At 45.4% G+C, this 117810-nt stretch overlaps 1 protein-coding gene across 2 annotated transcripts; it reads right to left on the bottom strand.

Annotated features, from left to right (window-relative positions):
• Positions 1 to 4291: 4291 nt before the first annotated feature.
• Mfhas1 (multifunctional ROCO family signaling regulator 1) lies at positions 4292 to 85717 on the bottom strand. 2 transcript variants are annotated; one of them, XR_012911858.1, is made up of 4 exons: positions 82717 to 85717; positions 19504 to 19630; positions 12194 to 12303; positions 4292 to 6917 (listed from the first exon to the last, which is right to left on the bottom strand). XR_012911858.1 is itself a non-coding variant. In XM_075986527.1 (3 exons), the coding sequence occupies exons 1-3, from the start codon at positions 85700 to 85702 to the stop codon at positions 6884 to 6886; spliced, it is 3147 nt and encodes a 1048-aa protein (XP_075842642.1). In that variant the 5' UTR covers positions 85703 to 85717; the 3' UTR covers positions 4292 to 6883. The 2 variants fall into 2 exon arrangements, 1 of the variants encoding a protein (XP_075842642.1); XM_075986527.1 differs by lacking the exon at positions 12194 to 12303.
• Positions 85718 to 117810: the final 32093 nt, after the last annotated feature.

The raw sequence follows: 117810 nt of genomic DNA, 5'->3' as shown, positions 1-117810 counted from the left end.
GTGGTGGTATCCTTGACTATATAAAAACAGATGTCAAGATGCTAAACACACCTTAAAACTTTAATTTAGGAAAGGAATTTTACAATGTACTTCTGGAATGTTCTTCTAGTGAATTTTTCTCTTGGAAATCTTTTTTCTGAGATAGGGTTTCTCTGTAGTTTTGGAGCCTGTCCTGGAACTAGCTCTTGTAGATCAGACTGGCCTCGAACTCACAGAGATCCGCCTGCCTCTGCCTCCCGAGTGCTGGGATTAAAGGTGTGCACCACCACAGCCCGGCTATGTTGGAAATTTTAAGCTACAAGAAATATCTCTAAAAGCTTTTGGAGTCTTTTAGACACAAGGAGACAAACTGCTTGGACTTTCTGTGAGCTGGGCTAACCCAAGACAAATTTCTTAGCCCAGTGGTTCCCCCACTCTGTTCTTATATTATCCACATGAGCACACAGCAGTTACACAGCTTTGGAAATCGGTCCAAGTATTTTCCCAATTCTTGTGTATTACCTGCACTCATTCACATAACCTTTACTTTCTGGTTTATACTAAAGTGTTTCCGGGTACAGTCCAGTGATAGAACACTTGCCTAGCATGTATGAGGACCTAAGTTCTACCCTTGGCACCAACATAGAGTATATCTTTGAATGCACTATTTTGAAACAAAACTCTTTTATCATTAGCACAAATAGCTAATTAGCCATTATAAAGGAGACAAATCTTGCCAAAAATTCTAGTTAGGTACTGTGAGGGGTGCTGCATAGGGGCCTATTTCCTATGCAGCGATAGCAAACTCTGTGTGCGAGGGAATAAGCGTGAACGTCCTTAACAAGCATTTACTGTAGTAAGTACTTTACATATAGCATCTCATTGCATAATCTCAGTAACTATGTGGCATAGACAGTTCCTTTTGCTTTTTATACAAGGAAACTGGGGCACATCGTAATAGATGGCAGAGGCAGGACTGAGCGGCATCTTGGAGGCCAACTTCCTAGCTGTCACATCTCTTTCACACACACATATGAGAGAGAGAAGTGACTTCATCCCAACCCATTCAGATTAAAGTCTGCCACACTTTAGACACACTAGTCTTGGGGATATGGGATGGTTCGTTTTGTCCACTTAATCAGATTCAGAATCAACAGAGACACACCTCTGGTTGGGTCTATGAGGCCATTTTGATGAGAAATTGAGAGAATGCACACCCCCTCCCACAGTGGTTACCTTCCTTTGGCAGCACTGATACCAAGAGGTTCCAACAAAGATCCGTGTCGCTGTGAAGGGACCGGTCCTGCAGCCCCAAAGCTGCAGGATTCTCCACAACATAGGGCAACAGCAGGATAACCAAGAGGAGGTCAAGTGAGGGCCTAGCATCGAGAGTGTAGCAGAAACCAGAGGCCTTGAACCAGAGCAATGATTCTTTGCATGAACTCTTGCATGTAAAGAGAGATGAATAAAAGGGTTTACTGTGTGACTCACGGTGACACACCACCGCTTTCATTACAAGCTGTTTTCCTTCTCTTTCTTTTCCCTTTTTTCTCTTAAGTTTTACTTGATCTTATTTTTGGGGGAAGGATGCAAGGGCAGAGGGTGGATCCAAAGGGATGGCGAAATAAATGGGATGGAGATGCATGATATGAAAGACACAAAGAACAAATAAATAAACAAAAGAACGCTGTGCCACTTACTTGCCTGCCATGGCTTCATCCTGGTGTGTTTATCCTTCACTGACACCATAATCTAGGTTCTTCCTCCTTCTGAATGTGAACCAGAGACCAGCAATTCTCCAGGAATCCAGCCTTCAGTGCCAGAGTGGGACTGTGAGCACATCAAACTCTGCAGGCTAGCCAGCAGGCTGGCTTTCTGTCACTCTAGTGTGCAGACAGACATTTGGACTACCTAGATCCTGCTGTGTAAATTAATCTAATAAACCCCCTTTCTAACTCACATTCATTCTAGTAATTTCATTCCCCTAGATATCGTTGGCTGGTACAGGTCATGTCCACACACCATTTTAGAAGGCTTCCTCCCACACCTAAAAGCACACTCTGGTCTATAAAGTATACTATTATGCTTTGTATTAGTATCTAGAAGGTTCTGAGAATCCCGCAACAAAGACTCATTTGCTTTAACACAACATGTTTTAAAGTGTCTGGATCTTGGAGCCCATGGTGAAGCATGTGTTAACAATGAGGAAATCAGATGTTCCAAGGACCAGTTTGGAAAAGAAGGGCTCTGAAGGGATGGAACAGCCTGAGCATGGCAAACACGGCTCTGATAGACATGGCCTTCACCCCCATTCCCTCTGCCTTGCCAAAAACCACTAGGTTATGTTCCTAAAGTTGTCAGCAAGGTATTTTCCCTTATTTGGCCACTTCCTCCTTCTGAGGCTGATGACCAAGGTCCAGCTATCAAAGTACTGAAGTCTACTCAAAATTAAACACCTCATCCTAACACGAGGCTTCCTTTTCCCCCTTTATAAACAGTTGGCTATGGACCACCTGTTTCCTCTCTTCTGAGGCAGTCCTTTGTCCCTGGGGGAAAATACCCCTTCCTCCCCCCTTGTTCCTTTTCCCTTCTTTCTCTTCCTCTGTCTCCAGTCTTTGTCCCTTATTCCTTGCCCTTTGTTCCTCTGGGTTAAATAAATGTTTGCGCCGAGAACTTGGTCTTGGGGTGTTCTCTGCCAACTCCAGGCTTTTCGGGCTCAGTGTTTAGAATGATCTTCATTTCACTAAAAACGAATGTTTGTATATACAAACAAATTCTATTTCCTTCCCGAAAGAGTTTACACGTGGTTAAATGAGGTTCTATTAGCAGGTGCAGTTTCTCATGCTAACCCAGATAATTTCATTTGCTTTCTAAAGGCCCCGTTTACCCCCATTTCCACTTCAGCCACACACACACAGCCCCTTCCCACACAGCACAATAGATTCCCTCATCCCTACCACACTGGGTGATATCAGCAGGAATGGGCACAGGGACCCTTGGCACTGGGATTCAGCAGACATTGTCTCCTTGCATGTTATAGGTAGTATGGATTTGGAGTTGTGTGAAGTTGGTGCCTACTCCAGAAAGCTCTGGCTGAGATGAGGAAACAGCCCCTGGAGGGACCGACAACTGCGAGGACTAACGCATTTCTCATTGTTATCACCGACACCTTCTTTGCTGTGTGACTTGCTGAGCAAGCTTAAAGAACTCAAAGTGTCTCGATAAAATCCAGGCGCAAGTGTTGACATATGTTCAAACTCTGCTCTCGCGGGCAGAAGCAGGCAGGCAGCGGTAGGGATGGCTGTCAGAACTTACCTGGGCTCAGCTGTGAGGGTGAGCCATTCTACCGGAAGCAGGCCTCTTGTTTCCACCTCAGGTGGTTTCAAACATTTCACTAGAGAGGTAATATTTAAACCAGGGCACCTAATAGCCCCACCTTCCTTTTCGGAGGTTTTTAGAAAATCTCAGAACTTTTTTTTCCAGCGTTCTGGTCTGAGCTGGTCCTGTGCCCTATGTCTGTGCACACAGCTTGGGACTTGTCTGGTTTTCATGCATTTTTCTTTCCATTATCTTTTATCTACTTTAAAACAAACAGGCAAACAGGGGGATGCTGCTTCTGGACAGGCCCTAAGGGGCCTGTAATTCCAACCTTTCAGGGTGATCCTAGACAGTATTTACAAGCTACGCTTCCTGTGATGAGCCTTAAAGAGGAAGATTGGGGGGTGGGAACTTTCGAACCAATCTCACGTCAATAAGTTTGGGAGCATAATGGTTGGCGACATAAAAGAATCTGACTTAACGGACAGATGGTGCTGGGTTTGGGATGTGGTTGAGGGGCAGAGCACTTGCCTGGTGGGTACAAGGTCCTGGAAGCAGGCGCCAGTCCCAAAAGACAGAACCAATGTTCCAGAGGCAGAGTTTTAAGGGACTCTTGGGCCAGAGGGAAGGCTCAGTGGGCAAAGGCACCCGGCACCAAGGCTGCCCACCTGAGTTTGATCTCCGTGACCTAGATGGTTGACGTAGTAAGCCGACCCTCCAGTTTCCTGTTGACTTCCACATGTGTGCTGTGGCAAACACATGCCCACACACACCCCCAAATCAATAAACGGAACGCAACAAATTTAAAATAGTGGCTCTTTCAGTGTTTTTGCCTCTGGCAATCCAAGCCCCAAATAGACAAAAACAGCCAGCCCCGCTCCCCATCGCCCAAATTGAAGCTCACAATAGAAAGTTGTTATTCTCTTTAACCAATAAAACTGAAACAAACACCAACCCAACCCAACCCAGAAATAAACTCTGGAGCTGCCATGGCTTTAACATTTCATTGTATTTTTATTGATTTTTTTTTTAATTTCTGCCCTGTCAGGACAATGAACAGGGAAAGCACAACCACAATCCACAGACTTCAGCATGAAAAGACACACTCCACCTCAAGCCCTTCCTCTTTATTCATTCAAAAGAGTCCAGTGCACATGTCAAATATGAGCACTGTTTGGGTTTTTTTTTGTTTTTGTTTTTTGTTTTTTTCCTTAGAAGGGGGAAAACATTTATTCTGGCAGCACTTTTACAATCCCGGGAATTGGTTTTGTTACCACTATAGTTGTAGGAATAGAAACCATAACAAACTTGGAGAGCATTTGACAGGCAAGGGGCTCCTCAGGTAGAACCATGCCTCTTGTGCTTAGTGAAAGGCCCCTCAGCTGCTGGCCGCTGAGTCTTCCCAGGTGTTGAAACGAGGAAACAGAATTTCCTGGAATTCCTCTTTGTGGAGTGGTTTCTGTTTCTCCAACCCTCCCCCCACACAATGAGGCTAGTTCTCGGGCTTTGCTGGAGCTTTTTCAGGCACATGACCCTCTGACCATGTCCACCCTGTCACACACGTGACAACCAAGGTTCCCTCATCTACACCGCTTCTCTAGGGTTCAGATGACAACACAAAACATCATTTGTCCAAAGAAGTAGCAGATATTCAGAACATGGGCATCTGTGTTTATGAAAACAACAACCAATTGCAGGGTGGGCTCCTCCAAGGAACCTTAGTTTTATTTAACATGGCCCTCTGGGGAGTAAACCCAAAGTCATACGTGACATTATAAGACTGGTCAAAGTTTCTTGATTTGACAGTGTCAGAACTGACTGGTGCCAATTAAAAAAACAAAAACAACCGAATCTATCGCCCAAATAATTCTGTGGTCCATAAAGCAACAGAATGATAACTCTTAGGCTTACACTCACACACACACACACACACACACACACACACACACACACACACACACACAACACACACAATGAGAACTGTGACAAAAAAAAATCAACCAAATTCTGATTCATCCTGCGACTGTGTTCTAAAAGGAAAAGGAAATCTTAAACTAGACTTGTCAAAGTCAAGTATTCAAAACACAAAAAGAGGATTCCCATTCAATTCTGATTTCCAAGAAATTGCCTTTGTGGAACGGGCTCCGGGGGCGGGGAAGTCAACGGGACAGATTCTACACAAACCAGCTGGTAATTTCTCACGGTGTAGCCGCCTGCTTGCACTTCCCTTAAAGATTCGTGGTGACTGCATGTGCTATGGCATTCCAAGAGGCGATACTTTATAAACAAGGGAGAGAATATGACCAGCTGACTTGCTTTTCTTGTGGGGAAGTTGGTTTTACATGCTTCCTGTCAACACACGGAGGCCGCAGATGTAAACAGAAACCTTTCCGTTATTCAGAGAATGTGGTATCACTACTGTAGCATATGCTGTTTGGCCCCAAGTAGGAGCACACAAGAGAGTGATTCCTGGGGTTTGTTTTTAAGTGTTTACCTCCCGGAGACTTCAAAACAAGGGCTTTACTAGATCTTGGCAGCGGATGTCCTCCGCGAGGCTCTGAATGAATAAACAGCCAATGAGAGAAGGAGTTCTCTGAAAGCATGCTCCTACTGGGAGATCCACGGGCAGAGGTGGACTCACACAAGGCTTGGCTAAATCATGCACACTGTTCCGGTGGGGGTGAGAGGGTGGGAAGGTGGGAGATTGAGAACTGACCTCAGATTATCTCAAATTGTTCCAAGAGTCAGGTTTTCATGGATCCTCTACCCCATTTGGCCCCTAGGAATGCCTCCCTCTGCCCCGGCAGTGGGGATGTGTAGGGATCTTTACCACCACGCCCACTGACGAACAGGTATTGGTGCATGATGAAAAGATGGGAGGGGACTCTGTCTCCGTGGGCTGGATGTGCCTGGGGATCACTAGAGAGCTCTAGGAAGCAACACTGAATCCATCCATGAACTAACCGGAAGAGGGTAGCTTTCCCGTTCTGGCTAACAGGTGATTGATGAGAGAACAAAAAGTCTAACACTAAAAGAAGACATCAGCCCCATCTTGGCACAGTTCTCATGCAGAATATTGCACCCAGTGTTAACTAATGCTAGAGGCGTCCAAACTGTATAAATTTAAATGCATTTGCATATTATAAAAATAAAGATTAACATATACATATTTTACATTAGTGACGGAACAGCAATGAACGTCAGTCGATCCCTCCTTCACATTGAACAGAACTGAAATCTGAGTGCTCGAAATACTGCCACCCGGACTGGAACTATGGCTTATGTGTGCACGGAAAACAAAATCCCTGAGAAGCCATTCAACATTTTGTTTTTCTTTTCTTCAAGTAGCGCTCTCCTTGGAGGGTCACAGTTCTGAGGTTCAGGTTGTGAAACATTTGCTCCATGTTCGCCCCCATCTTCCCAGCCCCCTCCAGCCCCTCCAAGGGTCCTCTGCAAGCACCCGGTGCATGGATTCACCCTGGGCCCCAAAGGCGCTTGGGAGCTCGGCGGGCTCGCCAGGGGCAAGAGATGTCCCAGTCAGCTCCCATGCTCTGCTTGCTCCATGGAAATTCCACAGCCACGAATGTCACTGGTTTCTGTGCTTTTCACCAACGTTCTTCCTAGATGGGATGAGAAGACAAAGCGACAAGAGAGAGAACAGCGGTCTCGATTATAAGGAAAGAGAGAGACGACTTAAACGAGTCTGTACAGGTTCCCAGCTCTGCTTCTAGAATTCTCTGTGATCACAAAGATGTCCTGATGACCCACCAAGCAAGCAATCCCTGTAGCAGTTAGATTAGTCGAATGTTGTCCGTGATGCTAAGTATGGGTTTTGTCAGCCATAAAGGGGATGGATGTTAACGGCTATGACCACTTACCTGAGTGGAACATCAGAGATGAACTAGCTTCCTAATGAACAAGCACAGCCTCTCAGTAAACACACACGGAAGCATAAACAATCCCTCCAGGCTCAGAAATGCATGCCCCAACCTGAGCATAGCTGTCTACCACCATTAAGCACGCTTTTATTTAGAGTGTTACAAGCAAGGGTGTCAGCCGAAATCTGGGGTGGTTGAGCCTCGGATGAAAACTCTGCTGCATTCTCAGCCAACTGAACAGTGGCATTTGATTGAAACAACGGGGGCGGGGGGGGGGGGAGGTTAGAGAGCTGCAGCTTTTATTCTCGCTTTCTACAGTGCTGTGCCATGGATTTTCTAAGTGTTTTAATGGCACTTAATGGCATACAAAGACAATGGAAGCAAAGGTGCTCTGGTCTGCTCCGGGCCTCCATCTCTCTCAATGCTGCTTTATTTCAGAGGCTAGTAACTTGCTATCTGTCTAATGTGCCCTTGCAGCCGTACAAGAATAAGCTTAATCAATCTTCATATCAAAAGCACCAAAACCAGAAGCCTCTGCTTATTACTCACCTACCAGGAATGTACTTTTCCTTGTAGTATAGCATGGCTCAGTTTCTCAATATTTTACCAATCCCACCAGGTCCTGGGTGAGATGCCCAAGGGTGATGGTATAGCTAAGCTTTGTTATAGGACAAGCAAGATTCGAATGTGTGCTTGATGGATACAAGAGAGGTTGGCTCTCTGGGGCCCTGAAGAATTTCACGTTTCTTTGGCTCTCAGTCATAAGAAAGTGTACAAAAACCTAGTAATATAATAAACTCCTGGCAAGGAAGGTTCCGAAACTGTCTCAAATTCCAGTAAGAATATGATACATCTAACTGGAAGAGGATGGCCAGGTAAAAACCCACGTCTCACTCAGGCAGTTAAGGGAGTGGTGTGGCCACCAGCTCTCGGTTCACCGGGCAGTAATTATTTTTCCTCGGTGAACACAATGAACTTCCAGAAATGCAGACAGTTGTGTCTGCCCTCTGCTCCCCAGAGCCATGTGGAAGTCTGAGAAACACAAGATCACCTAACCGAGGCTGCTCCAGGGAACATTCCACCGTTAGCATGAGCGGCATTTCCCACATTCTGATGGTTAACTGTGTTAATGTCAACTTGGCAGAATCTAGAATCACCAGAGAGAAGGGCCTGGAGGTGATTATCTTGCTTACAGTGACTTGGGGGGGTGGGGGGGAGAAGACCCGCCCACTGTGGGTGGGACCATTCCCTGGCTGGATTCTGGTCAAGGTAAGCAGAGAACTGAGTAGCTCTCGCTGCCTTTCTTTCTTTTCCTTCCTTCCTTCCTTCCTTCCTTCCTTCCTTCCTTCCTTCCTTCCTTCCTTCCTTCCTCCCTCCCTCCCTCCGTCCCTCCCTCTCTCCCTTCCCTTCTTTCTTTTCTTTTTCTTTTTTTTGAGACAGGGTTTATCTGTGTAGCTCTGGTTGTCCTGGAACTCACTCTAATAGACCTGGCTGGCCTCAAACTCAGATGCTCCTGCTTCTGCCTCCCAAGTGATGGGATGAGGGGATTAAAGGCATGAGCCACCCCTGCCTGGCCAAGCTTTCTGTTTCTTGACTGTGGATGCTGTTGACCGTCTGCTTTAAGATCCTGCTTCATTCACTTCCCCTTCATGATGAACTGTCTCTTGAACCGTGAGTCACAATAAACCATTTCTCCCTTAAGATGCTTTGGTCAGGGTATTGTATCGTGGCAACGGGAAAAGAACCCAGGACACAGCAATCACACTTTTCATCCATCAAATTCCCAACCTTCTCTACGTTACTGCTTTCTCATCTCAATGAGCCACCTCAGTCCTTCAAGGTCCACCCCAAATGCCACTTTCTGGACCTTTACTTGTTTTGTTTTGTTTTTTTTCTGCTATGGTTTCTGCTGTTTAGAACCTTCCATCAGATAGATTTCTCTTTCAATTTGGCACTGGCATGCCTTTGTCTGGCTACTTCTTTGATTCCGACTCTGTGATTCTGAGGGGCAGGTTATTTCTCCTACACTTGCCACAATGCCCACTAGGGTGCAAACACTCAACAGAGCTACACAAATAAAGAATAAGATGGGAGAACGGCTACGGGAAAAAAAAAGTAGTTAAGATACTGTGAGCTCCTTCCTATACTAGTATAGTATTAAATAGCATAAAAACATAAAGGAAGTGTGCAGGACAAAATACTTGATTAAGAGTTAGAAATGTTGAGAATGGCCTCCCTGGAAAGAAGATACACACCCTTGGCTCACGGGCAATGGACTCTCATTGGCAAGGTTGCCAGGTGACATCTAGCTGAGGGCTGAGAGCTAGCCAGGGTCCACCATAATCAACTGCCCCTCAAGTAAGGTGCTATCTCTTAAGTTAGCAAAGAGATTGACAGTGAAGAGCCTTGTGAGCCATGCCTGGCACTTTGAACTTGAGCCTAAAATCACCGGGAGTTACTTCAGACTTTTAAAAAGGGAGATATTTGGTAGGCACTGACATTAAAAGATAAACATTGGAGAGGGGCCTGAAAAGAGATGTCTCAGTGGATAAGAGCCCCAGCTGCTCTTCCAGACAGAACACCCTGGTTCAATTAACTGTCACCTACATGGCGCTCACAGCTGTCTGTAACTCCAGTTCTAGGGAATCCAAGACCTTCTGGCCCTCAAGGGAACCAGAGACACATGTGGTATATAGACATACATGTAGGCAAAACACACACATGCATAAAAGAAAAGAAATAAATCTTTTTAAAAAGTACCAGTTTGAAGGACATGAAGATTTGATAGGTTGAGTCTCATTGACAGGAATCTTGACGGATATGGAGTCAGAGGAAATCACAGAGCTAACAAAAAGGCTCACACATGTCAAGACACACTGATATGGTCACAGGTGACAGATTATATAGGTCCTAGCATGAACAGACAGGTACAAAACTCTACCATCACCAGGGACAGAAATGAAGAGATGGTGCATTCTGGGAGAAGAAGGGAGTGGATTCGGTTCCCCATGAAGCCCACAGGTCACTCAAGGGGCTGCCAGAGAGGATGTTGGTCCATGAAGTGAGAAGTTGAGAAGGCTCTACTGGGACTTAGAACTAGACTCCTAGACTGGAGCACCTGTTCCAACTCTGGATGCAAAAAGAAATGATGGTTCGAAATCTTTGGTTTTCTAGGTTGAAAGTGAAGCTATAGTATGAATTATTGTGTCTTTATTTTCTGTGTTTCGAGATATGTGTACAGGGCCTTGATCTTGGTGGAACTGGTTCCCCCTGGAGGAATCTATTTCCTAGAGACCATAATGAACTTGCCTGCCAGGGCTGTCTTCCACACCTAAACTAGCCAGGTCACAATTCAGAGCCCACCCACTTCTGTTATTGACTTTCCCCGTCTGGTTACTGTCCTGCCCTCATCACTCCAGGGCCTGACAACAGACAACTAGCAACAGCCTCTGTATCCACACCAGCCAAACCTTACATGCCCACCTTGCCTGCGAAATCAAGGACGTTGCCTATAGTTCCTCCTATGTCTGTCCCACGAGCAAGCCCATGCTTCCCTGCGTGGCTTGCCCCCTTCTCTGCTGGCCCATTGGCCTTATTATCCTTCAGAATGCGAACACACTGCATCTTAAAATAGACACAGAAATGAGAGCATCTGGCACTGTGAAAACAGCACTGAAGCCTTGGGTGGCCTGGAGGCGCATGGAATGCCCATGTACTCAGTAACTGGGGTTGGGGGGAAGCACTGTTGGGTGGGACACAGCATTCTCTGCTTTATATGCCTTACAGGATCATTAAATGGACCCGTGTTATAGGTGTTAGTGACTACAATATGAAAGACAGCACAACACACCAACACCTCCATTTTACGAGAACAGGGGTAGGCACCGGAGACACCCTATAAACAAATCTTCATTTGTTCTCCCTTGGCAATGGGGAAGGGAAGCCAATATTCTCACTTACCTCACCAGCATACACATTAACCTTTTACAGGCAGACCTTTTAATTAATAAGTGTCTAGATAAGCCAGCGGATAAATTTTTACCATAATACCCACATTATAGAATCATTTGGTTTATTGTTTTTACTGTCTAAGTCATCCAGTATATACTACATATACAACAGGAGGTGTATTTATTGAGCATATATTTGCTCTCTGTAATTATATCAAATGCTGTGTTTGAAATTGCCTGTCTCACGAGACACCCTCATGAAATAAGTACCTACGCAATCTACATTTTACAGATGTCTAACATCGCAGTACTTAACAAACAGCAAAGACTCAGTAGCCAGGCTGGGTGGTCCATGTGAGTAATCCAAGCACTCAGGAGGCATAGGCAGGAGAAGGCAAATTATAGACTAATCTGGACTATATATATAGCAAGATTGCCTAAAGTTAACAGAAAGGAAGGAAGGGAGGGAGGAAGGAAAAAAAGAAGGAAAGGGAGAGAGAGAGAAAGAGAGAGAGAGAGAGAGAGAGAGAGAGAGAGAGAGAGAGAGAGAGAGAGAAAGGAATGAGAGAAATGAGGGAGGGAGAGAAAGGGAGGGAAAGAGAAAGGGAGGAGGAGAGAGAGACAGAGGGAGGAAGGGAGATTCAAGATAGAAGATAGTGCAGTGGAACCCCAAAACTCAAACTTGAGAAAAATAAATATTGTTTTTACAAAGTTACATGAGGTGTTAACCAACTTGCTCTCTTCCTGGTGTTATTATAGACTGTACAATAAGGAAATTACACACACACACACACACACACACACACACACACACACACACACACACACACACTTTTTTCCCCAACATAGATCTAAGATTCCTGACTCATCATAATATTTTAAGTCAAGCGAAGAATGAAGCATTTTGCTACTTCTCTGTCCCAAGCTTGAGTGAGGCTATACACGAGTGTCTTGGACTCTCTGCCCTACGGATGCTCTTCATCCCCAGCCACCCCATTTCCTCCCTACGTGCTCCAGGTTCTTATGGCCGTACCCATTCCAGAGACTCTGTGATTCCCAGAGACTTACCCTTAAAACTTGGTGCTCCTAAAGCCACAGATTGGGTACAGTAAAAATGGTGGCAGAGGGAAAGAAGCACTATCCTTTCCACTTAATTGTCCAACAAAGTGTGGAGATACCTAAGCAGAGAGGGAGAATTCCAGGATCAATGTGGCTGACGGGAGACTACAGAATTCAAGAAATACAGTTCCTCCCAGCCAGGAAAGGCAGCCAGGCCATGGGCTTGTCCCTCCTTGCCAAGGACAAAATAAATAAATCAAATCATCAGAGAGCCTCCAGACAGGCAACCTCCACACGTAACTGTAAATACCAGAACCCCCCACCCCCACTTTCTGTTTAAAATTCTGTGGTCAATGAATATGGTCCATTGTGATAAAGCCAAATTCAGATCATTCCATTTCTCCTTAAAATGTTTGCAGATCCATATTAACTAAACGAGGGAGACTTTAAAATTCTTGCCTAATTATTTGGTGAGCTAAAGGCCACAGTCTTCGCCCAATTGTATATATAAAAGGGTATTTTGGTGGGTCTTAAATATCCTTATGTCATAACAATGTCACTGCAGAATTTCCTGTAATGAAGCAATCACTGCTTTTCAGAATACTTAGAATAGCAAGAAACTGGTATCTACTGGACTCTTGCTGAGATGTGAACTCTACTGTACATTGGCAATCAGCAAGGTTTGTCAGAACAACTGAAGTTTGCAATGAGTATCTCAGCTCTGCCCTCTATTGTTAATCCACTCTGGAAAGTGCAAATGCTTAGCTAAACACTTTTAAGCCACAAAGAACATTCTTGTTAATTCCATCAACACACCATCTGCCTAAGTCAGAACTTTCTTTTTTAAATAAAGATTTATTTATTATGCATACAGTTTTGCCGGCATGTATGCCTGCAGGCCAGAAGAGGGCACCAGATCTCATTATCGATGGTTGTGAGCCAACATGTGGTTGCTGGGAATTGAACTCAGGACCTCTACAAGAGCAGTCAGTGCTCTTTACCTCTGAGCCATCTCTCCAGTCCCTTAGAACTAACTTCTTTATTTTCTATGAACTTCCACCTCTTCCCAGGTGATGGAGCACACAGACATGATACCACCACAAGAGAAAGGTCAACTATTAAGAAATAAAAAAACAGACATTCATACATCCTGCATGTTCCAGGATCAGCCCACTAAAGGAACCACACAAAAGAACATGTGTGGTATGCCAGTATACTGGGAGGTAAATGGTTTGGGTTTTGTTGGTTTTTTTGGCTAGCCTGTTGAATTCTTTCTGGTTTTCACAGGAAAATTTGGGGTTTGTTTATAACAGAGTACTCACAGTTAGTTTGGTTAGTGGAGGAGGACACTGGTCAGAATATCCTCGGAAAGAAAAAAAGAACAATATTCAGGTGCAAAACACCTGAAAACGAAGAGTGGCTGGGTATTTACCGTTTGCCCAGAAGCTCACACACCCACAGACTAGAACATTAAGGGTTTCAACCAGAAAAGAGACTGCAAAGATTCACAAACAAAAGTGCAACAGATTCTGGAATGTTGACTAGCTTGTGCAGGTGACTGCAGAAGTTGGGAGATCACAGAGTATAGGAGTCTTTCTTGTCCAGAAGGTGACAAAAGAGGGCAGAGCTGAGATATGCATTTCAAAACTCTCTCTCTGGAACACCTTGTTTTGTTCTGGTTCCCCCCAATCTCTGTCTCTTACAATCATTGGGACCCCTTCCTACAACAGTCCCTAAGCATGGCGGGCAGGAATTTGACATAGAAGTCCCATTTGTATCAGAGCATGCAGCAGACATTTATTCTCTGCATCTTGACCAGATGTGAGTTTCAGCACTAGCTGCCATCTACCACATCGAGATACTTCTCCGATGAGGTCTGAGAGCCATACCAATCTACAGGTATAGAAGTAAGAATTTAGAGTGCAGCGTGCTACGGTCCCTTTACAAAACAGTAGCAGTAGGCTTACCCTTAGGTTCTTGGCTAGATTTATAGTAGCAGGCATGTGTTTCTTCCTGTGGAGTGGGCTTTAAATCTAATCAGAAAAGAGTTGGTTACCCACTAAACAGTCATGCCTCTAGGGCATCCATGAGCCTACTCTGCCGTGCTGGCCGCTCACTGTAGCTCACAGAGTTTATTGGTGGGTAAGATAGTTGATGAAAGCCAACCAGCAGGAAGAAGCTTCCTGAATAGTACCAACTTGATTTTTCCACATCCTGTGATCAAAGGACATGGTATTTTCAGCAGTAGGGTCATAATGTCAAGTTCAGGCGAGTAACCAAGGGACAATGGCAATAGCCTGCATTGTTCTGGGGTATCACCACGACACTTCAGCCAACAACCCCATGGAGGTATCCTTCATCTAGCTTTTTCTTTGGCATCCTATGGCTTCTAGGAAGAACATTATCCCCTGTGTAGGGTAATTCCCAATAAATTCTCAATCCTCCACCCGTTAAGGTGAGAAGGTACTGACAGCTGATGGCTTCTGGGGGAGAGTCGGTTTTCTGTGAGGCTGTAATCCTTGCAGATGGCCTCCCAACCTACGATTCCATGGGCAGCACAGAGTGGACTTAGTGGATTGTTTCAAACAAACAATCACAACAAACACGAGGACATGAGGTTGGGAGGAACTGGTGAATGGATCTGAGCATAAAGTAACTAGGGGAAGGAGTGGTGGATCATTAAAATATATGTCCATATGAAATCGTCCAAAGTAAATAGCTTTCAGAGTATGAAGCAATCAACCTTCTATTTTCGCTCTACTGTTCCCACCGCAAGTCCACTCAGCCTCCTCCTGCCACGCCATCTTGAGACTGCATCCTCAGATGAAACAAACGGCAGATTGGAAACACTGGTGCATGGAGCCATACACTTTCCATTGCCATCAGTCTCTGCATTGTCTGATGGAACAATTAGAGCACTTCTAGTGTGTCAACGTCATCTAGGAGCGATATAAAGTATACAGGAGGGTATGCAGAAAGTACATACAAGTTTTACGTCATTTTATTTCATGAATAAGGTATTTTTTTTTCAAAGACAGGGTCTTACCATATAGCTCAGGCTGGTCTAGAACTCAACATCCTCCCGAGTGTCAGGATTATAGGCAAGCACCACAGCCCAGTTTGTGCCATGTTATACGAGGACTTGAGTACCTTCTGATTCTGGTGTCTAAGAGAGGTGGGGCTTTGTTACAATCTCCAAGTGGTCACCAATTCCTCACACCCATGGGATAGCATGCTTGGGTGTTGAACTGTCAAGAGGCTACAACTAGGAAGTTCTGAAGGAAGCTCCTCACCTCCGTCCAAGCCACTCAACCTCTCCTTCATCACCCAGGAAACAAGGGGCTGGGAGAGATACATGGTGCTAGTCAATTACTGCATTCTGTTAGGACTGAGATGTGCCAGTCACAAAGGAATTATGAGAACTTATTTCAGATTTAAGAATTTGCTTAACACCAACACATCAGCCACCAACACCATTCTGGAAAATGATACTAAAGACACTGGCTGCACAAACGAGGTGCCACATTAGACCAGACACAAGTTATGGCAGTTAGCATGCCATTCTTAGGGTGACAGGGATGCTTTAAAATAAGACAGTGGTGATGAGGGGAGCAGTCACACCACTTAAAACACACCGAGAATCATCAAGCACTGTGTAAATTAGACATCAACAAGGCTTTCGAACTGTCTGACACACTTCATGTCGAGGACGGTTATTGTTTGTTTGTGTCTTTGAGCACTTCTGCTATCAGATTCCTGGTCATCCCATAATGTGACCACAATCATGACTCCATGATTGTAAACGGATCCTTCACCAGCATACTTCCGAAGCGTGGAAATAATTCACATTTGAGCAGACTAGCAAAGTGCACAAGACGTCTCCAGGTACCTATTTCTCCCCCAGAGCAAGAAGGGCACGGGGAGCAATAGCATCTCCTCCATTCCTGAAACCTCTTCTCAATGGAATGCTGGGAGAGGTCTCAATCACCCACTACCAAGACAAGTCACAGCGGCAAGCCTCGTGGAGAATGAGCCCTCAAGCGAAGACCTACTATGAGTCCTCAACCCCCAAACCTACTATTTACTCCTTACTTTCCACCTCTCTTTCATAGGAGAAAAATGCCTGGAAATTTTTGTTGTTTTTTTAATTGTGTGTGTGTGTGTGTGTGTGTGTGTGTGTGTGGGTACGTGGGTGCGGGTGCAGAGGCTAGAGGAGACCTGGGAGCTGGAGTTACGTGCTGGCATGAGCCATGCCATGTGGGTGCTGGGAATCAATCTTGGCTCCTCTCCAAGAGCAGTTAGCACTCTTAACGCAACGGCACTGCAGAGTCCTCTCTCTACACACACACCCGGCTTTTGTTGTTGTTTTTAAAAGTTTACACCTGGAAAGTTTCCTAAGTAAGAAACAGAAAAGATGGGATTCATAAGGCGGCACTAAATAGCCACCATCGATTCTTTTCTGCTTATAAACTCTACTCTATCACAATTTCACATACGGCTGAAGGCAGTCCATTAAATGCCAAGTCTCTGATACCCTAGGAGCAAGGAAATTGGGCAAATAAAGGCTTGGAGAGACTTCCTTCAAAGCATTAAAAGACCAAAGTCAAGGACAGAGAGCAGGGGTTTATTCTGGTATCAGGGACTGTTCTGGTTAGCACCTGTTGTCCCAACATATCAAGGAACATACTTTCCGGGACTCTTTATCCTTTATTGACAGGAAGAGAATATCACCCCAGCCAAGAGTGGCTGACAACACTGTTGTGTATACCAGGTTCTCCTTTGTGGTTGACTGTGCAAAGGTTCAATGGGGAAAGCGAAGGACTCTTGGCTGAGGGACCATCCTTAGAGGGGCAGAGAACCAAGGAGACAAAGTCCAACAAACATACTTTAGAACCGACCCAGTGACTCCAGTGTCTCTTCAGAGAGGCACACCTGACTGCTGTCTCTGGACATTCTGATGCATGTGCCTGCTGAGGACAGTCGGGTCTTGCCCATCTGCCTATATTTTATGGGCTGCTATAGAGGAAGGGATCACTTATTGTATGAGCTACTTAACTGCCTGGAGCTGCAAGGGCAGGGCTCAGTCCTGGGTTGATGGTCGTGCTGGGACACCAAGCCTCAGGCTTAGGTCAAAACCACACGACTCAGTGGCTGCCCCTCTGGGTGCTATCTGTGGTTTAGGACACACTGTCAGTTATCATGCTTCCGACATCCCGGTGGGCGTGGCCTTGCCTGCATATTCACTCTTGTTTTGTGCTCACAGCTGGGGTGTGTGGATGCTTCAAACTTCATCCCATAGGCACAGGCTCTTATCCAGAGTCATGAGAATAAGCATTTATCCTGGTCTCCGTACTAAAAAAAAATTAGTCTTGGCAAAGATGCAAAACTTTCATAGTTAGGGAATAGCCCTTCACCTGGAGCTGAGAATTATACCACCAAGCCAGCTAACATTTGCTACATCAACAGGTTTTCAGACCCCAGGAGTGTTTCTCTCCAGTAACTAGAGAGGTCTGAACCAATAGGCATTCCGGTGATGCCCAAATCTAAAGCTGGCTGTTCATTTAGATTCAATAAACTGTCAAGGAGAGGCTGACAGCATGGTTTTGTTCCCAGGTTGGTAACGGGGTCTTTCTGTGGTAGATTACAAAGTCGCCCATGGGACTGGCCTGATAACTCCGGCTCTGTGCCACCAGGGAGTCTGGCACAAGCCGATATTCAACTGCTGCATCTATCTTGTCTATTAAATAGCAAGGATCCATGTGAAAACAAGAGATTAGTGTCTCTGGTGGCTCAGGCACATTTACATCAATACGAAATATATTGTGTCCTGAACCCTGCTGCTTCTATCATACCCCTTTATCCCTGCCCTGGTGTATCTGAAAGGCAAGGAGCAGAAGACACAGACCCAAAGAAACTGCAAGGCTGGCAAATGCCTGGGTTGTGATATGTTCAGGGCAGGGGAGATGCAAGTTAATAGGGCTCCCTGTGTGATTCCACTGTGGTCCCTGAGAAGTACCTCAAAACCCCATCAGGGATGGATGATGCTGGGTGCATTCTAGTTAAAAGAGCACCCTGAAACTAGTATTAGAGAGGAATTTCCCTTAGGTGCTTGGGGTAGTTTCCAGCACAGCCCTATTGGATAGGCTTTGCCTAGTGGGCTGTCCAGTTTGGAGGAAATGGGGGCTTTGCCTTCTACTGCTGATGTATTACAACATCACAGAGACCTGGCTGTACAGGAAGCACATGACAGGAGGAAAGTTGCCCTTCCTGGGTGACACCCCTAACGACAGAGCTCTGGCATATGACCAGACAGCAGGTTCCTGGTGAAGAAAGCCTGGTTTTGTCCTTCTACCTACATTGACTGGATGATAGAGAGGTCACGGTTCTCAAGGGCAAACTTCCGAACGCCTTATAAAACCTTGTCCACTGTGTGCATGTGTAGGGAGGGCAGGCACACTCTATGACCAGCAAACCAGGATGCTGCCCGACTGTGGCCACCGGGCCAATCAGTGACTGGTGCTGCCATCAAGACAGCGAGCTTCAATCCAGGAAGGTCTGTGGTTGCTGATTTACTAAGTTCGAGTCATTTCACCTTGGTTTAAGAGCAGCCACTTTGGTTTCTAGTACGACAGAAACATACAAGTAAAAGCCTCGAGCCAACAGGATGTGTCTTCTGTAGACTGTGCAGCATATATCCTGTGTGAATATTTATCTGCACACGTGCATTCCCCATCAGTCCATTTGGGGAAAAGGTTGTCGCCAGTCCACAGTCTTTGCTTTTCTGGGACTGATTAAAGAATGAGAGACCCCTGCAAAAATCAGATCATTATAGATTTTCTGCAGGCTTTTCTGATTTAATGGCCCCTTGCCGTTCTTTGAAGTGAAAGCAATTTAATTCTGCAATGACAGTTAAGAGCGCTCACTTGGGACAAGAATGAGGCTCACGTGGACCCTAACAGCTTCTCAACAAAGCTCTGCATTAATGCTACTGGGGGGGGGCATATATTTTTTTGGTTGTACATACCAGAAAATAGACTACAAGCCAATGAACTATATGTACATTTTAAATGAGTAAACTCTGTGGTTTATGAATTATACATCTGAGAAGCTTATTTTAAAAAAATGTTGACCTCATCAGCAAAGTAAAATATCACACAAAGGCAGGAAAAATAAGTTTCTATTTTGCCACTTGAGATGTGCCTGCCCTCTGGATTTTTCAAGGTTTATGCACTGATGGTTGAATTTGGCTTTGGGCTATCGCAACTACAGAGCCAGAATCTGCAACAAGGAGCAGGGGCTGGTGGGACTCGGGGACTCACTTGGAACAGGGGCTGATCACAGTCGGTGTAGGTGGGTAAACCAAGGCCACATTCACTCGCTCACTGCCATTCTTGGGACAGATGATCTCTGCCACCCCTTCTGGCCTGGGCTGGCTCAGCAACTCCCCTGCAAAGAAGAGAGAGAGAGAGAAAAAAATCATCAGGAAACAGGTCCAAAAGAATGGAACTCGTTTACACAGAGAAACACAGCCCTTTCAAGGTGGGGAAGGGAGGCAGAAGGCCAGTAGTGAGGAAGTAAATGGTCTATAGACAGGGAGACAGAGAACCAGCTGGTAGCCAGCATGGCTGGACTGCAGGGTTCCAGTGCCAGCTGCCCAGATGCTCAGCACATCACCATGGAGAGCGCTCTTAAACGTGATGAAGGCAGTCACGAGAAGGTATGACCTCCAGACGAAGGAAGCACCTGCCACGATCACCTTTCTTTTCTGACTGACTCCTGAGATCTTCATGCCAGCCAGGCAGGGCTGCCAGTGAGGGGCTCGTAACTGAGATTTGGGCATATGGGGTTTCGGCAGCGCTAGCAGGCTCGCAGCAAAGTTCTGTGTAAATGATCTGGACAGGCGGCAGGCTCAAGGTGTTAACACGGGAAACAGCAGAACCACAGTCCCACCTCCCGGACAAGAGGATTTCCTGAGTGCCCAGTCAAAAGCACACGGTATTATCACATGACTAACAGGGCCTGCCTAGTAGAAACATGTGATTAACTTAATGGACTAACTCAATACCTACGAGAAATCAGACACTGGGCACACCTGTATGTCATCTTTCTGCCACGAAATCATTAGCTTTTCAGGAGGAGCAGCAACTTCCACTTCTGAGCTTCCCCCTAGCAGATCCCTCATCCGGGCACCTTGTCCTTCCTCTCCCAATCCTCAGGTCCAGTCCTCCAGGCTTCTCTGCTTAGAATACTCAGTCAACAGTGTCTAGCTCCTGATAGTCCTTATTTTTGCCTGATGGCCCTGCTTAAGCCTACAAGCAAGTAACTCAAACCAAGGACACAAGAGCATGCCAAATTGGGGAAAGATCCTACTGAGATTCATCAGTTTGGATGACCATTTGAAGTTCTAGAGACTCCAGGGTTTATGCTGATATACAAGGACAGAAAGCACTTTTGCTTCAAATCTGTAGTTAAATCGGCAAGGTGGCTCAGTGCGTTATCTACTTGCAGCAAAAGTCTGATGACCTGAATTCAATCCTCAAAACCCACATGGGAAGTAGAAGGAAAGAACTAACTCCACAAAGTTGTCCTCGTCTTCATATATCCACATGGCATGCGCAGCCACACACACACACACACACACACACACACACACACACACACACATTTCAGCTGAGCTCACAATGATGGAGCACATCCCATATGGAATCAGAACTCTGGAGTCTATGAACATCATGTAAGTCTTTACCACATCCCACTGAGGGCTCATCTGCATTTTACAAATGAAGAAGCTGCCACCTCACTTAGGGTTTCCTTTGTTGTGATAAAACCCATGACCATAAACAAGTCCGGAGAAAGGGGCTAAGTACAGCTTACAAGTTTCAGGTAACAGTCCTTCCCTACTGGGAAGTCAGGGTAGGAACTTAACCGGGGAAGAAACCTGGAGGCAGGAGATGAAGCAGAGACCATGGAGAAATGCTGCTTATTGGCTTGTTCAGCTCAGGGCCTCCAGGCCAGAGGTAGGCCTGCCCACAGTGAGCTGGGCCCTCCACATTTATCATCAATCAAGAAAAGGTACCACAGGTTTACCCAAAGGCCAATCTGGTTAGGGACATTTTCCCCAGTTGAGGTTCTTGTGAGACCAAAGCAGGAAAAATATACTTTGAAGGCTATATACCTTCAAGGTATATACCTTGAAGGGTTCTGTTTGCACTTGAGACAGTTAAGAATACATTTCTGTTTGTCCTCTGTTTGTTTGAACCATCTGTACTGGATGCGCTGGATCACATGTGGGTAGGAAGTAAGTGAGCAGGAAATAAATCAGGATGTATGTATGCTTGCCTCTGATTGGTCATAAGCAGGAGGTACATAGGCAGGAAATGTGTCAGGATGTATGCTTGCCCCTGATTGGACCGGATGGGAAATGCAATAAATTATAAGTTTTGAAGCTTCTGCAAAATGTGACTCATGGCTATTTTACGGGAACCCAGAGGTGGACCTAGCTAGAGCCCATCCACCTGGCCAGTATTTATTAAAGCCTTCTTGAATTTTGACTCAAAATTGTGGGACTGGAACTTGGAATTAACAGTTCTCTCTTCTGGAATGATTATGGCTTGTGTTAACTCCCCAAATGGACCATTTTTCTGTGGCTTTGCACACTAAGAATGGCCACTAGTCCATTCAACAAATCCCCGCACATATAAGAAGTAACGCAAATGTCAATCTAGTACCATCGGCTGGTCTTGGGGATACCGATGTGTCAAAACCGTGTGTCCTCCGACACCAGCCAGGGAATGATTAGAAACAAAGATGCCAGCTACAAATGGCAACAGTAAGTGGTGTCAAAGCAATACAAGGGATGGAGTAAGAGCAAGTCAGAGCTCGCTGACACCTGGAAGCCATCCAGTCTAGCATCCGTGGCTAAGCCAGATGTCTGAGTTCTAACAGAGTTGCTAAGAGCTGTGCATCTGGGCAATCCAGGCAGCCTACAGTGACTCACAGAACCACCAGGGCCTCCAGCACACAGCACTAGCAGCTAGTCCTGGCCATCCCTCTCCTGGCTCCTCGTTGGTATTTTTAATTAGAATCCTAAGATCACCCAGGAGCCCGAGTACAGCTCGGGATTCTCGGTTTTCCCCTTGGGAATCCTCCGCTGATTGATTGCCATGTCACACGGGCCCCAGCTCCATCTGCTCTGGACTGCCTGCATACCCAGATAGCGACTGTAGGTGCCAAGCCCTATCCCCTGCACGGATCCCTGGCACCAGCCACACACAGCTGTTTTATTGTTGAAGACGCTGTAGTCTTTGGTGAGCACGAGGCCAATTTTTTTTTTAAACAAGACAGAATGGATATAAACTGCAGATTTTTAAGCCTTGGTTACCAACTTCTAAAAAACCAGCAGCCTCTCTGCCCTCTTGACAGAGTCAGGTAGATGGTTTGGTTTAGGCCACGTCTGGTAGTGTTGTGGGTGTGGTTTATCCCTCAAGGGCTATGTGTTGAAGGTTTGCCCTACATGTTAAGATTCCGAGAGGAGATGGAGACGAGGGAAATCTTAGGTTAATAGCCACCATGTGCTTAGAAAATGGAAGGACTCCTTTCCCCATCCCTGGCTCCTAATGTTTGGTGCAATCTGTCTTTCCACACAGGCTTCTGCTGTGGTCCTCTGCTGTGAGACGAGGCGACCAAAGAGGGCCCTCGCCAGAGCCAGTGTCACGGGGTTTGAACTTTCTGCCTCCAAAACCATGAACTAAAGAAACGCATTTCTCTATACAGCTAGCTTGCCTCAGGTGTTCCGTCATAGTAAAGGATAGTGGATGGATACACGTGGAAGGCGGTACGTGTGAAAAATCGGCTTGATGAAAAAAGATAACATATGAACACGCAAATAGATCGTCATTTCAAGTACACCCATACCAGCAATAATCTATTACAGTGCCAGTATTCTGAGGAGTGATCTATTCTAAGAAAACTTGCCTTAGCAGAAATTCGAAGAATGGTCAGAAATACATACGTTATTGAGGAAAACAACGGATCTAAACATCCTTAGCTTGAACACAAGCTAGAGCTTAAGATGTGCACCATTTGGCTGGGCGGTGGTGGCGCACGCCTTTAATCCCAGCACTCGGGAGGCAGAGACAGGCGGATCTCTGTGAGTTCGAGGCCAGCCTGGTCTACAAGAGCTAGTTCCAGGACAGGCTCCAAAACCACAGAGAAACCCTGTCTCGAAAAACCACAAAAAAAAAAAAAAAAAAAAAAGATGTGCGCCATTTGGTGGAGCAGTCACCTGATGGGTGTAAGGACTGCAGAAGATAGGGGTCCCCGCCTCAAGGCAGGCTTGTAAGAGCAGGAGCCTGGCACCCAAAGGAAGATAGAGGCACAAATCTGTAGTGGCATTTCAACTGTATTTTATTTTTTTCCTTAGACTATTACAATTTTATTTTTTTAATTTATTTATTTATTAAGGATTTCTGCCTCCTCCCCGCAACCGCCTCCCATTTCCCTCCCCCTCCCCCGATCAAGTCACCCTCCCTCATCTGCTCGAAGAGCAATCAGGGTTCCCTGACTTGTGGGAAGCCCAAGGACCGCCCACCTCTATCCAGGTCTCCTAAGGTGAGCATCCAAACTGCCTAGGCTCCCCCAAAGCCAGTACGTGCAGTAGGATCAAAAACCCACTGCGATTGTTCTTGAGTTCTCAGTATTCCTCATTGTCCTCTATGTTCAGCTAGTCCGGATTTATCCCATGCTTTTTCAGACCCTAGGCCAGCTGGCCTTGGTGAATAAAGCTTGCCTGAAGATCTGAGAGTAAAACAGTCCCACTGGTCAGCCTTACGGACCAGACTATGGTAACACACACCTTTAATCCCAGTAGCCACAATGATACAAACCTTTACTCTCAGTAGCCACAATGACATGCATCTTTAATCCCAGTAGCCACACTAGTTGCCATAGAAATCAGGTGGTGCACGCTTTTAATGACCGGTGGTGCACGCCTTTAATCCCAGCCCTAGAGAGGAATATAAGACAGGAAAGACAGCTCTCAGATGCAGTCTCCTCCTGAGATTCCGGGAGGCAGGATCGCCATTTCAGACTGAGGTCCAGGTAAGAGCCAGTGGCTGGCTGTTTTAATTTCATAGTGAATCACGAAGCACTAAGTCCTGCTCCTGGGTGGCAAGAGAGTTCACAAGAGATACTAGCAGACTGTGGAGGAAAAGAAGTCAAAAGGCCCCAGGCTACAGGCTAGGGGCTCCTTGGAGATCGAAACGTGATCCCTGGGTGGCAGGTCTGCTGGTCAGCTGCTGCAGACTTCAAGCTGAGGTCTTGAGTTGGCCCTTGGGTCACTGGACGCATGCCAGTGGAACCGTGGACCCCGAATCTTCTCCTTTCTCCCTGCTTCCTGGCTAGAGATGTGAGTGCTTGCTCTGCCATGATGTGCTGTCCTTGTGCAAACTCACGAGCTGCCCGGCCTTGGGTTTCACTCCAAAATTATAAGCCTGAGCAAAGCTCTACTTCAGAAAGAGCCTACTGCTACCCGCTCAGGGCAGTGGTTCTCAACCATCCTAATGCTGCGACCCTTTAATACATGTTGCAGTGACTCCCAAACCATAAAATAATTTTCGTTGCTACTTCATAACTGTAATGTTGATGCTACAATGTTGTCATAAATATTGAACTGAAAACAAACCTGATCTAACCCAGGGAAGAAAAACAACAACAATGCCCACTGGATCAATGGACATTAAATGAGCGTGTGCTATGTGCTGGGTGTCGTGGGTATGTACCCACTTACCTCACAACCACGTAAGATAGGGAAAGTTATTCTCAATACATAGAAAGGGGAACTAGGCTGACAAGATGGCTCAGATAGCAAAGGCACTTGCCAAGCTAATGTCCTGAGTTCAAACACTAGAAACTAGAGACTCCAAGTCTTCCTCTGACCTCTACACGCTGAGAGATACACATACAAACAGAAACACATACAGACATATATACATAATACACATATACATACTAACACATACATCCATATACATGGGGGTGGGGACAGCTAGTCAGCCAGACACAAAATAAAAACATAATACAAGGGAAGGCTTACAGGGTATATAAGGTTCACCAATGATCACAAGAGGAATTAGTGGAATTTGAACCAAGAACTGCCGAATTCAACTCTTAAACACCCTATCAGAATGTCCCGTGACAGGGATAATGTGATAATTAAATTAGATAACACATGGAAACCACCAAACACTATATCTGGCATCTGATAAGTTTGAGACAGGATTCTATAGAAGCTTAGTCTTCCAAATCTATAAAGAATTCACATACGCACACGGTCAGCACCAGATGGCCAGCGGTGAGACAATCCGATAGACCTTCAGTTATCACATGCAAAACTTTGCCTCGCCAGAAACTAAAAAAACTCAAATGAAAACATTTGATTTTATTATACATCTGCCATCCACAGCGAAGTAAGTGAAAACAATAATTCCCAGAGAGGGCAGGCACTATGACAAAGGTAAGTTGACGGAGGACACTATAGCAACAAATTAAGGAGAAATCACATGACTCTGGTATAATTGCATTTCTGAAACTTTCTTATGGGGCTGGAAAGATTACCCAGCTGTTTGCTAAGAAATCTTCCTGCTCTGTCAGAGGACCAGAGTCTGGGTCCCAGCACCCACCCAGGCAGCTCTACAAGGCTGGAACTCCAGATCCAGAGGATCTGACGCATCCCTTTTGATATCTGTAGGTATCATCACACACACACACACACGCACATACACACGTGCACATACACACACACTCTGTAACTCCAGATCCAGGGGATCTGACACATCCCTTTTGATATCTGTAGGTATCTTCACACACACACACACACACACACACACACACACACACACACACACACAGGCACCCCACACGCATATACTACACACACTTGACAAACAAATAAATACAGCCTGCCTTTATTTCTGACAAAAACAACAGGATCGCTCTATTTATAATATGAAGAAGTGTGTTCACACCCTCAAATATCCTACACAAGGGAAATGCTACTGTAAGACACGACAACAAGGGACACTTTATAGAGCATAAAGGTTATGAGGATGGCGTTTCCATGTAAACATTGAAGCTTTGTCTAACATGAATTCAGAGTAAATAGGTCCTTGGGGACTAGATGGTCTTAATCGTTCACTTCTTTGACACTTGGCTTTAAGTGATGGTCTTTCCTTTTGGGGGAAGTGTGCACTTGTGGTCATCAGCGAGGATGTGGAAGAGAAGCCTCCTGAGCACATCCTGGTGTCTACTGAGGCCACTATGCAGCCTCCAGTGTGCCTCAAGGCTGTGGAGAACTGCCTCATTACTCAGGCTCAAGATTTGTGCCAGGAGAATGACAGGCGACTCTTATCTGTGTTTCCCTCAGTTAAAGAACAGAACACCACGTCCTTCTAGGACATTAAGAAAAAAATCAACAGCTGATCATTGAAATGAGCCCCACCCCCACCCCATCAGAGCGCTCCACAATTGGGCATATTATGTAAAAACACTAAAAAGTTATCATACCAACAATGTAAGCCATTGTGTTGCAAGTCAAAATGTTTGTTCAGGACAAATAACCGGATCTAGGCTAAAGAGGCTAGGTATAAATATCATGCAAAACAAAGAACTTCTAAAATTCACTCAGATGATATCCAGGGAGAAAACGAACACCCAGACCATAAAAGAAGAGATTGAGTGAAGGAATGAAAAAATAGGAGACAGACTCCACAGAGTCCAGCTCAGTAGAAACAAACATCATCTGCACACAGGTCTTAACAGCCAAGGCAAGGATCACAAGAGAACATTAAAGACTGAAGAGGAATATTCAGGGGGAAGAAACTTGGCAGTGAGGGTGGCCCTCGAGGAGGCTGAGATACTGACCTCACTGGACAGTATGAAATTCAGGTCCCTGGACTGTGAATGTTGGCCCCTGCATTAACTGGTCAGAACAGTCCACGTTCAGTTAACCAACTAGCAGGCTGGAATTGACCACTGGTGCCGATAAAACCACAGGTAAGTTGTCTTTGATAGACAGACAGACAGACAGACAGACAGACAGACAGATAGAGATAGATGCAAATGCCAATCAACACACAACAGCAGCAACAACAAAACAAAATCATCCTCTTCTAAAATGATGACTTGATTTCATCATGAATCCCTAAGCTCTAGTCGACTTTACAAGGGGGAAGAAGTTGTTACCTCTTTCTGTTTGTTCGCCGCTCGTGTCTGCTTTGATTCTGAATGGTCCTATCTTCTGTAAGTGTTTATGCTCTGAGTGGTTTTATCTCCAGTGAGTGTTTATGGTCTGATCATCAGGAAGCAACATACTTCCAACTGCTTCCAAACGTGCTCCAAAGTGCTGACAGGTGACAGTTACAGGAGGATCAGCGACCATAATCATGACTCTTGGGTGACTCACACAGCATCCCCACCCTGTCAGTCTTGTTGTGCAATGTCCTTGGGTACAAGTGACAATCTCCTTTCAGAGGCCCTCGGTGGCAGGTGTATTATCCAGGCAAACAAGCTCCGTGTTCCCTAACATGTGCCTGCTAATTACCCAAGGCTGTCTCCCTTTTGAGAGAAAGGAGAAAGGGACACTAAATATCTCAGGTACATCAATCAAAGAAGAATTCCATTTGGTCCATGGGAGTCCCTGGGGGGGGGTCATCACCCCGGACTCTTCTAGACTAACAAGGGGTGACTTCCACTGCAAAGGGGTCCCTTTACAGACTTTTATCTGGGGCGACAGTGTGAAGGAAGCCAAGGCAAACAGGAAAAGACTTGGCAGGAGGCAGAATGCAGATCTGTAGGCAGGGCTAGCCTGGGCTCAAGGAACGCTTCATTCAGGTGTGAGAGAATGTACTCTACCCTCACACACAGGGCACACATGTGACCCTAACTCCATGTTCCTGAGTGAAAACAGAACGGTAGTGCTAACCTTGTGGTCAGGTGAATTCGTGACTAGCTGTGCCACTGTCTATGTGACATTTTCTGGATCACCGTACTGTGACAGCGTATCAGGAGTCAAGGCCCCTCCCTAGCTCGGTGGCAGGGATATCAACTACTGACTGTTTGGTGCTAGGTGTTCTCCAAACCACCTGGGCTATAGAAATGACTCTATTAAAAAAAAGAAGAAAGAAAGAAAGAAAGAAAGAAAGAAAGAAAGAAAGAAAGGAAGGAAGGAAGGAAGGAAGGAAGGAAGGAAGAAAGAAAGAAGAAAGAAGGGAGAAAGAGGAGAAAGGGAGGGAGGAAGGGAGAGAGGGAGGAAGGAAGGAAAAAGAAAACCTTTCTTTCATAATTAAAGAAAAAAGAAAAAAATTCTTTTGAGGCATGGCCTTATACCATCACCCAGGCTGAAGGAAAAGCCCTAAGTAGCCAAACCCGGCCTAGATTCACAGTGGTCGTCTTAGCTCAGCCTTTCAAGTGCTAGTGTTGGCGTGAGCCATGATGCCTGGCTATAAATCTGTTTTCTATCTTTGACGATAATAAAACATAGCAGGTGAAGTTGAAGACCTAATCTAAGACCACTCCTAATTCTGCCAGCCTTAACTTATAACCCTTTAGAGAGGTATTAATAATACTATACATATAATTATGAGGATTTGGGGTAAATATTCTAATATTAATGTTCTGTGCAATATTCTGAAAGATCAAAATGGGGGAGCTCTGGCCTTGGATCACAGAGCCATTCCTAAAACACGCGGCAAGACGCTCACCCAGGAGAACTGAGGAGCAAAGGTACCAGCAGTGTCTTTCCGAACTCCACCCGAGGTTAGCCCCCTCTCACAGCACAAACTTAGCCCTTTTCATAAAGCCAGCCCCCTTTGCCATTTGTGATCTTTCCTTCCCAGTCCTCACGGCTTAGGCTTCCCTGCGCTGTCGACATGAACTTCCCTTTCCTCTGGCGCTCGCGTCTAGAGTGAAGGGCCACATCTGAGCATCCTCAGGCTTCCTAGAGATAAGACCCAGGTGGGGACTTCAGGAAGATTCCACTTGGACGTATGGGGCTCTGACACTTACAAAACAATATTGCTGGGGCCAGAATGAACATCTCAGGAGACATTTCGACATGGCTCATTCCAAGCTTATGAATGAGCCAGAGAAAGAAAGGACTCCAGGGAGGCTATGGGAAGCTGTGTCACTCAAGTGGAAGGGCTTTGCTTTGGGTTCAAAAGAGAAACCAGCAAGAAAGTAAAAGGTCATTTTCTGTCCAAATTCTTTTAACAACTATCCTCAGCATCTCCCCCAGTCCCAGACTAGCTCAGACACTATACAAATAATGAAGGTTGGTAAGGAACAAGACCTTTGCTTTAGATTCCACAAGAGAATTCTATAAAGTAGTGATTCTCTGTGGACCATGACCCTTTGGTGGGGGGGTGGAAATACCTTTTCACAGGGGTCACATATTAGATATCCTACATATCGGATATTTACAATGATTCATAACAGCAGCAAATTCACAGTTATGAAGCAGCAATGAGAATAATTTTATGGTTGAGAAATCATTATAACATGAGGAACTGTATTAAAGGGTCGCAGCATTAGGACGGTTGAGAACCACTGCTCCAGAGGGGCTAAAAGTAAGTCACCTTATGTCCTAGAGAAAGCAGAGCCAGGGGAACTATGAAGCTGAGTGGAAGGGATAAAAGAAGAAATCTTAAACAATCAATGGCAAACATAAGTGACAAACCCCCTCTACCTGAGAAAGAGAAGAGCTGTTCAAAAAAAATAAATAAATAAAAATAAAAAAAAACTCAGATGAGTAAATCAACAGGGGACTGACATCGGAGGCCACCTAAGGCTTCTCCAACATGCTTTCCACGGTGTAGAGGGGGCTGCTCATTCATGTATGTATTTAACTATCCACAGCAGGAAGCATGCACATACAGTAGCAATGTACCAAAGCTGACTGACCAAGTTGCTAGCTCCTCCTCTGCTGTCTGCAGAAGCCCTGCCCCTAGGCGTCCTTAGAACATGCAGAGGACACACCACGCTGTCCTCCTTCTTGGCCCCTGAAAGCACCAGACACAGTCTGACCCCGGTTCGCCCTGGGGCAGAGGAGCAGAGAGAGGGCCCTTGCCTTCCCCACCACCCCACTGGATCCCATGCACCTTCCCTCTGAGCATGTGCCTGCCACTTGGCTCGTTTTCAGGACTAAGGGTTTATATAAATACAAACCCACCCAAGAAAGGAAAACTATTTCTCCTTTTCCTGCTCTGGCTAAAGTTCCAGCGCACTTGGCCGAGGATTAGACAAACAGTGCAGATCAAAGTGTGCTGAGGGGCTGGGGAGGGGGAAGGGGGAGCAGATCCTACTCCCTCCCCCTCCCCAGCCCTCTCCACCTCGCACTCAACAAGATCATAAAAAGCCTGCTCAGCTGGGCTGAAGAGCTTTCGAAGGTGACTCTTCATTAGCATGGCCTGTCACCTACTTCTGGGCAAAGGTTCCAGGCTCTGAGACTTTGATGCAGCCAGCACAGAGGAGTCCACACTGAAAGGTTCCTTCTCCAGCGTCAGTTTCCAGAGGAAAGTAAAAGGAGGTTTTATGGCTTGCAATCTGAACCGCTGGTCTGTAGTCCTTATCAGCATCCTCTGGTTTTGCAACATGAAGGTGGGGGGAGGGCTGGGAGCTCTCCAGAAATGTGCATTCACATCTCTGTCTCCTAACAAGGAAGCAGAAGGATTTCTGCAGCTTCATTCCCCTCTCCCCACAGAGAGAAATTGAAAGAAGAGAAAAGAAAACTGGGGCTGGGAGAGAAAGGGTGGGGGTGTTTCTTAAGAGGTTGGAAGACAGAAAAACCACAGGCCTGGAGTGAGACACAGTGCTTAGAGGCCAGACGGAGCCTTGACCCAGCTCTGCTTCACAACGTTGTACAGGAATGCCACCCACACGTGTGAACAGGCTGAGAAGGGACATATCCCCACACTCCTTAGGCTCCTTAGCCTCGACAGCTGAGAGCTGCAACTCCAAACAAGAGTTCTCTTTCTAGGTGGTTCACCGTGGAGCCCAGGCTGGCCTCGAACTAGTGATCCTCCTGCTTTGGTCTCGTGAGTGCTGGCGTTGTAGGTGTGTATCCATAGCCCTTTATTTCTCAGGTGTGTCTCAAGCAGCAAACAGAGGCAGTGGGCATCCAAACTGAAGCCCAAACCCACAGGGATCAAACTAAAAGACTCCCAGGTCTGGAGAGAGGTATGGAAGCCATCAGAGAGATTAGGATGCCGTCTTGAGAGGCCACCTCTCGGCCAGGACCCCATCAGGTGAAAGCTCTCTATCCTCCCATGACTGAAGGGGCGGCGGTGGGGGTGGGGAGGGTGGAAGTGGGGAGGGTGGGGAGGGGTGGTGGTGGAAGGGTGGTGTAGCTTGCTCAAGCTTTTTAATAAGCAATCTCATTCCAACCATGAGGGTGGAGCCGTATGTGACTTAACCATTTCTGAATGACTCTGCTTTTCAATATCATAGCAGTGGTTCCTAGATCCAGACATAGAGACTTGGGAGGACACCCATATTCAGAATAAGGCAGCCATCCGTCTTCAAGACCAGCAAGCTGCTTGACAGCAGGAAGAACGCATTGTGTCCGTTCTTCTCGACACGTTCCACACTGTGGAGCTGGGGCATCTCCCTAAACTGCATTTGTGAGAAGGCAGCAATGCCGCTTCTGCTGGAATCTATTTATGGCTATGGCACCTTAGGAGCCACCGTGATGGTTATAAAAGGATGCCCGGCTGGACCAAGTCAGAACTGTACAGTCACCTAAGTGGATCTAATATTAACAACCTAGCGTCTAACAACTGAAGGACACCACCCTTTGCCAATGGCTGTTAAATACTGTACGCCCTAAGAGTTAAAGCTAGCTAACGGCTCTAAGTTCTAGAGGGGAAGCAGCAATATGGGCATAAGACTGCTGCTGAGGGCAAACAGGGAAGCGCTGGTGTTGAGGGTAAACAGCTCGAATCAGCTGGACACAGGAAGCCTGACTGCTCCCTCCTCTCCTTTCTCCTTGACACCCTGCCTTTTATCAGGTAGTAGAACTTAAACATGAACCACAACTGAAGCTGACCCAACACTATCCTACCAAACATCCAGGAGACCGGGCTGGTGGTGTGTGGGAGGACAGTAGCTCCGTTCAGATCAAAGCCCATGAGGCATCAGTGGCAGATGCGCAAAATTAGTTCAAACGGGCACTGTTTTCTCCCCATCGGCTCTAATTTTTAAGAAACTGAACTGAAAAAATGAATATTTGCCATAATACTTTCTATGGTCTATGGGGAGATTTTTCTTAGCTCGAAAGCAACAACAATAATAAAACAAAAGCACTTGGTTTCTTAAGCTGAAAAACTGTACCAAATTCCATCTAAGCTCTGTAAGGAGAGCTTGGCTGTATTCGTCTAATGCTACCAAATACTCTAACGAGGCTGCTTGGGATGGTAACGCACAGGCCTTCACCCATACACACTTGATCATCAAAATAGCAACTGGTTCTGTTCTCTCAGACCCACTCCCTTCTCTCAGGCCTCTAATAATGCCACTGAAGTAGGGCATCTACTGCCTGGTACCTTAAGTCCCAGCTTTGGCACCCACAAGCTCCTGTGCACAGACAGGAGAGTGCATCTGTCCTGTTTACCCTGGCTGCAGTTCTATCCTGCATGTCTCCACTCCCAGCCTTGCATTCTGCTGGGGACTGAGGGAATGAAGGAATTATGGCCACCAGCATCTTTCAGAATACTGTGGACTTTGTGGACTAGCCTGGAAGCCCAACCAGAGCCAAGGCTGTCTCAGGACTATATACTCTGCTTTACAGACAGTGGGAGAAGAATTTTGTAAGAATGTAGCCCCTTTATGGCTAAAAGTATTTCATATCATCTAACAGCAAGCCTCTTCTGCATACCACACAAACCTACTAAGAGGGACTTCTGAGATACCAAGCCACAGAGAGTCACGTGACAACTTTAGTGGAAATTGATCTTACACCTACTTCAGTGCTCAATGAATCCAGATTTTTTTCATAATGCAAAATGTACAGAAATTTCTCATTTGGTCTCTCTGTCTGTGTGTGTGTGTTTGTCTGTCTGTCTGTTGAAAAGCTGACTGAGTTCCCTGAACCCCATTTTTCTTAACAGTTAACTGTTTATAGAAATATCTAATATATATCTTATAGGAATGCTAAAGGAATTTTAAATGATGACAATTCGCACCGACCTAATCCTAGACCAGGCACAGAACAGTGGCTTGATAAATGTTTCCTTCCTTCCTTCCTTCCTTCCTTCCTTCCTTCCTTCCTTCCATTCTTGTTCAACTAAAATGTAAAAACCCAAGTTTCAGTAAAAAGTAACTTCTGGAAACACAGTCATCATTGCAAGGACTTCATTCAAGGTTCCCACTTAACTTCTCTAAAAATCTCTGTGTCTACCAATCGATCCCGTTCTACCTCAAAAGCAGCCCCATTCTCTGATGGTCTCCCTCTTTCCTATGTTCCGGAGGGAAGGATATGTGTACTTCCTCCATAGAAGGCCTTCGGCAATTCTACTTCAGAATATTGGCTTTGGGGGTCTACCCACAAAAGTTGTAGGTAAAGTCCAGAGGGTTCACTGATGGACTGAGTTCTGAGCCAACAACTGAGGACCGATAGCTGGATCAGGAGCAGAAGGCTGGTTAGATAAAACCACTTGTCATAGGCAACATCAGGCAGCCAACTGGGAAAGGACTGGAGAGTTTTCCCTGAAACTTCCAAATAGGATACAAGACACTGTTTATACTATGCCACCATTTGACACTCTATCCTCCCCCTCCCCCATGCAAATGAGCACACACGTGTGTAGGTGCGCACTTGTGTGTGTGTGTGTATGCACGTGTGTACCCATGTACTCATGCCCAGAGCCAGTCAGTTCCAGGAGGAGGAATGATGAGAGGCATGGAGAGATGCAATAATGGTGTTCATTTTCTCATCAGGCCTTTTGTACTTTTTATAGCTTTGTACTGCTAAAAATAAAACAAAATAATCTCGCTGGGCATCGTAGCACACGCCTTTAATCCCAAGAGGAGAGGTAGGCAGACCTCTGTGAGTTCAAGGCCAGCTTAGTCTACAGAATAAGTTCCAGGACAGCAGAACTACACAGTGAGACCCCTGTCTCAAAATCACCAAACAAACAAAAAAGAAATTTGTTTAAATCAACAACTGAATGAGTTTCATAGACTTCTGGGTCCTCCCTAGAATAGTGTTATGGTTGGATTCTGATATGTCCCCCTACCCCTCACATTTTCAATGTTTGTTCTCTAGCAAGAGGCTCCAAGGGAGGTTGAGGAACCTTTAGTAGGTAAGCCTGGCTGCAGAAGTAGGTCATTGAGGAGTGGACCTTTGAAACTTATACCTGGCCCAGTTCCTGCCTTATGCTTGGCTTCCTGGTTGACTGTGGCACAAATAGCTCTCCCTTGTGCTCTGGCATCATAAACCGGGCTGCTACATCATGCCTGTCCCAGGATAACAGGCTGAACTCTCTAAGACAGGAGCGAAAGTCCACCTTTCCTCCTTCTGCCGGCTTCCATCAGGTATGACGGTCATAAAAATGTCAAAGGAACTGATATAAATGATTTGTCTTACGTTTTATCTATTAATATTGTTATTTCATATTATGGTATGGGCATTCTGCCTACATGAATGTCTGTGCATCACACTCCTTTCCGGTGTTCACAGAGGCCAGAAACGCGCGCTGGATTCCCTGGAACTAGAGTTAATGGCAGTTGTGAGCCACTACGTGGGTGTTAGGAATTGAACCCAGGTCCACTGGGATAGCAGCCAGTTCTTAGCTGTTGAGCCATCTCTCCAGCCTCATTGCTTATCTTTTAAATGTTTTACCATGAAGGTTTGTTCATATGTTAGTTTAAATACGTAAGTTAATATAGGCAGGTTTTTTTTTCACGAACATTCTCCTACCTAAGGTTAAAAAGAAAAAGTTGAGTGCAATAATGTTTCGCCTTAGTTAGCAACAATGTTTCACCTTAGTTGGCAACAATGTTTCACCCTAGTTGGCAACAATGTTTCGCCTTAGTTAGCGACAGTGTTTCACCTTGGTTAGCAACAATGTTTTGCCTTAGCAACAATGTTTCACCTTAGTTGGCAACAATGTTTCGCCTTAGTTGGCAACAATGTTTCGCCTTAGCGACAATAATGTTTTGCCTTAATCCGTTTATCTTAGTTCTCTGTTCATTTGAACAAGATTTCCTCCCTCCTTTCTCACTGGGGTGTGCATTGAGATTAGGTGATGGAGGCTCTCAATCACAAGTATACTTCTCTGATGGCAGTGCGTGTCAAGGAAACGAACAACAGTTGCAGCTATACCCCTGGTAAGAGTGTATGAGGAAGAGAAGAAATCAACAAAATAGGCAGGTTTTTTTTTTTTAACTTTTCCTTTTCCTCTGCTTCCTAAGTTTGCCTGATGTATATGTCCTTCCTTACTCTTCTTCATTTTTTTCATCCACAGCGGCATTTCGTTGATTTCTTCTCTTCCTCATACACTCTTACCAGGGGTATAGCTGCAACTGTTGTTCGTTTCCTTGACACGCACTGCCATCAGAGAAGTATACTTGTGATTGAGAGCCTCCATCACCTAATCTCAATGCACACCCCAGTCATTCACACAAACAACTGGACATACATGAGTCTCCCCATTTCCTAAACACCAGCCTCCCATCTCCATGGAGCTGAATCCTCAGATCGTCAGGACAACCTTATGGTTCGCCACAGGCTCTCCTTGGGTTCTGCCCTTTCTCTTAGGATGGGACTACATCTGTGGTCCCTTGGTCATCCCCTAGCCTCTGGCTGGACTCGTAAATGATGGTTCTGGGCAAGCATGGATGTGATTCCAGGCAAAAGATGCAGAGCTGTTTGTAGCATGGAATTGAAGAGCCCAAATGACTCTGGATGACTTTGCCAACCCAAACCACACATTTGATTGAGACAAGATAGCACTAGTGTTAAAGAAAAACTCAGAAGCTTTCAGTTTCATTGTCCTTCCCTTCCCCCTCCTACCTCTTGAAGCTGGCAGTCAGTCAGGGCATCAGAGCAGGGACAGTAGCTGGCCACTGTAACAGGGACACACTCTCCACCTGCCAGGGGTCTGCAGGCCCAGCAGCCACTCCCTGCCCATCCCTTGGGTGTGCAGAAGCAGATGCCAGATGGATACAGAATGATCTCGGGGTGGGGGTGGAGGGGATTAGCGGCCTCTGTGGAAGCTTACAGATGCCTCTCAGGCCACCTGGCAGCAGATCCCAGAATCTTAATAAGGAAGGGTGGGGGAAACGGAAGGGTGCTTGCACTAAGCCTATTTCCACCCTGCATTTTTTGGTTCTTAGATTTCAGCGGGGCAGATTCGCAGAATACAAGTATATCTAGGCAAGAAGGCTGGCGTAGAAACGCTCACCTCCCAGACAGAATTTCGGGCTTCAGGACAGTTTTAAGTCTCTCTGGAGACTAGGGCTTTGGGGATACAAATGAGTCACCCACTGTTCAATTATGTCAGAGCCCCGCATTTATTTGTTTAATGAGAGGGGCGCAGCTTTTAAAAACCTCGCTAGACAGCAGCAATGGTTTAAAACTTCCTCAGATGTGTCTATGGGGTACTGAACTTCAGCACAGAAGCCCCTCCCCACACCCAAGCCCGAGAAGTCCATTAGTAAGCGGGAGGCAATTTCCCGACCCAAATTTCTTAGAAATCACCTAGATGCCAAAGACACTGGGTTCTCACAGTACTGTCACACTTGGCTTCAGGCCCTTCCCATTTCCCTTCCTTTTACTTGCAGTCCAAACTGTCAAATGGGAAATTCCACAAAGAAGCAGTTGCTAAGTTTTATACTGTGCACTGTTTGAATATCATTTAAAAAAAAAAAAAGCGACTGTCTGTCTGTTCTTCCTGGGATAGGAATTACCCCTCCATCAGAAAATCCCCGCTGTGTTCCTGACCATTAGTCGTTAGCAGCGAGTCCTGTTATCATATTGACTGTTGAAAGGCCACGGTACTTTTCAAGAGGCCTGCGCCGACTCTACAGGGAGCCCAAGGCACAAGAATGTGGATGCAAAGCAGGCACCCAAGCATAGGCAGCACAGATGAACTCTGGCTTCTCTGGCTTCTTGTAGTCACACTGCCAAGTGGCACCCTCAGAGAAGTTAGGGGCACCGGAGGTCTTGGAAGGACAGCTGAAATGGGACAAGTGGCCTACAGATAAGGGTAACTGCTGGAATAGGAGCTGACGAGCCTCAGATAACCCTTGCATCAACAGACAGGGCACTACTATCAGCAGAGAGCTGCTCCCAGATCTACTATGTTCTGTCAGTGAGTCCCTGGCAATGAGTTTCATGGCTCTACCCTGAGTTCTGCATCTCCACCGCAGAGCCCATGGGGCTGTTGCAAGGACAGGATAAGATTAACACAGGCAAGTGTCTAGCAGGGGTTCCCAGTAACCCTGGCTGTGGAACTCTAACAGACCACAGTGGCAGCCACAGGTAGGATGGGAGAAAAGCTGCAGCAGAGCAAGAAACTGGAGTGAGAGGCAGAATTAATCTGGGGGTGGGTGGGGTAACCGAAGTGAAGAGGCAGGAGGAGAAGGTGTTCCTATCCAGTATGGCTGCAGAGAGCTGTCTGGGGGAGAAGGCAGAAAGAGAACACGTCCTTGGGGAGCGACAGAGATGGTGCTGCAATTCGGCCATGCTCGCAGCAGGAGACTCAGAAGCATGGCACAGGGGCAGAGGACACAGCAAGTCTGGTGACTTAGATGGAGACCATGCACTCTTCTGTGGGTAGGGGACAAGAGACTGAAATGGAGAAGGGCCACTGCTCAGATGGAGTGTGTGTGTGTGTGTGTGTGTGTGTGTGTGTGTGTGTGTGTGTCAGGGCTGAGATAAGGATACACTGGGCTCAGCCAGAAACAGTGGACCAGAGTGGGAGTCATTGAACCAAGGCGGGGGCTGAGGACCAAGATGGGAACAGTGGCCAATTTTAAAATGGGACAAGTGGCCCAGATGAAGCCAGAGAAGTGAGCTGGGGACAGGATCTCCAACACAGTGAGAGGCCAGGGATGGGGGAAGGGAGACCGAGCCAGGCTGTGCCCACAACCTGAGGATACTGGAGACAGATGCTGGACCTGGGATGAAGTACACAGGGGAGAGGAGCTGGACAGAAGCATGGGACATGGGACAGCCCCCACGAAAAGCTGTGTGTTTTCCTGTCCCTAGACTCTGGAGATCGCCCTCCCCTCACCAGAACCCTGGTTACCTACCTCTGACGGAGAGTGTGCCTTTCTTGATAGCTGTTATTATTTGCAAATTATTAGTGGCTCTAATAAATTATTACAAAAAAACCCTCTTGAAACCTTGGCTTTAGGCTGAACTTTTTTTATTTTCTACCCAGGGAACCCTGGTGAGTAAGCCTGGTAGGCATTAGAGCCAAAGACAGAAAGGGCAGAAGTTGGGTTTCAGCACTGGGCTGCAACTAACTCCTCTCTGGCAAACCATGCACCCTGGGGCCTCAGTGTTAGCTCTAAAGGAAGAGACTGAACTGATTTATCTCGAGGGCCATTCAACTTTAGTAGTCAGTGATGGCTTAAAATACCATGCATATACATTTGCTACTTGATTTTCTACATGTCTCAAGTTCAAATCCTGGCATACTCACCTGAAGTAGAGCAGCCTCTGAAACTGAGCACACAAGCGTATCCTTGGCTCCTCTGAGTCACCCCCCAGCCATTCACGGTCTCCACCAGCACCCTTTGCCTTTCAGCTTCCCAAGAAGGGCGACCTGTGACATTTCAAGCAGACTCACAGTGGCTATGGCCAGGTGAAAAAGAAAAAGAAAAGGAACAGCTGGGAAGTCTACCGCCTTAGCATATGAGCTCAACCCCATGGTGCTTATCGTGTATGCTGAGTGCTCACACAGAAGGCAGGTCATTGCTCTCCATCACAGCCAAGGTCCCCAGAGGGACACAAACAACAGCAAGTCATACCTATTCCCTCCAGGAAAAGGTGACACTTAAGTTTTCACTTGAATGAAATTACTGTGTTTGTTTGTTTGCTCCCGCACTGCCTCGACCTCCTCAGTGTTGGGATCACGGGTATAAGCTCTTCTGTATAAGGACCTTCCTTCCATTCCCCACTGAGCAGAACAGGAGCTCACCGCTCCATACCTCTGAGCCAGACCTAAACATTTACAGAAGTACTGCTCTATTCTGACTCCTGACTAGCCAGGATGCCCCCATCCTTACTCCAGCCCCACTTCCTTGGGGGAAGTCAGGAAACAGCAGGCAAGCTGAAGAATGCTACCTCCTTGAAGAAGCTAGCTGCTCAAATTCCACACTTTGTCCCTTTAGTTTTCCTTGCTGGGCATGCAATCCTGTCCAGCATCTTTAGTTATCCTCACCGGGCACGTGATCCTGGCTGACTACCCTCCGTACACAGGATGCCCCAGCAAGGCCCGTGCCCCTTATGAGTCTCCTTTATTTTAGAATACTGCAGGCTATGGCAGGGTCTTCTGGCCCTAACTGGGTACCAGCTCAAACCAGAGTGCTGGAATGAGGGTTTGAAGAGCTTTAATACTTTGCAACACACACATTGACGCATGCACGCCACACTCACACGCGCACACACACCATACACATGCATGCACACACAAACACCTTTCTGCTTCATCAGCATACCCATGTACTCACAGCTACTTTGGGGGCTAAAGCAGGAGAACCGCAAGTTTGAGACGAACGTGGGACACATAGCGAGTCCGAGACTATACTGTGTAACTCTGTCATATACCCAGAAACAGAAAAGACCTGGGAATATAGCTTGGCGGTAGAGTACTTGGTAGCATGTGGAAAACCTTTGGGTTTGAGGGAAGGAGAAAAGGTAGGGGAAAGCACAAGGTGCCTCCTGACAGTATGTGTTCTATGATGACTCTGGGGGACAGGGGCTGTGGCTCAGTGGCTGATTACCTGCCTAACACACACCAAGGTCTAGTTAAGATCCAGGTAGCTCACCCACTGCAGAGATATGGACCATCTCTAACAGAAGCAGCATCTCTGATCAGAACAGACATAACATCCAGAAGCCAGACAAGGACCCAGGAGAGGACCTGTGCTTTCTGAAGCTAGGAAAATAGATGGATCAGACCACAGGTGGGTAGGCTAGAGGAACCAGGGAGCCAGTACTCAGCATCAGACCACAGGTAGGCAGGCTAGAGGAATCAGAAAACCAGGACTCAGCTTCAAGGCCCTGGAGAAAGCTTGCTTGCTTTCCTGCTCCTCACCCACAAGTCAGTGTTACATAGGCTAGACTCCCTGTGTACACCAGGGAAGGGGGCAGAGGTGGCAGCCAGGGTTAGTGCGCATCCATGCTGTCCCAGAGAACCAGCAAAACATAGCGCTACACTCCTGGATTAGAGATGGTCAGTGGTACAGCAGTGGTCAACCCCTGCTGGGCCATGTCCTATTCTCATGCCCATCCCCATTTTCCCAAACAACAGAACACAAAGCAGAAAAGAGCATGAAGAACCAACCACCCTCACTAACGCAGGAAGGGCGAAAGCCTGAGTTTCTGTGCTGGGCTGTTGGGGCAGTCCGCAGGCTGCAGGACTTAACGGATGTTCAGTGTCTCATTGGAATGAATGCTTGGGATGTTCAGTGTCTCACTGAGACGGATGCTTGGCAGAGCTGAATTCTGCAAGCCTCTCTGGCTAGTTGGGAAACAGCATCTCGTCTGTCTTTCTCTGTGTCTAGGAGGCAGGGGAGGCGTCCTCTGTGTATAGCATAGCCCATCTCCGGCTTTATGGGGAGAGCGGCCTTGCTGGATGAAGGGAGGTCCTAGCCTTCATTACTTCCTCAAAGATCTCCCCCACCAAAAACCAACCACAGTCTTCAGAACTGGGGCCATATCTTCAACACGGGCATCTGGAGGGGCCACAAAGGAACCCAGCACACAGTAAGGAACTGTTTGGGTTGCGGACATTCCCTGGGATTGTGCACTTAGCTGGAGGCAGATCTAGTATAGAGGGAACCACAGCGGCACTTAAGGCAACCTCTGATTGGACAGCTGAAGCTAAAACACACCATCCATGACCCAGTTTGGAATACCAGACAAACTGGACAGCTGCCCCCCACGGATTCTGGCCATGGACTGATATCAACTTCCTTCCTTTAAAGTTAACATACTCATTGTCTAAAAGAACAATCTCAGTGGAAAAGAACAATATAAAGTGAAAAATAATTGTCTTGACTGGCGGCCATTCTGCAGAGGTAATGGCTGATCCCTTTCTCAGATACATTCCAGAGGCAGTGTCAATGGACACAGCCCAGCCGTGAAGCTGTTTGCATCCCGCACCTCTCCTGCCTGCCTAGCAACCCCTCTCATCCTCTTCCACCCTTGCTGAACCCTGGGTTGTGTGTGAAGACAGAACACACGCCTGATAAAAACCTTTGCTTTCATAGAGCCCCTTGCAGGTCTGGGAAGCCACGGTGGTAATTCTAGCCAATGCTTTATCGGTACAAGGAGGTTGGGGGTTTCTCAATACTTTTCTAGGCTACGAGACATGCCCATCTCACTAATTTTTCCCCTATATGCCCCTGTCTTTCGTGGAAGTACAGATGTGAGGTCTGTTAGAGTGTAACCACCTTGGAGCCAGGAGGGCTAGACCCACAAAATCCATGCTGCAGAAGAGAAAAAACAGCAGGCAAGTCAGGGACGATATACAAGAGACTCTATGGGTCGTGAGCCCCTGGGGTTGAACGACCCTTTCACAGGGGTAGCCTAAGACTATTGGAAAACACAGATATTTATGTTATGATTCACAACAGTAGTAAAATTATAGTTATAAAGAAGCCACCAAGTAATTTTATGCTTGGGGATCACCACAACATGAGGAACTGTATTAAAGGGCTGCAGCATTAGGAAGGCTGAGAACCACTGCTCCATGCTAACTCTGTTCAAAGGAGACCCCGTACCAACGCTGCACTGCAGATGTGGACACCCTACTCACAAGGAAAATAGACCTCTTTTAGGCTTTCTTTCTTTTTTAATTGTTCTGTTCTATTTTTTCATTGCACATAGTACCAGGTTACACAAGGACATTTTCATGCCAATATGATGTTGACAGTACTTTTTCTTTTCATAGCTATTATCTTCTACACTGACATACCAGCTTCTTAAATTCTGTTTAACATGCATGCTATAAAGCATGAGTAGGCTTTTTCATCCAACATTGTGAGTCCGTCCCATGCAGCATGCAGGGAATGGCAGAGAATGGTGCTTTTTTTCAGTGCTCCGCAGTGTGGGGCTGTGTGCATACACGTGGTTCCATGCATTTATTACTGCTCTAACAACACGGGAGCAGATAGCTCATGGACCATCGGGCTTGCATGTGTACATGGACAGTGGCAGAGCACATGTTTAGCACACATTTGTGTCTGGACTCCAGCCCCAACAGCACACCGACAAGGGAAAACAATAACTAATGCGGGGCTGCACTTCCTGCTTTTTCTCATATGTAGGAATGAACTCATCACAGACAAATGCTCCACTGTCCTGAAGCAAGCACACCAAGCAGAAGAGGCCTTGGGAACTGGCAGTACCTGAAACGTCCTAGGAAGCAGACCTCACTTCACAGCCCCCCCGAAATCCCATTCATGCCACAGCACCCTGGATTCCCTACCGTACTGAACAAGACAAAAGCCAGCCTCACCGCACTTACCCAGAGCAAGCCACTCCCTCTGCTACTTCATATTTTTATAAAATATGCCATCCTATTTTGGCAACTCCATGTGAGGTTTTATGCATTTTTTAAAAAAGGATGTGTGTTCTGTACCAGTACTAGAAATAAACCTCGCCCCAGCCTCAGCAAGGCATAAGGCTAAAAATAACTAGGGTCTGCCTCTAGAGCAAAAACGTGGAGCAGAGTACAAAGAGGTTCTTCCTCTGTGATGACCCGGCCTGAGCCACAGGACTGCCCGGTGCAGTCTTCAAGGGAAGCCCCCAAAGGGGAAGCACACCCCACCCTGGCTGCTGGAGTGGCTACAATTGCAGAACCTAATTTTAGATACTATCACTTCCTCTGCGAACAGTGAATCATAGCTTCAAAGTGACTTGGAGGCGGACATAAATCCCGCTAAATACTTGCACCACAGGCAGAGAAGCTGTTTCACCTGGAGCTGCTCAGAAACACGGACCTTGGATGGCAGCCCTGGTCCTGACCCCTTGATTGGGGACCCCCGTCTGAGGGCACTAGGTGAGCAGGGTAAAAGTTTTGAGAATACTTTTTTTTTTTGCAATTTTTGTGTGTGTGTGTACATGTGTGTTTTTAGTGTATATGGGTAGCGCACACATGCACACTGAAGTGCAGGTATACATGCCTGCGTACGTGCAGAGACCAAAGAAGAATGCCAAGTGCCCTGCTCTGCCTCTCCCTGGGTCATGCCTTTGTGACAGGTCTCTCACTCAACGTGGAGCTAGGCTGGCGGCTAGCAAACTCCAGCAATACTTGCGGCTCCAGCCTCCACAAGCTGGGGTCACAGGTACATGCAACCACACCTAGCTGTTTTTATATATTTTCTTTAACATGATACAAACTCAGGTCCTCATGTGTGTGCTGCAAGCACTCTCATCCACTGAACCGTCTGCCCAGCTTCCCTCCCTCTCCCAGCACAGTAAAGATGGAGAAGCACTCACCAGGCTCAGTAACCACTTAACCACATAACCCATCCCTAAGCCATGTGAGGGCACTGCACGGCTGACTGTCCTTCTCACCCAGTGCTCTGGGGCATGCAGGTACACATGCCCACCTTCCCCATCATCTCTCCACTTCCTCACTTGTACCTCTGACAGCTTAGCAGCTTTGACTAATGAAAGAACAAACAAGGAAGCAGCGGTTTGATGTGCATCAAAGAACGAGAGAAGAAAGCAGGGGAGAGAGGTTCCCACTCCAGAGAGAGAACTGCACAGAGCGTGAATGAGTCTAGGGTGGCAGGTGCCAGCAGGATGGAGGCAGGGGACGGGCAGGGCAGAGGCTGCTCATCTACCACCGATCCCCCTGTGCCTGCTCCTGAAGCATCAGCTCCCTCATGCAGACATTCCCGGCCTTAAATGAGATCTACTAAATCTAACTATCACACTACGGTCAGGGAAAAAGAAGTCAGGAACTATCCGTTTTTCATAATCTCTGAAGCAGAACTGCCTGCCTAAAGAGGTAAAAGGCAAAGAGCAGAAAGCTATTTCCGCCATTTCCTAGGCAGTGATAGGGTCTACTTAATTGAAGTAGTCTGTAGTCTGCTCTTCTCTGGGGTTCCAACTGCACGGGTGTCACTCATGCTGAATGACAGGGACACAGAGCCGCTACCCCTGCAGCATCTGTCCAAACCAGCCAGGAGAAGCCCCGGAATCTTGCCCCAAACTATCTGACCCTAAATCAAATAGCCACTGCTCCACTATCACTATTTCTCTTAAAATCAGAAGGAAAATTTTAAAAAAAGAAAAAAAAACCTCACAGATGTTTCAGCAGACAGTTTCAATGTCGTTATAGGAAACAATGCGCTCTTCTTCAAAATACACTTCTGTTCACACTTCAGTGGTTTCCTTTACAAAAATGCAAATAAAATATGCACTGGCACAGACGCCACTCCCATCCTTGTTTAAAATTAGCCCGACTTTGTGTTCACATCTTATCTGAGATCTGGAACAAGACAGTCTGCGTGTGTGTGTGTGTGTGTGTGTGTGTGTGTGTGTGTGTGTGTGTCTGAGGAGGCAGGACTACATCCAAAGCTGAGGTGTTTGTAAAAACACAGACGTATGTTTTGGATGCCACCTTCTCTGGTCTTTTCCACACTGCCCACCCCCTCTATGCTCCGACTCTCTATCGCCTGCCCTCAAGTTCATACTACACTAGATGTTCATACGACACTAGATGTTCATACGACACTAGATGTTCATACGACACTAGATGTTCATACGACACTAGATGTTCATACGACACTAGATGTTCATACGACACTAGATGTTCATACGACACTAGATGTTCATACGACACTAGATGTTCATACGACACTAGATGTTCATACGACACTAGATGTTCATACGACACTAGATGTTCATACGACACTAGATGTTCATATGACACTAGATGTTCATACGACACTAGATGTTCATACTACACTACATGCCTTACACTGGATCCTTCCATCCTTGAAGTCCCAGATTCTCCACTCCTGAGGTGCAGGACCACTCCTCTCTATTCATCACTGAGGCCGCCTGAACCCCTTCCACTGCACCTGGCACTAAGGCTGCTGCTCCACAGCCATTGGCCAAGAAGCAAGTTTAGGTGCTAACACCCGGCATTTAGGTTATTGGCATATTTTAAAGGGTGACTTAAATATGATATGTACAACAAAGCAAATTTGAGATGAAAACGTGAACAAGAGCAAGAAAATATATCAGGAAGAAAGAGAAGAATTCATTTTAATTACATCAAGAGAGAACCTACAAGACCAAATGAAATGGACCAAGGTATATTTGAATACAAAGATGTTCATTCCCCTTAAGGGTGTGACTGGCCTGCTGTCAACTGAAAAGAAAAACACCAAGTAGAGTTCTTAAAAAGTACTTTAAGGGGGAGGGTGGGGGCTCACGCCTTTAATCCCAGCACTCTCGGGAGGCAGAGGCAGGCAGAACTCTGAGTTTGAGGCCAGTCTATATATAGAGAGAGAGAGTTCCAGGACAGCTAGGACTACACTGAGTGGCCTACACCTCACCTGGGCAGCACAACAGAGCTGGCCCTGTGGGCACGAGAGTGGGGGAGCTGGTCTTCTGCCAGCTCATCTGCCACGTGGTGGTGTGGGTTAGAGAAAGACGACCTCCCGTCCTCACCCCTAAACCCCTGTGGGAAGCAGGGAAGAGCTGACCCCACCCCTCGCCAGCTGCAGCACTCGGGAGAATGAGCCCTGCACATGACACCTCACCTGGGCAGCACAGAAGAGCTGGTAATGTTGACAGGGGCACAGGTGAGCCAGCCCTGAAGACATGAGAGTAGGGTCTCTGGCTCTGCCCCTCATCTGCTATACAGTGGCCTGAATGAGAGACAGATGCCCACCCCCAGCCCCCACCACACACACCTTGCCACCTGCAGCAGGTTGGAGAGCTGTCCGTGCCCCTTACCAGATGCAGCACTCAGGAGAGCAGGCCCTGCACCTTAACTGGGCAGCATGGTAGAGCTGGCCCTGATGGTGCCGGTGTGGAAGAGCCAGTCCTGAGGGTGTAGAAGCAGAAGAGCGAGCCCTGCCCCTTGCTCCTTGCTGCATAGGACAAACTAGCCGGGGCAACGCTGGAGAGCTCACCTTGGTGGTAAGGACTGGGGAGAGCTGGCAGACTGACCAACCCTGGAACCACCCAGGCCCAGAACCGGGGCTGTGAGCTGGTCTACCCGAAAATCCACCCCCTCTAAGATTTGTTGGAGCATACGAAGGGGCTGGTCCTGCAGAACCAAAGCTGTAGGACCTCCATAACACAAGGCAATAGCAGGATATCCAAGAGGAGTCCCAGTGAGGGCTCGGTATTGATGGTAGAGCAGAGAACAGAGGCCTCAAACCAGACCATGGACTCTGCAATGAACACTTACAGGTAAAGATGTATGGATTGAGTGACTTACCATGTCACAGTATAGCTCCCACAATGAGACTTTCCTTCCTGTTTTTCTTTCTTTTTTTCTCTTCTCTCTTAAATTTTATTTTATTTCCATGGGGAGGTGGCAAGGGAGGAGGGTGGATACAAAGAGACAGGGAGATGAATGAGATGCAGATGTATAATGTGAAAGCCACAAAGAATAAAAAGGATTGTTTTTTTTACTTAAAAAAACAAAAACAAACAACAACAAAACCAGGAACTAGGGAGATGTCTCAGTGGGTAGAAGTGTTGGCTGTACAAGCCATGAGGACCTGAGCTTGAATCCCTAACACCCACATAACAAGCTAGGCATGGCTACACACCTGCCTGTTGCCCCAGTCCTGTGCGGGTCAAAGATAAGAGGATTGCTGGAGCTTGCCGGCTGGCAGCCAGATTCCAGTTTCAGTAAGAGATTCTGTCATTTGAGAATAAAACAGGTAAAGACAGAGTAGAAGACCCAGCCTTGTTCCCTGCTTTCCCACTTGTGTGCTCCTACACAACACACACACACACACGGACAGACACACAGAGAGACACGCACACACACACAGACAGACACACAGAGAGACATGCACACATGCACACACAGAGAGACACGCGCACACACATACACACACACACACAGAGACACGCACACATGCACACACACACAGACACACACACACACAGAGACATGCACACACATACAGACAGACACACAGAGAGACATGCACACATGCACACACACATGCACACACAGAGAGACACACGCACACGCATACACACACAGACAGACACAGAGAGACACGCACACACACACAGAGACACGCACACAGACAGACAGACACATAGAGAGACATGCACACACACACACACGCACACACACATGCACACACAGAGAGACATGCACACATGCACACACACATGCACACACAGAGAGACATGCACACACGCGCACACACACACGGACAGACACACAGAGAGACATGCACACATGCACACACAGAGAAACACGCACACACGCACATACAGACACATAGAGAGACATGCACACATGCACACACACATGCACACACAGAGAGACATGCACACACACACACCACACACACACACACACTCACCTCCACCTTCACAGGCATGTTTCACATAGACCTGGGCCATACTCATACTCTCTCATCATAAACACACTGTCAGAAATAGTTCCACAAAAAATTAAAGCTTAAGGGCTAGCATTTCAGACCAATCATAGACTTGTGTACTTACCATGCATGTGATTCTGGATTTAATTCCCAGAATGTAAAACAGAATTAGAAAGCTTTCAAATGAGCCCTCCAGTGAAAAATCAATATTGATAAAATGATGGCTGATTGATCTATTAAGAAGAACAAAATCCAGACTCCTGTTTAGTGACCATCGATACTAGCACACAGTGCTCGGGTTAGCCACCTCTATACCAGGGAGCATGCTCAGTCGTTGCCCCATCCGTGAGCCTGTGTAGGAGTGAGCTCACGCAGGCAGGCACAGATTCTCGAAGGTGCCTTCCAGGCCTGTGTCAGGCTCTGGGAAAACATTCTCCTCACTGCCTCTTCTGGTCTCGTCCCTGAGTTTTTCTTTCCTTGACTTAAAAATTCCATGTCTTAAGTTTAGTGCCACCCCGGGAACTACAAACAGAAGCATGCTTATCTCCATGGAAACAGAGTAAGATGACTTAGAAAAGAGCAGCTTTTCATAGCTCCTACATCGAAAACCAAGCAGGTGTCACACCTAATTTCAGATGTTCTGCTCTCGGCCTGCTCCTACCTAGAACACAGGCTGATAAATAAAGGCAATTTCATCATCCTGCTCGCTCAGGCCCCAAACCTTCAACTCTTTCTTTAGGGATTGTCTTTTCATTTTCTTAATTTCTTGCCTGACCCAGAACCCATACAGCAACAGGTTCATTAACTCTGTCTTCAAAAATCAATCTATAAGATGGCTTCTCATCCACACTGCTGCTGCTCAGTCCACAAGTGCCACGGCACCAAAGGATCAGAGACTGCCACGTGTGCCCTACAGAAATGTCTACAACATTTACCAGAGGAGCGACCCCACGGGTCTTCAGAGAAAGGAGAGCGACCTTAATTCACACGCAGCTGACCCACGTTAGCCGTTTTGAAGGAGTGACTCCTTTCTATTCTACAATGTGCAAGCCAATTAGGCTTCAAAATAAAGAAGATTTAAAGAAAAAAAAAAGGTCCCCCAATCCAGTAAAAGGAAAAACCATTAATACAGGGGCCACTGTCTGACAGCGAAAGGGACTCATGGGGACATCAACATCCCGTCACCGTTTAACCTGAGCGGGACTATTAGAACGCCGCACAAGGTGAAGGGTAGCTTCCTGACGCGCTAAAGAGTAGGTCATATTTAAACAATCACTCAGTTATTTGACAGAGAAAGGACCAAACTTTTGGTCTTCACACAAGTCCTTTCCTTTTCAAAGCAAACAAAAGCAGAGTGTGCCCATTGGGAAGGCACCAGCAGGCAGGAGGCTGCTGAGCTCAAAGGGAGGATTGTCCAGAACAGGGCTCTCCCCAAGCAGGGCCAAGCAGCTTCCTGTAATATTGGCTTAGAAGACCGCTGAATCAGATCATCAGCGAGCTCTCCCCACCCCCCAGACTGAAGGTGGGAGAGAGATTTACTTCCAACTCCAACCACCGTGATACTTATTTCCTCTTAATTACTAAGTGGCGAATTCACCCTTCCTCCCAACAGCACGGGGAAGGCACGGAGCTTTTTACAGTGATTAACCTTGTGGGTCCACAGTTCACTGACTCCCATTCCTTTGCCAGCACAGACGTGCAGGTGTGCGTGTGTGTGCATGTGTTTTCGTGCCTGTAAGGAAGGAGGAGGCAGGGTTATCTCATAAAGGTATAAAGGTCTTTGCCTGGCCCCATTTACTTCTTCTTCGCGGTCTCCTTGTTATTCGGCTCGAGTCTGACACCGACTGCAATCTAGGAATGAGCAGCCCAGGCGGCGGCTTCACTGTGCCCAAAGGAAGCTATGCTTCTGTGTCAAGTGAAGCCTTTTGCTGAAACAACAGACAGATAAGGGGAGATAGCTTTACTTTCTAGCAAGGGCAACCAAGTCTTGGGAGACCTCACAGCTCAAAAGCCCTCGTTGCCTGGTGTGACCCACGGAAAATTCCATTTTGAGAAAATGTACTTTTCCTTGAAATCCTCTGAGACAGAGAGTAACTAGTTCTTCAGAGAGGCTGCCGGCCTTTTCTCAGGATGGTTGAAACCTTCCAGAAAGATAAAGGAAATGAGCAACGTAAGCCTCCCCACTCTGAAATGTCATAGTGAGCAACACTGACATCTGATAGCACCCTTCTCCCAGGAAGACATTTTTCCTTGAACCGTTTTTGTCTTGTTTAGATTTAAAGCAACCAAAGCTAAAAGTAAAAATGTAAACACTTAGCTGTAGTGAAAGATGCAGGCTCGGAAACTGATTAGCATTTATAAACTATAAATTTATTTAGCTCTATTGGTTGGTAAAGGTTAATTTAACAGTTACTTAAAGACAAGCATGGCTTTAGTTTCTGGTTCTCTGTGAGTTCTAGGCTAGCCAAGTCTATGTAGTAGGTTCCAGAATTCCGGGGCTACATAGTGAGATCTTGTCTCAAGGTAGAAGAAACATCAAAGCCCAGGAAGTATGCTTTGAGTTTATGTCCCCTAGAAATGACAGGGATGCTAACACCCATTAAAGATCAGTAATGTGGCTGCCTAAACAAGACTTGAGCAAGGACAATACAACTAGACATGCTAACTCTGAAGAGGGAAATCTCATGGGATCCTACCCTAAACATAGGCAATTAACAACCTGGGACAAGAAGGATTAACTGTCCTCAGGAATCAGCTCCTAATTTGTTATCCAGTTCCAAGTGGTCATCCTTAAAAACATATACATTCAAAAAATACTAAAGAGACTTGGCATATTGTATTATATTATATATATAAATATATATTATGTATATATACTCAATTTATATATGCATCTATATGTAACAGTAATACTTAAGAAAAAGAGACCATGATGACTTACTCTTGTAATCCCAGCACTTAGGAGGTTGAGGCAGGAGAATTGCCAGGGGGTAGAGACAAGTTTGGGCTATCTTGTGAATTTCAAGACTACAAAGTAAGTCTCCTGTCTCAAAACAAAACAAAAACAAAACAAAAAACAAAAAAAACCCAGCCAACTGAACAAACAAACAAACAAACAAAAAATGAGATTTAGGTACAATTAAACGCCTCTCCAAATCCAAATGTAGAGTTGCTACTTAAACATGAAAACCTATTTGGCTGTCTAGGCAAATTTATCAGACCATATTGTACTGCAAAGCAGTATTTTCAGGAGCTGGCAAACAATTGGAGAACAGGAAGTTAAAGGCTCACATGCTCCCCTGCAAAACAACTCGAAGCAAATCTCCATTCACTAACAACATCCTCTTGCCTTAATTTTCTTCTTCCATTCACCAACACTTTAGCGAGAGAATGTGTTTAAACAAACTCTGCAAGTTCACCTCACCATAACATTCGTGCTATTATAGATAGATGGGAGAAACAGAATGCTTCTCCTGGCTTATGCAGAGCCGTCGTGTCTGCCATCCACCATCCCCGTACTTGATGATGTAGTATCTTCTCTGACAGAGTGCAGCTTCAGCATGAAGTTCATTATCCCCAAGCAGATCATTAATAAGAACTGAATGGTCCCTTAAAACAGCAACACACAGCCCAGTTTGGAAAATTCAGGGTGGGGGCTTTAAAGTTAATGGCAACATTCATGTCTGTGTACATGGGTTCTCTAGCCTCTGTCCCACCCACCAAAGCCAAGATTCCAAATTCGGAGGCCACTGATGCTTTTAATGACCACTGATTTGAGTTCTGAAGCTCAGAGAACAGATGTTTTGCTTCTATATTCCTTACTATGGAACAGCCAACAGGGTACACCTTCACGTGAAGCTCTTTTGTTGGTGACAACAGAGCTGTCTTGATATGCTTTCTAATACAAGGTTGTCATTGTGTTTTAGCCCTAACGAGTCAATTTTATGTGCCGAGAGAATGGTTTGATTCTCCGACATGGGGAAGGTCAGGACTGTTTATAGTGCTATAAAAACATTTATACCCAGCACATTTCCAAGTCTTCCTCTGGGGTTGGGAAGGGGAGGGGAGGTGCATGGGATGCGGAATACACATGCAGGGAACTGAGGTCCTGACTATCAGCAGCAGCAGTGACTGCCTCATTGTTACATCAACTCTGTCCCTGCTGTCCCACCTGCCCTATTTCCTATTATAAAAATGAGGCTACCATCATCCACTCAGGCTAGCTGAGCTACACAGAGCTTATGTGCACCAACACACACATCCACACATCTCCCCTGACACCCACACACATGCACGTGCAACAGAGCCAGAGAGAACGTGAGGCTTAATACACCCATGTTGCTATAGTGTGTTTCGAGGCTATATCCCTCTAGCTCAATTGATGATACCCTCTTGCTCTGCCTGGCTGTCCTCTGATCAGAAATTAAGGAATAACAGAGGACACTGTCAGGCAGGCAGGGGTGGCACAAGCTTTTAATCCAAGTACTCAGGAGGCAGAGGAAGATCTCTTGAGTTCAAGGCCAGCCTGGTCTACAGAGGCAGGCTACACAGAGAAAGCCTGTCTTGAAAAATCATGTGTGTGTGTGTGTGTGTGTGTATACATATATATGTGTATGTGTATGTATTGTGTGTATAAATGTACGTATATATGTGTGTTTGTGTGCGTATATATGCATATGTGTGTATATATATATATATATATATATGTGCATATATATGACATTATCTTGAGAACCTCAGCTGCAGCAACAGAGGCAGAAGGGGGTTGAGGGGAGAACCTGACTCTAATCCAATTCCAGAATCCCACACACCTGCCTTGTTAGGTAATCAGCACTGTTGCCAGAGATGTCTGCTCATTATAAAACAACAAATCTCTAGTACTACAGGTGCCTGAAAAGAGAAAGCTAGAAGCATCGAAAACTCAGGCCCTTGATACACATCCTGTGTCAAGGTCACATAGTTGCTGTAGGTCAAAGTCCATCCTCACTTCAGTGCTTGCTTAGTATGGCTATGATGCTATCTGCAGCACCCACCCTGCCTTCCACAGGACAGCCTAAATCTCCAAACACCTTGATATGCCTTAGTTGGGATATGTTATAAATTCATGCCTTGTTTTGGATTTAAAAATTAGTTTCTAAGTAATGTACATTAGATAGAATTGTGTAGTATAGCAAATAATAATGTAGGGTGAGCAATCAAATCTGAGTATTTCATGACAACTTTAATACTAAAAAAATGATCATTTATTAGAAATTCAAATTTAACAGTATAGGCAAGCAAGAGACATGCCTTCAATTAGTACCTTCAATTAGTAAAAAACAGGTAATTACTAATTCCACACCTACTTCATGTACAATCCTTAAAACCCAAGTAACTGAAAATATCTATGAATGAGGCCCTTTGCCTGTATCCATGTCAGAAGGATGTTACTGCCAAGGTCATGTGAAGGGACCTAGAGCACATTGTCATTAAACATACTGAAAAACTTAAGGATGGGGCGGGACAGACGGTTCAGTAGTTGAAGGTATATCCTAATGACTCTTGCAGAGGAAATGAGTTCAGTTCCCCACATCCATGTTCAGTACCTTGGGGGTTCTGATGTCCTCTCCTAGTCTCCATGGCAACTGCACTCATGTTCACATAACCCACACAGACACACATCCATACAAACAGTTAAAAATTTTTAAAAAAAATCTAAAGGAACAACAACAAAAACAAACCCACTACACACACACACATGCAAAATGAATCATTTTCTATTTTGAAAGCTAATATTGACAGCCTGGATGGTCACCTGACTCAAAGACATTCTAGAAGCTAGTCGTCACCACTTATGCTGCTGAAAGTGAAGGATTTCCCACACACTTTTGCACGCAGGGAGATTTGGGCCCCACAGATGGAACCTCTCCAGCTATTTTTACTCCAGTGGCTATGAGAGATGGGCAAGGCACCAGAGGAGACTGTTCGGGTGAGGTCAAGGAAGAGCAGTGTTGCCGTGACCTACTCCAAGCTCGCATTAGTCCTTATCATGATGTCAGGGCAGGTGTGATGCGCACAGCCTGGCACAGAAATAGCTGACCTGGAGGGCACCCTGGGCCTCCCAAAGAGCTGCATCACACCACCTCATCTGGAGCTCACTCTTTATAACCTGTGTTTTCTCAAAAGACTCCAGGGAAGAAAAGAAGCCAGAAGTGAGAGGTGGTGTACCCACTTCCTGCTGGAGTTTCCAAGAGCTCAGTTACAGCGGGACGACAGGTATGAGCAACAGGCAAGGGTCAAAGATATACCAGCACTTCGAGTCTGGTAATTGAGTAATTAGTTTCATGCTATTTTACTTACAAGATCTTGATGGGGATATGTGAGTACTAACTTAGTTCCCCATATATAGCATCACTGCAAACGTCCCAACAGTTGTTGTCAATGAATGGTGTGCACAGATACTCGACTCTAGGAGCCAGGGTCCCCACCAACACACAGTCGTTTATTACTGCACACAGGAAACATTGCAACCACATATTCTGTTTCTACCCCATCCCTCCAGCTACTCCGATACTCTAATTGATAAAGGAAAGTATATTTGAGTTCTCATTTTTCAGGGACCCAGCACTATAATTCACCCCAAACCAGATATTTTATTTTAAAAAAAACTCACTATGTATGCATGTGTATGAGAACCTTTTTATAATTTTGTTTGAAAGCAATAAAAAGGAGAACACCTTAAATAGCAATAACAAATTCTAAGATGAACAAAAAAGGGCCCCAAACAAATTCAGCCCATTTTAAAGAATGCAAAGGGAATTTTTTCACCATTTCCAAGGAGTAAAGTTTAAATAGAAATTTCATAAGAGATCAACAAATAAATTCCAGAGATGCCCTCTTCCCTTAGTGTATGATAGATAGTCAAGGGTGTTCACGGCTTACCAACACAGGCTAGGCATTAGAGTAACTTAAGTATCTGACTCCAAAATGCGGTATCCTCCAGGCAATCATATGTCACCTTTTCTACTTTGAAACAAAGCCAATTTCCTGGGTCTAGGGACTTTCTCTTACTCAGCCCCTTCAACCACATTAAATATGTATGGATAAATGTGTGTGTGTGTGTACAGAGTGTGTGTGTGTATATATATATATACATATATAAAACATTAGTATGTGTATAAAATTTTGTTAAATAGGTACAGTCAACTACTAAGTGAAATGAACATTTTAATTAAAAGTAAGTTCAAGATTAGTCTTGGACTTTCTAAATTCACTTGATATCTGACTGCCTCTTAACTGCTTGTTTAACAGAAAGCAGCTTTTAGAAATTCATGTTTCAAGTAGCTACAGCTTGAAGTTTTACTTAAGTGCAAACTCCACCTGCTGACCCGCCCCTACTGGCTGACAGAGCCACACAAGGCTATCCCCACCCACCAGTACTCCTTTCCCAGAAGTCACTGTGAGGAAGACCTGGGTAACCTGGCTATCCAAGAAACACACAAGAAAATGCTCCAACTCAAGAGCAAAAGGGTATGAGGGATCCGCAAATCTGGCGCCTGTGGTCTATTTCGAAGTGACAGCCATCCAGTGTTTGAACACAACTGAGGGATGGGAGGATGGAAAGTGGGGGCAGGCAGTGAAGACACCAGGAAGGGTGGCTAGAGAGATGGCTCAGCAGTTAGAAGAACTGGTTGCTCTCCCAGAGGATCCAGGTTCGATCCCCAGCACTCACATGGACAGCTGTCCATCACTCCAGATGCAGGGGCATCTGCCCTTTTTGTGTCTCTGTGGGTAGCAGACATACAAGAGGTGGACAGACATATGGGCAGACAAAATATTGCACACATAAAATAAAAAAAAAGAAAAGAAAAGAAAGAAACTGGAAATGGAAGGAAGGAAATGCTTCAAATGCTGTATGACAAGCATTGTCTTAACGCATTTTCACATAAATGATTTTATTTAACCCTTTACTAGCACCATGAAAATAGATTCTGGCTTTTTAAAACCAAGAAAATGAGCTTGGGAGTCCTTGTATTATTAAAATCTAAATATACAAAATTACTAATTATATACTTTTTAATGACCCTTTCATCATTCTATTAAGTGAAAGAGCATCTAAATTTAATGTTTAAAATGCTATTAAATATAAGAAAATCTAATTAATTAAATAGCACATCCAATTATGAAAGCTAACAGGGACAACCATGACAGACTGACTTTACTGGAGTCTACAGTCACAAACTAGGTCTACCCAACAGAAAAAGATGCAACTATCTCAAAAATAAGTTTTTGCCTCAAAAGGCAAAACAAAACTGCACACAAATTTTACTATTCTGTAATATTTTGCATGTTTTCCAACATTCCTTGGGGCTGAAGATAAGTATGGCACTAAAGAGTGTGTGTTTTTGTTGTTATACTTGTTGTATTTTCCCACGATGCTGGATGTTGAACCCAGGAACCCAGAGCCTTGTGTATGCTAGGCAACCACTCTGTCACTGAGCTACCGAGTCCCAGTCCCAAAATAGTTTTGCTGAATTTCATGACTCTGTGTGATTTTATTAGAAAAAAAAAACTATATAAAGGGGGATAATAGAGCCAGACTTTCTGCAGCTTCAACTTCTTCAAGGAGATATGGGATTGTGCCAGTTTCTCTGGGCAAAGGAGAGGAAAGAAAACCAAACGTACATAGTGCCGTCTCCCTCCTGTCAGATATAGAAATATATATCCAGATATATTTGTATATTTTACATATTTTTATTTATAATATATGTGTTTTAATTTACTAAGAAAGGTTTGTGTAATATGTACTATAAACTAAGAATGATCTGTACCTTAAGCCTCTTGTTGAGTAAGTGTAAGACAGACAGGCCATAGGATGGCAGAGGGACAAGAGGAGGGATTTCTTTAATATAAAAGATCATTCCGTACTCCCAATGTGGTAATGGTTATAGGAATATAAACATGAGTTATAATTCATAACTATATACCAAAAAAGTCAATTTAATGAAGTGATAAGCTTTAAATAATATTCTGGTTTTAACTGACAATTGTTTTGGTTTGGGTTGGGCAGTGCTCGGATCAAACGGAGGGCTTCACAGTACCTCTGAGGTATACCACTAACCCTTACTTAATTTTGTTTCTCTTTGTGGTATGAGTGGTGAAACCCATTACACATTCTAACCGGTCTATCCCTATTTTCAAATAAAAAAGCAACAACTCAAAGAGATTAAATAATTTCCCCAATATTATATGCCTCAGCAGGTCTCAATCTGTAGGTCATGACCTCTTTGGGGGGGGGGGAGTTCAAACAACCCTTTCAACTCTTTCACATGGGTTGCCTAAGACCATTGGAAAACACAGATATTTATATGAAAATTCCTAACAGTAATAAAATTACAGTTAAGAAGTAGCAAGAAAAAAATAACTTTCTGGTTGGGGTCACTACAATAAAGTGAGGAACTGTATTTAAGGGGCACAACACTAGGAAGGTTGAGATCCACTGCCTTAGGTCAAGATTATAGGAGAGAAGCCACATTTAACTAGCACCAAAGTCTGCCTCAAAGTGGCCCCCTCTGAAAGAAATACCTCTCGAAGTAACTAATTTAGGTACAGCTGCTCCCTCCCAGAGTACAAACCTTAATCCAGAACAAGGCACTGTCAGAGGGAACCCACAGGCAGACCCAGGAATCCTTGAAGCAGCCAGAGCAAGCATGGAAACCAATCTCATTGGCACAGCATCTTTCTTGGGCACACTCTCTTCTGTGGCCCATATCCAAAGACAACAGGCTGCTAAGTACCATGTGTGGACAGCGTCACCTGACTGCTGGGCTCTGCTGTGACGTACACAGATAATAATCACCACCTGTGTCCTCAGTCCTATACACGGTTATTAAAAAAAGAGAAGAGCATACACCACCGTTGGGGAGGCAAAGGGTACATTTCATGCATTTCCATTTTGCTGCATGGATCCCTATCAGCAATCTATGAAAACATGGCATCAAGCTGAACTCCCTAGAGTGTGCTTCCCATCATTTCCGGGGCTCTTCGTGTGAAGTTGAGGGTGGTCTGTGCCCTCACCGTGGCAAATAAGGTTTTAGAATGAAGTGACAGCCAATTTCCCAAGGTCAACCCTCCGAATGAAATACCGTGAAGTCATCCCAAACCATCTCATAAGACTAATGCTCAATGTGTTCAACCAGGAACTAAAGGAGGAGCCAGGGTGAGGTCACCCTCTAAGTAATGACAAACCACACAGACTTCTCTGGAAAGCTTAGAGCAAAACTTGCTCTTGGCAGACTGTTTTAATTTTCATGCAAACTGAATCATCAATCTTCCTTCCATTTCTTCAGGCTCATGTGCATACATGTTTGTGCAGACGTATGCATGCAAATCCAGAACTGCTAATTGCTTCAGTCTGAAGCCCAAACAATTCTCGTAAGGATAACAAACACGCCATGACTAGAAAACTGTATTTCATAATAGCTTATTAATAATGACAAAACTCTACACATGTCTTTTAACTTAATCATATCTAAGTTTGGGAGTGGGACAACATCTAATTCATCTTTATGCCAATCAAGTGGATTCCAAGTAGAATGCCCTGAAAGATGCCTGTGTGTGCATGCGCATGCACGTGCATCTTGTAAATATATTGAAGTCAATTAAAATGTAATGAAGCAAAATAAAATACATAAATTGAAACAAAAAACCCTAAGGCATTAAGAATGTCTTTTAAATACACATACATACACACACACACACACACACACACACTCCACTAAATTGGGCTAAAATATTCTTGCAAAGGACCTGAGTTTTGTCCCCAGGACGCACATTAAGCATCTTACAACCACATATAACTCTAGCTCCAGGGGACTTAACACCCTCCCCTTTGTCTCTGTAGTACATGCAGACACTTGTACACACACGCGCGCGTGCAAACACACACACACAATTAAAAGTACCCTAAAATTTAACAATCACTACAGTCGTGAGGTGTGATCATCTTGCCAAGTCATTGCAATGCATTAAAAAGCAAACAAAAATCCTGGACTTTCTGCTTTTGTGGGTCAAATTGGCTGTATACTTGGTCACAATCTGGGACCAGTGAGGTAGCTCAGGAGGCAATGAGGCTTTGCCCTGCATGGCTGACCATCTGAGAGCAGTGAGGGCAAAAGAAGAGGAATGTCTGACCTCCACAGGGCCTCTGCAGTATGTGTGTCCCCAGGACACAATAATCATAAATAAAAGTCGAAAAAAATTTTGGAAGAGTAATGGGTATCAGTGGTTCCATTTGCTTCAACCTAGGAGAACACAGTCACACAATCTCAGACATCAGTGTGGCTCTCATAACAATATTCCATTTGGAAAATCTTTACATAGGAATCTTTACATATAGCCAGAGACATAGGCCAAGTGAATGTTGGGGGTGGGGGCACGTCAGAGTACCTAAGGAAATTATGTTAACCAGACCATAACTTTTAAATTAACTTGAATAAGGTATAATGTATATGTAATAAAATTCAATAATTTTTAGTTGTTGAATTTGAGTAGTTTTGATAAACCTATTTCGTCTTGCAATTTCTAACACAATCATGATATGTGGTACATCCATGTACCCCCAAAGTTCCCTGTACCCCTGCACCCTCATCCCTGTCCCACTTGTTCTTCCCTTTAACTACTCACCTTATAGTAAACAAAAAGGGAGGGATGTTAGCATTCAGGCATTATGCTGGACTGTCTCCTGGCAGGATGTGCTTGCCAGTACTCAGGCAGTACTCTGGCCTGCTCAGGGGCCTGGCTACTTGGTGTCTGTGCGCATGTGCTTCGCTCGCTTTAAAAGGTGGGCCCTGCCTGCTCCTCTCTGTCTCTGTGTCTCTTCCTCTCTTTCCTCAATTCTGTGACTTCTGTCTCCAGAGGCCAGTCTCCCCCCTCCCCTTCCCCCTTTCCCATTCCCTCCCCCCCACAAAAAAAACCCTCCATGTGAGCCCAGTCACGTGATGCCGTCTCTGCCGTGTTTTAAATTATGACACCTCCCTATGTCATCGGTCCCTGTAGTGCCTTCCAGCATTACGACAGCTTTGCATCTTCTAACTTTCCACATGAGAGAAAGCACACGGAATGTGCTTTTCCATGTGTGCTTCTGCCATGGAGGATTATGGGTCTGAGATGCATCCGAGCTCTTTCTCAGCACTGTCTGCTTTTCACAGCTACACGGCCACAGTTTCTCACCATTCAACAAGGATGCCATTTCTGGTGTATGATTATTAAGCAACAATAACAAACTAACAATTCTTGTAGGAGTATCTATGTAAGTCGTCTTTAAACATAGGCTTTTATTTCCCTTGAGGAAACAATAAGGAATGAATTCCTGGGCTACGTGTTGAGCGCAGTTTGTGTTGAATAACTTTGTGGGACACTAACAGATTTTTCAAATGGTGTCTACACTATTTTCCATTCCGAACATCACGAAGTGGAAGTCCCCTTTATACACCTTCCTGACATTTCATAATCATCTCAGCCAGGGCAAGGGTATGGAGTTTACATTTCCCTAATGGCATCGTCTTACACAACCACTTTCTAATACCACATTAGGGTTAGGGCCGAGACTCTTCAAATCCATTTGGCTACTTTTAAGGGTGATAGTTCTCTCTCTCTCTCTCTCTCTCTCTCTCTCTCTCTCTCTCTTCTCTCTTCTCTCTTCTCTCTTCTCTCTCTCTCTCTCTCTCTCTCTCTCTCTCTCTCTCTCTCTTCTTCCTTCCTTTCTTCCTTTCTTTTTTCTACCAGGTAAGTGTTTTGCAAGCATACTCCCTTTAGTTTGTATCTTGCCTGTTCATTTTCTTAACATTTTGTTTAAGAGTCAAAAGTTTTTAACTTTGATAACCACATTTTTTCTTAGATAGCCTCTACATTTAAAAACTAGCGTTGCTGTTAGGCAGGAAGGATGGACCGAGTACACAGGATTTCTAGGGAAGGAAAACCATCCTGTAAACAGGGTAGATCCATGGCACTGTGCGTTTTTCCACTATATATAGGAAACATACCTAGAGGGATGCCTAGCATGAACTATGAAATCAAGGTGACAGTGACCTTTTTAGTAGAAGTCTGTTATAGTAGCATGTTTACCCTGAAGGCTGCATGTTCGAGGACATTTGAGCATAAACAAAATCGCTGTACCTTTAAATGCATTTTGCTGTGAACCTCAAACAATTGTTAAAAACTGAGGTCTGTTTTGTAAAAAAAAAATCACAATAATAAGTTTTTGCCTGTACACAAATGTTTCTCATATATATTCTTAGGAAGGTTCGATATTTTAGATTTGAAATTAATACTATGTATTCGCTATGGGACAAGGTTTATTTTTTTTATGAATACAGTTGTCTGCTTTAGCCTCATTGATTGAAAATGCCCATTCTCATACAATACTCATAACTTTATCCAAAATCAACGGGCTACATATTTCAGGCCTATCTGTCTATATTTAGTATCATACTCTCTTGGTAACTATAGCTTCAAGTAAGTATTAGAAACAGGTAGTGAGGTCTCCAACTTAGAGCTCTTGTTTTTAAATCACTTGCTGACTATAGACTGGTTTCTAGGTGCCAGTTCACTCTCAGTGAAGGTGTATTCAATATGGCTTCCATCTCTATCATCTCTTGTTCTTTTTATGTTCCCAGAGGCTCTTTCTACACACTCCAATCTCTTGCTTACATGAGGCACAAAGAATTCCTATCCAGCTGACATCACCTATATTTTTAGCACGTTTCTTTTTTCTTATCCCACTCACCATGACTCATATGGCTGTCACAACTTTTCCCTTCTTACTACCATCATGACCCCCCTCAATACTTAGTTTCTAGTTTTGGAATTTTTCTATACGATATCACTGAAAGGTTTCTAATCTCTGTTTTGGCCATAAGAGAAACGTGTTTATTTCTGACCTGCCTTAGAGAATCACTGCCCCAATATGCTGATCCTTAAGCTAGACCATGTTGGAGCAGTTCAGAGTCTAGACCTCACTTGAGCCACCTATGCCTGTAGGCAATGAAATGAATAAACAAAGTCTTTCCAACTCAAAACCAACTGAAACAGCTCATGGCCAACACAGTGGCCCACTTCTCAGCTCACCAAGCAGTAAGATATCCTTCTCCCTGACTTCAACTCTTCATTGGCCACTGTCTTAGTCACTGTTCTATTGCTGTGAAGAGATGTCATGACCAAGACAATTCTTGTAAAAGAAAGTATTTAATTGGGGGCTTGCTTACAGTTTCAGAGATTTAGTCCATTGTCATCATGATGAAAAGCAGGGCAGCGCTCAGGCAGACATGGTGCTGGAGAAGTAGCTGAGAGTTCTACACCCTCATCCACAGAGAGATAGAGAGAGAGAGAGAGAGAGAGAGAGAGAGAGAGAGAGAGAGAGAGAGAGAATGGGGGAGGAAGGAAACTGAGCCTGATGTGGACTTTTGAAACCTCAAAGCCTACCCCCCAGTAACAAACTTCCTCTAACAAGGTCACACCTACTCCAATAAGGCCATACCTCCTAATCCTTCTAATCCTTTCAAACAGTTCCACTCCCTAGAGACCAAGTATTCAAATATATGAACCTATGAGAGCAATTCTCATTCAAACCACCACAGTAACTTCTAAAACGTTCTTTGTCCTAAAATACTCAAATATTTTATGTCAGTGTTTAGCTACCTATAGGACAGTTTTGAAACTTATCGTGCAACAGCTACATCTCAGGACTGAGGTCCTTGGGCTTGGATCACTTGATAGTCACTAGTACAAGCTCACCTACATGCTGGCCAAAATTCGAATATAAACTGTCTCCCACAGGTTCCTGTTTTCCAATGCATGGTCCTTGGCTGGGGTTCAGGGGAGAGGAAGTTGGGACCTAGCTAAAGGAAGTGGCTCACTAGGGGCAGGCATTCCTTCCTGGCGCTGTGTGTGTGTGCTGACCCAAGGTGACTGACAGGTTCATGCTTCTCCCCTTAAGTTGTTTCTGTCAGGTATTTTGTCCCAGCAGCTAGAAAGGTAACTAACACAAGACTTTAGAGAGAGGGGGAAGAAAGGGCAGATGACAGACAGACGGACAGGCTGAGAAGAGATGGTGCCGTATATAGTTATAGCACTGACATAGTCTCAAAACTAAAAGATTGCCTGAGGTCTCTTATGATTTTATGTAGGACTCACATTGAGATATTCCAAAGGATATCCAGTTTCTAAACAAATCAAGTAGGATTCCATCTAAGCAAAAAAAAAAAAAATCAAATTATAAAAAGATAGGGTTGTCCTCAAAATGAGAGGTTAAGAAAATATAGAACCACTCAGTTTAAGATAATAAACTTAAAAGATGGAGGTTGGGAATGCTGGAATATGACAAAAATGGATAGGTAGCCACGGGTTCAGGGGATAGAAAAGAAGAGGGCTGGGGCCATCCTGACTCAGATGGAATGGGACCCCGAGATGCCACCCAGGAAAACCCTAAGAAGAGTCACACTGATGACACTAGACATTAGTTCTCTCTGAAAACCCTTAGTTTTAGAAAATGACTACAGGTATACTACTGCATCAGGTTCCTGCCAAGCCCTCAACTGCCTGAGGTGTCCCAGAAATATCTACCAATTATTCGGAAAATTAAGCTGCTACTCTTAGACTGCCTAGCCATTTAGTCTGCGTACTTTGTGTTCCCAAATCTGATATTAACTATCTAGGGAAATTTTAATTTTCATAGGCCAAAACATCAGCAGGCTGCTTCTTATATAAAACAATTGGAGTTCTATTATTTGACTCAGGAAGAGCGAAAAAACTAGGGCAGGGTTTATTCCTACCTCAGAGCAGAGGTCCCCACCTGCCTTATCCAGGCTGCCAGTTGGCTGTCTGCACAGAAGAGCTGTGGGAAAAATCACCCAGCCCGCCAACCTGAAAAAGACGGTGATGATAAAGAAACCTAAATTCTGGCTCCTTGAGGTCTAACAGGGCAATTTGGGGAAGGTTTATTTGTAGCCAAAGTAATGTTATTGTTCTTTTTCTCCAAGCAATATGAATATAGAAAAGGGGAGCCAGGGAATCTATGAGGTTCAGTGTCCTTTACCACCGGCCCATGGTCACAGTCTTCTGGGTGTCAGTCCTACCGCAGGTCCTGTGTCTGTCCCTTTCTAATGGTGACTGTTGTTTTACAACACTGAAGTGGGGGGTTGAAAGTGTGAGGGATGGCTACCTAGCATGAAGTAGTCCTAAACCCGGGGAGGGGGTCTGTGATACCAGATGGCCGCTGAACCCCCTTTCCTCTGGCTCCTATGGCTTCACACAGAAGTGAGTGCCTCGCCCACCATAACCTTGGGGTAAGGGGGGGGGGTGTTCTATCACTACTTGGATCTCTCTCGACTTGTGATTTCTCCTAATAAACAATTACCTGGGGCAGTTTGAAAATAGTTATGATATGAATTCAGGGATCAAGAAACTGTAGTTGTCTATGTCTTTAGAGATATAAGACAGTTTGTACAGAGGACAGGGATATATATCTACAGATGTACAAGATAGTTTGTATAGAGGATTGGGCCAGATAGACATCTATAGAGACAGATAGACAAGACAATTTGTAAGGCATAACGTCATCATTTGTAAATAACACAAATATAAAAGGTAACACAGAAAAAGAGGTGAACTGGTATGGTCTGGTTTCAGTGTATAGCTCAGCTGTGTCCTCTTCTCCTAATGTAATGCAGACGGAGAAAAAGTACGTCTTTGGGTTGAAGAAAACGAGAGGACAGAGCAAATGAATGGAGTACTTCAAGACTGGTCCAAAAGAGAGCACAACTAACCAAAACCCACAGCATTAAAATCGCATAATTAGTACACAGAGACCAACTAAATGCTTTTCCATCTCCACATTCCGCTACATTTTTATAGCAGAAGTTAAGAATACAATCTCACACTCAAAAGAGAGCGCTTTTGAGCAAATTCTAGGATAGCGACAATAAGCATTCCTGATAGGTTGAAAAAATAAAAGGACCCATACACTCACTTACACGGCTTCCCTTAGAAAACCATTTTCAGTAATCTACTCCTTTATTATTAATTTAATCCCAGGATATCAAAGGTAATACAAAGGTTAGAATGAGCTCATGGTGATTCAAAAGTAGTAATGACTGAACAGTGTTTATGACAAGTTAAAAACCCGGGGACCTGATGGTTTGTGTAGAAGAAAAAAGAGCATTTATTCCCATATGCCTCTTCCACCAGTAACCAACAGAACAATGGTTTCTCAGGCCCCCTCAATTGGAAGGATTCCTGTTCCTCTGAAATCTCTCGGCATTTGATCTACTGACTCTTGCATTCATTGTGCTATAGCCTTGATCAGCCTGAGCCCAAGTCCTTGAGGGAAGGTTCCAAAGATGGACCTGCTAATGGCCTGTGGGTGGAAGGCCACCGAAAACTCTAGCTGAATGAGCGCAGGCCTGAAAGAATCAATATCGTGAGAGCCACCATCTGCCCATGAAAACCCTGCATCTGATCCCATTTCCTATATTATAGGAGCAGAATGCTGCATCATTAATCAATAAGCTAACTTAATTATTCTTCCCAAGATTTTTTATATCCAGTAGGAACCAAACATCCAAAACGAACCCTTTAGAAGGAGCACCAGAACTTTTAAACTAGTGTTGAATGATGACAGCATCTCTTTGACAAATGCCTTGGAGACATCCTTGCTAGACAGACCTATGCTTCTGTTGTGGGCCCTCCTCAATTAAAGGCCACTTTCAACAACTTGGATCTTTGATTTAGACCATTTTACAGACGATACGACAGCAACACACCCAAGATGGGATGCACGGGTGGGGCTCTTTCCAGTTAATTACAAAGGACACCTGCATCAGGCAGCTGGGTGGCAGCTTCCCCTGCCGGAAGAGGTAAGCATCGTCACAAGTGGCTTCAACTTACAGCCATGGCCACTTTCATGTGGGGAACCTCCACACCGCCTTCTGTGACTCACTCAGATCCCTTCGTGAGGCAAAGAAAGAATAAAGCAGAGAGAGGCACACTGGTCATGCATTTTACATTTGGAAATCCTGTCTAATCTCATCCAGCGACTAGAGAAAATTCACCATGAGAAAAGACCACGGACACATTCCTAATCATTTGCTCCGATTTGTTTCACTTCCTAGGTGAGAAAATGGTTATAAACCAGCATGATTTTGCATGCAGTGTAAAGAGTTTGGTCAGGACACAGAGGAGGGGGGAGCAGCCTCTAAGGGGCTGTGAACCGAGGAGTATGCCAGCTTGGAACTCCATCATTAGCCCAACCCACAGCTGTGAGCAGCACATGGTTCCCTCCTCCCAGCCACTCCAAATCTGATGATGGGAAAAACAAAACACAAACAAAAACAACACAGCGGCTTAGACAGCAAACCTGATGGTCCTACCCCAAATAGACCCCTTCAACGCACTTAATCTGACCTCCCCTTTGATAGGCACCACCGCTGAAAACGAACTAGAACAAAAGAAGATTGGTTATGGGCCGCCATAGAGAATGCCACGGTTTGCAGCATACATAATTCATGATGCTAAGAGAGCCGCCATCGACATCATTTAGCCTTTCATATTTTAAATCGGAGAAAAGTTACCAGATGCTATTTATAAAGTCTCTTATTTCCAGAGGACCCTGCCAATTTTGAGAAATGGCGCAGCTTACAAACATAAGATCATAAATCTCCTGGAGTTTATGTGTTATCCATCAGAGACGGGGAGGCTAATAACCCTAAATAAACCAATCAGGCCAGCAGTCCTGTTGAGACCAATGTCATCAAATCACTTCTGCTTTTTCTGTCTTTAAAATAAATGATCCAGTTTCTGTCTCCTGGCGCTTAAAGAGCATCCTGAACCATCCACTCAAATCAAAGGGTCTGGTCATGAACAGTTAAGGAGAGTGACGCCTAGGGAGGGAGCCAGGACCAGAGGAAGAACCTGGGTCTGCCTCCATAGCATCCCAGACTCTGGCTCCTTGATCCCCAAGGATGCTCTGGGGCCTTTTCATTCATTACATCTGAATGAGTTCAAGTGGCCGCTGGACTTCATTCTCACTCCACTCTAAGGTATCTTCCATCCTCTGCCATGACCGTGCCTATGACACGCAAGCCCAGCTGTTCCAGCTGCCTGTTCAATACTGCCCCTCTGCCTCACAGGGGGGAAACACAGGATTCAACATTCTAGAGTTCTCTTCTAGCCACACAAATAAAACACACACATACCACATTTGCATTCAATGAGTGTTGATCAGAGAATACTTGTGCTCCTAGAGTGTCCACCACCTTGTCCTCCCCACTGGACTCTATGAACATCTATGGGCATGCATCTTCTGGAGGCCTTTTCCTGCCCCACGCACCTGGCTCCCATGTCTCAGAAGGCTCTGCCCTTGGAATTGACTGCAGAGCCCGTGGCTGTTTACTGCCCGCTCTTCTTCCTTCTCTCCATCTTTACTCTCCTCCGATGCCCCATGACCTACCCTGGGCCTAGTCATTGGGGAGCCCTCACTCACGTACATAGTCCAGTCTCTCTGTTGGAAACAATCATATGAATGGCTCATAGGTCAGCTCCCTTTTCATTAAAGGAATCCTCACTTCTCACAGGTGGAAGCTATTTTTTTTCCCTAAAGTACTCAGAAATAGCAGAGATGGTAGGCTCTGGGGGACAGCCTCACTTCCGCCGCACAGTATGCCCAAAGTGTTTAGCCCTCTCAGGCATCAAGTGGTTCCTCAGGCCTCTGTGAACAAAGATCATGGCAACCACAGTCTGCATTTATCGAGAGTTCACCATGTCACAGAAACTGTATTCGGGACTGGATGCTTATTCATTTACTTAGTCCTCACAGCCTCTATGGAGATGGTGACATAGGGACAAATGCTTAGGGACTGAGAGAATTTTCTTTCCTGTTTTCGGGTGAAGCTGAGGCTTTCCAATGCAAAGAGCTTCCTAGAGGTATCAGCCCACAGCCTTGAACTTCATGTAAACAAAACAGAAGCAAGGGCTCTTTGCTGCTGATTTAGCTGAAAGCGAAAAAGCTGTATGGCAATTCTAATCTCTGACTGCAGCAAGAGAGACACTTGTTCAGTGTCAACTTGGATAGGAAACCGTGTGGACTCCTTGAGACAAGTCAGGGCCTTTACAGAAATGAGCTGGGTCTGAGGAGGGGAGAGCCCCAGGCGGGGAAGAGGCAGAAATCAATTCATAGCATGGATAGCATGCAGCCTGGCTCCAAGCATGAAATCCACAGAGCTCACGCCTCAGCACCCTCAGAGGTGAGAGAGCATGTGTTTGTGCAGGGCTATGAACAAAGCCACCGACACGCCACCAGATTCTTCAAAGGCAAATATTTGTCCACGGTCAAAGGATGGGATTCTTCTCTGACAAAGAACAATGGACACCATTCTAACTCTCCATTCTTCCTCTCTGGTTTCCGGTGCGCTATGATCTCAATGGAGATTCCCCCATGAGTAAGCGTGTCTCGCATCACAAAGGGCCCTGTAAATCAGGAGGTTTATGGACGGTAAAAGATGGGTGATTTGAGTCCCCCGACCCCACAGCTTCCTGCCTACAGAACACCTGAGGCTGCAGGTGCAACAATTTTTCCAGTCCTGGAAACTGTTTTGTCTGGGATTTTATGCTGCTGTTGCTGCTGATGCTGGGTTTTTTTGTTTGTTTGTTTGTTTTATTTTTGTTTTTGTTTTTTGCTTTTGTGTTTTTGTTTGCTTCTGTTTTTGTTTTGAGGGTTGCTTGTTTTTTCCTTTGTTTTCATTTTCTTTTGTTTTTTTGACTAGGCAAGAGAATTTGGACAACTCTGGTAATCAACAAGATACAATCAACCCTCGTTTTTTTTTGGCTAAGTGTGAATTCTGTAGTATGTTCGAGAGACAAGGCTCAGCTGTATCCACAGAGTTCAAGAAGGGGCCGGGGAGGCGAATGGACTGTGGCTAGCAGTGCTAAACTGGATACGCTGAAGCAGAGCCACAGCCCTCTGCCACGGTCCTGAAATGACCAACTAGCAAACCAGTACACTGGTTTCCTTCCACCAAGAGGAAAGGATGAAACATCGTACCTTGGGAGAAGCAGAGGGCGGCTTGCTTATATCTGTAAAAATGCAGGGGCTTAAGATAAGAAATAAATTGAAAAGAACACCTGCTTCGCCCAAGAGAGGGAGAGAACCAGGGCTGTGCCACTCCGGAGCCATCTGGGGACCAGCCGTGTCAGGGACAGGGACAGATGAATTGCTACGGAGGGCTTTAAAGGTCTTTTTTTGTTCCTGTACCCCCAGGCACCAAACAGCCCAGCTCTGAGCAGACAGGGGAGCCAGTTTTGACGGCAAAGTCTATTGGAAAATTCACTTTTCTTTTTTAGTACTTCGCGTGCAATTCATGAGCAATATTTGAATCAAAGTCACCTCAGCTTTGCCAGTCCCAGTGAATATATATATATATATATATTTAAATATATATATATTTAGTAAATGTTCACAGAAAATGTGAGCCACTCTTCCCCTCCACACGGTCTGCCTTGATTTTGGGCTCTCGGGGTGAGGAGGAGGATTTTTAAAGAACATATGGTGAAACCCATGCTGGAAGAAGCCGACTCTGAAATTGCTGGCTTCCAGCGAACTGCGCCAGCAAGGATCTTTGAAACGTAGGAGTTTAATTCTGTCTTGTTTGGCCAGGGCCTGAGTTGCTCTAGGTTAGACCCATTCCTTCTTCATTATGCACAGAAAAAAAGCAAACCATGTGGGTAACCTCTTAAAATGTATTCCCCCACTTGCTATGAGAACCCAACACCCAGTGCTGGTTCTATAGACATCATACCGAGCATGGGTCCAGAGGATGCGATGGTGTGGCACTCCAGAGGCCAGGCAGGGGTCAGACTCACCACCCTGCCCCCAGCAGCGAGGCAGGGGCAGTGTTTTGAGTTAGTGGGACATGGTTCCATGACCAATTACTTTCCATTGATTTCTTCCACGGGCCAAGCATTATGCCTACTGCCACAGTCCTATTGTAATCGGTGATCTTCTTATTTATAAACATTTGGGATTTGTAATTACATCTACGTCTAAATACCGCATCACACAATAACTGGTGAATTAAGCTGTGAAAAGCATAATTACGCCCAAAGCAACAGTGTCCCAGCATGCCACACAAAGCCAGCTAGAAACGTCACCTCCTTTGAAATCTCAATGCTGAGCTCTCCTCATTCCCAAGCCTCTTTCCCGCCCCACCATACTAAGTGTCCTGAGCACAAAGGGTGTCTGATAAACTCGAAAGCTTTTTTTAAAAGAAGCTCATTGTTAGACCTCTGAAAGGGAGAAAACTTCCTAGCTTAAAAATCTAGAAAACAGCTCGGAAGAGATCACAGGTCTGTCATTATGTGCTGTCTGCACAGCACAGACAGAAGGGGCCAGAATATGCAATGTGTCGTAGACATATATGCAATGTGTATCCGTGTGTGCCTGTTTTCACACTGCCATGATGGCAAGCATTGCCAAAACACATAGTTTAACAGGGTATGCGTGTTGGTATGTGTACTTGAGCTCAGGTGCCCCAAGAACCAGAGATGTCAGACCCACCCAGAGTTGGAGTTATACATGGTTGTAAGCCATTTAATGTGGGTACTAGGAGTTGAACTCCGGGCTTCTGGGAGAGTGGTACATATTTTTTTCTCCAGCCCCTAAAATGTACATTGTGACCAAATGCAAGGTACAAAACGAGCATGCATAACCTCTGTCAGGTTATCCTGAAAGAATATCTACAGATAAGAAAAGAAGAGAGGCTGATGATGGGGTGGGGCTTCTACTACTGACTTTACTTTCTATAAGCAGCTATTACTTTCTTATTCTTTGAACCATTGTATGATTTCTTCCGTTCTCTCTCCGTTATGATGTTATGGTTTTTTTTTAAGTTCTCTAAGAAGTGAATTGTGGAGGGGGTGGGGGGGGATGTAAAGTTAAAACAAAAAAAAATTAGATAATTAAAAATGCAAAAAGAAAAACTTAATGACAGCAAAACTACATGGAGTTCATCCAAACTGATAAAACACTGTGTGTGATCTTTCCTTTAAAGCTGAAAGGCAGTAAGATGATGCCGAAAGATATTCTCTGAAAACTCAGAAAGGTAGCACCATAATTAGGCAACAAGAATACGAGGGAACATCCTCACTAATCAGAACTAAGTCATCTTGAGGAGCTGCTTTCCATTAAATCTCAGTGCATCGTGAAGGTGATCGACAGTCGAGAGGAAGCCCGGCGAAGGGCTCTGGCAGGTAGCAGGAAAGCAGTGTAAACGTGTTCTGAGACCATGAAATTCCCTGCCAACCGCTCAGTGATCCTCCTTTGGAAAAGGCCATCCCAATGCAAAACTCTCGTAGCATAACCTTCCAAAAGCATGGCCGATTTTTGCTGGTTCCGTTGGACCTTGACTCCCTCGCACTGCAAATAGACCCCAGCTGCTCTAGCACACACCACTGGCAGTTCCTGGTCCTGCTCCAGCTTCTGCAGCTGCAAAGACCAGGTGCCCTCCTGCAGGAATGCTGCAGCTCCAAGTGTGCCCAGGGCTGTCTGCAAAGGGCATCTGGTAGCTGCTGCCCCCTCTGTGGGGACAGTGTTGACCCTGTGTGTAAATACAGGGACAACCACAACCACAGATTCAGTGTTCACACCCTTCTGTTAGGTTCTTTTATCTGTAAAGCCAATGAATGATAATAAAAGTTCATGACCCAAATAGAAAAAAAAATAACAAAAAATTAAAACAAAAACCAGTTTCAGAAAGAAATACACCAAACAAGGTGTGGTACCTCATGGCTATAATCCTCAGAAGGCTGAGGCAGGGGGGTTGCTACAAATTTGAGACCATCCTTGGCAAAAGAAAAAAAAATCTCAACAAACTAATGAAATCAGAAAAGGAATAAAAAGAGGGAAGAGGTCTACACAGAATTATAACAACAAAACGCAGGAGTCCAAGTGGCTGAGCCAAGGCAACATGACTAAATAAACAGCTAAAATCGCCTTGCTCGCTCTTATGTAAGAGCTCACAATTATTGTGCAAGCAGAAATCCCCGGAAATGTAATGGACATTAGTTTTGTTTCTTGTTTGAATCAATACTTGAATCATTTATACATGATAGTATAATATGTATGAGCTAAGTACATATTTTAAGAACCTAAGCTTAAAGGAAGGCCTGGGAGAAACTAGTGGAGGGATGGTGGTACATTTCAGTTATGAGTGGTATCTTTTCCCTTCGCCCTCCAGATTTATATGTTACAGTATGGGGCAAGTCAGCTTGTAAAAGACCGCACTATGAAAAAAGAAGGATTTTACCCACGGGCTTATCCAATTTTCAAAGACACATCTGAAAGTCCAGGATCTTCTGGAGAAATGGCAGTCCAGCAGTAGTTGAAATCCCTGATGTTCTGGTCATGTGTGAGACAGCTCTCTGAGCAACATACACGCATTATCTCACCCCCTTGGGACCAGTCCACAGGACAAAAACTACCATGACTCCCAAAGTCACAACTCTGACAGGTGCAGAAATAGAAGAGAGTCCAGCCTTCCACCTCCAACCACTGTGTTAGCATGCTTTAATTTTATTCTCTTAAAAAACTTTCCCTTTTAAATTAATAAAATTTTATTATTATGGCATGCATGTTACGCATGTTTGTGCACGCACATATGTATAGTAGACGTATATAGTATGTATTGTTGTGTATAGTGCATGTATAGCATATATAAGGTGCAAAAGCACAAATAGAAAGATCAGAGGATGACCTTGTGGGGTTTACTCTCTCCTTTCGCCTTCGATTGGGTTCCAGGGATTGAACTCAGGTCATCTGGCTTGCATAGCAAGCGCCTCCACCACTAAGCCATCTTACCAGCTCAGAATGCTTCAATTTTAAAAAATCAACATACATTCTTTGTTCCGAGTCAAAGCAGAAAAAAAATACAAAGAATATTTTTAAACATCTTGCGCTTCCACGCACTTCAGTCAAAGAGCAATACAGTTCATTTGGATGAACTTAGAGGTAAGGACAAACTCAAACAATGACAGAGAGATCAATGCAAGAAAGCCTGTCTTCCTGAAATCAGTTATATCCATGTGAACAGTAGGCATCAAAAAGGGCTTTGGGAAGCAAGGTTAATTAAAGTAGTGTTTTCATAAGCAACACATAAAGTGAGCGAAGATGTGTTAGATCCAAATTTACCTTTCTTAGGGACTGCTATGGTAAGATTTACAGCGAGGAAAATCAATGTTCTCACATACTGTCCTATGGATTACCAAGGCATGCAGCTATCCACTGTGAGAAAAATCAAAGGCTCTTTCTTCCCTGTACTCTGACCTGGAGAGAGTGGCCAGTGTCACACTTAGATAGCGTCCCATAAAGGTCATCTGAGGCTACCTATCTTCCTAGGGTCCCAGCTGCAAATTCTTCCAGGACACAGCAGAGCTCTCTCTGCCCATGGCAAAGGCTATGCTGGACAAGTGCTTTAAAGCTCTCATTCAAGGGCCAGCATGGGTCGCTCCCAAAGCTGACGGGTCCAGAAATGTCATTTAAATAAAGTTCCCTTCTCATCATAACTCAACACCAAACACGTAGGGCACACACTCCATGCCATACCCACTTACCTTATCAGTGCCCTTCATATACTGAGACCCACTATCTTCCTCCCGTGGTCACCTGGAAACTCTCTTTAACACTCAGCTGCAGAGCAGTCTTGCAGGCACCACAATGGCATGCTTTTCCTGTGGCTCACACCCCTGACCATGACCTCTGCTGACCCGCACTACCTGCTGGCCCAGCTATTAGCAATATGAAAGACATTCACTGCAAGCCGCCTGCTAAGGAGCTAAACCTCTCTGAGGGGTAAACAGAAGGCTGGTGCAAAGCCAAAATGCTCTTACCAGGAATTCACCCCCTACTCAAACTCATCTCCAGTGGAAAAGGAGGGCAACAATGGTCCCTATCTCATAAGGTTTCCAGGGATCTGAGTGAGCTCAGCTAGTTGAAGTCTCTGAGCAGGCTGTAAAGTCAGCACACACTCAGTCTCCCCTTTATACAGTCACAATGACACACACAATAGATCACCTGCATGGCACGGAAGCTGAGACCATTAAAAGAACAACAACCCAGCTGAGAACTCAAAGTATCCTTCTGTTACTCCCCGTTACCTTTAAAAAACTTTTGGAGTGTGTGTGTGTGTGTGTGTGTGTGTGTGTGTGTGTGTGTGTGTGTGTGTATTTATGTGTACGTGGAGGCCAGAGGTCAATTCAGCAAGACGAGCAGGCAATCAAATCCCAGGGACCCTCTTGTCTCTACCTCTGCAAGCTGGGATTGCAGCTGCACGCCAAGACAAGCAGCTTTTTACATGGGTCCCAGCGACCCTAAGCCAGGTCCACATGCTACCCACTGAGCCACCTCATCAGCACGTGGTTCCAACACCATGTCAACGGCACATGACTCACCTTGGGAGCAGGGAGGATCTGAGATGTTTAACTCTTTGATTCCCTCAACATTTAATAGGTTAATAACAGGAAGACAGCTCACCAAAGCCTCCCTCAACAAAGAAACCTGTAAGCAGCAGTCAGGGATGCGACCACACCCACTTTAATGTGTGCTGTCTTCAGAGTCAGCATTCATGGTCTTAGGCCCTCGGAAATGACCGATGGCCTTGACCCTTCCAAACCAGGAGCTAAAAGATGACCAAGAAAAATGCTTTAGAAAGACTCGGTGATGACGCTGGTTTCAGTATCCTCTCAGGCTCTGCCTCAGAGTTACCACAACAAATGATTTAAAATCCAAGTCAATTAAAATGAGAGATGTGGGCATTCCTCTCTGTCCACTCTTCTCCCTCAGGGAAATTCAAATTGGGAGTTGGCTTCATTCTAAATGGATGGATTTTTTTTTTCCTAGAAAAACCAAAAGCTAAGCCATCTCACAAGCACACAATGATTTCTTCTCTGTATGGTCAGATTCTATCGCCAAAGGCTCAACCATCATGTTAAGATCCCACCCCAGCTCTCTATGGCCACAGTCATGCATCGTATTTTATTCTCCTAAAACTCCCGGTTCAACTCAAATGTCTGTATACAGCAGGCATTCAAAAGTGATCGATGGCCAAATCAAGCTAATGACTTGTCTTGTATGTAATATCCTAATATTGAGATATTCCTAGCCCTTACCTGCTTATCTACCTATGACCTAAGGACCAAGCACTCCGGGTATCTATCGCTTAAAAATTACCAAAACCACACACATACACAGTAAAGACTACCTACCACAGACAGACCTAAGGGACTAGACAGCTTCACCAATCCTAAACAGAGGATCCCAACATGGTCATGTGAGAGATGTCCAGTCAATGGGGAACCGCGGGAAACACCCAAACCCTTACTCTAAGCCATGCCCTGCAAAGAGGTATCACCTGGAGCCAGGCGGAAGAATTCCCAGACGTTTTATCCCAGGAAGGATGCCAAGTCCTGCCTCAGTGCTCCTTGCCTACGCAAGCACTTGGCTCAGAGGTCATGCTTCCAAAGCTCTGTGAAGGTAGGAAATACCAGGGAATTATTCAGATTTAAAATGGTTGATCTTACATTTGATAAATTTAACCTTGAGAGGAAGAAAAAAGGTAAGGAGGAGGAGGGAGAAGAGAGGAAGAAAAGGGAAGTGGGGAGGAAGAGAGAAGAGGAGGGGAGGAAAAAGGAGGGGGAAAGGAGGAAGAGGAGAAGGAAGAAAGGGAAGAGAGGAGATGGGGAAAAGAGGGTAGGAGGAAGAGGAGATGGGGGAGGAGGGAGAGGAGGAGGAAGGAGAGGAGGAGGAAGAGAGGAGGAGGGAGAGGAGGAAGGAGAGGAGGAGGAGGAAAGGGAGGAAGAGGGAGTGGAGGAGGAGAGACAGGAGGAGGAAAAGGAGAGAGAGGAGGAGGGAGAGGAGAAGGACAGAAGGGAGAAGGCACACAAAGCAAATAACAGCAAAGGCAGCCACACCAAGCATGTGACTCACGAAACCACCCCACCCCAAAACATGCTCTGCTACCAAGTGCCTCTGTACAAACTGTATGAGAAAAAGAGACAGCTGGAATAGCTTGGGTGCCCAAGGCTAAGGTTTGGAGCAGCAGGAACTTTTCAGAAGCAAGCAAGGAGAGTCTCCAGACTCTTAGCATCCAACAAAGCTGCCTGGCTGCTCTGACCACCCTGAACACTGCACCCCACTGCAGTATTTGTATTCTCTACCTTTTGTGGAAAAATAACAAAACCCAGTATTTCTAGCTAGGATATTACACTGAAGAAAAAAATTAAAAATTAAAAAATAAGTAAGACATGTTTTTGAGCACTTACTGCCCAAAACAAAAATAACTCCAAAATTTTCCTTCTCATTCTCTACAAATAAGTCAGCCCTGTTGGCAAGGGTATCTGGGAATTGTTATGGATGTGGCTGCCAAGAATGCAGTATGCAGGGGGTTGTCTATACCGCAGCCAGTCACTCCTCCAGGGGCTTCCCTGGTCTCCAGTCAGGAGGCTGAATTCGGGGCAGCATCACCTGGGAGAGGGTAAAGCAGCTGAAGAAAACTGCCTTCCTGTAGCCATTCCACCCCACCAGTCAAGGCTTCGTATTCCTCAGCATCCATCCCTTCCTCCTGATAGAAGTCAAGGTTAAGGGGAAGGTATGAATCGATCAGAGGAGGAAAACCTGTGAGACCATCTGCTTTATTTAGGGTAACCAGTGATTAAAGGAGAATAAATGTGGCTTTCGGCGGCTGGCTCCCACATCCTACTCAACTGGGTATCCTAATCATCTACTCCTTATCCATGCACCCATTTCTGGAAGTGTAGAGTTTATACACAAAGATTAAAAACACACAAACACACTAGAAAAATCAAGCGGAAAACCTCAACGTATACACTTGCAGATAAAGAACACCAGGAACAACCCAACCCCCACTTGCTGGAATCATTGAGGTAACATCATGTCTTGAGCTCTCAGAAACCAGGTCCGTGGAGACCCTCCCGTCTGCTCCGTCATTCCAGTACCGCCCAGATGACTGCCAATACACAAAACATCAGAAGGCAAAAAAGAGAAAAGTCTCTGGGACACAGTACCATTCTTCAGAAGGGGATGGGGTCTCTAGGTCTATGAGTTGGTTGCATGCATTCTGCGGGTATCTGAGGTCCCTATCAATCATTCTGAGAACAAGAAGGCCAGTTTCATTAATGCCAGAACAGACTAGAGAATACATGTCCTCTGAGGGAAAGGCCATCAACTCCCAGAGAAAGACAAACTGACACCCGCAAGACTCAGCAACTGGTTTTACATCAGGAAGACAGAGTCTGAGAGACCTGAGACCTGGCTGAGGGTGCCTGCCCAAAACAGACCATCCTGGTGTCCTGCCGCAGAGACCAGGTATGAGGGCATGGGAGCCACAAGTGACAGGAGAGAACAAAGACTGGACCAGCACTTGCTCTGGTTTTTCATCTCAAACAAAAGCTAAGGATGGCTGCTGGGTCTCTGGGAAAGGCGCAGCAGTGGAGGGAAGAGAGCTGAGGAGCAAGATGGGGAAAACCTCCAACAACATCCACTCCAGAATTGGCCCTCCCCATAATGGGCAAACACTGGCACTTCTTCCCAACCGCAGGGAGAGCACTATTATTCTAGATCTTCCCTTAGGCCCCCCAAACATCCCTGAATGTACCCCATCAGTGTATTCGATATGAGATGAAGTGACTTAAGGAAGCGCTAAACCAGGCCAGGTTCAAGGGAGCAAGGAGAACAGGAGGCAGTGTGCTACAAACTAGAAAGAAAACTGTGTTACAAACAAAGAGTCTCTCTCTGGGAAGTTCTCAAGTAGCCTTGAGAGTTCACCCTAGAACTGAAACACCTAAATCTTACAATAATTTGAGCCCTACTAAAACCTCTCCAGTCTTTCTTTTTATTTGGAGCAAAGTCCTACTGAGTTCAAAGAGGCCTGTTTAGGAAAATAAAGACCCAGGGGCATCAATTATTAATAAAGTTCAACTAAAAAGATATTGAAGAACCTTCGTGAAGTTACAAAACAATAATTAATTCAATCCAAGCAACTAGGTCATGCTCAGATTCCAGTCATTGTAAGAGTTAGATATAATAAGGCAAGAACTTTGCTTCGCTCCAGTAGTCACAATGAAGGGCCCATTCAGGGACGAGCGCTGCAGTCCAAACCCAGCAGGAGAGCTGGGACAGCTGAGTGGGGGGGGGGGGACAGGGCAGGGCAGACTCGCCATCCGGTACAACCTGGGAACTTGACAGCACAACAAAGAGATTCTTCTTCTAAAGCCCCAGTCATTGAGGGACACCTGAGAGGCTTCCGGAGACCACAAAGCCTGGGGCAGGTCTCCACATAGAGGAAGCAAGTGAACAATCTAATCAAAGGCGTATTATGGTGTACACAGCCACTCCTGGGACAGGAGAACTACGCTAAGCGGCAGACAACAGGCGTGCACCATCCTCAGGCATGTACCATCAGACAGGCAGATACACTCAGACCCACACACAGTCAGACAAGCAGATACTGTTAGACTGGCACACACAGATGAGTACATACAACAATCAGATAGGCACAAGCGGTCAGACAGGTACATGGAGCCAGACAAACAGACACTGTCAGATGGGCACACACTATCAGACAGACAACATCCTATGGGCACTTTAGGATAGGCACACACTGTCATATGGGCACACACTGTCATACGGGTACACACAGTCACATGGGCACACACTGTCATACGGACACACACTGTCATACGGGTACACACAGTCACATGGGCACACAGTCACATGGGCACACAGTCAGACAGGTTTACACTAGGTATAGAAAATGAAGCAAAGGACACTTGTGAGATATGGACAGGCTCTGTGTGAATGAATGTAGCCAAAATTAAAGAAAACCACACAATTAAGCTTCCTGGATTGCTTTCTCCTTATTGTTAAAAATTACACTTCAAGTCAGGCAGTGGTGGCGCCCACCTTTAATCCCAGCACTCGGGAGGCAGAGGCAGGCGGATCTCTGTAAATTCGAAGCCAGCCTGATCAACAAGAGCTAGTTCCAGGACAGGCCTCAAAGTTACAGAGCAACCCTGTCTCAAACAAAAAAAAAATTTACACTTCATAACTTGGAGGGTGAATAATTGAATAGAAGTGAAAACTTATATTCAAAATCAGTTAGACAAAGACATACTCTTCCAACTTAAAAGCACACCGCGGGCGTTCGATGCTATCAATCCACTGCAATCTGCTGCAGGCCAGAGTTCTAGCCACTCAGTCCATCAGGTTGGCCAAGCAAAGAGAATGAAACATGAACAAACACCCCATAGAAAGAGCAGTGCGCTCTGGGAACGAGAATATGGAACCAACTATGGGGCAGAAACGGAAGAGAGTGGTGGGACAGGCAGGAGTCGGCACCCCGAGAAAGCATTAGATTCTCACAGTGATATTCTGGAAAACTATTGCATTTAGGTGTGCGCACATGATTCAGTACATACGTGGAGGCCAGTTTCAGGTCCCTGAGATTGCTAGATAAGTGCCTTTACCTGCTAAACCACTGTGACATTTAAGCATCTTACAGACCTGTCTTCCGTTTCTGGAAGAACCCTGGAGGGCAGTTAAGGGCACTGGAGTACAGGGGTTCAATTCCCAGCACCACATGGCAGCTAACAACTGTCTGTAACTCCTCTCCTTTATGCAGACATACATGCAGACTAAACATCCACAGATAAAATACATAAACCTTTACTTAAACAAACACGTCTACGTCGACTCAACTGTCTTCAATGAAACACACTTGTCATCCCTTTGACAGTGTGATTGATCTTCTCTGTGAGAAATTTTAAACTCATGGTTGCTGGCTAAGGATCTCCAAAATTAAAGCCAGAGGAATCCAGTCCTGCATCATCCAGCCAGCTAAGTAGCTCTCATCAGAAAATGCAACTGGGCAGGGCCAGGAAAGTTTTCCGTATAAGAGCATTTAAGAGCATTTTAAAAGGTACTAATGCTTTCTGTTGGGACTGCTTCTGTTGAATGGTCCCAAGCAACACGGGAATTGGCACTTGATGTCCCAGAGTAGACAAAAGCAAAAAACCTTTAAAAAAAATCAGTTTTTAAACCATTGTATGTAAAATCGTGAATTTACAAGAAAACTTGATACTTTAAGTGTAAAATGAAGTCACCAATTTCCTGTCCCCCAAAAGGAAATGAAAGACATAAAAGACTTCATAGAAAGACAGAAAGCTACACGCAGATTCAAAGCTTCTCCTAAGCTAAAATATGTTCCCATGGCCTATGGGCGTGTCCTTTAATAACTGAACATCAAATGTTGTCATTTCTCCCATGTGACATTCTAGATTTCATTATTTTTGGTTCTTACCAGATCTTTAAAAATTATGGCAACTACTAATTAATGTTGGGAATCACAGAAAAAAATATGACAGGACAAAACTCCTGTTCTTTTGTTATTGTTGTTGCTGCTACTGCCATAATGTAAAGAAAAACAATATTGTCCGTTTTCCCAATATTCTGGTCTCTCTGCTACTTTTGGGGGGAAAAAATACAAGCGTAAACAAATTTAAAAAAAATAACATTTCTGTCAGAAATATTCCATACGTGTTATAAAAAATAACTAATGCCATGTTTCTCAATATAGATGTGTGTTCTTACAATTTTTCTCTTTTCCTTTCTCAACTTGAAAAATCCTTATAACCCGGATTGCCAAGGAGGTGTGCCTCATTTGAAAGGCAAATGGAGACGCAAGCCCCGCCCCCTGCTTATTGTTTTCCCAACTCACTGCCAGCTCCTTTATGCAATAATGAAGGTGAAAATTTAAGAGCAGAAGTGAGGGTAAAAAAAATCCTGCTAGCCTCACTGTTTCACTGACAGAATTCCTCAGCCCAGATTGGTCCGTGTTCAACTGTGTCCTTCCCTTTGTCGTGCATGACGTCAGTTTAATTCACACCCGGCCTCTGCGTGGAGCAGGAACTAGTCCCAGAGCGCTCCTTCAGTGGAGTAGGCTGTGAGTAGTGTGCCCAACCACTCTGTGCAACGCAGCAACATGGAAAAGAAAAGTGTTTGGCTTCCATGAATAAAAGACAATGGCAAATATACGATACAACCGAGGCATCCACCGAGTCGGGGCCTGTGACAAGATGCCAGATAATCATACAGAATGGCTGGCTCCCATGCCTGGTAACCCGATATGGTGGCTTTTTTTCAAGCTGAAGAATTAAACCGAGATCTAGGGCAACAGAAAGGCTTTCCCTTCGGAAATATTGGTGTCCCGTGCCTCCCTGATACTATTGCCAGCCGCGTTCTTGTTGGCACTCTCGCCAAGACAAAGATCAGAGTGGCATTCAGTCACCCCTCGGCCTACCCCGAGGGGTGGGGACCAAGGTGAGAAAGGCTGCGTGGTTCTCTTGTCACAGGATCTGTGCTAAGGATGCTTGGGACACTATCGACCAAATCGGCTGTCACGGAACTACAAACGATGAGGAAACAGTTCCTAGCTAAAGACTTGAGCCACATTAATCAGGAAAAGAAAAGAAAGATCCCAGGCAAAGCAGAAAAAGACCAGGAGTTTCCAGGACAGTCGCCCAGGAAACTGCCCTGGATAACACGACCATGATGGGCATGTGTCATTCATGACAGATTTGCCCAAACCCACAGGAACAAATACCCAGACGAGGATTTGTTCCAGCGGGTGAGGGATGGAGGACTGGACTGCTCCTGCGCAGAAGATGGTGAATGAGGACCAGGAGGCTGTGCATATGTGAGGGAGGGGCAGGTGGACACAATCCATACCCTCTGCTCAGTGCTGCTGCACCTTTAAAGCTGCACTTTCAAAAATGAGGATTGTTTTTTCTTTTAAATCTCAAACAAGCAGTCCTCAAATTTTCTCACTTGCCTATAACTGCTTACAAAAGAAAAAGACAAAAGACAGAGACAAAAAAAAAAAAAAATGACTTGAGAAACACCCCCTAGGAGACCCATGGGTTTTCTCGTTTTCCCTTTCATTACTTATGAACCACCATTGGAAAGTCCCATTCACCAGAGGAACATATCTGACAATGTCAATGAAACTCAAATATCACCAGGAAATAGTGGAGGAAATCCCCCTCAGAGTGAGCCCGCTCTGTCCTGAGCTGGTCAAGTCTGTACTCTCTAGAGGCAAGCCATCTAGATGACACAGCCATCAATCACCACGGTTACAGAACATTCTTCGGATGTCTCAAGAAACGCTTGCCCTCACTCTGACTTGCTAGGTTACATTGGGACTCTAAACAAAAGACGATGACCACCGACACAGACTCAGGCTCCTCCCTGCAACAGCATGTGTCTAATGGCTGTGAGAACCCAGGCTCAGCACAGGGCTAATGAACCCTCATCCCAGCTTCTGTGCCGGTCACCTGGGATTTCCCGCTACAAACTGTGGCTGACTTTCAAAGAATAATAAAAGAGACTTTGGAGATGTTCTAAGTTGGGCGGTATGCGTCGCCCTGTTAGAAGAAAACGACTCTTGCCGTTGCGTTTCACGTTGCTTTGGCGATTGTCATAACCACTCTGGATCCACCTGGGAGAGCCTAGGAGGCTACAGAAGCACCCCCACACACGAGAAACAAATGTCTCCAAACCCGCAATGTAATGCGAACCACCAGTGAACCCCAACACCCCCTCCACCTACCTGGGAAAGCGTGTGGATTGGGGGACCCTCTCTTAAGGCACTTAGAACAGAGGATGTGCACCGTGTAGTGCAGTCCAGGCCATTCCTGAAGTAGGACATTCAGTTCCTCCACCAGAGGGGTGATGGCTTGCCATGCGGTCCATATATTTGGTAACGATGCGTGGCTAGCAATGGACAGGGTGTCCGGCTGCAGGACCCCCTTGGCGGGTCTGTAGCTCACCACCACAGGGACTTTCCCTCGATATGCAAAGATCTGAAACTTCCCATCCGACCTGTGCACCACATGGCTGTTGATCTGGACACTGTAGCGTGCAAACAATCCAGGTGGAAAGGTAAAGGGGAAACTATATTCGATCTGCAACTGTTCGGCCACAAAAGACTGCCCAGCTAGGTTGGTCCCATTGATCCAGGCCTCTGCGTGGGGCACCTCGTTCTGAACGTAGCATGGGAACTTGTACCAAGCTGTGGAGCCGTTCAAAGGCTTGCCTTTGGGTTTATTGAGGCAGTAACAGAGTCCCATCTTCTCCAACAGCTCCAGGAGGAGCTGCAAGTCCTGCTGGGCCTGGACATGAGGCTTAAGCAGCAACCGGATGACATGGGCTGGCAGGAGCCCATGCAGCAGAAAGCCTTCCACATAATGATGAAGCTGGGTGGCCCGGAGTGGGTCCTGACCCGAGGTGGGCACTGCCATGGTGGGGAAACTCTCCCCCTCCCCCTCGCCCTCTCCACTGGTCCCTAGGAGCAGTTTATGCAGCAGCAAAGAAGCATCCCTCTGGAAAAAGACATTGAGGATGTCTATGAGGCGGGTGAGGTTGTGGAAGACATGCTCCTTGAGGGCCGGGCTATCCTCGAAATAGAGTAGCTTGCCACTCTCGTGCAGGTAGGAAAGGGCACTCTGCAGCCGGTCCTCCGTCAGACCTGCCTGCAGACCCAGGCGGGCCGAGTCCCACCAGCTTAGCCACAGTCGCTGTGCCTGAGGTGGCTGGAAGTGCAGTTCCTCGAGCACCTGCCAGGATCGAGGCAGGACTCTGTGTAAGTTGGGGAAGATCTCTCGGTGCTCAGCGACAGAGAGCAGCTTGTCGCGAAGGCGTTGCAATTGGTGGGGGTCCCTGCAGCTAACAGGCAACACGGGGGAGAGGATCTGCAGCCGGTGGTTAAGCAGGTACTGAAAATGGGCCTTGCGCCTCCGAAGGTTCTTGTCTGAAACACCGTAGTAGGCTGCATGGGGACTGGCAGAGCGCAGCTCGAAATCCCGAGCTAGGGCCTCGTCCACCACCTTGGCTAGATGGCTTAGGCCCTCTGCATCGTGCTTCTCCTGTAGAGCGATCTGGCGGTGAATGTCCAGACACTTTTCCTCAAGCTCCCGCTCCCCGCACAGGTCCGCGTGGGTGCCCACAATGCACACCACAGCGTGAGGCACCCGGGCCCCCACCCGATGCAAGAAGGTGCCCACAGCAGTAGGAAAGCAGCGAGGTTCATAGGTGGCCAAGTTGACCACCAGCACATACAGGGCTCCTGGGGAGAGGAAGAAGGGCTGTATCACCTCATAGCTTTCATCACCGGCTAAGTCATACACAATGAACCGCAGGCCCCGGGAAGCATCCGCAGTCCAGCTGGTCACCTCGATGCCCTTGCTCCCAAGGGGAGGGAAGAGTAGGTAGCTCTTCTCCTTGTCCCCTCCTCCTTGATCTCCCTCCACTTTGTCCTCGGTGAGGCAGTGGCGGAGCAGGGTCTTCCCTGCAGCCTTATGGCCCATTAGGAGCAGCTTGAGGCGGGGCTGCACAGCTGGCTGGGAATGAGCCAATTCCTTCTGGTAGGCTGCGATGTAAGGGATCCCCTTCATGCAGACTTCGTAAGGGGGTTGAATCAATGGGTTGTCCTTGATTTTCCACAAGCCTACCCGGGAGAGCTGGCCAAAGTTGTCGGGCAGAACAGCGATCTGGTTGCCCTGAAGCACTAGCTCCTCCAGGCCGGTCAGCTCCACAATGGAGTCTGGCAAGTAGCGGATGCGGTTATTATCCAGCCACAGGGTGAGAAGCCGGCCCAGCCCGGCAATAAGGGATGGCACTGAGGTGAGCTGGTTGCGACTAAGATAGAGCTCCTCCAGACCAGCCAGGGGCAGCAGCGCAGCAGGAAAGTCCTCAAAGAGGTTGGAAGAGAGGTTGAGCATCTTGAGTCTTTGCAGGCGGCTGAATTCGGGGGGCAGAGCCTGCAGCCCGTTGTTGTCTAACATGAGGCTTTCTAAACTGGCCAGCTCGCAGAAGCCGCTGGGCAGGGTGCCAAGCTCGGCCCCACTAAGCCAGAGAATCTTGAGGGCACGCAGGGCACTGATATCCTCAGGTAGGCCTCGCAGCCGGTTGCTGGATACGTCCAGCTCCTCCAGGGCAGTCAACTGCAACAGCTGCCTGGGAAAGGCGGTGAGTTGGTTGTGGTCCACGTCGAGGGTGCGCAGGTGGTTGAGGCAGGAGAAGGAATCTGGCAGATGTGCTAGCCGGTTGAAGCTGACATCCAGCTCCTCCAGGTGGGCGAGGGCACCCAGCTGGGCAGGCAGAGCTGGCAGCTGGTTGTGGCTCAAGTTGAGCTTGCGCAGCTCCCTTAGGGCGCTCACCACCTCGGCACCCAGGACTGTCAGCCGGTTGTGGCTCACGTCCAGCTCCGTAAGGTGATGGCCTAGCTCCGCCACCGCAGGGGGCAGCCGGGCAAAGCGGTTCCTGCGCAACACCAAGACGCGAAGGCTGCCCAGAGCTGACCCCAGACCTTCAGGCACATCCTCCAGGCCGTTGTTCCCCAGGTTCAGCACCTCAATGTCCCCGATGTTGGCCGGCAGCACCAGCTGGGGGGCGTCTGGGGAGTCGAGTGCGTCGCCTCCGGCCCCCGGGCAGCTGAGCGTGAGCTGGCGCAGGTTGCTCCTCAGCTTCCTGGCGCGCAGGGCGGCGTCCCGCCACAGTCTCACCGTCTTCAGGTTGCCACTGTCCTTGCCAGCCATGGCGGGGCCCCGCGCCGACAACCCTCACGCCGGCACCGGAGCCCGCAGCTGCATGCCGCGCTGCACCCCAGCCGGCCCCCGGGCCCTCGCGCTCCCGCTGCTCCCGAGCCACCACCCCTGCGCGGCCGGCGGCCGTGGGTCCTAGCGCAGCCAGCAATCGGGTGCCCGCAGCTGGGGGGCGGCGGCGACGCGGGCAGCTCTGGGGGGCTCCGGGCAAGCGGCTCGGAGCTGGGCTGCGGCCGCGTAGCGCGGCTCGCATTCTCCGTGCTCCCGGGCCATGGGCGCGCCGGGCAGCAGGGCCGCCGCCCGCCGCGCCGCGGAGGATGCCTGCTCCTCTTCCAGCTCCGGCCGCTTCGCTGTGTCTGGGTAGCCGACTCCAGCCCCGCTACCCTCGCAGCGGCGGTCCGGAGGCCGGCGGCGTCGCCTCCGCTAGCAGCAGGAGGAGGGCAGCGCTCGGCTCCGCTGCCGGCATGCTGCGGGCGCAGGGCCGGGGCGCGCCGGGGGCAGCGGCGTCTCCTTGTCTCCGTTTCCCCGCGGCTCGGGCGGGAGCGCGAGCGCCGCGTCCCCGGCGCTGGGAGGGCGCGATTGGAAAGCTACAGCGCCGCCCGGTGGAGCGGCCCCCACGTGACCGGCGGAGGCGCTGTTGGTTCCCGGCACCGCCCCGGGGGCGGGAGTTGCAAAGGGAGCGCAAACTGAGAGGCTTGGGGGCGCCGGGCTTGGTGGGGTTAGTGGTGTGGACCTTGTCCCTCAATGAGGCTCACCGTACGCGACCCTCAAGGCTGTGTGGGACTCTGGGGTCTCTGGGTTGGGTTCCACTGCATCGGGTTCTTTGTTGGCTGTGGGTCTCTAAGGATTTCTTATTCATTCCTAAAGCGTAGGAGTTAGCCGGCTTCCTTACTCATTCTTACTCACTTTCTCTTCCCTGCACCCTTCATCCACACCATTGCGGAACAGGCAGAGGCAAGGACCCGGTGTCAAAGGAGCTTAGAACGAGACTGTGGTTAAACCAAAGGCAGATAGGTGAGAGTAGACAACCTCTAATCCATTTGATAAGTAGTTATTGGGGCTCATGTGTACTAGGTCAACTAAAGCCTAGTTTCCAGCTCCCCTCGTTTGAGCCAGCACCTCTCTAGTGTCTTATCCGGGCTATCCCATTTAGCGTCACAACCTCATGAAACATGCTACATCTTATATCCGACATTCTTGTTGCTCTGGAGAGTCAAGAGAATGATGGCGGCATAAGACTTATTTTCTCTGTGTTCAGCTTGGGTTTGTTCCCATTTAAAGGAGTTGGTCTAATAGCATATCCATACTAAAAAAAATCTCCTCCGAATTTATCGAAGCCTTGAAACCCTGCTCACAGTTGGCTTATCTAAGGAACCATTGGCGATTAATGGCTGGTTGAAATGGACAGTCACTTTCATTGAGGGCGCAGACACTGATAAGCCACTAAGGCTCTAGCAGTTGGCCCCACACCTTGAAATAAGGGCAGCTATTTAGAGTCAATAAAGATTCCAGAAAGCAAGAACGCAAAGAGAGGAAGAGCGAGAGAAGAAAGGAAAAACATGAAGTTAGGAGGGAAATGGGGGGGGGGGTAGAGGAAGTTGAATGGGAAAACTAGCTATGATTAATACTCATTGTATCCATGTATAAAATTCTTGACGAATAAATACAAGGGAGTTTTTAAGTAATCAAATAGTTCTCACCCTCTGGGATTCAAATTAAACTGATTAAATTCACTGCTTACCATTCTCTAGCTTTACTGCACACTTGTAGACATTCAAGGGCCATCCATGTTCAGTGCATTTGTTTCTTCAAAGAGAGAAACAGACGGAACATCTACCCCACTGATGACTACAAGTCCTCGGCGAGCATCCTGTAGTAAGAACGCTCCCAGGGTTAGTCTTGGATACCTCAGGCAAAATCAGTAATTTAGCTGTCCATATTTATCTGCATTCACCCTGAAGGACTTCCTGAGAAATTAAACACTCAAGGACTCCAGTATTCTCTTGGAGGTGGTGTGTGTGTGTGTGTGTGTGTGTGTGTGTGTGTGTGTGTGTGTTCTAAATCATGGAGGCTGACTCTTTGGTTTTTCACGGAGGTAGGAAGGGCTTCAAAGACATTAAGCAATCTCTAATCCGCCAGTAAATATTGGGAGGTTTGCTGACTCCACGGGTGGGGTGGTTGAGCACACCCTGGCCTACACTGTTCTTGAGTGTCATCTCTGAATCTTCCACTTTTAACAAATGGAATAAGCTAAAGTTCTGCCTGAGGAGGAAACCCAGGCAAGACCTGGGTGCCCTACTGCATCTTGAATAGCTCCACCTTGGTCCTAAAGTGCTTTAGATTGCATCTAGAAAGCCCTTACTAAACATTTGCAATAAAAAAAAATAGTACCCTTCCCAAAGAGCTAACTGGGGACATCACCCTGGGCACCTGGGATCCCCTCTAGGTTCAAGTCTCTTGTCAACCCTAAGGTGGCTCCCTTAATTAAGTTATGTGATTCCCTGCTCCTCTATCCAACCTTCCTTTCTCCCAATCATCCCGTTTCGCCAAGTTCCCCCCATTCTCCCCTTCTTACTTTTCTTGGGCAGCTGAGGATAGGGAACCTGAAATGACCCTATCCTATAGCCATACTGATGAATATCTTGCATATCACCATAGAACCTTCATCTGGCAATGGATGGAGATAGAGACAGAGACCCACACTGGAGCATCGGACTGAGCTCCCAAGGTCCCAATGAAGAGCAGAAGGAGGCAGAACATGAGCAAGGAAGTCAGGACCACGAGGGGTGCACCCACTCACTGAGACAGTGCGGCTGATCTATTGGGAGCTCACCAAGGCCAGCCGGACTGTGACTGAAAAAGCATGGGATAAAACCGGACTCTTTGAACATGGCGGACAATGAGGGCTGATGAGAAGCCAAAGACAATGGCACTGGGTTTTGATCCTACTTCATGTTCTGGCTTTGTGGGAGCCTAGCCAGTATGGATGTTCACCTTCCTAGACCTGGATGGAGGGGAGAGGACCTTGGACGTTCCACAAGGCAGGGAACCCTGACTGCTCTTCGGACTGAAGAGGGAGGGGGAGAAGAGTGGGGGGAGGAGGGGAAGGGAAATGGGAGGCTGGGAGGAGGCGGGGATTTCTTCTTTTTTTCTTTTAATAAAAAAAAATAGTACCCTTCCAATAGAAGTATCTTCAGAAAACTCTTCTCCCTTCGTCATTAGATAATCTGTTTAGCTCATAGAGGGAGCTGAGTGGGGATCTAGCCAGTCAGCCTTTGTGCCCCTACCAAGCCTGGTATAAATGAGCTGAGTGAGTCTGCCTGCAAGAAACTGTTCTCTGCTTGCAAAGTGTTTCAAGATCCCCTTGGCTAGAAAGGCTCCCCCACCGCCCCTAACCCTGCCCCACCACTATGAGAGTAGGAGCCCAGAGTGTCTGTCAGGCATGTGAGACAAAGTATCTTCCTGGAGCGAAGTCAATACTGAGGAAGTTTGGGAGAAGCCTGTTCCTGAGTTCCCTGAAGCTATGTGCGGTAGTGCAAGCCTGTCGCTCCAGCAGCCTAAGGGCCAAGACGATTCAAAGTGTGAAGCCAATTTTGGCTACAAAGGTGTTTCAAATAAAGAAGAGAATGGAATTCTTTGAAAGCCAGTCTACTGAAAACTAAAATGGTAAATCAGGAGAAAGAATATTTTAGATAACAGAAGGAAAGCAGAGAGGGAGGAAAGGAAAAGGGAGGGACTGAGGGACGAAGGGAGGGGGAACTCTGTTATATATAACCTCTGCATGGACACCCACCCTGGTCTACTGAGTCCATGCTCCAATTCCGAGTGGTTAATTTTCTGATGTGCCAAGCTTCTAGAACATTTTATGTATGAAAGGACTTAAATGTCAGGTGTTGACAGCCTCCAACATAAATGGGGGTGCTGTAGTTTGGGTCTTGGATGTCCCCAAAGACCCCCATACCAACGGTTTAGTTTCTAGCCTGGCACTATTGAGGGGTGGCCGAAACATTTTGAAATGACACCTTATTAGAGGAAGCTGGGACCTTAGGACTGTGCCCTCAAAGAAAATCTCTCTCTCTCTCTCTCTCTCTCTCTCTCTCTCTCTCTCTCTCTCTCTCTCTCTCTCTCTCTCCAGCTTCCATGAAGCAAGCATCCTCCTGCCACGTGCTCCCCTCTCTGATGTCCTATCCTGAAGTGAGGACAAAATCCAGCAGTGCCCACTGTTCTTGGAATGAACCAGAATAAAGTTTCACCTTTTGTAAGTTGATCATAGCAGCAATCAGTGATAATAACTGAAAGTTGACTAGCACAAATTAGACAAGGCAGTGCTTTGTGCTCCTTCTAAAGAGATCAACCATGAGCTCACCCTGAGGCCTATGGGGATGTGTGTACATGGAGCATCACCAGCTGTGTGCTCACACCATGTGTGCCCACTGGTGGATGGAGCCCAGGTTAGGGCAAGAAGGAGCCACATCTGCTAGCATGGAGTAGCACATGGATATGGGCCTATAGAGCTACCTCCACATCCTGCAATGGCAAGCCTCTTCTTGCTCCCTTTTCCTAACGCAAACGTCTGCTTGACAAAGGAAGACTCAGAAGTTCTCTTGCCTTGGATGTTTGACATCATGGATCCAATTCATGAACGGTCTAAAACCTTCCAAGTATAGGCCTTTTTATTTAACTGTCTCTCTGCCTCTGACACTGTTAGCCCTGGAGCAGCTGCCCTGTGAGTACAATGACATCCCGTGCATGGAGCCTTGGCCTAGAGTTTGGAGCATCCAGTTTTCTCAGGGGTGGAGTGTGTGTGTGTGTGTGTGTGTGTGTGTGTGTGTGTGTGTGTGTGAATGTCGGTAAGTGTGTGTGTGTGTGTGTGTGTGTGTATGTGTGTGTGTGTATGTAAGGCAATGTCGGTAAGTGTGTGTGTGTGTGTGTGTGTGTGTGTGTGTGTGTGTGTGTGTGTGGTGTGTGTGTGTAAGGCAATGTCTTGAGCTAGGCTGTTGAAATGTGCCTAAGGTGCCAGGAGCATCCTGGGTATCCCAGGTAAAGGTCTCCATTTACATAGCATGTTTTTATCCCTAACTAAGACCACTCACAAACTCCAGTTGAGAGTTCTCATCTTTGAGCTTTGGTCCATCTTCAGCATAGTTAACTGTCCTCCGTCTTGACAGATTTCCCTCTTGGTGGGACTCACACCCAGACTGTAGTCTCATTGCCATCCTTGTCAACTTGGTCCTCTCCACTAGCCCCATCTCCAGCACGTCATCAGGCTTGCTCTTTCTCTCACAGGTCACGTCACCCTGTCCTTTCCTGCGAAGACCCATTGTTGACATGGGAAACTTCCTTTGGACACTGGCTTCTTCCTTGGTCTGCAGGGTGTTTGGTGTTGTATTACAGTTTGGGTTTCTTTAAAAGAAAGAAGAAAAGAACCCTATTAGCATTAATTATTTCCTCCCAGGGATCAAGTTTGCAATTGGAGTACGTGCTACCGAAGGACTGAAAATACAGGGACAACTGACCGGGATTCCCTGATTTAATGACAGTTTTTTTAGGAGAGAACGTGCCACCTGACCTTTTTCTGTTTACATTATTTTATCTGGATTAAGAGGCATGATTCTAAAGATCCGTTAAGCATACTCTGCCATGGAATTTTAATTTGGTCAGTAGCAATTCACCTTTTTGTTGCAGTGACCTAATGTTCCAGTTCACACAATGCTATGGGGTTCCCACAATGAGAGACAGTCTGGACTCAGGACCAGGCAGCCCTGGGAACTGGGTACCGCTTCTTCACCTACTGGCTCTTTAAAAGGAGCTTTTTTGTCCCTTTTGCTCTTCTTTTATGCTGTCAGAGTTCCAGAAAACACTGTGTCCCAGAAACTCAGCTCCTTCTCTTTATCCAGCCACGTTAGGCTCTCAAAATAGTGCTGATTTCATTCACCCGGCAGCTTTGGAGCTTCAAAGTAAAAATCCTCGTGGCCAGAGGTTGTGACTAGCTCTGGTTCTGACTAATGTTAGAGTATAGGAAGGACCTGTCTGGTCTTTAAGGAAATTCAGTAATCAATGGACCCAGAAGAGCTAATGTCAATCAGGGCTGGGTTACTACACTTCACAGGAAGGTGAACTTGAGCTCCTTAAACAGAGGTTGCACGTTTGTTTCCCAGCCACCCAGACCCAAACAATCACACAGGAACTATATTAATTACAACACTGTTTGGCTGGTGGCTTAGGTGTATTTCTAGCTAGCTCTTACAACTTAAATTAACCCATTTCTATTCATTTGTGTATCACCATGAGGTTGTGGTGTCCTTCTTTGGTAGCTACATGGCATCTTCCTGACTCGGTCTTCTTTCTCTCTGTGTGCTCAAATTTCCCGCCTGGATATATACTCTGCTGTCATTAGCTAAAGCAGCTTTATTCATCAACCAATAAAAGCAACAAAGAAGGATCTCCCATATCATAACTCTCCCTCAGAGTCTGAAAGGTTGACTACTGTGTCTCTTTGGAGCAAGCGCAGGACCTTTTAGAATGATGGCCCTTTACCTGTTCCTTCTCCCTTGGATGGCCTCCATTTCTGTAAAGCCAGATTAAAAAGGAGATGGTCTATTCAAAATCATGGAGGTAATTGTATTTGTGCTATCTTAAGCCAGATAGGAAGGAGCAGTGTTACAAAATTCTGGCTATGTCTAAAATTACAAGAGAGGAGAAGCATGGGGCCCTGGCCCCCTGTCCCTGGTGAAGCCAGGAGTCTTCAAGGTACGACAGACAGCTTGAGTAGAAATGTCCACTGTGGTGATGTGGGATTCCCCTCTGTATGCGGTAAATACCATTGGCTATTAAAGAAGCTGCTTCGGTCAATGGCTTAACAGAATATAGCCAGGCTGGAAAAAATAGAGGAGAGAGAGAGAGTAGGCAGAGTCAAGGAGACACCATGTGGCTGCCAGAGAAGAAAGACACCAGCCACCAGATAGAACCTTCCCAGTAGGCCATAGCCTCATGGTGATTACAGATTAATAGAAATGGGCTGATTTAAGATGTAAGAGTTAGCCAGGAATAAGCCTGAACTACTGGAGAAACAGTGTTGTAATTAGTATAGTTTAGGGTATGAGCATCCGGGAACAAACGAGCAGTCTCCACCAACACTGTGGTCCTCATTTCAAATGAAGGCAAAGTTGATTGAATCATGTCATCAAGCCCCAATAATTGCAACATCCCAGAGTAACTGCCAGTTATAAGAGCTGAGGTATATTGAGAATTTTAATGTCCTCAGACCATTAATGTTTTTCTACCATTCTTGCCCTATATGGGTATGTGAATGCAATTGTATACACATACACACACATTTCAATGTCTACAAGGCATGGTGCTATGTGCTTTTCACGCTGTATTTTATCTAATTCTCACAACCTCCCTGAGTGGTAGCTCTTCATATTACCCCAGAAATGAAAGCAAAGACATGAAACGGAAAAATCAAGGCTCAAAGGAGGATGGAGTGCAACACTCACATAGCTGGTCCCTTTGGTTGAGGGTTTGGGGAGATGGATGTGACCAGTCTGAGTCCCTGAGAGCTGTTGCTGTGTTTGAAGTCAATGAGTTGTAAGACTAGGGGCAGAGGAGAGCTAGCATTGGCTCCAGGGGCCTTTGTACTGGGCTCTTACAGATAACTTAGAAGAACATCACTCTGGGCAGGCAGAAATCCCTTAAACCAAAAGTTTCCCCAAGCCCCAAGTCAGAGCTTGGCATTCGGTACCATTATGGGAAGAAAAGAATATGCGGTCTCTGCTAGCTGTTATTTGATTTGTTTTACACAGACGAGTGTCTGTAGAACATGCATCTCAATTAAAAGGCAGTTCCTGTTCTATATTTTGCTAAGGATATTTTTTCAAGCACTAATTGATCAAGCCAAGATTAAAGCAAAGATCAGACATCTTTGTGTGTGTGTGTGTGTGTGTGTGTGTGTGTGTGTGTGTGTGTGTGTGTGTTTTAAATTTCGCCCTTTCTTCTCTCCAAACGTAATCAATCTGCCTTGGACGTGCCATCTGGTTTAAATGCAAGCCAGTTCCCATCAGCACCGGGGAAGTAGCCTGAGCCTCATCACCTGTCTGCAAACAGGGAGCATAAACAATACGTTCGAGATGCCAGCTTCTCCAGAGGGCAAAGGCAAATTGCGCCAATATGTCTACTGTTTGTTCTTTCCCTGGGTATACAGAAAACAAATTTATCTTGGAATTGGCAGCATTAGACTGAACATCAGCTTTCTTTCTGTTTTCTGGTCAAGAAGGAACACAGAGGCTCCCCACGGAGAAAATAAACAATGATGTACTTTTGGCGTCTGTTGACAGTACCTTCAGCTAAGGATATTTGGCAGGGGCTAGCTCATTTCCCTAGAGGCCAGAGGATTTATCACATTGTCACCTGAAATTCCAGAACTTTCTCTGGGGCTGTGTAAGGGTATCTCCTCACCACCACCACATTTACTGGCTACTCACCAGTTCCAGTCCCAGGCCTGCCACAGGTATCCTCTTCGTGAGAAAAAGAAGGCAAATTGGCCCATAGAAAAATGAACGGAGAACACTCGTGGAGTAGTTGTGGCAAACGAGGCTGGCTATAGTTCACTTGGCACTTTTCGGTGAAGTATGTGGAGGAGGGGGGATGGAAATAGTGCAGGAGAAGTGCTGAGCCTGCTTTGTGCCAGGGGCTAAAAGTGGAATGGGGAATTCTCCACAGCAGGCTTTATACAGGCGTCCCCACGGTGGGCATGACTCTCAGCAGACCTCACATTGCTCCCCCAGCCAGAGAAGCCAGTCTGGCTTTAGCTTCCACTTACTCCCTCTGAGAGCGGTATGTGCGTGGCACATGAACCCTACACAGCTCTCTTACGGATTGAGTGACATGTCTGAAATTGTATGAGATTTGCTGACAGTGAGTCAGATGGATGCTTTAAGATGTTACTTCAACAGGTACAGTTTTTCCCAAACATATTCCAAAAAAGAGTAACATACCTAACTTATAAATGGATCTCACATTTGTAATAATAAGCCCTCCTTTTTGAACCTTGCTATTCTAATTTTTAAGACTTATTTTAGCTGGCTGGTGATGGCGCATGCCTTTAATCCCAGCACTTGGGAGGCAGAGGCAGGTGGATCTCAGTAGATTCAAGGCCAGCCTGGCCTATAGAGTGAGTTCCAGGACAGCCAGGACTGTTACACAGAGAAACCCTGTCTTGAAAAACCAAAAGGAAAAAAAAAGAAAAGAAAAAGCAGACTTATTTTAATTGTGTGAGTGCACGCGCGCACGTGTGTGTGTGTGTGTGCGTGTGTGTGCGTGCGTGTGTGTTGGTGAGTTCACACATGGCTGAAGGTACCTGCAGAGGCTAGAAGAGAGCATCTGATCACCTACTAGAAGCTACGGGTGGCTTGTGACATAGCTGAAGTGGGTACTGGGACTGTAACTCTGGCCTCTTGTAGGGTAGTACACACTTGTATTTGTCAGGATTCTCTAGAGAAGCAGAGCTGATAGAACCGTGACCGTGGCAACTCTTATAACGAAAACGTTGAATAGGGGGTGGATGGCTTACAGTTTTCAGAGGTTCAGTCCATTATCATCATGGCAAGGGGCATGGTGGCGTGCAGGCAGACGTGGTGCTGGAGCTGAGAGGGCTACACCTTGCAGGCAACAGGATGTTAACTGGCAGTCACACTGAGGCAAGCTTGAGCAAAAGGAGACATCAAAGTTCACCCCCACGATGACATGCTTTCTCCAACAAGGTCACACCTCCTAATGGTGCCACTCCCTTTGGGGGCCTTTTTTTTTTTTCAAACCACCACATTCCACTCCCTGACCCTCAAAGGCTTATAGACTTATCAATGAAAAAAATTATTCAGTCTGATTTCAGAAGTCCCCATAGTTTACAGTTTCAAACTTGTTTCAAAGTCCAAAGATTCTTCTGAGATGCATGGTAATATTTTAACTGCAATCCCCCTGTAAAAATCAGAAGAAGAAAGCAAACCACACACCTCCAACATATAGTAGCACAGTATATACATTACCATTCCAAAACACAGGGAGGGGAGCATAACGAGGAAATACTGAACCAAAGTAAGACCAAAAACTGGGCAAACTCCAAACCTTACAGTTCCATGTATGATGTCAAAATGCTCTTCAGAGTTCCAACTTTGTTCAAGTCTGTTGACTGAAACATACATCTTTCTCTTGGACTGGTTCCACTCCCTGTTAGCAGCTCTCCTTGGCAGGTATCCCAGCTCTGGCATCTTTAACATGTTGAGTTCTCCAAGGCAATCTAGGCTTCAACTTCACAGCTTCACGTAATGGCCTAATAGGTCTCCATTCAGGGACACCCTTGACACATGTTTGGCCTCCGCAGCCTTATTTAGGTAGGGAAGCAAATTCCATAACCCATTTCTTCCATCCTTAACCCTAAAGCCAGAACCATGTGGCCGAAGCTGCCAACTTCTGCTGCTTACTGGGGCTGGAACATGGCCCCTTATTCAATCACATCTTCACCAGCTTTCTGTCCTTCACTGCCTAAGCTTGGCCGTCCTAAAATCTGCTCTGTAGACCAAACTGGCCTCAAACTCAGAGATCTGTCAGCCTCTGCCTTAAAAGTTCTGGTGTGTCCCACCATACTGGCTCTAAACTTCCCTTTATCACCTTTCCACATGTTGGAAACTTAGCTGGGTGGGGTCTTGCTCTGAGGTCACCACTCCCTATATTTGATTTCTTAATCTCTTTGTCTCCTTGAACACAGAAAATAGCTCTATTCCACTACCTGATGCTCTTATCTTCTCAAAATTTCCATTTTGTATTTTACTGCTCAGCTTGCTCTTTGTCATTATAAATCTTCATTAGAGTTGCCACTAAAAACCACATGACAGCTCCAGTTTTAGGGGATCTGTCTGACATGCTCTTCTAACACTAGCAGGCACTGCACACATGGTACACCAACATATACACAGACAAAACACCGATGCATATATGATAATGATGGTGACCTCACATGAGATCAAGCTCCTAAAGATCCACCAAGCCTTATTATGGCCACAATGAAACTCAAATTCATTACAGGATATCTCTTGTCACAGAATCCTATTGGGGACATATCAAACCCTAGCAGAAGCCATATTCAGTCTACTAAATTGCCATCAATTTTCAAGCACCCAATGTGTTCATAAAAGAATAGGCAAGGGGGGCACATTCATATATTGTACATGGGAGTACAAGTTAACATAGCCACATAGAAAATATTAGTAATAGATGGCAAAAAACTGAAAAGAATCTTAAAAAGAGAGATGTATCCAAGGACCTATGAAGACACCCCGACTGCTAACAGCAGAGTAAGGGTGAAATAGACATCAGCGTACAGCCGTGATAGAGCTGTTTTGCAGAGGGCTCCTCTGTAGAATCAGCCAGTGGAGAACACAAGCCTAGCAGGCATGAAGCCCTGTGTTTTGTTCCCAGCATCACATTACAAACAAAAAGGATTTCTAGGAAAATGCAATAACTTTAAGAATATCTATCCTGTAACATGTGTTGAAAATATCAAGATGCAGTTTCCATATAACACATGACCATATTTTATCTAAAATGGGAACATGGGCAATGATATTATATATGAGGAGTCAGAGAAAGAAGCCTGGAAATGCATGCATCAAATGCCACTTTCATTTCTGCTTATTGGAATTCTGTCAATTTTATTTCTTCCCTTCCTGTACTTTACAATTTCTGTACTAGGCACTATCTTCATCATCAGAATAATTTATGTCCTAAAAGAAATGCATATGAGTCTGGAGAGATGGCTCAGTGGTTAAGAGCCCTGACTGCTTCTCCAGGTCACCTGGGTTCAATTCTCAGCACCCTGTTGGCAGCTCACAACTGCATCACTCCAGTTCTAGGGCATATCAGATGCCTTCTCCTAGCTTCCTGCAGGAACTTCATGCATGTGGTGCACAGACATACATGCAGGCTAAACACTCATGCACATAAAATATGATTTTTTTTAATTTTTAAGAAATATGTGCAGTAACACATATGTGTTCGGTAGTCACTAAAATCTCTTGTTCTGTGCGATGATACATTTCTGTATTTGCGGTTGTTGGAGAGCAAATGTGTTCACAGGGAAATCTCTCTCTTCCTGGAATATCAATCGAAGCTTCCTTCCTCCTTGGCCTTAACATGGCCCTTCACCAGCATGTGCAGTTTATCCAAGCTAATTGCTGGGACTCATAAAATTGGGGGGTTTTTAAAATACATTTCAACAATGTCAGGAATCCAGTTGCTTAGGATTATAATACAAAACATTTCCAGAACTTTAGCTGGAAGGGAGAAAAAAGAAAAAGAGGAAACAGATGATGAAGTCCTCCAAATGCTGCCTTTGCTTAATGTTAATCCTGCCAGACGCTTTGGCCCTGTGTCTGCTTCAGCAAGGCTATTTAAGAGATTCCAGGTCTCTCCAGCATCTCCATGGTGCTCTGTTGAGCTGTGTCTTGGAGCAGTGGGCAGGCATCGTGGTCCAGTGTCACAGCAGGGAGGGAGGCCTGGGTTCGGGGCTAGGGGCCCACAGCATACTCCATCATACCTGTGTCTGGTGTTTGAACAGAACACAGTGCTTAAAGGCTTGCCGAAGTTACTAGACACATGTTAGCAAAGGACTCTGCATATGAACATATAAGGCTCTATCTGAAGCGGAGGGGCAGGGCACATCTGGGTGGAGGGGGTCTCTCTCATCAATCCACCGAAGTTAAGTGAAATCTGGTTAGAAGTTTCATAACCAGGGTAAGGAACAGAGAGCAGATGGGACAGTTCTTGTCTTACACGTGTGAGGTCCTGGAGTCGGCCCCAACGATTTAAAAACGGCAACAAAAATAACCCCACTAATACACAGGAGAAGTTTCATAACTGATATTAACGATTACTTTGTCCTGTGATGAACTCTCCACCCCGCCTTACTCTAGCACGCCATCCTCCAGACGCCATGCCTCCCAGTTCCAACCGCGGTAAAGGAAGGAGTTAAATGGCATCCGCATCTGTTTAAAAATCAATTGATTTTCTTTTAAAGCTTAACCATAAAATTACATGTACTTATCATGGCCAGCACTATATCTTGAAATGCATAGACTTGGTAGGAGGGTTAGATGGTGCCGATTACCTCTCATAATTCTCATTTTTGTGGCGAGAGTGCACTGCATTATGGGTAAGCATGCTGTGCAGCTCTTGTCTCCTGTTCATCTGTCCTACCTACCTGTGAGCACGTGTCCTTTGGCGAACATCTCCTGACATCAGATTCTTAACCTGAAGCCTGACAGTGCACGTCAGAGGACACATGGACAGAAAAAACAAAGCAGAATGACACACCATATTTTGAGGGAAAAGATCCAGGGCTTTAATTGGCTTCTCCATTTACGAACCCAAGAGACTAGGGATCATGGAATTCTTCAACCTTTAAATCCCATCTGACATCACCGTTGCATGATGCTCCACGCTTGCGTATTTTGAATGCCATTTTTACCTGATTAGAGAATTTTATTCTGTACCATGTTTGGGGTTTGTAAAGATGCCAGGAGGGTACAGCTGGCTGGACTCCAGGGTGACATAAAAGCTGTTTCCTTCTGCAACTCCAAGGGCCTTCTGTGAAAGTGGTTTCTGGATCTGCACTCACAGCAGCCAGAAAAAAAAAAAAACCAAATTACTGAAATAGACCACTTACATGTGAAAGGAATTTTGCAATAGTGTGAAATTAGTCATATTTGAATTTTGTATTTAATACTTTTTGGTTTTTTGTTTGTTTTGTTTTGGATTTTGAGACAGAGTTTCTCTGTGTAACAGCTCTGGCTGTCCTGGAACTCCCTTTGTAGACCAGAATGGCTGCAAACTCCCAGAAGTCTGCCTGCCTCTGCCTCCTGAGTACTGGAATTAAAGGAGTGTGCCACCAGCGCCCATCATACACAGTACATTTTAAAAATAATTGGACTAGTGGTTGTCAACCTTCCCAATGCTTCAAATTCAACCCTTTAGTAGAGCTCCTCATGTTGTGCTCACTCCGCCAATGATAAAATCATTTTGTTGCTGTTTTATAACTGTAATTTTGCTGTGAATCTGATATGCAGGCTATTTTATATGCAACCCTCAAAGGGGTTGTGAGCCACAGGTTGAGAACCACTGAATTAGATAACTATATTTTGTGTTGTCAGCACAGTATTCTGATGTTGATCTTGGTCCGTTATTTTTGAAGTAGACCAGAGGTAGGCATGATGGCAAATGTCTGTCATTCTAGAACTCAGGAGGCAAAGGACAGCCTAGTCTTCACAGCAAGTTCTAGGCCAGTTAGGGAGACATAGATAAACCTTGTCTCAAACAAACCAAAGAGTAGACTGGAAAGATGCTGGAGGAGTCAGAGAAAACATACTTCTAAGATGCAAGCCTCTCAGTAAGTAAGTGACCTGACCGTAATGCATTTTGAGTGGTCAGATTACCCCTGCCTGCTTAATATCAATTATGCAAAATACCTATTTACGCGCACCTGCCAGACATGTACCTGTAAGATGCTTTCAAGAGAGGACGACAGGAAGGACTCGCTAGTGTGAGCACACAGCATGGAGCTGCTTTAGGTGATGACTAAGATTGATTGAGAAATGATGCCTGGGAGCGCATACTCAGACACTGTCTGTGCCTAGGAACTGAGTCAGTGTGTTGGCTCCTGTTTCCTGGCCAGCCTTGATGAGCAAGAGACTGTCCCTCTCCTGCTGGATTCTCGGCCACGAGGTACAAGAGAGAGAGATACCACACCCACAAAACCAAACAGCCTAGCCCTGCAACTGTGGAAAGCTGTTTATTTTTGTTTTAAAGTGGTCCATGTTGGGCTGGAGAGAGGGTTCAGTGTGTGGGAGCACAGGATGCTATTCCAGGGGACCGAGGAGTGGTTCTCAGCACCCATGTGATGGCTCACACCTATGTGTAATTCTAGCCCCAGGGGCTCCAATGCCCACTCTAGCCTCCAAGGGAACTAGGCATGCCCAGGAAGGCAGAACATTCATGCAGTTAAAATAAATAACTTTTACGTGGTATATCTTAAGGCAAGGTTGGTGTCACAGGCTGATAAACCCATCTGCTAGAGAGGTTGAGGCAGGAGGAGCACAGACTCAAACCCTGCTGGACTACAGAGTGAGTTCAAGGCTGGTTGCCTGAGCAATTTAGCAAGACTGATGCAAAATAAATAAAAATGAAGTCAAGAAGGCCAAGAGGTCAAAAGAAACAGAAGTGGATTGAGGCCGTGGTTCAGCAACACAATGTTTGCTTAGAATGTGTGGCTCCCATTGCCAGAGACAAACAAACAAACAAACAAGAAGAAAGAGCAGTGTCTGTCACAGCGCTTCTGTTCAACATCTTACAAAGAGCTGAGTTTCAGTGCTGGGATCTGGGCTTGCGCATCTCTTTGGCTCTTGGACAGCATCGTGCCACAGGCTTTGCCTGTATCTTTGCCCCCAGGGAATTCAGAGAATCCACAAATGAAACCACCACGGCAGAAGACAACCAAGGCCTGCAAGTTGTCGTGTGACTTCCACATGTGTGTACGCACATATACACACACACCATAAATACACAAACAAACAAATACCAAAGAAAGAGGAAGCATATGAAGCCACTTCTCTAAGAGTTAAGGCTAAAACTCGCCATACCCAATGACTCAACCATTGATCCTCTTGGACTCTCTGGTCCCCACTGTCCTTCTGGCTATGGATCTTCCTCCTTTCTTCCACTAGATTGCTTAAGTCATTTTGGGGCATCCTTTCACCTGCTTGGCTGCAGGCTGTGGGCTTGTATTTGATGTAGGCTCTCAGAAGCCACCAGACTGGTGTCATCACTCAGCACCCCCATTTAAGCCCTCCCTCAATTCCTCCTGTTTAGTCTGGCTGGTTGGGTGTTGCCCATAAAGACAGTTTGGCTTTTGCAATCACCATTAGAGTAGACGTGTGACTAATCAGTCAGCCAGGAATCATTGTTGTCTGCAAAGCGAGTCTCCACTTTAACTTTGTGCTTCTGTCTCCCACTCTCTGATGTCTTCACCTATATATTTTCCCGAGTGGAGACTGTTGTATAAAATTCCATTTGCTTTCTTACTACAAACATATTCTATGTTCTCTCTCAAGAGTGAAAGTCACACAACAGGGGAATTTGAAAAGCTTTCCAAAATGCCAGCCCACTGTGTAGACACCCAGGGTAGTGAAAATCCTTTGTTCTCTGAAACTGGGGAATTACACCAAAGACACAGAACTTCAGGTCATCATCACTCATGGAGGGAATATTTTCAGTGCACCAGGCATGGTTCACATGTTTAGTGTTGTGGAATACTTGTTTACACTGTGTGTAATAATAAATAATAATAAAGCTGAATGGCCAATAGCTAGACAGGAGAGGACAGATGGTATTTCTGAGGAGAGAGAGGAAGAGGAGGAGGAATCTAGGCTTACATATTTTGCCAGTAGACCCAGGGCCGTACAGAGTAGACATGCCATACTGAGGACAGGTAACCAAGCCACATGGCAGAATGTAGATTAATAAAACAGATTAATTTAAGTTATAAGAACTAGTGGAATAAGCCTAAGCTAATAGTCAAGTTCTCATAATTAATGAGAGGTCTCTGTGCTGATATTTGGGGACTGGCAATCCAAAGATAGCCCAACAAGAAAGCTTGCTACAGTCTAGCTTTAAAAACTAAAGCTTGTTTGAGGTGGGGCAGTGAAGTTGACTTGGGGTAAAAATGCTTGCTTCCTTCATGGGCTGATAACCCAAGTTCAAGCCCCAGCCACCATGTTGGAAGGAAAGAACCAACTGTTGAAAGCTGTGTTGTGACCCCCCTGCACACATACACACACACTACCACCAATAATCAATAATAATTAATAATAATGAAAAATAAAAATCAAAGCTTATTTAGAGTTATTTTACTTTTACTCACAAGTATAATACGACATCTCCATATATCCCATATCCAATTTCTGCTATTGTTAGTATCTTACCTCAGCATGGTGCCTACACTATAGTGCGCAGAATGATGAGATACTACATCAATCACCATGCACAGTGATTAGCAAAGCTCATTGTGCTTACTGGATTTTATCTGTTCTGGAATCCCTTCGGGGGTGAGAGTAATCTTGATTGTCAAATTTGATGAGACTTAGAATCATCATGGAAACAAATCTCTAGGCATCTGTGTGAGGGAGTTTCTAGGCTGGGTTAACTAGGGTGAGAAGACCCAACCCTAAATACAGCCACCACTCCCTGGGTGAGGTCTTGAACTACATACAAAAGAGAGAGTGGGCTGAGCCCAGTACTCATCTTTCTCTGCTTCCTGACTGCCAGGAAATGGGTCCAGCTGTCTATGCTCCAGCTGATGTAACTCCTGTTGACGTAACTCTCCCACTATGATTGGCTGTACCTCGAACTGAACGGAAGCAAACCCTTTCTTTCTAAAGCTTCTTTGTCCCCAACAATGCATGCAGCAATACCACTGCAGACACATATAGTCACCGTGTCTCCTTGGGATCCTTCCAACTGTGACAGATACTTTCTTTCTTTCGTTCGTTCTTTCTTTCTTTTTCTTTTCTTGTCCTTTATAAAGAACATCACATTGGAGCCCAGGCTGCCGTTGAACCCATACTCCTTCAGACCCAATCATCAGGAATTAGAGTTACAGGCATTGCCACCATGTCTAGCTTTAGGCTTGGTTTCTTTTTGAGGGAGTTAATCATTTTAAGGCATTTTAAAGAAAGTCCCTCCAAGGGATTTGCCGAGTGTTTCTCTCGTTAGACTTCATTTACTTAGTATTCCTGTAAGGAAGCCTCCAGAGGCAAGATGCCATTGTTTTCACATCTTACCAAGGTTACCTAGCATCCACAGGACCGGTCACTGTTCAATGACCTCTGGTCACTTGGCTGAGGGAGTGCTTGTCAAATTTCTGTCCCCACAATTTCTATTCTGCACTATTGGGAGGGAAGTCACTTTATAGCCCACACTTAAGTTGCAAGGAGCTATGCATGCCTCCTTGAGGCAGGGTATTTATATAAATTATATAAAATTCCTACTTATTTATTAGTCATTTACTTATAATAGTATGGACTCAAAGTTTATTTTTAATACATTGAATTGTAATCCATCACTTCTTCAGTTTACAGTCTTTTAATTCTTTTGGTTTTTTGACAAACTTTCTTGTGTCCCCAGGGTTGGAAAGCAGGGGCAGCCTTCTTTTGTCTCTCCTTCCATATGATGCTTCGTCCAACCTCTTCACATATATTAGCTACCCTAGTTCTAGAATCAGCCATTTCTCCTAGGATCCCCTGTCCTTTCCTGAGGGGAGTCCTAGAAGTGAAGTCTGGTTACTAACTATGGATGATGCTGCTGAGTGTCCTTGCCTTGGAGCAAAATGGAAAACAACACTGTGTTCACAAAAACATACACATCTCAAATAGTATTTCTATCTGTAGCTTTTCACATTTATATTAAGCCAGCATACATTCATAGACATGCGGCCCATTCTTCCATGTCTACCTCCACCATGCTCGGTTCTTTCCGTCATTCCCAGTGAGACCTGACTCTCACCCTCCACTATCTGTTTATTTAAGTGGTAAATTCTAGGACTAATGCTAACAACGTGAAAATTATTGTTAATGGGTGGAAGGCAGATTTATCAACTGCAGTTCTCAAAAACATGATCCTGTATGGTATAAGCAAGGTATTGTAGATTATTATTTTAGCAAGGCAAAGATATGTTACATTTGTTTATGATGCAGAATATTACTTTTAACTGTAAAGATGTTTCTTTTGTTTATGCTGCATTTGTTTAATTATGAAAATGTGTTGTGTTTGTTTCATCTTGCCTGCCTAAGGCACCTGATTGGTCTAATAAAGAACGGAATGACCCATAGCTGGCAGAGAAAGGGGCTGGCAGACAGAGAATAAATAGGAGGAGAAACCTAGGCTCAAGAGAAGAAGAGAGAAGAAAAGAATGAGAGAAAGAGGAGAGAATGAGGGACAAGACAAGAATTCAGGCAGACGCCTGCCAGCTAGACATGGAGAAGCAGTGAAAATAAGATAGAAAGAAAGAAAAAAGGTAAAAATCCCATAGGCAAAACATAGAAGAAGAAAAACAATAAGTTAAAAGAGCTAGTCGGAAATGTTCCTAAACTAAGGCAAGCACTCAAAACTAATAATAAATCTCTGTCTCAGGATTTGGGAGCTTGTTGGTGGCCTAAGAGAAAAAAACCCTGGTACAGCCAAGTATCGTTGGGTAATTCTGTTACCCATGGAGAAGGCGAGATAAGAAAGGAGAGTCGGTGTTCTCCACCCAGCATGCACTGCACTGAAAGACTTGGAAGAGAAAAATACAGTGTGCTTGCTTATAATTTTAGCTCAGTTTCTGTAAAACATGTAGCAGGCTTTCTTTTGAGCCACCAACCAACTCTCGAATCATGACCCACAGACTTCTTATTAGTCATGAATGTTCAACTCATGCTTGTTTCTTGTCTTATACGTTAATTTAACCTGTTTCTTTTCATCTACATTTTTTGCCTTGGGACTTTTTATCTTTCTTTTCCTTTCCTTTATTCTGTATGTCCTACTTCCCTGCTTACTCCGTGCCTAGCTGGCTAGTTGGTCCTGAGAGTCTTCCTCTTTATCTCCCTCATTCTCTCTTCTCTCTTCCCTGGAGCCTAGATTTCTCCTCCTATTTGTTCAACCTCTGCCTGCCATCCCCACCTATTTCTCTACTGCCTAGCTTTTTATTGGCTGTTCAGCTTTTTATTAGACCAATCCTTAGGCAGGGGAAATCAAACAGCAACACACCTTTAAGTAATTAAACAAACGCAGCACACCTTTACACAAGCTAGGGTCATGAGAGAGGAAGGCGCCTCCACTGAGAAGATACTTCATAAGATTGGGCCATAAGCAAGCCTCTTAGATCAGAGCCTCACTCAGCCATCACTAGAGAAGTTTCTTCTTGCAGTAGATGGGAACTAAAACAGACTCACAGCTGAACAATTTGCAGGCAGTGGGAGACTTTGGAACATTCAGTCCTAAATGGGATGTCTTTATGAAACCCCTTCCCTCAATGGTTTATGCAGCCGAGGAGACAAAAAGATTAGAAGAGCCAGAGGTAATCCATGACTCCAAAGAGACAGTGTCTTCCAGACACAACCGTGTAGAGGAAAAAATAATAGAATCATTGTTTCTAGTGCTATGGACTAATTCTTTTGCACACTGTGAAGATGTGTTGTTCTCATTGGTTTAAGAAAGAGCTAACTGGCCAATAGCTAGGCAGGAAGAGTTTAGGTGAGAGAGCCAGACTGAGAGAATGCTGGGAAGAAGAAGGGTGGAGCTGCCAGCCAGATGTAGAAGAAGCAGAACATGTAGAAGATGAGGTAACAAACCATGAGCCACATGGCAATGCATAAATTAATATATATATATATATATGGGTTAATTTAAATTGTAAGAGCTAGTTAGTAGCAAGCCTGTGGGCAAAGGCTGCTTGTTTATTCCTTGCCACCCAGACCCGAAATAATCACAGAAGCTGTATTAATTACAATACTGCTTGGCTTATTAGCTTAGGCGTATTCCTGGATAACTCTCATATCTTAAATTAACCCATTTCTATTCATCTGTGTATCACCATGTGGCTGTGGCTTACTGGGTAAAGTTCCATCAGGTCTCTGTCCTGCAGTGGCTACAAGGCTTCTCACTGACTCCACCTGCTCTCTCCTCCTCCATCTTCTTGGAATTCCCACCTTATCCTATTCTGCACTGCAATAGGCCCAAAGCAGATTCTTTATTAACCAATGGTATTCGTGCCATACAGAGGGGAATCCCACATCACAAGCCTAAGCTGTCATCTAAGCATTCATAATTAATAATATGTCTCTGTGTCGTTTACTGGGGAGCCTGCAATCTAAGGTAAACATTAGAATGATATAGTTGTTTCTAGAAGTACTGAGACTTGAAGACATTATTGTGGAAAACAGTGGTTGTTTTGTCATCTTTAGAGTTTTTCTAAAGGCGTTTTACCGTCTTTGCATGACCTTGGTCACAAGACTATCGTGGCACACCTGGACATCTTGAACTGTGTGCTGCATACATAATACACAATAACGCCTAAAGTGGTGGGGCATGATGATTTCCTTCAGAAAATATACAGATTAGATCAAGGCTTTGGTATCTAAACAACAACTTTTGTGTAACAATCAAAAATTTGCCTTTACAAGGCTATTTGAGGTTCAGTTTATAGAAACCATTCCTCCCTGCTGCCAGGTAGCCTAAAATTCATCTTGGGATAACATTCTTTTCCAACCTACCTATGCAACACAGTACACCGACACATCAAGACTGGTGCACATATGAACACACAGAGACTGTAGCAGCAATCACAGGGCTTGCAGGAGTTCAAGTTAGGACCCAGCGGTGGTGGTGCACGCATTTAATCCCAGCACTCAGGAGGCAGAGGCAGGCGGGTCTCTGTGAGTTCGAGGCCAGTCTGGTCTACAAGAGCTAGTTCCAGGACAGGCTCCAAAGCCACAGAGAAACCCTGTTTTGAAAATCAAAAAAAAAGTTCAAGTTAGACAGGGTCCTAACCCTGAAAGGATGAAGTGGGTATAGACTCCTACCCCTCAACAAAATATCTCCAATTGATAGCTATTTCCAAAAGAAAAATTCGTTTTCTCCAACAGAATCTCACTAGGCAAATTAACCATACTTCAGGGTAGGCCCCAGGCACAGTAAAACACAAAACTAATTCAATGGTATTTTTGTAGACCTGGTCTCTCACTTTGTTTTGTTTGGGTAATTTTTTTTATCTTAATGATTGTCTTAGTTAGGGTTTTCGTTGCTGTGAGGAGACAATTGGGGTGGCTCTTTTACCGTCTTTTGCCATCATGGCTGGAACATGGTGGGGCAGGCGGATGTGGTGCGGGTTACATCTTGGCTTGCAGGGAACAGGAAGTTGACTGAGACACTGGGCAATATCTTGAGCAAAGGAAACCTCAAAGCCCACCTTCACAGTAACACATTTCCTCAAACAAGGCTGTACCCACTCCAACAAAGCCACCCATCCTAATAATACCACTCCCTCTGAGATTATGGGGGCCAATTACATTCAAAATACCACAATGATCTTTTGTTTATACATTTTGGTTTCTGTGTTTCTGTGGGGTTGAGGGTTGTGTGTGTTCCTTAATTTTTTTCTTATTGTTGTTTCTGTTAGTTTTTTAAAGAAAGAGAGAAAGAAAGGGTGTAGAGTTGGTTGGTGTGAGGAGGTGGGGAGGATCTAGGGCGGAGTTTGAGGAGGGGGAAATTTTGAACAAAATATACTACATGAAAAAAGAACCATTTTATTTAAAAGCGTAATTCCTACATTTTATATATGTAAATATATGTCTAATTTTTTTCTGGTTGAAAATCAAATGTATAAATTATAGAAAAATCAAGAAATTCATTGAGGCCCCAAATATCCTGTGGGCATGTTGCAATGCCTTTCAGCAGTCTACTCTAGTAGTGTGGTAGACCAGATGTCTGTTTCCACTTTCCCATGCCTATTAGAGTCATTTGTTGTGATGGTTCCTACAGGTCAGGCCTCAGGTTTCACTGAGCTGCTTCATCCACCAACTTCCTTGCCTCCTGGTTGTTTGCAGCCAATAGCCCTGCTTTAGGAACTTTCAGGACTCATTCTCAGGGAAGGAACTCAGTGTTTCCTTTTAGCACCCTTTAAAATTACATCCTGATAGGTTGAGTTGAAACAAACTGTTTATTTGGCTACGGCAACTGAGAGCAAAAGAGAGTAGAGAAACCAAGGAAGGGGGGCTAGGGATTACCAAGCAAGTTTTCCTTATGGACAGCTGGGGAAATGTCAGGAGGTGAAGAGTGAGTTGGTCCACTTGAAGACGGGATATTTGGGGTATTTATTGGTGATTCCCATCCTTAACTGAGGCTTTCTCCAGAGCGAGCCCATGCAAATGTCAGCAGTGAGAGGCTGCAGGAGGAACTCCACGCTGAGTCAGGAGAGCACAGAAAGCTGTACAACAGTGTTTTTAGCCTTGGCCTGCTTCCTCTTTAGTCTCAAAAGGAGCTGCTGGAAGGCCAGTTCTTGTGTAGTGGCATGAGTTGTCCAGTGGGGCCAATGCCAGAATTCCTCAAAGAAAAATAAAAGGAGGTTTTTTTTTATTATTATTTGGTTTTTATTTTTCCAATAAAGCTTGCTCAGTCAAGAAAGGGTTGGAGCACAGAGAGCTGATTTGGAACAGTGTTAAACAGGGATTCTTGAACGTTTTCTCCATCTATAAGTCCTGAGATAGTCTCCCCCTCACCCCCTGACCCCACTCTCCCTGCCCTCCCCCGCCGTCTGTGTTGTTTTTTATTTTGTGAGACACGGCCTTATTTTGTAGCTTGGTCTAAACTCAAAATCTTTCTGCCTCAGCTTTCTGAGTGCTAGGATTATAAGTGTGAACCATCACACTTGGCTGGCTAGGACACACGCACGCGCACACATACACACACACACACACACACGCTGTATCTTCAGGCATCCAGTCATATCTGAATATTACTTCCAGCTGTCAGCCTCTCTGTTCGTAGTTGCAGCCAGGAGGCATTCCTTTTCAGATCAGCTCTGAGCAGAAGCTGCTTGTGCTGCAAGAGGGGAGGCACGGCATTCATGAGCACAGACATCTATGTTGACAAGGCGACACATGATCCTGCTCTATGCTCCAGTGGTCCCAGCATTAGAGATATTCAAATTGGAAACAGCATTCTGACAGCAGAATGCTTTTATTCTAGAAAAGACATTGAGGTTCAAATAGAACAATAAGAAATGACAAAATATCCAGGATGGCTGCTTCGTCACATGACTTTGAGGACAGGTTCAGAATCTAATTACACCTACCTATTGGATCACTCTGACTACTACAGGAGACTGTCCTGAAATCCTCCTAAAACTCTGACCTGAAGAGACTCATGGCCTTGCTTTTCAGAGAGGAACTCTTTAATGGCTACTCAAGTGAATGTCACCTAACAGGAGTGAGGGTGGGATCCTTTGGGTCTGAGACATTGCTGGGACTGGTAACATGGTGGGGAGAGCAGATGACAAAGTCACTTATTTGGCCGCCTCTAGTAGTCTTCTCCACAGAGGAATTCAGACCCTAATATTGATGCCTGTGAGCCAATACAAAGCAAAGTGAACCCATGTCGTAGATGATCATAGCATTCTGATATTTAATTCAAAGTGAACCCATGCCCTAGGGAATCCCAAGATTCTGATATTTAATTCAAAGTGAACCCATGCCATAGATAATCCCAAGATTCTGATATTTAATTCTTACTAAGTATTTAGTTAAAGGACATAGCTTCCATGATTAAGATAACTTATCTTGGAAATACTCAGGGATTAAAGGAATTTGACAAGAAAAAAACCACACAGGCATATGTATGTACGCATACAGCCAAACACTTGTTTTAATGGAGAAGCTATCTTGGAACTTATATTTCCAATCATGATTACTTTGCCTGTGGTTCAAATCACTGTGGTCAATGTGATGAATATTGCATGAATGACCCGAGACACACAGTAAGTGGAGAAAGGTGCTTTAATTTTGCAGGGCTGTTGTGAAAACAAGTGAGATAATGTAACATAAAAACAATTCCCAGGCTCTATAGCATACAATTAGGAAGCATAATATTCACTTGCTTGCTTCTTGAATGTCTCCTCATGTATTTTTGGAGTGATTGTGTATTATTCTATTTGAATTGAGACCTGTTTAATCATTGCCAAATTGTTCTTCATTCTTGCTTTCTGCTCTCTAAATAAAGCTATTTATAAACATTTCTGCATGACTAGCATTTTTTCCCTTTTGAAATGCTTCCTCTAGATGAATTCCTGGAAGTGCAATAAATTGTTCTAAATAGAATTGAGACATTCTTGTTTAAATGATGAATGTCTTCTTAGCTTACCCAAACAACTAGTTAATGATGATAGGCCATAATTCAGATGAATTAAGAAGCTAATTCTAATTGCGGTGGTGTTAACAAATCAGCATATATAAAACAAGTTAAGATCATTTTCAAGGCAGGAAGTACAGACAACAGAAAAGCCCAGTTAAGATTTGACTTACCAGTTCAACTTAGCGACTAAGTAGCTGAATGACCAGACCTAACCCAATTTACTTAACTCATGTTGGCCTTAAGTGGAGTCCAAAGTCTATCTCCAGATTTCATACTGGCTCCATAGAGAACAAAGGCCCTTCTCCTCCATGTAAGGCAGCGGAGGATAAATGACTGAGAGAATTTACCTCTGAGTAAAGCTCTCAGGGCAAAGAACTTCCAAGTCCAGTCATTATGTTATGCTATCATAACACCTCGGTGTGGATGGTGAGGATGAGTGCTTGCTGGCGGCTGGGTGGAAGGAGAGAGATTCCCCATTCTTCACACATCAACAGCTAAAAAAAAAAAAGCAGGCTGTGAATCCCATCATACCCTCTTCAGGGTGGGAGAACAGCAATCAGACCACCCTGACCTCGTGGTCCAGGGAAGCTGTCAGGAAGCCTGAGGAGCCTCCTCTGGATGCTGAGGCAGCAACCTTGGAAGTTCTGAGAGGAAGCAGAGAGGGCAGTGCAGTGAACTAATGCTGAGAAAGAGATGAGGACACAGCAGGATGCAAGTTAAATTAACCCCTGAGGGTCACTATCAGCACAGGACTATGAGTTGAATTAACCCCTGAGTGTCCCTATCAGCACTTTCAGAAAAGACGAAACTATTTCAGAAGGAGCAAATAAGCAATAACCTCCCACCACACCTACTCACTAACTTTATTCACACTTCATTCACTACTCTGGGACTCCAGCATTCAGTCAGAATTTAGTAAATAAGTGTTTTGATATACACTGAATAAATAGGTAGATATATATACTAGTATGTGCTAATAATCACATCACCAATTCCTCTTTAGTACAAGGTACGTGAGGAAGGTAAATGATAAAAGGATGTGGAAACTTATATCCAACCATGCTTGGACTTAAAGTTGCTTGATGGAAATTCATCTAGAGCAGTGGTTCTCAAACTTCCTAATGTTACATCTCCTTAATACAGTTCCCCATGTTGTGGTGACCCCCAACCATAGAATTATTTTTGTTGCCACTTCATAACTGTCATTTTGCTACTGTTATGACTCATGGAGGTTATGACTCATGGAGGGCTCATGACTCAAAGTTGAGAAGCAATAATCTGGAAACAAGGAAAAGGAGACCAGGTGGTCTAAGATCCCTTCCCCTTCCAAGGGTCTAAATGAATCTAAAAGAAAAATTCTTCAGGAAAAAGAAATGTCCCCACTCATAACACAGCCCGTGAATTTTTCTCATACTTCCTTTCTTCTCATATTGTTTTTAAATTGAATTGACTTATGTTGTATGAAGGAGGAGGTGCTCACATGTGTAGAAGTCAGGGGACAGTTTATCCTCTTTCTTCTTCCTGTTTCTCTCCTTCCACCACATGGGACCTGAAAATTGACCTCAGATGATTAGGTTTGGAGACAAGAGCCCTTACCCACCGAGTCATCTCGCTGGTCCTCTCTTACACTTTCTAGCAACCATGAACTCATTTAAGTTAACGAATTGCTCTTAAGCAAATCCTATTACTTCTTAGAAAGTCTAGGCCTCATTTACACCTTAGTACAAGTTATTCTTTATGTGACTCCTTCTGCAGAATGACTTACAAGGGACAATGGGCACTGAAGAATCGTGCTTTGAATGAAGGACTCCTTCGAAGCATCATTGACACAATTTAAATGCTAATCTGTGCTCCTGGGCAGTGGTCCACTGCTGGCCCTGGTTCCAAGCCTATTGGAACATTGTCTCCATAGTGAGAAGATCCTGGACAACCTTCCCAGACAAAGCTAGTTTTTCAAATTCTGGCTCTGTCATCAATAGGCTCTATTCTGTCTTTCAGGAAGTCACTCAGTTCTGCCAACCTTCTGTTTTTCCACCCATAAAAGGGCAAACATAATAGTAAATCCTCAAGATATAAGATCTAAAGTCTAGTGTGTCTTTGGGCTACTCTGGGACTCTAGAGACTTGCCATGAATAAATATGAATGGCTGGCTGCTGTTCCTGACCTGAGCAGGATGAGGGATGGTTTGGTCGCAGGACAGGGGGCTTGGGAAGTGTATGGTTAGATGTGTAGACTGTAGAATCCTGATCTAGTGAGGTAGATAGTATCACAGCTGCTCCAATCATGAACCCACAGTTTGTCAAAATGATCCCTGGTTGATTAGATCCTGGAGCCCACCCCATCTTCCAACAGAGATCTTTTCTAGTCCTAGTAGAAAGAGCTGCAGAGCACACAAAAACTTTGAACCTTGGACAAGAAGTGAAATTTCAGGAGCAGTGGTACACATCTGTAAATGATCCATCTACCCGCATCACCTTTGGAATGAAAGCAAACAGAAAAGTTTGCTCTCAGAGAATTTAGAGGACTCACTCACTCCTGGCTGGACCCAATCTCACCTTTTAATATCAGGGTTCCAGAAGATGGTGATGGAGAATGTTCATGCACTTCTTGACCATCCTGGCTTCCAAAGTGGTCCCCTGGACAACAGCATCAGAATCACCTGGCTATTTAAAAGAAATGCAGAATCCTGGGCTATGCCCAGACCTTCTGAACCTACACTTTTAAAAGATCATAATAAAATACATACAATCTAGAATCTATCCATAGTAGCTATGTTTTAGTATACAGATAAGTAGATCCAGTGTGCTCAGGTAATAATGTAGCCCCTTTCCAGGATTCTTTTTTACCATTCAGAAATGGAAACGTGATACCTGCTGTGCAACTCTCCACCCTCCCTCCCGTCGTCCCCAGTCTCTGATATACACCCAGAACCTGCATTTTTAACAATGTTCCCAGCTAATGTTTGGGAAAGAGGAACCAAAGTATAAAACTCAAAGATAACAAAACCCAGAGCTTTAAATGAGTTTGGGGAGGCAGCCTGGCCACTCCATGGGGCAAAGTCAGGGGTGAAATAAAATGGAAGCTAGTCAGTGGAACCATGGCAAATCCCTCAGGGTAATTTTGATGTGTGGCCAAGTTTGACAGTGTTGCTTTGATGATCTTCTATCTCTATAACCATTGGAATCACCTAGAGACTTTAAAACCAGATTCATGCCTGAGACCATCAAAAACCATTTAATTTCTAGAGAAAGGACCCAGGCACATAACTTTTTATAGATTTTCCAATGATTCTGGGAACTCAATGTATTATCTATCTATCTGTCTGTCTGTCTGGTTTTGGAGCATGTTGTTGCATGTATATATGTGTGTACATATAAATATTATGCCTCTAGAAAAATAATCCATTTTTTTTTTCTCTTGTGTATTTCTTTATCCTACTTCACCTAGTTGGTGACATCAGCCAAAGCCACCAGAGCAAGAAAACTGAACTAAAAATGGGAGCAGAATACTCTTCACTTTCCACATCTTTCCAAATCTGACTGTTCCACCATTGTCTCACCTGCCTGGGCGATTCGCTGTACAATTCCCAGCTCTGTGGTCACCAGCGATTTCGAATTTGCCAACATAACTGCACGTCAGCATCACCTGCAGACACTGGGCAAGGCTGATCTTGGAGCATGGATTCCTAGAGACTTGGTTCTCGACTCTCTTCTCTGCAAGGTTGGGGCTGTTGACATCATCAGTCAGAATACTGATGTGTATACTGTGGCGGCTCACAAAGACAGTAGGAAGAGCAGCCAGGTTTTACTGAACACTGCTGTGGGGAGAAGAAAGAGACAGGACACAGAGGGTGCTGGAGCGTGTCGTTGATAGAGGGGAAATGGCGGCTCCAGGCTAGGCTTTGGAGCTGCTCCTTGCTACAGCTCTTCTGACTGAAAGTTCTGGGTAATTCAAGCAAGGCAAGGCATTTTTAAATAAAGCTGCATCTGTGAAAAATAGCTCTTTATTAGCTGTAATCCAGCATGTTAGATGTAAACCTCTCCCTCATTGCCATTCCCTCTTGTAGCACGAATTTTAATTGGCCTTAATAATAAAAACCTGGAGTCAATATTATGGGGTGAAAGCTAAAATATCAGAGATGCAGTGCAATCAGGCATTAGAGAGACCTTTTACCTCTCCTGAATCCTCAGACTGCATGCTCAGACTGCCATGAGCTCCTGTCTCCTCAGACTTTTATATTCCTCTCTCCACGGGCTGTATCATTTCCTGCCTCCACCTCCCAAGTGCTGAGATTAAAGGTGTGAGCCAGCACCACCTGGATCTGTTTCTCTTGAGACTGAATTAATCTACTGTAGCCCAGCGTGGCCTTGAACTCAGAGAGATCCAGCTGCCTCTGTCTCCCAAGTGCTGGGATTAAAAGTGTGTGCTGGCCTCTAGTATCTTAGCTCTGCACTCTGATCTTCAGGCAAGCTTGATTTGTTAAAACACAAACAAAATATCACCTTTCTCTGTGTCTGTCTCTCTGTCTCTGTCTAAGACAGGACTTCATTGCGCTCTAACTTGTCTGGAACTTGATCAAGACCACGCTGGCCTTGAATTCAGAGATCCTGCTGCCCCACCTCTCCAGTGCTGGGATTAAAGGAGGGCACCGCCACCTATCATTCTTTCCTATCAGTGCACTGTGTTTATTTTCTTAGTATCATTTACCACAATTATAGTTCATACTCATATACTCATCATCTGCCTCCTCTTGCTAAAATAACAGCCGTCTGTTTCTGTAAGATCTGGGTTCATTTGTCTTCTCTCTTCCTTTCCAGAGTCTCATGATACGTACTTGAAAGAATGAAACAAATCAGTACTCAGTGAATTAATGCCGTGGTCACGTGTTGAGCCATCCAGTGACCTTCTACCTGGCAAATTAACTGTGCTAGCTTCTCATTGCTATAACTAAATATACAAGATAAGGAACTTATAAACAAAAGTGTAGTTTGGCCCCGTGGATTTGGAGGTTCTAGTCCGTAATCAGACTTTTTTGCTTTGGGTCTGTAGCAAGGTGGCCTATCATGATGAATAAAATCCTCCTCTAATAGCCAGAGAGCAAAAGTCCCACAGTCCCCTCCAAGTGCTCGTCACCAAGGACCTTCCATGAGGTCCTGCCTCTCAAAGCGGCCATCACTTCCCAAGAGTACCACCATGCCAACCCTTTCATGCTTGGGTCTTTCGGGGCCGTTCAGCATCCAAACCATAGCACCAACAGAGAATAGTGCAGAAATAGCAGACCGATATTCTTGATAGTCAGCTGACCCTTTAGAATGGAGAGGACTACCATGGTAGAAGGAAGCAGTGTTTGGGAGGCAGGAGGCCTGCTTGCAGCAGAGTCAACGGAGTCTGAGCTCTGCTTTCTCTATAGGGCATGCTGACACAGAGTGATCCAGAACATACGTCTACTTCCACGTCTATAATTTGCATATCTTCACCCATCATTTTTCTAATCTTCTGCTCTTAGTTTCATTTTATCTCTTTTCCCCCTGCCTCTTTAAAAGTACATTCAGTCCCTTTTAAAACACTGTATTAACTGATTTAAAAAGAAAACACACACCATTTAATAAATTTTACTCTAACATTTCATTGAGAGATCTTGGAAGTATTAGAAGCTGGAAGATGAATTTTCCTTATTTCTCAGCACGAATAGAAATAGCTCTTTGGACGGGCTGTGTGCTTTGTTCTGCTGTCAATCATTCGGCTCTGCAGTTAGACAGGCACGTGAGTCTGGTACGAGTTCTCCTGATCTCGGAACAGTGACGTAATTCAGATAGGAAGCAGTGGTGGCTCTCTGACTGTTTCTTATAGTGCTACATCTTTATAAAAGTATCACTTGATCCCCCACCCCTGCCAAATATTGACCGTTCGGCAGACCTCATCTTCCCAGATGCCAACAATCTCCTTACCCAATATACTTTATATTCTTTGTCTCTCTCTCTCTTTAAAAAAAAAAAAAGACAAAAAATAAATAAGCAAGCAATGATCAAAAGAAAAAAAACTAACAAAAATGAAAATCCAATAGGCAAAAAGACCAATAAGATAAAAAAAATCCAAACAAAGCAAAATTGAAAAGTCTGAAAAAAATACCAGAGTTCATTTTGTGTTGACCAATCATGCTTTGTCATAGGGCTTGCCCTAGACGGTGGCTGATATACCAGTGACACTCTATTGGAGAGCCCCTTCTTGGTGCTGGGAACCCATCTGGCTTGAACTTGTGCCTGTCCTGTTCATGTTGCCACAGTCTCTATGAATTCACATGTACATTAGTACTGGAAGACAGTTCCCTTGAAGTCATCCATCACCTCCGGCTCACACAATCTTTCTACCTCCTCTGTCACATAGATCCCTGAGCCCTGAGTGGAGGGGGTTTGATGAGGACTGAGTGCATCAAAGTCTCTCACTCTCTTGACGTTGTCCAGTTGAAGTTTTGCCCCTGTTGGCTAACATTCCTGGCACTGGAGGACAGACTTTCTTCCAGAGGAGAAAGGTAATCTTCAATATCACTCAACTACAAATGCTGTGTCCTGCAGTGGCAATCTACCTTCAAGATATCCTAGAGCAACAGTGGCACAAAAATTATGGGAGTAACCAAACCATGTTTTGATTGGATTTAAAGCCCACTCCATGAGCTCAAACCCGTACCTGAAACTGCTAAGTGGCTAAGAACCTGAAACTAGACAGGCCTAGGAAAAAGAGATGAACAAAAAGGAGAAAGACAAACTCTGCTCTAAAAACAAGTGTCTGTACTATCTTGGTCTCTAACCTTTTACTGGAAAATGAATAGGAAGAGGGGGGTGGAGACAGCAAAGAAACTAGATTAGCATCTTTTCTCAGGGTTGTAACCAATATCTGACCAGGACCAAGTGGAGGGAGAAAAGACATTTCTGGACTAATGGTTTGAGCATTGAGTCCATCCAGACATGGATCGCATGGAGACAGGAGCACAGGCTGCTTGCTCACATCTGGGCAGAACAGAAGCCAGAGAAAGGAAAACACTGGCTCTAGCTTTCTGTTTTTTATTCAAGTCTGGGATCCAGTCTGTGGAATGGTGCTGTCTGCATTCAGAGCCAGTC

Source organism: Microtus pennsylvanicus, chromosome 9 (assembly GCF_037038515.1).
Source record: "Microtus pennsylvanicus isolate mMicPen1 chromosome 9, mMicPen1.hap1, whole genome shotgun sequence".
In the NCBI taxonomy this organism is placed as follows: Eukaryota; Metazoa; Chordata; class Mammalia; order Rodentia; family Cricetidae; genus Microtus; species Microtus pennsylvanicus.
This window is presented reverse-complemented; position numbering and strand designations above follow the sequence as displayed.

Bases quoted from the DNA above. Each gene is read 5' to 3' on its own strand.
- Mfhas1 (XM_075986527.1), bottom strand. From the start codon at position 85,702: ATGGCTGGCAAGGACAGTGGCAACCTGAAGACGGTGAGACTGTGGCGG. The intron at 19,631-82,716 runs GTAGGTGGAGGG...TCTTCTTTGCAG, and splicing joins CAATCCACACGCTTTCCCAG to GGGAGTTGCTGAGCCAGCCC. The intron at 6,918-19,503 runs GTGAGTCCCCGA...CATCCCATCTAG, and splicing joins GTGATCAGCCCCTGTTCCAA to GAAGAACGTTGGTGAAAAGC.